Below are 131,739 nucleotides of genomic sequence, written 5' to 3' on the forward strand. Positions count from 1 at the left end.
TTTCTGGAGCCTTTTTCTTACACCATCTAGTGGAGTCAAAAAATACAGCTAATGGTTCATGAAGCTTCATTTGGACATCACTAGTTGTAAACTACAGGCCAAAAGTTATGAAGCAACTTAAATGTTCTGTTCTCAATGTCTTTGTTAAAAACCAGTGAGTATTCTGTGTATTTCTGGATGTTTACTACATGACCAGACTTTACCTAAAGGTCAATGGAGGAAAATGGTTCAATTCAATAAAGGTAAACATTGATTTTATCAGACCATTGGTGAATAAATGTTACCAAAAGAAAAGAAGGGCTTAGTTTTAGGGTGGAGGAGATTTGGAAGAGTCACAACTTCAGTTCAAAAGTCAAAAACAAATCACAGTTTACATTATTGACTTTATCTCTTTGTCTTTTGAGAGTTTGGAGACAAAAATCCCAATAAATCTCAACTGTGTTCATATCGCTGACAGGAGAAACAAGAGTTCAGATTTATACATTAAGGAAAGAAGGAAATACAAAGTCTAAGCAATAAAAACCCAAAGACCTGATAATTAGAGTAAATGTGTTCTAATAAGTGACTCTTTATATAATAATCACCTTTATTTTGTTGCATATCGCAATGAAACTATGATCTTTTTCCATACAAATGTGATCTTGCTTCCAAACTTTTGGCCTCTAGTGTACATATATGCATGATTTCGTATTTATGTTTAAAGTAACTTTAACAGTATTTCAGTATGACCTCACTACTTTTAGCTCCTCCATCACTTGTTGCTGGTTCTATCTTCTCTCTCTATCATTCTGATATTTATGTGGAACACCAGGCTGATAAATAACATTCTAAAGTCACTAAAATGAAGGTCAGAAATAAAACAAAAGGTTGAATGGGAGCATTTCTAAAGTGTGGAGGTTGTCTTTGTTGCAGCTCAGTGATGAGCAGAGAGGGTGAGAGGCCCCATGTTGGACCAGACAAAGACCAGCTTGTTCTCTTCTACTGAGCTCCTCTAAATGTTTCAACAGCTCCAACATCATTGGTTCAGACTGATGAGGGGCGTGGTCACACCAACCGTGTTTTCATGCACTTTATTACTAAAACTTTTGTCTCTGGTGGCAAAATACCAAAGGTTATGTTTATTTGGAGTTAAATACAGGAAACAACCAAAGACTGGATCAACTGGAGCATCAAGATCTGCATCACGGCTGCAGCCATCTTGGTTTTTCTTGTTTTTTGCAGCCAGCACATGATGAGAACATAATCGTGCCTCGAAGAAGACTTGAAACAAGCAACTGAGACAATTAATTAATTATTAGAAAAGTAGGAAGTAGGATTATTGAACAGCTGCTCCATGATGTAAAAAACTGGATGTCACACAATTTCCTTCGACTGAATACAAACAGAACAGTTATTGATATTGATATTGGTTCCCAGCAGACAGCTGATCTACAAATCCTGCCATCTGCTGGTTTCCTAGTTTTGTGTGCTTGCAAAAGCACACTAATCGTTATTCAGTGGGCTTATTTTTATGTTTCTTCCGTGGTGTTTTTTCGGTCGACTACTCCTCCCAGAGTTTTGGGCGCACATACACAAAAAAGGTATTAAATCGACCAGCTCGGCCATGACAAGTGTGCTATCACTTTTCTAAGGGTTTCGACAAATGTTTTTCAAATTATTGGAAAAAAACATGTCAAAAAATCCCCCCAATGTAACCCTATGGAGAGTCTAGAGTGATGAGGTCATCACTTAGAGTGTAGAGGGAGAGAAAAAATTGTCAAAAATTAAATTTGAAAACTGCGCTCCAGGCCGCAGATTCCACTCTACAGAAATAATTTATACATAGAAACGTAGGAAAATTAGTCTTCTCCCTCACAATCCTCTGGTAAAGCTGTCAGAGTTATAGTTTGGGCGTAGGACGCACAGATGATCCACCAACACGCACCAACAGCCTCATTGGCTCCCATATTAAAAACACAGGAAGATTTCTGAAAAAGGGAGATGTAACAGTTTTTTTAGATCGCTCTAACAAAGCTATTTTTTCATTTTTCTTCACAAAAAACATATGTAGACGTTCAGGAAGAACTCAGGACGCTCAAAGTGAAGTCGGATCAATGATAGGTATTATGGTTTTGCCAAAAATGCTTTCTGTTCGAGGCCAGAAATTCCAGTCTGTCCACTTCTGGCTGCGGAACATCCTCAGTGTCAGTTAATTTCTATTGATTGCTCTGCTCTGATTGGATGACTCCACCTGGCACCTGGTTGCTTAGCTACGAAAGCCCCCCCTCCTCCTCCAACACAGACATTCTAACTGATAACTGTCAGTTTACTCTAAGTGAACAGACATGGCGTTTCTTCATAAAACATGAGACCTTATAACTTGACCATACATTGTCCAATCTGCCTCAAACTTGTCATGCATGATGATGGTTCATCACTGACCACTTATACATAACAATGTTTCATAAATTCCCGCTTTTTTGATTAGCCACGCCCCCTTTCATAACTAATGAACCGTTTGTCCTAGAGACTTCTATGAGGTGTATTACTAGGCATAGAGCCCCTGTTTAACTGGTGATTGATTACCCCGCCCCTTTGATTAGCCACGCCCCCTTTTACTAACTAGTGAACTGTTTGTCCTACAGACTTGTATGAGGTGTCTGTGAACTCAGGACAGAGTCCCTGTTTAACTGGTGATTTAAGCCACGAGAATGATGGTCCAGAGGCAAGCACACAATCAAAATTTCTTTAGAAATGTTCTAGTTGATAATATTACTCTGGTCTGGTCTGGTCTGGTTTGATGATAAGTTATGTTTTGAACAACACACCACAAAGCTTGTGTAATCCTGTTTTTATCACCTTCCAAATATTTCTAAAATATGAGTCAAAATAGCCCCAAACTCCAAAGGGTTAATGTGCTTTTTTTCATTCCATATATTTTTCACTTCCACCTCTTGTTCTTCCTCCTCTGACATCATCACTGTGTCTCCTAACTGGTTGTTGGTTTTGAGTCCCTATAAATGTAACGAGACGCTGGAAACACAGTGAGACATCAACAGGAAGAAGATGGAGTGGTGGTCTCTAATGGAGCAGATGATAGGGTTAACATCTAAAGAGAGGAGGAGGAGGAGCAGGAGGAGGAGGAGGAGGAGACCCCCCGGGGGGAGGATGGATTAGTCCTGGATTAGTGAGGATGAGGAGGGTTGGAGGGGTCAGGAGGAGAGACGGGGGTCTTCATCATCACTGAGAGCAGAAACACAGAGATGTTCTGTAGATTCTGACCCTCAGGGTCTCCTCCCACTATAACAGTTAGTAATTATACAGGTTGTTTATTCATCCATCCATTATCATCTGCTTATCTGGGCTGGGTCGCGGGGGCAGCAGGTTAACCAATTTAGACGTCCCTTAGTCTTCCAGCTCCTCTTGTCAGAGGTTATGAGGAAGAAATGTTTTGTTTGTTTTTTTTTATCAATTTTGATCCATTTTTTTTTACTCTTTTTGTTCTATTTCCTCCATGTCTGACTCCTTCCATCCTGCCTGTATTCACCACTTAAAACATGTTTAAATACCATGTTGGTATATTTTTCACCTATATGACCTGATAATAATAATTGATTTTTTATTCTGACTTACTGGATCAACATTTAGAACCAAAAAGAAACAAAGAAAAACCAACATAAATGTGATCTTGTGATTGTGTGTGATCCTGTCATCAACGCTGGTTTTTATTCTAGTGGGACTCCATTTGATTTGGCTCTGGTGTGTTTAGAGGAACAATTTTGGTAATTTTGTGTCTTTTTTTAATCTTTTTGTGTCCGTTTTAGTCTTTTTGTGTCTTTGTAAGTAATTCTGTGTGTTTTTGTGTCTTTTTTGTGTCTTTTTTTTTTGGTCATTTTGTGTCTTTTTTTAGTCCTTTAGTCCAACATAAAATGTGATTTTGAATCTTTTTTTTACTTTCAAAACACTATCATGCTCAATAAAGAATTTTAAATGTGTCAAATGTGAGCAAAGGTGTCAAATCTACCATATGAGAGGGTTCCATCCAGTTCTATCATTTGATACTAAATCTATTTGAGCTTGTCTCCAGTTTTACTTGGTATATCATCATCAAACTGAAACTGGCCTCATGGAGTTTACAGCCAGAACTTTAGAGGTAAATTTACAGTAGGGCTCCACGCTGCTTTGTTTTCTAGTCTGATGGAGGCAACAAGTCTGGATTATTTGGAGCTTTTGGACACTCCACAGGGTTAAACTCTTTTAGGTGTCAACAAATACCAAAAAGAAACTGGCCACTTCCATGTGCAATAGCTGGTAAAAAAAGTGTTTTCTTCTTTTCTCCACATGGTGACCCCGTTTAGGGCCCCTGGATTCCAGGACGGGTAACCCCTCAACCCTTCACCTCTCTCTCACTTCCCGCTCTACCTAGCAACCTGCACAACAACAAACTCTAATTGGTTTACTGTCACAGCAAATCACACCCACATCCGGTGAATTTATTCCTATAAATACACATTAAAGTATCTTCAGGAGCCAGAGGGCTGATCAATAAGTAACCAGGAAGGATCAGTTTTAATCATTTAACCCTCTGGAGTCTTGGGCTGTTTGGTCAGTTTTTGAATACTTTCCATTCTGCCACTTAAAAAGTCTTTACTGTGCTAGTGCATTTTTGTATCATTATTTCATATTCATTGGATTTTTTCACTTTGACTTACTGGATCAACATTTTGAACCTGAGATACAGAAGAAAAAAAAACCCAAAACATAAAACTAGAGTTTAAAAAATAGGTCTTTTTACTTACAAAACATAATCATGCTCAGTAAAAATTTTAAATGTTGCAGATGTATGTATATATATATATATATATATATATATATATATATATATATATATATATATATATATAACATAGAACATCCATTTTAAAGTTAAACATGTTACAGTTTCCAAAGCAGCTAAAGCTCTTAACTGGTTCTAAGCGTTCTAAGAGCTGTGGCGCCCCCTGGTGGTCAGGAACAGTGATGCATTAAGACACGAGGAAAGAAATGACTCCATGTAGTGGAATTATTCAACATGTTAATTATAACTTTATAACAAGAGGAGACAAAGAACTCAGCTTATTAAAAAAAAGAAATTATGATTTGGTTTATAAAAACATTTGTACTAAGTATATTTTGTGACAATAACCAATAAACTACTACGACACTGCAAATCATTAGTTTCTTACCAAGATAAAAAAAAATAGATTAGTGTCAGATCATTTATCTTGTTTTAAGAGTTAATTTCTTATTTTAAGTGTTCAACATGCTTATTTCTAGATTTAATAATATCTTAATTTAATAAATCTTGTCAAGGTAAATTATCTGTCCATGCAGCAAGATCATTTCCCTCAGATTTACTGTTTGATCTGGTTTTAGACCTTTAGATTTACTGTTTGATCTGGTTTTAGACCTTTAGATTTACTGTTTGATCTGGTTTTAGACCTTTAGATTTACTGTTTGATCTGGTTTTAGACCTTTAGATTTACTGTTTGATCTGGTTTTAGACCTTTAGATTTACTGTTTGATCTGGTTTTAGACCTTTAGATTAACTGTTTGATCTGGTTTTAGACCTTTAGATTTACTGTTTGATCTGGTTTTAGACCTTTAGATTTACTGTTTGATCTGGTTTTAGACCTTTAGATTTACTGTTTGATCTGGTTTTAGACCTTTAGATTTACTGTTTGATCTGGTTTTAGACCTTTAGATTTACTGTTTGATCTGGTTTTAGACCTTTAGATTTACTGTTTGATCTGGTTTTAGACCTTTAGATTTACTGTTTGATCTGGTTTTAGATCTTTAGATTTACTGTTTGATCTGGTTTTTAGACCTTTAGATTTACTGTTTGATCTGGTTTTAGACCTTTAGATTTACTGTTTGATCTGGTTTTAGATCTTTAGATTTACTGTTTGATCTGGTTTTAGACCTTTAGATTTACTGTTTGATCTGGTTTTAGATCTTTAGATTTACTGTTTGATCTGGTTTTAGACCTTTAGATTTACTGTTTGATCTGGTTTTAGACCTTTAGATTTACTGTTTGATCTGGTTTTTAGACCTTTAGATTTACTGTTTTATCTGGTTTAGACCTTTAGATTTACTGTTTGATCTGGTTTTAGATCTTTAGATTTACTGTTTGATCTGGTTTTAGATCTTTAGATTTACTGTTTGATCTGGTTTTAGACCTTTAGATTTACTGTTTGATCTGGTTTTAGACCTTTAGATTTACTGTTTGATCTGGTTTTAGACCTTTAGATTTACTGTTTGATCTGGTTTTAGATCTTTAGATTTACTGTTTGATCTGGTTTTTAGACCTTTAGATTTACTGTTTGATCTGGTTTTAGACCTTTAGATTTACTGTTTGATCTGGTTTTAGATCTTTAGATTTACTGTTTGATCTGGTTTTAGACCTTTAGATTTACTGTTTGATCTGGTTTTAGATCTTTAGATTTACTGTTTGATCTGGTTTTAGACCTTTAGATTTACTGTTTGATCTGGTTTTAGACCTTTAGATTTACTGTTTGATCTGGTTTTTAGACCTTTAGATTTACTGTTTTATCTGGTTTAGACCTTTAGATTTACTGTTTTATCTGGTTTTAGACTAAACACCTTAGTTCCAGCATTTAGTGTCCACACTGCAACAGAGTTTGCCTGGTTGCATTGCAGGTTGCAGAAACTGAAATTGCCTGGTTGCATTTTCAAAAGAGCACATAGTCAAAATAGATAAAAGTGATGGATAGGAACATTAGTATGAATGCAAACTGGACCAAATATAGCAAAGAGAGCAAAGCTAAACCATTTCTAGGATCACTGTGTTGTATAAGTCCATTTAATTATTTACAGGTTGCATATTGTAAATAGTGAGATTTTCATGTCTTTAAGTATCAAAATGCTCAATACAGAGGAACACACAGCCCCACTTTGGATTTATGACTGAGTGACAAAATGCAAACATAAAAGATATTAAATATAGTGAGTTTAGGATTGTAACTGCTGATGTCTTCCTCTGTTTACGTCTCTACACACTTTGTCCTCTTCAAAGTTTTGTTTTTGGCTTCGTCAGAGCTAAACATTAGCAAGCTAAAGCACTTAATACAGCACAGCTGTCACAATGATCCTGACATGATGGTAATGTTATGTGTTATATGTTATATATGTTATATAACAGGACTGTGGAGGTATGTCAGAGAATAAAGGTACTACTTAGTGAAAATATTTCACTTGTTTAATATTGTTTATAGCAGAAGCAATACAAGGAATGTGTCCATATCAATAATAATCTACCTGCTAATATTATTCCTGATTCAAAGATGCTCATAATGGTCAAAGCTGTGATGTAAGAGTTCATTCCTGTGTTTGTGTGTTTGTGAGTCCTTCGTGTGTGTTTGTGTGTTTGTGTGTTTGTGAGTCCTTCGTGTGTGTCTGAATGTTGCTCCACTCTGCCAATTAGAGCGAAAGAGGTTTTGGCTCAGTGAGCAGAGTTTAGAGCCAAAACAACACAGGAACTCATTTACTGGCTGCTACAGATGCTAACAATGTTTTAACTCTTTATAGATTTATGCAGCGCTAACGTTGCCTCCTGCATCGCTAACGTTGCCTCCTGCAGCGCTAACGTTGCCTCCTGCATCACTAAAGTTGCCTCCTGCAGCGCTAACGTTGCCACCTGCATCACTAAAGTTGCCTCCTGCAGCGCTAATGTTGCCTCCTGCAGCGCTAACGTTGCCTCCTGCAGCGCTAATGTTGCCTCCTGCAGCGCTAACGCTGCCTCCTGCAGCGCTAACGTTGCCTCCTGCATCACTAAAGTTGCCTCCTGCAGCGCTAACGTTGCCTCCTGCAGCGCTAACGTTGCCTCCTGTATCACTAAAGTTGCCTCCTGCATCACTTAAGTTGCCTCCTGCAGCGCTAAAGTTGCCTCCTGCATCACTAAAGTTGCCTCCTGCAGCGCTAATGTTGCCTCCTGCATCACTAAAGTTGCCTCCTGCAGCGCTAAAGTTGCCTCCTGTAGCGCTAACATTGCCTCCTGCATCACTAAAGTTGCCTCCTGCAGCACTAAAGTTGCCTCCTGTAGCGCTAACATTGCCTCCTGCATCACTAAAGTTGCCTCCTGCAGTGCTAATGTTGCCTCTTGCTGCTCATCCAAAGCATCAGGTAGTTGGAGGCAAAACATTGTCACAAAAAAAGGACAAATCCTCCAAGGGCAGAGAAAGAAAGAGGAAGAAAGAGGAAGAGGAGAAAAACGCCAAGATAAAGGAATATTTGAACGTTTTTTGAAGTCAAAAATAATAAACCAGGTGTAACTTTTACAGTAAATACAATGTTTTACCAGTTGGATTGTTGTGTAAATCAATCAAGTCACTCTTGTAGTTGAATGTGATACATTTTGAGATTAAAAACCATATGTGACATCATTCATTATTGGCATTATTTGTATTATTATTAGTAGTATTATTTATGTTATTAAGAGATATCAGGCTGACAACAGGATAATGTAAACAACACTGACAGAGTTTATAGTAGGGGTGTGAATGATCAACAATCAATATTATTGGCAGAAATTGAACTTTATTCAGCTAGAAGCTCATAAGTTTGATGACTTTTCCTCCTCAAAGGGCTTTTTGTCTTGTTTTCTTTTGTGGCTCTGTTGTATATTTGACCATCTCTAGTTGTTTGATTGACAGATCCTCTGGACCAACCCTGGAGCAGAGCTGGGTGGGCGGGCTCCAGGAGCCAACAGAGAGGAAACTGTTCTCAGGTAAACCACACAGACATACTTCCAGACACTCTGTGGAGCCACGAGGCAGCCGCTCAATGAAGCCTGTGTTACAGAGCTGGTTTCCTCATGCACCTCCCCCTCTACTCCTCCCTCCTCCCCCCCTACTCCTCCCTCCCTCCCCCTCTACTCCTCCCTTCCTCCCCCTCTTCTCCTCCCTCCCTCCCCCTCTACTCCTCCCCCCCCCCTCTACTCCTCCCTTCCTCCCCCTCTTCTCCTCCCTCCCTCCCCCTCTACTCCTCCCCCCCCCCCCTCTACTCCTCCCTTCCTCCCCCTCTTCTCCTCCCTCCCTCCCCCTCTACTCCTCCCTCCCTCCCCCTCTACTCCTCCCTCCCCCCCTCTACTCCTCCCTCCCTCCCCCTCTACTCCTCCCTTCCTCCCCCCCCTCCTCTCCTCCTACGACCTGTTTTCATTTCATATTTCTGGGCCATGTTCATTCGGGAAATGTTTATAAGCTCTTATTGGAGAGAGCAGCCAAGAGAGGCACTAAAAACTAACAGTGGTGAGTCATTATCCACATTTAGTCTGTTTCTGCCAATAAGGACATGAATATGTATCAATAACACGACTAATAAAGCCAGTACATACATGGTCAAACCAGAATAAAGCCATGGAGTCATTCTAGAGACGTGGATGGAGAACTGGAGGACTAAAAGTCTCTCAGAGACTAAAGCAACTACCAAAAGATGCAAAACAGCTGCATGAAAATATGCAAAACAACCACAAGGAGACAAAAAATGACTACAAAGAGACACAAAGCAACTACAAAAAGGGATAAAACAACCAAAGACAAAAAATAACTACAACAAAAAACCCAAAAGAACTACAAAGAGACAAAGAGACACAGAGAAACTACGAAGGGACACAAGATTTCCCCAAAGAAACATAAAATGACGACAAAGAGGAACAAAATGACTACAGAGACCAAATGAACTACAAAGGGACACAAAAGAACTACATAGGGACACAAAATGACCCGAGTGAAACATAAAATGACTACGAGACACAAAAAGATTTAAAATCAAATAAAACATGAGCACACTTTTACAAAAAATATAGTTAGTTCGCTAGTTTGACCATTTAATCACGTAAAATCTAGTTGATACAGCAAAAAGTCAGCTCTTAAAAACAAGGAAAAAAGTAGAAAAATGAGGTGTATTTTGCTTAAAAATATCAAAATTATCTGCCAATGGAACAATAAAATGTGTCTTGTCAAGATTTTCCAAAACCAGTAAAAATATCTAATCTCAATGAACCACAAATACCTTAGAATTAGTGTATTCTAACTAATAACAAGTTACTTTTTCTTGATTCTAATGAAATACACGTGACCTATTTTCTCAATATGTGTAAAAATATTCTTGTTTATTAATTAATAATCAGTAAATGCTAGAGCCATCATCTGGACATAATGATATGATAGGCATTATATTTATAGAAACCAGCAGAGTCACACTAAAAACTAGTCAACTTTTCTTCACACAGATACAAAGATTTTTATCTGCATGTAGAATATTTTTCTTTAAATTCTTGAAATAAGGCAAAAGCTGTGAAATCTTTATATCAAACAAGTGAAACAGTCTAAAATAAAAACTGCTGACTAAGAAGAACTATCTGATCAGACAGAGAATAAGCAGATATCCTCTTGATCTGAGATATTAATCTGACTTAGATTTAGGTTTTGCAGTGTGTGATTTGTCGAATGAGTTGTTGGTTAGTAACTTGTAATGTCCATCTGGGCCACTGGGGGGCAGCAGAAGCTTCTCTACAGTTCAGTGGTTGTATTGGTGGGACAGACGGACCAGTCCTCCCAGTGGGTCCTCCCAGTGGGTCCCCTTTGTGTCAGGACGGCAGGTGGGAGACGGGAGAATGTGAGGAATGTTAGAGATGATGTCGGACGTGCACAACCACACACACACACACACACACACACACACACACACACACACACAGTGACAGTGTGTGAACCTGAACTGGAGCTCTGCAGACCTGTCCTCCATCTATCAGCCTCCATCAGTCCTCTAACAGGGACAAACAGCAGCTAACTATTATTGTCATCATCAGTTAATCTGTCTAAGGCAGGGATGGGCAACAGGAGGCCCGGGGGCCACATACGGCCCTCACCCTCACCTGAAGTGGCCCTCAGTACAACATGAGGGCCACTACATGCATCTGAGCATGAAATCTTAAAAGTGCAGTGTAAAAATGCACAAAATGACTTCTTGTAATTAATGTTGGTCTGCTGTTCTTGCACTGAAAACAAAAGAAATCACAGTAAGTGGTTATTTTTATTAGCTTCAAACCTTTTGTATTCCTATTTATACTGTTAAACATGCATTAGAGCATGAAATATGTTAAGTTACTGCACTGTAAACATATTTAAATGTCAGTTTCATCATATCTGGTTATCTGATCTATGCTCCTATATGAGGCCCTGTGGTGGTGAACATGATAAACTGAGGCCCTGCAGCATTAAGCTGCCCATCCCTGATCTAAGGTGTTCTATGATTGATCCTTTCAGCAGGTTCTGTTCTCCCTCACAAACCTCACTATAGGCTGTTTATACACGCAGCCAAAAACAAGTTACGTTTACTCTTTATTTCACCCAACGCTGTAATGCCTCCACCACCATCTTGTTGACATATTTTGTATTTATTTATTTGCACCATAAGAAAAGACAATTACCAAAACAGAAGTGAAACAAGAATAGTAAATCTGGAGAGGTTAAAAACCCGATATGGGTTTATAAAATGCTCCTCCCCAAGAAATACACATTATACATTCAACAATAAATCAACAACAACAACAATGAGTGAAAGCAACAACAAATAACAAAACAGAAAGCTATACAAGTGCCACTATACACATTAATATGCCTTTTCATGCAGAGTCGTTATTATCGCTGTCTGTTTTTGTGTTTATTATTAATAGTAGCATTGACAGCAGTAGCCATGGTACATCGTTTTTAGCCATGTCTATTAAAATCATTTGTGACAAATAAATCCTAAGCATGGGAAGGGGGGGGGGAGATGAAAAAGAAGAAGAAGAAGCAGACAGCGGCTTATTTAAGAAAAGAAACCAGCAGAAAAGTGGAAGTCAGAGAGGTTTTTTAGAGTTTGACCCGAAGGTAGGATTAACCCACACACACCCTAACACACACACACACACACACACACACACACCTTAACACACACAAAGACACACAAGAAGTAGCCATAGACATGAACACTGCAAAAAACATGAAGCTCACCAAGTATTTTCTTCTTAATCTTAATTATCTTGTTTTAGTATAATTTACCTACTGACCATAGCTTTATGTGATTGTTCTAAGAACATGTGTCTTTTTGTAACTAAAATGAGTTAGTAACCCCTCTACACAGGGTGAATAACCCCTCTTCACAGAGTGAGTAGCCCCTCTTCACAGGGTGAATAACCCCTCTACACAGGGCGAGTAACCCCTCTACACAGCGCGAGTAACCCCTCTACACAGGGCGAGTAACCCCTCTTCACAGGGCGAGTAACCCCTCTTCACAGGGTGAGTAACCCCTCTACACAGGGTGAGTAACCCCTCTACACAGGGTGAGTAACCCCTCTTCACAGGGTGAGTAACCCCTCTTCACAGGGTGAGTAACCCCTCTTCACAGGGCGAGTAACCCCTCTTCACAGGGTGAGTAACCCCTCTTCACAGGGCGAGTAACCCCTCTACACAGGGTGAATAACCCCTCTTCACAGGGCGAGTAACCCCTCTTCACAGGGTGAGTAACCCCTCTTCACAAGGTGAGTAACCCCTCTTCACAGGGCGAGTAACCCCTCTTCACAGGGTGAATAACCCCTCTAAACAGGGTGAGTAACCCCTCAACACAGGGTGAGTAACCCCTCTTCACAGGGTGAGTAACCCCTCTTCACAGGGCGAGTAACCCCTCTTCACAGGGTGAATAACCCCTCTAAACAGGGTGAGTAACCCCTCAACACAGGGTGAGTAACCCCTCTTCACAGGGTGAGTAACCCCTCTACACAGGGTGAGTAACCCCTCTACACAGGGTGAGTAACCCCTCTTCACAGGGTGAGTAACCCCTCTTCACAGGGCGAGTAACCCCTCTTCACAGGGTGAATAACCCCTCTAAACAGGGTGAGTAACCCCTCAACACAGGGTGAGTAATCCCTCTTCACAGGGTGAGTAACCCCTCTACACAGGGTGAGTAACCCCTCTTCACAGGGATTTCAGTCTTGTATAAAGACTTGTTTTTAGGATTGACATTGTGAGCTTTTTCATGCTTTTCAATCTCTTCAACTGTTGAATATGGTGAGTTTTTACCTCAAATATTGGCTCCAGTTGAGAGTTTTAGTTGCATGGAGTTTAAATGATATTTCAAAAGCATTTTCTACCTCCAGTATCTACCCACAGATACTGAAATGAGGAAAAAAACGTGCTAGTTTCAAGTATTTCTGGCTTATTTTAATGTTACTACAGTCGGGCTTTTCAAGCCACAATTACTCAAAATAAGTATATTTGGACTTATTTTAAGACATCATTGTTTTTCCAGCTTCTAGATATTTTTACTTATTTAAAGAATTCTTACAAAGAAACATTTACTTACTGCACTGGCAGATAATTTGACTTGTTTCCAGCATGTATTTGCTTCATTCTAGTTATTTATTTTTCATTTTTTGTCAGTTGGTTTTTGCAGTGAATGATGTGGACTAAAATTGTGATACAGTAGGAGCAGGATATAAGATATAACTATGTGTGCACAGACTTATCCACCCATTTGTGAATGTGTGTGTGTGTGTGTGAGTTCAGATTGCATGGTGCTGAATGACATATCACTTAGTATTGTGAGCTGGTTTGATCCGATCAAACAAACAAATTAAACTGATGACAGACAACTATTATACACAGAAACTATTTTATCTTCTTGTTCTACTCGTATATTGTTGGTGGAGCTCCAGTTCAGCTGTCAGGAATCTGTCTGACAGGAAGTGGAACTAACAAACTGTTTGTTTTACCTTAAACCTACTGACTGTAGACCAGACGTGTGTTGTTAGATCACTGACATTAGTTTAATGAGTGAGACAGACACCAACTAATCACATTAGAGTCACAGGGACAAACATAGAAACAGCTGACTGGATCAGTCAGGAATGTGATGAAATTCAGTTTGAGCTAAAACCTGACGGCTCGCCTTGTTAGTGACCTGTCAATCAGAGGTAGCCCCGCCCCCCAAATCATACCATTCTTCATCTTCTAAATAAAGATTTTTATTTACACTATTAACATCAGATTGTCTTGAAGAAGATGTTTTACTAGTGACTGAGACCATAGTGTTGTCCTAAAAAACATTTATCAAGTGAGAAGTTTTCTCATTTTGTATTGAAATGAATGGACCAAATGCTTCTGCAGCTGGGTTTGTGACTACGAGCAGCACTCTTCACATGACACCAAGTCATTGGATCCATTCTTGATGTAAAACGATAGATTACTTTAAGTGATGTGGTGGTTTGTTGGCTGTTAGTTTTTAACTTCCGTGATAAACTAAATAAATGAATTTAGTCGTTTAGTTAATCGGCATGTGAGCTGATTGGTTAAATGGTTTACAGGCTGGCTGCCCATCTACAGATAATTAAGACAATATTCAATAACCATTTGACTCAGAGACATGAACTTCTGACTCCCTACACACACACACACACACACACACACTGTATATTACACACACACACCAGTTCACTGTCAGGCCTACACCATCTCTGAGATAGAAGCATTCATTGTGTGGAGCTGCTGGGAGGTCAGAGGTCATCTGACATCTGCAGAGGGACAGTCTCCATGATACCAAGTGTCCTGGCTGTCACCCCATCCTGCCCACCCCCACCCCCCCCCCCCCCCCCCCCCCTCCCACTCTGAAATACACAACAAAAATACACAATCACAGAGACACTGGAGCTGTTTCCCTAAGTCTAGGAAGGATCCTCAAACAGCTGCATTTACAGGATACTACACTGTAAAAAATGTCTTTATTACAACAAGCAGGCACTGTGCACAGTTAGTGATGCTGGTTTGTTTACAATAAGCGGCAGACACTCTGTGCACAGTTACACTGTAAAAAATGTCTGTAGATTTTAGGGTGAAAAACTGCTAAACCATGACAGTAAAAGACATAAAATGATAAATGAGTTCATTCAGTTTCAGTAACTATGAAACACTGTAAAATATTCTGGCACCATGTTTGCAACAAAAGACACAAAATTACAAAAAAAAAAAAAAAGATGTAAAATGAATTTAGAAACAGACACAAAATTACCAAAAAGGATGTTAAATGAATTTAAAAAAGACACAAAATTACTAAAACATTTTACAGTTTAAAAAAAAAAAATTACTCCACTGTAAAATACTCTGGTACCGTGTTTGTAGCAAAAATATACTGTAATATATATACAAGCATCACTGTAATTTCTGCAGTTATTTTTTTGTAAATATACTTTTCCTCACTGTTAAATGTACTAAAGACCATATCTCTAACAGAAATATACTGTAATATTTAATGGTATAATCTATAATTCATGCAGCATTTTTAAAGTATTTTATTGTCAATTATATGGCAGAACAGCGTTTCTTTTGATGGAAAAACTTTTGTCAATCTTAATCATGAAATCAACAGTGTTAAAATCATTTTACTGTAATATTAGAAGAAGTTGCACCGTATTTATTACGGTAAAGTTCTGGCAACCACAGCTGCTGGTTTTTACCATAATGTTTTTTTTTACATTGTAGTGAAGTGACAACAAAGCTTCATGAACCATTTTCTTTATGTTCTGACCCCACTAGATGGAGCTCTTGGCTTAAAAAAAGCCTCTAGTAATGGTAACTGAGTGTTTTCAGCCCTTTGTTGAACAAAGCGCTCCATCTAGTGGCTCAGAGAATAAAGACAATGGTTCATGAAGCTTCGTTGTCACTTTACTAATTAGTGACATCATAACAAAGTAGCTAAACCAACCATTTTACAGTGGAGTAATGTATTTAAAAAATGTAAAAAAGTAGAAAACATTTACATTTACAGTGTTTCATTGTTACTGAAACTGAATTAACTCATTTATCATTTTACGTCTTTTACTGTCATGGTTTAACAGTTTTTCACCCTAAAACCTACAGACATTTTTTACAGTGTAGCAGGCCTGACCCCCTCCAGGCTTGGCGGAGATAATAAAAACATTATGGAACATGATTACAGTAATTTCTCTCCATGCTATTTCACAGTGAGAGATGATCTGATGATAATTCATTAGTGTCGAACACTCCGAGCCACAATCAATTTAATTCAAATATGTGGTATCATAGAAACCAGCTGCTGGAATATTTACATCCGTTATGACCTGATTATGCATGTAGGACATTCTCAGTGTGTGTGTGTGTGTGTGTGTGTGTGTGTGTGTTTGCTCAGCTGTCTCAGTGTAAACAGCCTCTCAGAGCTTCGTCTCCTCCTCCGATACGAATGTTAATGGGAGTGATGGGAGGCTCTCTAATGGGGAATTCTCTCACACATTTAAAGTCAAGTCAAGTCAAGTATAGTTTATTTGTCCCAACTTGGGCAATTTGTTTGCAGTCTAGGTGTATAAAATCCATAAAAACAATACATTCCAACACACATACATACAACAGATCACAGCCTCATTATATATATATCTAAAGATAAAACAAACAAAACAATAGTGCAACAGAAGGCAATTCCAGGTGAAGTGTCAACCACATAAGTCCCCAACAACAACATCAACAACATCATCCTCATCGTCAATATCAAACTCATCATCATCATCACTATCACTATCAACATCATGGTTCAACCAGGTTCAGTTCCCTAATGGAGGTGGGGATGAATGAATATCTGGACCTGTTCTTTCATAAGACCCACCAGCTGGTCCCAGACAGACTCAGAGCTGAGAGGATGGGACCGTCTGAACAGATACTCTAGCTTTCCTCACTACTTGCCTTTTAAATAAACAATTCAAATCAACAAACTGAGTCCCCACAATCTTGCTAGCAACCTTCACAATGCCCTGTAGGGCATTTTTATGTTTAGTTCCAAGGTTACCATACCAGCAAATGATAGAAAATGAAATAACAGATTCGATAAAAGATCTGTAGAACAGAGTCATTCAGGTCTTATCAACTTGAAATGCAGCTAGTTTTCTTAAACAAAAAAGGCGCTGCTGGCCTTTCTTACATAGCGCTTCTGTCACATTTAAAGTGAAGCGGCTGGATGAAAGGCAGCATTTAGAGAAATGTGACAGGAAAATATTATCTCATGTCTGTCTGGCAGAGTCCCATCATCGACCCACCGAGCCGACCACACAGATCACTATTGTTCTCTAACGCACCAGTCAAAGGCTCCACAGTTTAGGATTCAACACTTTATATTAGGGAACACATATTCAATATTAACTATCTGCTTGTTGTCTCTTAATGAGTCATTATTCAGTAGTTATTAATGCCTTATTCTGCATGGCCTTATTATACAAACAGTAAGACATTAACTAAGAGTTTTCCCTCAATAACCTCAGAACTATTGATTATTAGTAGTAAGTAAGGAAGTTGTTGTATATGAGTTATGATCTTTTTTTATTTTTTCATTTGATAGGGACAATGCAGTTACCATAGATACAGGACATGGATCCGTTGTGCTGCATATAGAGATATATATAGATATAGCTTCAGCTCATTTTCAACTCCCTAGTTGGGCTTTTACAACTACATACACAATCACAATACTATAAAAATCCAATATACAATTACCCCATCTAGAAAATAGAATAAAATTACAAACAGTTACAATATACATTTACCCTGAGAAAATAAATAAATAAATAAATAAATAAACCCTGTATAAATATAGCTTAGAGTTTAAGATCCTCACAAATCTATACAACAATAAGAAGAAGAGAAAAAAAGAAAAGAGAGAAAAGGAAAAAAAACAATCTTATATACCAATCCAAACAAATATATACAATAATAATACAAAGGATAGAAAGAAAAACATTGCAACCCAATAATAAGCTTTACTTTGTATGGACTTTATAATCTCTACATAGCGGTGAAGGAAACCATGGAAACGGCCAACAGTAAACACCTTCTCCAGACCTTTGACTGACTGGAGGCTCCTTGAGATGATTGATGGGGATTGGTGGATTATAATGTCAGTCATTAAAATACAAAGTGGCTCACTGGTAGAATAACACTGGAGCAAAGTGACTTAGTAACTTTGTGGGTCAAGTGAACCAGAAATTGAAGAGAAAGGTGGTCTAATCATTTTTTCCATGACTGTATGCTTACATTCAGAAAAAAATGGCATAGCTGAACAATTTAATGTGTTTCAGGCTGATTTTTTTCTTCCAAAAGCTTTATTTTGATAACTAATATAGATTTTCTCCCTGAGCCCCCAAAGGATCTGGGACCTTTATCTGGTCGTGATAAATGAGTCTATTATCCTGAAAACATTCTGTCCTGGTTCAGTCATGGGAGCTAAAACATCTCAGTCACTTCCTGAAGCTGCAGAGCTCTCCGAGGGATCTGATGACGTAACGGGAGGCAAAGAAGTTTTATTTTTATTCATTCATTCATTATCCTAAACCGCGTATCCACACTGGGGACGCTGCAGGCTGGAGCCGATCCAGCTGATCCACCCTGGACTGTTAGCCTGTTAGCACATATACACTGTACTGCTACAGAGCTAACTGTTAGCCTGTTAGCACATACACACTGTACTGCTACAGAGCTAACTGTTAGCCTGTTAGCACATATACACTGTACTGCTACAGAGCTAACTGTTAGCCTGTTAGCACATACACACTGTACTGCTACAGAGCTAACTGTTAGCCTGTTAGCACATACACACTGTACTGCTACAGAGCTAACTGTTAGCCTGTTAGCACATACACACTGTACTGCTACAGAGCTAACTGTTAGCCTGTTAGCTCTGCTGCTGCTCTGTCCCTATCGTCTCCTCCTGCCTCGTTCAGCGACGCCAGAAATAAAAACTATGAAAAGCCACGAATATCTCAGTGGGATAACCATGAGAACCGTGAGGTGAAAAGCCGGCACAGATCTTTACAGCGGGACATTTGGCGGACGGCACTATGAAAGGGCCTACAGGGCTGACACATAGAGAGACTATCACGCTCTCATTCACTCCTACGGGCAACTTAGGGTCACCAGTTGAACCTAAGCTGCATGTTGTTGGACTGTGTGAGGAAGCTGGAGAACCGGAGAGAACCCTGGCTGACACAGGGAGAACATGAGAACTCAGAACACAGAAAACACACACGTGAGATTCCAGATCAACTCAACATGTGATGATGAAGATGTTCTAAATGTTTAACAGTCAGGTTTGTCCTATAAAGGAGGAAGTGTTGCTGAGTATGTGTTTGTGTACTCGACTTCTACAAACAGCAAAACCACCACAGACTTAGATCCAAATATGCAAATTCATACCTGAGCACAAACACACACACAGTTACTTCCAACATTTCCCTTCAAACCTCTCTAGGTCTATGATCAGAATAACGAGGTCTCATGGAGCGCTGCTAGCAACTTCACTCCAAAGTTCAGACCTGAAACTTTCTCTCAGTTTCTGTTTGACATTCCTAGATCATGTAAAACCAAAGATATGATAGTTTTAATCTGATAGTACAGGAATATTTGAGTGTTGGTGGAGTTCTCTGTGTCATTTATCACATAGTTTGTTTTGAAGAGTTGCAGCTAACAATATATTATATATACTATATACTATATATAATATGTTTTTATGGGACTTTTTTGTATACGCTGTCGTACAAAACACAATCATGCTCAGTAAAGAATTTTTAAATGTTGCAAATCTGAACACACGTTGCACATATAAGATATAAGAGGTAAAAAGAGGATAACACCTTCTTCTTTATCTTAATATCAAATATAGAGAGTCAAGCCGATAGTTTGAAGGCTTCGTTTTAATGTCAGGACATTATGAAGCAGTTTGTTTCAGGTTCTTGGACTCCAGACGGTTAAAGTCCAGGCTACAATAATCAGTCGTCCACTGTTTCAAACCCATGTTAAAACTTCGATGGGCCTTCATTCAAACAATATATTTAAGCATGTTCAATATGTTAAATAAGTAGTTGCATGTAGTTTTATGAACATAAATTAATAAATATATTTAAATGTATGCAGAGATAAACACAGTAAGAATATTGTAGGCTACCGTTCCAAACATTTAGAAAAGAGCCAGTCCAGGATCCAGGATCCAGGATCCAGAGTTCCTGCAGGATTGAAAGAGTTATTTATGTTCCACAGGGAACTCGTCACATTGTGGAGCGCCGTGGGCTCCGTGGTTACAGTCTTATGATATGATAAGAGGATCAGATGTTTATATCCCAGCAGCAGATTGTGGTGCATGTCATTAATCTGACACCATCACTGACTCCAGGTCACAATGATTATTGTAACTACATCTATTTATATTGACTGTGACATCTCTAAACAATGATAACAGAAATGATTAGGGCCTAATAAATGAGACACAGTTGTGTTTCCATTGGTTCAGACTCAACAAACAGTGTTTCACATGTTTTAGTAGCCAGAGTTCCTCTGGGATCCATTCAGAACCTCAACATTCATGTCAACACTAGGAACCCTCTCGTTTAAGGAACTTTAAGAGATTTATATCTATATACATATACATATATATATATATCTATATGATCCTCCTGCCACCTGCCCTCCATAGCACTCTCTAAGAGGGCTGCGTTTTAACCCAACCATATCCATAACCATAACCATAACCATAACCCAACCCAACCCAACCATAACCATAACCATAACCCAACCATAACCATAACCATAACCATAACCATAACCAAAACCAACCCTAATCATAACTATAACCCAACCATAACCATAACCATAACCATAACCATAACCCAACCCAACCCAACCCTAACCATAACCCAACCATAACCATAACCATAACCCAACCATAACCATAACCATAACCATAACCATAACCCAACCATAACCATAACCATAACTATAACCCAACCCAACCCTAACCATAACCCAACCATAACCATAACCATATCCATAACCATAACCATAACCCAACCATAACCATAACTAATGCAAGAAGTAATGTTTATTTTATGTACTAACATCAAATCTAGTTTGTACAACATGCTGTTGTCTTTTCAGAAAGGTTATGGTTAGGGTTGGGTTTAAGTTATGGTTTGGGTTGTGGTTATGGTTATGGTTGTGTTATGGTTATGGATATGGTTATGGTTGGGTTTGGGTTATGGTTGGGTTTGGGTTATGGTTAGGTTATGGTTGGGTTATGGTTATGGATATGGATATGGTTATGGTTGGGTTATGGTTATGGTTATGGTTATGATTATGATTATGATTATGATTATGGTTATGGATATGGATATGGTTATGGTTATGGTTGGTTTTGGTTTTGGGTTGGGTTATGGTTATGGTTATGGTTATGGTTGGGTTTGGTTTTGGGTTGGGTTATGGTTATGGATATGGTTATGGTTATGGTTATGATTATGGTTATGGTTATGGTTAGGTTCGGGTTAAAACGCAGCCCTCTTAGAGAGTGCTATGGAGGGCAGGTGGCAGGAGGATCATATAGATATATATCTCTTAAAAGTTCCTTAAACGAGAGGGTTTTCTTTAATAAAAGCTATTAAAAAGGTGTGTTTTATCCATAAAATAGATAAAGGAGTGGTTTTAAAAGATGGAGGCCGGGGATTCAGGTGGAGGTTGAGGGAGTGATTTATTTCTTTGGTCAATTAAATAAAAAAAGGTTTTTCCAATTCTAGTTTTTGGTTATTTCATTAGTTTTCGTTGACTATAATAACTTGATTTGGCGTTCTTCTGTAGTGAAGGTTTGGTTTAGTGGACGACAGTTGAAATCTCTTTGTATTCTGGTTAATAAAGGATTTTACTGCAGACATGGTGGTAGTTTACTCCACCTTTATTGGTAGTTTACTCCACCTTTATTGGTAGTTTACTCCACCTTTATTGAGCAGGGAAGTGATTCTACTGCCAGGTGTCAACAGATGTACTTAAAGCTACTTTTTTCATTGAATGATATAAATGCAGGTGTTTTTTTAAACACTTTTTCAGATCAAATAATCAGAAATTCAAGGCCATTTCCCTGTTGTTTAATCGTTTCTACATGGACAGTGGTCTTTGGCTAAAACCACCACAACACGTCATTTCCACATATTTTCAATAGTCAGATTGAGCTGGTTTAGAGAGCATCTTTGTTAACATCCATCAACTGTGGCTGATCAACTCATTTATTGTTTTCCAGACTCCAGACTCCCCCAGAACTCTTCCTCCTGCCTCCAGGAACCTTCACTTTCCATTTGCTGCTGGTTGAGTTGCTCTGAAAGGATTCCATGTTTAGCCAATATAAATGATTGAGCTGAGCCCAGTAGGAGTCTGTTGTTGAGCCTCTCTACTGTACTTCATATAGCACACTTATTTCACAATATCACACATGTTTTGGTGAATATCTGTTCTATATTCACCTCGAGAAAAACACTTTTACTACTGCTACTGAAAACACATTTCAGTTTCCTCTATTTTACCACTAATAAGCCTTCAGCTTCTTCTCCTCTTGAGCTGCAGAAAGGTCTAAAACCAGATCAAACAGTAAATCTAAAGGTCTAAAACCAGATCAAACAGTAAATCTAAAGGTCTAAAACCAGATCAAACAGTAAATCTAAAGGTCTAAAACCAGATCAAACAGTAAATCTAAAGGTCTAAAACCAGATCAAACAGTAAATCTAAAGGTCTAAAACCAGATCAAACAGTAAATCTAAAGGTCTAAAACCAGATAAACAGTAAATCTAAAGGTCTAAAACCAGATCAAACAGTAAATCTAAAGGTCTAAAACCAGATAAACAGTAAATCTAAAGGTCTAAAACCAGATCAAACAGTAAATCTAAAGGTCTAAAACCAGATCGAACAGTAAATCTAAAGGTCTAAAACCAGATCGAACAGTAAATCTAAAGGTCTAAAACCAGATCAAACAGTAAATCTAAAGGTCTAAAACCAGATCAAACAGTAAATCTAAAGGTCTAAAACCAGATCAAACAGTAAATCTAAAGGTCTAAAACCAGATCAAACAGTAAATCTAAAGGTCTAAAACCAGATCAAACAGTAAATCTGAGGGAAATGATCTTGCTGCATGGACAGATAATTTACCTTGACAAGATTTATTAAATTAAGATTATTAAATCTAGAAATAAGAATGTTGAACACTTGAAATAATAAATTAACTCTTAAACCAGATAAAGTAAAGCTGCCAGCAGTGATGAACTGGACCGAGCAGAGTGACCTGATGATTATTTGGTTCTTACCAAGATAAAAAAAAAACTTTAGATTTAGAATTGTTAGATCATTGATCTGGTTTTAAGAGTTCATTTATTATTTTAAGTGTTCAACATGCTTATTTCTAGATTTAATAATCTTAATGTAATAAATCTTGTCAAGGTAAATTATCTGTCCATGCAGCAGATTTACTGTTTATCTGGTTTTAGACCTTTAGATTTACTGTTTATCTGTTTTTGGTCTCTGATGTTGGGGAATAAACTCAGTGTTTAGTGTTTCTGAGTATAAAAGGTGTGAGAGAGGCGAATGAAAGAGCTTCTGGCTAAAGTCTGGAGTAGTTTATTAGAGAAGTGAGCCTCAGTCTGGAATGTGCTCATTCAGCCACAGTGACTTTGATTTGAACACAGTTGGGCACAATGGGCCGACTGTAGAAGGTGTCACTGCTCTGTGAGGACCGGTCCCTCTATGGGACTTTAATGGGAAAAAAATCAGTCAGTGGAAAAACTGGAATACAAGAATGGCTGTTTTTCTTTTTGGGGTCTTTCCGTTAAAAACGGTCTTTTATTTTCCGTGATGTGAGGTTCACTGGATGATGTCACTCTTTGAGTTCCCATTACGTGTCGAGGAAAAGAAAGTGAATGAGAGAAAAAGATGTTTCTGTTTGAGAGGAACTGAACTAATATCAGAAGCATCTCTGAGAGATAAAACTCACATTCAGCTCTGACTGTAGACCTCCAGAGAGGAAACATTGAGATGGCTCTGTTGCTGGTGTTTGGGTACACCGTTTCCATGGTTACTGTTTAAAAGCTGACCAACATGAATCATCATCATTGTGTGTCTGCTGCGTGCTATCGATGCTTTGGGACACGAAACATAACAACAAGTCTTTTTTTCACTCAGAGAGAGAATGTGAAAGTGTTTATGTTCACACTTTATATCTGTTATCTCAAACATTTACTGTTACTGCAGACAGAACATTACTGTAAAGTCAGTTAGGTCATCTGAGGAAGTTCACATGAGACCAGGAGCAGAAAAAAACAGAGAAAAGTAGAAAAGGACTCAACTATCGGTGAGGACGAGACGCGGGGGCAGCCGGACACTGAACTCTACAGACTCTGACTCCTTCCATCCTGCCTGGATTCACCTTAAAACATGGTTAAATACCATGTTGGTAGATTTTTCACCTATATGACCTGATCAACATTTAGAACCAAAAAGAATTTGATTTGGCTCTTTGTGTTTAGAGGAACAATTGTAGTCATTCTGTGTCTTCTTCTGTGTTTTTTTGGGGTCATTTTGTGTCTTTTTTGGTGATTTTGTGTCATTTTGTATCATTTTTTGGTAATTTTGTGTCTTTTTTGCCATTTTGTGTCTTTTTCTTTTTACTTTCAAAACACTATCATACTATCATACATCCAGTTCTATCATTTTATACTAAATATATTTGACCTTGTCTTGTTGTTGTGTCTTTTTTTGTCATTTTGTGTCTTCTGTGTTTTTTGGGTCATTTTGTCTTCTCATTTTGTGTCTTTTTCTGGTCATTTTGTTTCTTTTTTTAGTCATTTTGTGTCTTTTAGTGTCTTTTTTGTCATTTTGTGTCTTGTTTTTAGTCATTTTGTGTCTTTTTTAGTCCTTTAGTCCAACATAAATTGTGATTTTGAATCTTTTTTTTACTTTCAAAACACTATCATGCTCAATAAAGAATTGTAAATGTGTCAAATGTGACCAAAGGTGTCAAATCTACCATATAAGAGGGTTCCATCCAGTTCTATCATTTGATACTAAATCTATTTGAGCTTGTCTCCAGTTTTACTTGGTATATCATCATCAAACTGAAACTGGCCTCATGGAGTTTACAGCCAGAACTTTAGAGGTAAATGTACAGTAGGGCTCCACGCTGCTTTGTTTTCTAGTCTGATGGAGGCAACAAGTCTGGATTATTTGGAGCTCAGAGGGTTTTAAAGCTGTGTATTTTACAGTGTAGCTCCATGTGAAGAAGCAACCAGTGTGAAGCGTCTGATGTTCTCACAGACAACAAGATGAAACCTGCCGACTGGTTCGTTACCAGACTAACCAGTTGTCACCTTGGTGCAGCGTTTGACTTCATTCTACAGACACACAGAGGAGATAAAGAGCAGAGGAAGCTCAGCCTCCTGACAAACAAACAAACAAACAAACAAACATCTCCCTCCTACAGAGCTGGAGGAGAGGAGGAGGCTCCCAGCAGGAGGAGAGGAGGTGTGAACATGGAAATGGAAAGGAGGATTGTGGGAAACGGCTCTTTGAAGGATGAGTCTTTGTCTTTGAGTGTTAACTGATGGAGACCTCCCCCTCACATATCTCTATGGAACTAAGTACATTTACTCAACTACTGGACTTAGATACCATTCTGATGAAGTTCTACTTCCCATTTTATGTACCTTTATACTTCTACTCTATTTACCATAAAAACATGATGAGTTTAAAGAGATTAGACATACAATCACTTTACAGAGACTAAAAACAACCTAAAAATACATGAAAAGAAGGACAAAAACTCAACAAAACTACTAAAAATATGCTAAATGTCTTTTCAGGGACATAAAACAACTAGAAAGAGATATAGATTCTAAAAAAAGATGCTGAAAAATACCAAAAAATACATGAAAAGACGACAAATTGGCCCAAAACAGCTACAAATAGATACAAATTACACAAGAAGATGCACAAAATGTCTAAAAAAGACATTAAAAGGGTTAAAAAAGAGACTTTTAATAATAACCAGAGGTGGAATGTAACTAAGTACACTTACTCTACATTTACTAAGTACTGGACCTACACTGTAAAAAAGTGTTTGTAGACATTACAGTAAAACTCTGTCAAATTGCATGAGAAATAGGGCGTTAAATAAAAAAGTTGCATGTCACCGTAACAGACAATTTTAATTACCGTAAATCAAGGAATAGTACAAAACTTTTGAAAAACTTTTGACAACACACGTTTTTACCGTAAAAGTATAAAAATGTTCATGTAAAATTAATGGAGAAATACCATATTGTCACAAGGACAGATTACCCTAAAAATAAAGGGACTTACTTGAAAAAACAACTGTTGTTTTTATGGTAAAAACCAGCAGAACTTTACCGTAATAGATACGGTGCAACTTTTTCTAATATTACGGTAAAATGATATTAGCACTGTAAATATATATCAAAACATGGCTGTGACTATAGACTGACTATAGACTGTATAAAACATGGCTGTGACTATAGACTGACTATAGACTGTATAAACATGGCTGTGACTATAGACTGTATAAAACATGGCTGTGACTATAGACTGGATAAAACATGACTGTGACTATAGACTGGATAAAACATGACTGTGACTATAGACTGACTATAGACTGTATAAAACATGGCTGTGACTATAGACTGACTATAGACTGTATAAAACATGGCTGTGACTATAGACTGGATAAAACATGGCTGTGACTATAGACTGACTATAGACTGTATAAAACATGGCTGTGACTATAGACTGTATAAATCATGGCTGTGACTATAGACTGGATAAAACATGGCTGTGACTATAGACTGTATAAAACATGGCTGTGACTACAGACTGTATAAAACATGGCTGTGACTATAGACTGACTATAGACTGTATAAAACATGGCTGTGACTATAGACTGGATAAAACATGGCTGTGACTATAGACTGACTATAGACTGTATAAAACATGGCTGTGACTATAGACTGTATAAATCATGGCTGTGACTATAGACTGGATAAAACATGGCTGTGACTATAGACTGTATAAAACATGGCTGTGACTATAGGCTGTATAAAACATGACTGTGACTATAGACTGGATAAAACATGGCTGTGACTATAGACTGGATAAAACATGGCTGTGACTATAGACTGGATAAAACATGGCTGTGACTATAGACTGTATAAAACATGGCTGTGACTATAGACTGTGTAAAACATGGCTGTGACTATGGACTGACTATAGACTGTTTAAAACATGGCTGTGACTATAGACTGGATAAAACATGGCTGTGACTATAGACTGGATAAAACATGACTGTGACTATAGACTGACTATAGACTGGATAAAACATGGCTGTGACTATAGACTGTGTAAAACATGGCTGTGACTATAGACTGGATAAAACATGGCTGTGACTATAGACTGTATAAAACATGGCTGTGACTATAGACTGGATAAAACATGGCTGTGACTATAGACTGGATAAAACATGACTGTGACTATAGACTGACTATAGACTGGATAAAACATGGCTGTGACTATAGACTGTATAAAACATGGCTGTGACTATAGACTGTATAAAACATGGCTGTGACTATAGACTGACTATAGACTGGATAAAACATGGCTGTGACTATAGACTGTATAAAACATGGCTGTGACTATAGACTGACTATAGACTGTATAAAACATGGCTGTGACTATAGACTGTATAAAACATGGCTGTGACTATAGACTGGATAAAACATGACTGACTACAGACTGTATAAAACATGGCTGTGACTATAGACTGACTATAGACTGTATAAAACATGGCTGTGACTATAGACTGTATAAAACATGGCTGTGACTATAGACTGGATAAAACATGGCTGTGACTATAGACTGGATAAAACATGACTGACTACAGACTGTATAAAACATGATTGTGACTATAGACTGTATAAAACATGGCTGTGACTATAGACTGTATAAAACATGGCTGTGACTATAGACTGTATAAAACATGGCTGTGACTATAGACTGTATAAAACATGGCTGTGACTATAGACTGTATAAAACATGGCTGTGACTATAGACTGTATAAAACATGGCTGTGACTATAGACTGTATAAATCATGACTGTGACTATAGACTGACTGTAGACTGTATAAAACATGGCTGTGACTATAGACTGACTATAGACTGTATAAAACATGGCTGTGACTATAGACTGTATAAAACATGGCTGTGACTATAGACTGGATAAAACATGGCTGTGACTATAGACTGTATAAAACATGGCTGTGACTATAGACTGACTATAGACTGTATAAAACATGACTGTGACTATAGACTGTATAAAACATGGCTGTGACTATAGACTGACTATAGACTGTATAAAACATGGCTGTGACTATAGACTGTATAAAACATGACTGTGACTATAGACTGACTATAGACTGTATAAAACATGGCTGTGACTATAGACTGGATAAAACATGACTGTGACTATAGACTGACTATAGACTGTATAAATCATGACTGTGACTATAGACTGGATAAAACATGACTGTGACTATAGACTGACTATAGACTGTATAAAACATGTCTGTGACTATAGACTGTATAAAACATGGCTGTGACTATAGACTGACTATAGACTGTATAAAACATGGCTGTGACTATAGACTGTATAAAACATGACTGTGACTATAGACTGACTATAGACTGTATAAAACATGGCTGTGACTATAGACTGGATAAAACATGACTGTGACTATAGACTGTATAAAACATGGCTGTGACTATAGACTGTATAAAACATGGCTGTGACTATAGACTGTATAAAACATGGCTGTGACTATAGACTGACTATAGACTGTATAAAACATGGCTGTGACTATAGACTGTATAAAACATGGCTGTGACTATAGACTGTATAAAACATGACTGTGACTATAGACTGTATAAAACATGGCTGTGACTATAGACTGGATAAAACATGGCTGTGACTATAGACTGGATAAAACATGGCTGTGACTATAGACTGTATAAAACATGACTGTGACTATAGACTGTATAAAACATGACTGTGACTGTAGACTGGATAAAACATGGCTGTGACTACAGACTGTATAAAACATGACTGTGACTGTAGACTGTATAAAACATGGCTGTGACTATAGACTGACTATAGACTGTATAAAACATGGCTGTGACTATAGACTGTATAAAACATGACTGTGACTGTAGACTGTATAAAACATGGCTGTGACTATAGACTGACTGTAGACTGTATAAAACATGACTGTGACTGTAGACTGTATAAAACATGGCTGTGACTATAGACTGACTATAGACTGTATAAAACATGGCTGTGACTATAGACTGTATAAAACATGACTGTGACTATAGACTGTATAAAACATGACTGTGACTATAGACTGTATAAAACATGACTGTGACTATAGACTGTATAAAACATGGCTGTGACTATAGACTGTATAAAACATGGCTGTGACTATAGACTGGATAAAACATGGCTGTGACTATAGACTGTATAAAACATGGCTGTGACTATAGACTGACTATAGACTGTATAAAACATGGCTGTGACTATAGACTGTATAAAACATGGCTGTGACTATAGACTGTATAAAACATGACTGTGACTATAGACTGTATAAAACATGACTGTGACTATAGACTGTATAAAACATGGCTGTGACTATAGACTGACTATAGACTGTATAAAACATGGCTGTGACTATAGACTGGATAAAACATGGCTGTGACTATAGACTGGATAAAACATGGCTGTGACTATAGACTGGATAAAACATGACTGACTACAGACTGTATAAAACATGATTGTGACTATAGACTGTATAAAACATGGCTGTGACTATAGACTGTATAAAACATGGCTGTGACTATAGACTGTATAAAACATGGCTGTGACTATAGACTGTATAAAACATGGCTGTGACTATAGACTGACTGTAGACTGTATAAAACATGGCTGTGACTATAGACTGACTATAGACTGTATAAAACATGGCTGTGACTATAGACTGTATAAAACATGGCTGTGACTATAGACTGGATAAAACATGGCTGTGACTATAGACTGTATAAAACATGGCTGTGACTATAGACTGACTATAGACTGTATAAAACATGACTGTGACTATAGACTGTATAAAACATGGCTGTGACTATAGACTGACTATAGACTGTATAAAACATGGCTGTGACTATAGACTGTATAAAACATGACTGTGACTATAGACTGACTATAGACTGTATAAAACATGGCTGTGACTATAGACTGGATAAAACATGACTGTGACTATAGACTGACTATAGACTGTATAAATCATGACTGTGACTATAGACTGGATAAAACATGACTGTGACTATAGACTGACTATAGACTGTATAAAACATGTCTGTGACTATAGACTGTATAAAACATGGCTGTGACTATAGACTGACTATAGACTGTATAAAACATGGCTGTGACTATAGACTGTATAAAACATGACTGTGACTATAGACTGACTATAGACTGTATAAAACATGGCTGTGACTATAGACTGGATAAAACATGACTGTGACTATAGACTGTATAAAACATGGCTGTGACTATAGACTGTATAAAACATGGCTGTGACTATAGACTGACTATAGACTGTATAAAACATGGCTGTGACTATAGACTGTATAAAACATGGCTGTGACTATAGACTGTATAAAACATGACTGTGACTATAGACTGTATAAAACATGGCTGTGACTATAGACTGGATAAAACATGGCTGTGACTATAGACTGGATAAAACATGGCTGTGACTATAGACTGTATAAAACATGACTGTGACTATAGACTGTATAAAACATGACTGTGACTGTAGACTGGATAAAACATGGCTGTGACTATAGACTGTATAAAACATGACTGTGACTGTAGACTGTATAAAACATGGCTGTGACTATAGACTGACTATAGACTGTATAAAACATGGCTGTGACTATAGACTGTATAAAACATGGCTGTGACTATAGACTGGATAAAACATGGCTGTGACTATAGACTGTATAAAACATGGCTGTGACTATAGACTGACTATAGACTGTATAAAACATGGCTGTGACTATAGACTGTATAAAACATGGCTGTGACTATAGACTGACTATAGACTGTATAAATCATGACTGTGACTATAGACTGTATAAAACATGACTGTGACTATAGACTGTATAAAACATGGCTGTGACTATAGACTGGATAAAACATGGCTGTGACTATAGACTGTATAAAACATGGCTGTGACTATAGACTGACTATAGACTGTATAAAACATGGCTGTGACTATAGACTGTATAAAACATGGCTGTGACTATAGACTGACTATAGACTGTATAAAACATGGCTGTGACTATAGACTGGATAAAACATGGCTGTGACTATAGACTGACTATAGACTGTATAAAACATGGCTGTGACTATAGACTGTATAAAACATGGCTGTGACTATAGACTGGATAAAACATGGCTGTGACTATAGACTGGATAAAACATGGCTGTGACTATAGACTGTATAAAACATGGCTGTGACTACAGACTGTATAAAACATGGCTGTGACTATAGACTGTATAAAACATGACTGTGACTATAGACTGTATAAAACATGGCTGTGACTATAGACTGGATAAAACATGGCTGTGACTATAGACTGTATAAAACATGGCTGTGACTATAGACTGTATAAAACATGACTGTGACTATAGACTGACTATAGACTGTATAAAACATGGCTGTGACTATAGACTGTATAAAACATGGCTGTGACTATAGACTGTATAAAACATGGCTGTGACTATAGACTGTGTAAAACATGACTGTGACTATAGACTGTATAAAACATGGCTGTGACTATAGACTGGATAAAACATGGCTGTGACTATAGACTGTATAAAACATGACTGTGACTATAGACTGGATAAAACATGGCTGTGACTATAGACTGTATAAAACATGGCTGTGACTATAGACTGTATAAAACATGACTGTGACTATAGACTGTATAAAACATGACTGTGACTATAGACTGTATAAAACATGACTGTGACTATAGACTGTATAAAACATGGCTGTGACTATAGACTGTATAAAACATGGCTGTGACTATAGACTGGATAAAACATGGCTGTGACTATAGACTGTATAAAACATGACTGTGACTATAGACTGTATAAAACATGACTGTGACTATAGACTGGATAAAACATGGCTGTGACTATAGACTGGATAAAACATGACTGACTACAGACTGTATAAAACATGATTGTGACTATAGACTGTATAAAACATGGCTGTGACTATAGACTGTATAAAACATGGCTGTGACTATAGACTGTATAAAACATGGCTGTGACTATAGACTGTATAAAACATGGCTGTGACTATAGACTGTATAAAACATGGCTGTGACTATAGACTGTATAAATCATGACTGTGACTATAGACTGACTGTAGACTGTATAAAACATGGCTGTGACTATAGACTGAGTATAGACTGTATAAAACATGGCTGTGACTATAGACTGTATAAAACATGGCTGTGACTATAGACTGGATAAAACATGGCTGTGACTATAGACTGTATAAAACATGGCTGTGACTATAGACTGACTATAGACTGTATAAAACATGACTGTGACTATAGACTGTATAAAACATGGCTGTGACTATAGACTGACTATAGACTGTATAAAACATGGCTGTGACTATAGACTGTATAAAACATGACTGTGACTATAGACTGACTATAGACTGTATAAAACATGGCTGTGACTATAGACTGTATAAAACATGGCTGTGACTATAGACTGACTATAGACTGTATAAAACATGGCTGTGACTATAGACTGTATAAAACATGACTGTGACTATAGACTGACTATAGACTGTATAAAACATGGCTGTGACTATAGACTGTATAAAACATGGCTGTGACTATAGACTGACTATAGACTGTATAAAACATGGCTGTGACTATAGACTGGATAAAACATGGCTGTGACTATAGACTGGATAAAACATGGCTGTGACTATAGACTGACTATAGACTGTATAAAACATGGCTGTGACTATAGACTGTATAAAACATGGCTGTGACTATAGACTGGATAAAACATGGCTGTGACTATAGACTGGATAAAACATGGCTGTGACTATAGACTGTATAAAACATGGCTGTGACTACAGACTGTATAAAACATGGCTGTGACTATAGACTGTATAAAACATGACTGTGACTATAGACTGTATAAAACATGGCTGTGACTATAGACTGGATAAAACATGGCTGTGACTATAGACTGTATAAAACATGGCTGTGACTATAGACTGTATAAAACATGACTGTGACTATAGACTGACTATAGACTGTATAAAACATGGCTGTGACTATAGACTGTATAAAACATGGCTGTGACTATAGACTGTATAAAACATGGCTGTGACTATAGACTGTGTAAAACATGACTGTGACTATAGACTGTATAAAACATGGCTGTGACTATAGACTGACTATAGACTGTATAAAACATGGCTGTGACTATAGACTGGATAAAACATGGCTGTGACTATAGACTGGATAAAACATGGCTGTGACTATAGACTGACTATAGACTGTATAAAACATGGCTGTGACTATAGACTGTATAAAACATGGCTGTGACTATAGACTGGATAAAACATGGCTGTGACTATAGACTGTATAAAACATGGCTGTGACTACAGACTGTATAAAACATGGCTGTGACTATAGACTGTATAAAACATGACTGTGACTATAGACTGTATAAAACATGGCTGTGACTATAGACTGGATAAAACATGGCTGTGACTATAGACTGTATAAAACATGGCTGTGACTATAGACTGTATAAAACATGACTGTGACTATAGACTGACTATAGACTGTATAAAACATGGCTGTGACTATAGACTGTATAAAACATGGCTGTGACTATAGACTGTATAAAACATGGCTGTGACTATAGACTGTGTAAAACATGACTGTGACTATAGACTGTATAAAACATGGCTGTGACTATAGACTGGATAAAACATGGCTGTGACTATAGACTGTATAAAACATGACTGTGACTATAGACTGGATAAAACATGGCTGTGACTATAGACTGTATAAAACATGGCTGTGACTATAGACTGTATAAAACATGGCTGTGACTATAGACTGTATAAAACATGGCTGTGACTATAGACTGTATAAAACATGGCTGTGACTATAGACTGGATAAAACATGGCTGTGACTATAGACTGAGTATAGACTGTATAAAACATGGCTGTGACTATAGACTGTATAAAACATGGCTGTGACTATAGACTGGATAAAACATGGCTGTGACTATAGACTGTATAAAACATGGCTGTGACTATAGACTGACTATAGACTGTATAAAACATGACTGTGACTATAGACTGTATAAAACATGGCTGTGACTATAGACTGACTATAGACTGTATAAAACATGGCTGTGACTATAGACTGTATAAAACATGACTGTGACTATAGACTGACTATAGACTGTATAAAACATGGCTGTGACTATAGACTGGATAAAACATGACTGTGACTATAGACTGACTATAGACTGTATAAATCATGACTGTGACTATAGACTGGATAAAACATGACTGTGACTATAGACTGACTATAGACTGTATAAAACATGGCTGTGACTATAGACTGTATAAAACATGGCTGTGACTATAGACTGACTATAGACTGTATAAAACATGGCTGTGACTATAGACTGTATAAAACATGACTGTGACTATAGACTGACTATAGACTGTATAAAACATGGCTGTGACTATAGACTGGATAAAACATGACTGTGACTATAGACTGTATAAAACATGGCTGTGACTATAGACTGTATAAAACATGGCTGTGACTATAGACTGTATAAAACATGGCTGTGACTATAGACTGACTATAGACTGTATAAAACATGGCTGTGACTATAGACTGTATAAAACATGGCTGTGACTATAGACTGTATAAAACATGACTGTGACTGTAGACTGTATAAAACATGGCTGTGACTATAGACTGACTATAGACTGTATAAAACATGGCTGTGACTATAGACTGTATAAAACATGACTGTGACTGTAGACTGTATAAAACATGGCTGTGACTATAGACTGACTATAGACTGTATAAAACATGGCTGTGACTATAGACTATAAATCATGACTGTGACTGTAGACTGTATAAAACATGGCTGTGACTATAGACTGTATAAAACATGACTGTGACTATAGACTGTATAAAACATGACTGTGACTATAGACTGTATAAAACATGACTGTGACTATAGACTGTATAAAACATGGCTGTGACTATAGACTGTATAAAACATGGCTGTGACTATAGACTGGATAAAACATGGCTGTGACTATAGACTGGATAAAACATGGCTGTGACTATAGACTGACTATAGACTGTATAAAACATGGCTGTGACTATAGACTGTATAAAACATGGCTGTGACTATAGACTGTATAAAACATGACTGTGACTATAGACTGTATAAAACATGACTGTGACTATAGACTGTATAAAACATGGCTGTGACTATAGACTGACTATAGACTGTATAAAACATGGCTGTGACTATAGACTGTATAAAACATGGCTGTGACTATAGACTGGATAAAACATGGCTGTGACTATAGACTGACTATAGACTGTATAAAACATGGCTGTGACTATAGACTGTATAAAACATGACTGTGACTGTAGACTGTATAAAACATGGCTGTGACTATAGACTGACTGTAGACTGTATAAAACATGACTGTGACTGTAGACTGTATAAAACATGGCTGTGACTATAGACTGACTATAGACTGTATAAAACATGGCTGTGACTATAGACTATAAATCATGACTGTGACTGTAGACTGTATAAAACATGACTGTGACTATAGACTGGATAAAACATGGCTGTGACTATAGACTGGATAAAACATGGCTGTGACTATAGACTGGATAAAACATGGCTGTGACTATAGACTGTATAAAACATGGCTGTGACTATAGACTATAAATCATGACTGTGACTGTAGACTGTATAAAACATGGCTGTGACTATAGACTGTATAAAACATGGCTGTGACTATAGACTGGATAAATCATGACTGTGACTATAGACTGTATAAAACATGGCTGTGACTATAGACTATAAATCATGGCTGTGACTGTTGAGCTGCCTGATTTCATGTTCATCCACATGAGCAACTAGAACATGTGGATTTATTAAACCGTAAGTCAGATTATGCTACACGGTCGTTCAAGCCTTTAACTTTAATCTGAAACTGCAACAAGACGACATGTATTCAAAATTTCACAGCATTAGAACTGAAATGAGCCAGAACGTGACACCTGAAGTCAGATACAGAACTTTACCATCACACTGAAAACTACACATGTAGAGGTGAATGACCAGCTGGAGGTTCCCATAAGAAACCAACTGACAAAAAACAAGAAATAAATCACTAGAATGAAGCAAATACATGCTGCAAACAAGTCACATTATCTGCCAGTGCAGTAAGTTAATGTTTCTTTGTAAGAATTCTTTAAATAAGTAAAAATACTTAGAAACTGGAAAAAACCAATGATAGCACGAAATAAATCCAAGCAAAATAAAACGAGCACGTTTTGGTGGATAGAAATGCTTTTGAAATATAATTTAAACTCCATGCAACTAAAACTCTCAACTGGAGCCAATATTTTAGGTAAAAACTCACCATATTCAACAGTTGAAGAGATTGAAAAGCATGAAAAAGCTCACAATGTCAATCCTAAAAACAAGTCTTTACACAATAAGATCATTAAATAAGCACATAATAATAATTCTTATATGATTAAATCAGCACATAAAGCTATGGTCAGTAGGTAAATTATACTCAAAACAAGATAATTAAGATACTATTGATAGATATAAGAAGAGAATACTTGGTAAGCTTCGTGTTTTTTGTAGTGTAGTTGCTTTCCTGCAGGATGACTCTTACCTTCTATTTTATATAATAATAATAATAATAATAATAACAGCATTATAGTCTTACCTTCTATCACCCTCAGGGCCGTGGACAGACGGACCAGCAGGACCACATGCAGAGCAGCAGACCACCTGAGGAGACACATCAGTCACTCACACACAGTTTAAGGCAGACTTTGTGCAAAAAGGTCTGAAAATGATCTTAAAATGCTTCATTTTTGTTTCAGTGAAGAGCTAAAACAGCTGCACATGGAGGTGTTGCTGCTCCACACACTGTAAAAAATGTCTCTAGATTTTAGGGTGAAAACCCGCTAAACCATGACAGTAAAAGATGTAAAATGATAAATGAGTTAATTCAGTTTCACTAACAATGAAACACTGTAAATGTTTATATCAGACAAAACAGGATTTACTCACCGATGAAACATTTTAGCAATTAAAGGAATGAAAATCCAGGTTTGGAGGAACTCCAGGAGCAAACTCTGAAACTCTGAAAGTCTCTGGAGCTTCTGACTCTCTGAGACCTGGAGACACACTGCTGCTCTCTACCTCCCTCTACCTCTCTCTCTCTCTCTCTCTCTCTCCCTCTCTCTCTCTCTCTCTCTCTCTCTCTCTCTCTACCTCTCCCTCTCTCTCTCTCTCTCTCTCTCTCTCTACCTCTCCCTCTCTCTCTCTCTCTCTCTCTCTCTCTCTACCTCTCCCTCTCTGTCTCTCTCTCTCTCTCTCTCTCTACCTCTCCCTCTCTCTCTCTCTCTCTCTCTCTCTCTCTCCCTCTCTCTCTCTCTCTCTCCCTCTCTCTCTCTCTCTCTCTCTCTCTCTCTCTCTCTCTCCCTCTCTCCCTCTCTCTCTACCTCTCTCTCTCTCTCTCTCTCTCTCTCTCAGTACAAAGACTCTCTCAGTTCGTCTCTCAGTGACTCTCAGACCAACGGAGTTTGGAAATTTGACTCCTTGAAGGAAAAGAAACTCCCCTTCCTGGACCAACCTCAACCTGCCTCAGTCAAGTTCCTTTCAATAATAATAATAATAACAATAATAATAATTATATGCTGATGATATCAACAGCAGGGCCTGATTCACCTAGAACATGGCCTGAGGGCAAAAATGGACTTTTGGGCCCCGGTTGACCCCCCTTAATGCCTTCTGTTTATTCTGTATGCAGCCTCTAAAGTCCCATCAGGTACAGACCAAACAGGAAATGACTCACGGCCATATAATTGACAAGAAAATACTTTATAAATGCTGCATAAATTAAAGATTTTACCATTAAATATTACAGTATATTTCTGTTAGAGATATGGTGTTTAGTACATTTAACAGAGGGAAAAGGTGTTTATACTAACAATAAATGCAAAAATTACAGTGATGCTTGTTTATATATTACAGTATATTTTTGCTACAAACACGGTGCCAGAGTATTTTACAGTGGAGTAATTTATTCTAAAATGTAAAAAAAATCCAGTTTTGTCTGATTTAAACATTTACAGTGTTTCATTGTTACTGAAACTGAATTAACTCATTTATCATTTTACGTCTTTTACTGTCATGGTTTAGCAGTTTTTCACCCTAAAACCTACAGACATTTTTTACAGTGTAGCAGCTCAATCACAAAGTTTCCAGTCAGGATTTCTCTTGCTGGTTACTTTCACCTTAAATGTAAACAGAAATGAAGCACAGAGCTCCTTTGAACAGGGAGAGGTTTTCTTTGGATGAAAAATAAGATTAACAAAAAGTCCATTGTCTCCAGAACGCTGTGTAGTTGTTGTCTGGTTGCTCTTTGTGTTTTCACTACTTTAATCAGTCAGAAGAGAAAATATTTTCAGACCAACAAGGTCCCACCCTGATACAAAAACAGCACCAGCCTCAGTCTGCTGCAAGCTTAGAATAGTTTGGGATTTTTCATCAGTTTTAGTTTTAATTTTGTTGTCATTTTTTGTTTTCAAATTCAGTTAGTTTTAATGAGTTTTTAGAGTGAGTTTGCTAGTTTTAATTAGTTCCCTTTAAGTTGAATCTCAGCACACAAATTAAAGAACCACTAACTAAACAAACTAACTAAACAGGGCGAGTCACTCGCTTTAACCTGGAACACGCTAAGGTGAAGAACCACCACACAGGCTAAACTGTTAGCATGAGGCACACACCCTCCCACACAATAAGACAACACATTATACACAATATTAAAAAGATATGTGTGGTCTTCATTGAAGTGTGATGTTACTTAACTCGTCCTCTAGGCGAGACCCTCCTCCGGCTTCACTGGACGGCAAAGACAGGAACCGGAGTCAGTGTTGCAGCAAGCACAGGGGGCAGAAGAGTCAGTTTTGCAGCAAGCAGCAGATTCAGTGTTGCAGCAAGCACAGCAGGCAGCAGAGTCAGTGTTGCAGCAAGCACAGCGGGCAGCAGAGTCAGTGTTGCAGCAAGCACAGCGGGCAGCAGAGTCAGTGTTGCAGCAAGCACAGCGGGCAGCAGAGTCAGTGTTGCAGCAAGCAGCAGAGTCAGTGTTGCAGCAAGCAGCAGAGTCAGTGTTGCAGAAAGCAGCAGAGTCAGTGTTGCAGCAAGCACAGCAAGCAGCAGAGTCAGTGTTGCAGCAAGCACAGCGGGCAGCAGAGTCAGTGTTGCAGCAAGCAGAGTTTGCAGAAGAGTCAGTTTTGCAGCAAGCACAGTGGGCAGAAGAGTCAGTGTAGTAAAGGATCTGAATACTTCTTCCTCCACTGGCAAAATGATGCAGATGAATGAGTTCAATCATTTCTAGAAAAACAAAAAAAGATTTTCAGGTCCCTTTGTTCTTCAATAAAAGCAAACATTGAGTATAATTGTGTTTAATGACACATTTCTCAGCAGTGTTCGGGGACAAAGTGTCCAGTTGGTGGTGGACTTGTGTCCCCAGAAGACAAAGCTTCAGGGGTCAGTGGAGTCAGAGGAGTCTCAGTGAAACATGTTGTGATGCTAACGGCCTGTTAGCAGATGATGAATGATAATAGAAAGGCCTCCTCCCTTTCCTCCTCCCCCCCATCCTCTCTCCTTCACTACATTCCTTCCCTAAGCTGAAGACTTTAACTGGAGCTCTTCTCTCAGATAAGAGGAAGAAAAGAAGAAATGGTGTTTAGCCAAAGCTTCAGTTGTTACTGGGAGGTGAGTGGAAGCTGATAATGATCAGCCTCAGGGATCAATCAGGCTGATCAGAGGACTAAACAGAAACTGAATATAAATCATCGAAGGAAGTGAAGATCTATATTAACCCTTTGATGCTCAACATGGTCTAAAGTGACCCAGTGACAGAGTTTTTACGTTCTATATCTTTGCAATTAATTATTTTCAACATTTAGTATTCCAGATCATACATCCTAATTTTATGTTTTCATTTATTCATTTTTTAATAAAATCCCGTTTTGTGTCACTACCCTTATAATGCACAACATGGGTCAAAAATGACCCAGATCCATTTTTTAGCTAAGTAGCTTGCTAAGCTAACTACTTCGCTAACTTATTGGCTAAGTCTGCACTTCTTTAGACTTGAAATGACACAACAGATGCAAGCTGTCGAAAATCTCTGGATGATCTCCAACGATTATTTACTACAATAAAAACCACAAATATGCTTAATGAACTGTTTCGGAACTTGAAAATGTAAACATAGGATGAAAATATGGACATATAAAAAGGCAAAAATTTAAATATAATAAAACTATATACAAAAAAGTCCTATAAAAAGGCTTTTTTTCCTTGTTAACTGCAACTCTTCAAAACAAACTTAAAACTATCATATCTTTGGTTTTACATGATCTAGGAATGTCAAACAAAAACTGGGAGAAAGTTTCAGGTCTGAACTTTGGAGTGAAGTTGATAGCAGCGCTCCATGAGACCTGTTTTTTCTGATCATAGACCTCAGAGGGTTAAATTACAGACAAATTCCAGATCATTTTTTCTGTCAAAGCAGCAGGGAGCCACTGGAAAGGTCTGAAGAGCCTCAGGTTGACCAGCCCTGCTTCATACAGTGACACATGTGGTCATTGTGTTTATCTGAAGTGGATCCTGGCCTCCGTAGAGACTCCATGGGGGAAACAAAGAGTCCTGACGGTAGACAGCCTGTCCTTTAAAACCAGCGCTGTGAGGACAACAGACAGGACAGAATGTAGCAGTTGTAGTCCAGACAGCGATCAGAGCATCAGACCCAGATTGTTGGTGTTGGTGTTGTTGTTGTTGTTGTTGTTCTGTGCGTGCTGACCCAGCAAACTGCTCTGCGGGACAAACAGGAAAACCATTTATCCAAGGCCAAGTTCCCCCAAAGCTTCTTACTGGAGCTCCAAGATTGTCTTTGTTCTTTTGTGAGCCAAGAGACAATGATGATTTTAGGATGAAATTGATTTCTGGAGCAGTTATGTAAGAGATGACAACAATAGTTCATCTCTCATCTGGGTCACAAAGAGACGAGAATGTCACACCTTCTGATTCACGGGACAATAGAAAAACAATTTAATTTAATGAGAGACTCAATGACATGAATAACAAAAAGGGAAGACTTCTCACACTGTAAAAAGGTGTTTAAAACCAGATAAATCAGTAAATCTGCTGCTGCATGGACAGATAATTTACCTTGACAAGATTTCTAAAATTATGATTATTAAATCTAGAAATAAGCATGTTGAACACTTAAAATAATAAATTAACTCTTAAAACAAGATAAATGGTCTAGCACTTCTAAATCTAAAGGGTTTTTTTTATCTTGGTATGAAACTAAAATAATTGTCAGGTCACCGAGTTCAACGCTGCTGGCAGCTTTAATTTATCTCTTTTGGTCATTTTTTGTCTTTGTCTTTAAAAAAAGACACAAAATGAACAAAAAAATTACACAAAAAATACACAAAGACACAAAAAGACCAAACAACGACACAAAAAAGACAGAAAAACCCACAAAAAAGACGTAAAGTGACCAAATAAGAAACGAGACGTAAAATGACAAAAAAAAGACAAAAAAACACCAAAAAAAGACACAAGAATTAATTTATTATTTTAAGTGTTCAACATGCTTATTTCTAGATTTAATAATCTTAATTTAATAAATCTTGTCAAGGTAAATTATCTGTCCATGCAGCAAGATCCTTTCCCTCAGATTTACTGTTTGATCTGGTTTTTAGACTAAACACCTTTTTATCAGTGCAAAAGGATGAAATGTTTCAAAGAAGAGAAGAGAAGAGAACAATCAGAGAAATCACAGCTATCTCCGTCTGAACATGGCGTCATTCGGCTCCATTTCCTTTTCATTTCCTTTTCTACTTCCTGCTTTGATGTTTCCTACTCGTGTCTATAGACGAATGTTTCGTGTCGTGTTTTGGGAGTTTCCTTCCAAGTCAGAACAAACATTTTCTCAGTGGGCGAGCTCATTCGGTGGGTCACAAATGGTCCTTTAAGTTCTGCAATGTAAAACAAATGCTGCAAAAACAGCAATAATCTACTTAACCCTTTGGAGTTTGGAGCTATTTTGTGGGTTTTGGATTCATTTTCATTCTGCCTGTATAAACCACTGAAACATCTTTCTATCATTGTTTTCACCACAACCTCACCTATATGACCTGATTATTATTGTTTTCATTTTGACTTACTGAATAAACATTTTGAACACAAAAAACACACACATAAAAACACACAAAAAACAAACATAAAATAAAAATAAAAAACCAAGGTTATAATAGTTTTGGAGTTTTCATTAGTTTTAGTTGTTTTCATTTTGTTGTGATTTTTTGTTTTGATTAGTTTTTAGAGTGAGTTTGCTAGTTTTAATAATTTTTTTATCTTTTGGAAAATGCTTAGTTTTAGTTTAGTTTTTATTAGTTTTAGTTTTTTTTGTAATGGGGTATTTCTTGGGTGCCAGATTCAAAAAAGTCACAATGAATGTTTTCTTTTTGTCAATTTTTTCTTGTAAATTTGATATTTTTTCTCTTTAAATTTGTCAATTTTTTTCCTCGTAAATTTGTCACTTTTTTTGTCGTAAATTTGTCACTTTTTTTCCTCTTAAATTTGACAATTTTTTTCTTTAAATTTGTCATTTTTTTCTTGTAAATTTGTCACTTTTTTCCTGTAAATTTGTTACTTTTTTCTCATAAATTTGTCATTTTTTAAATTCGTTTTAGTTTAGTTTTCATAGACTATTGAACACATGGAGGGAAGGGAGCACCAGGTGAACACAGACTATTGGAACACATGGAGGGAAGGCAGCACCAGGTGAACTATTGGAACACATGGAGGGAAGGGAGCACCAGGTGAACTATTGGAACACATGGAGGGAAGGGAGCACCAGGTGAACTATTGGAACACATGGAGTGAAGGGAGCACCAGGTGAACTATTGGAACACATGGAGGGAAGGGAGCACCAGGTGAACAGACTATTGGAACACATGGAGGGAAGGGAGCACCAGGTGAACTATTGGAACACATGGAGGGAAGGGAGCACCAGGTGAACAGACTATTGGAACACATGGAGGGAAGGGAGCACCAGGTGAACTATTGGAACACATGGAGGGAAGGGAGCACCAGGTGAACAGACTATTGGAACACATGGAGGGAAGGGAGCACCAGGTGAACTATTGGAACACATGGAGGGAAGGGAGCACCAGGTGAACTATTGGAACACATGGAGGGAAGGGAGCACCAGGTGAACACAGACTATTGGAACACATGGAGGGAAGGGAGCACCAGGTGAACACAATCAGTAATTAGGGGAGACAATCAGACAGATGACACACGGGGAAGGACAAGTGACCTGAAATGAGAGAAGAGTTACTATTTCAAAATAAACCAGGAAATAAGACCATAACACAAAATAAAACACCACCTCACCGCGGTGTGACACTTATCTCTTGTTTCGTTTGTTTAATTTGTGTGTCTTTTTGTTGAACGAACACATTTATGACACATTTATATACCTAAAAAAAGTTATTTCAAATGAAAATATTACAATATTGGCTTCATGTTTCTCCAGCTTGTTATGAACTCGCACATACACATTACACAAAATAACGCTTTGCTCCAATACAAGCAGGTTCATAATAAAATACATCATTGACTCACTAACTAAAATGTGCTAAAATGCTAAAATAAAAAATCACAGAAGTTCCATTTCCTCCGTTGCATTTTCACAATTCTCCTTTATGATCACATTTGGCACACCAATGTTATCTGTGACACCAAAAACACCAGATAATTAATGTTCAATCAAGACAATTATATAATCTATCCACTACAATCATTATTATTGCCATATTTGTCTTGATAGTTATGAGACTTTGGCTGTTTCACAATCATGATTTTCTGCAAAGTAAAATGGCTTAAAAACATGTTCAACACATTCCATGATTCTTAAGTCAGTGCATGTCATATTTTAATTGAAAGTTTTATCACCGGCACTAAAATATGAAGACGCTGTCAGCTGTTGAAACCAACCAACGTTACCTGCTACCTCAACAGGTGAAATGCTGAAAATGACAACAAGCTGTAGTTCAAGCAGTGGCGGACTCAGACTGAAGGGCGGAAACATAAAAAGGGCCCATTCTGCACCACATGGGCCCCAACAGCAGCTAAAGGCTCTGATGCATCATGTATGATGAAATAATCCTCATCCTTGATTACATTAGCATTACGTTAAAGGAGATCCAGATCAAAGTCATTAATGATCTGGTACTAAACCAAACTGAACCACACACCGGCACTTTAGCAACACTTTTAAACCACGGAGGCACCAGACGGGCATTAGAAGGGATCTATAAGGGCACTAGAAGGACACTAGAAGGGATCTATAAGGACACTAGAAGGGCACTAGAAGGACACTAGAAGGGATCTATAAGGGCACTAGAAGGGCACTAGAAGGACACTAGAAGGGATCTATAAGGGCACTAGAAGGGCACTAGAAGGGCACCAGACGGGCACTAGAAGGGATCTATAAGGGCACTAGAAGGGCACTAGAAGGACACTAGAAGGGATCTATAAGGGCACTAGAAGGACGCTAGAAGGGATCTCCTCTGTAGAACCCTATAGGTGGTGGAACGAACTTCCAAACTACATCTGTTCTGCTGAGTCCTTCTTAATGTTTAAGAAGAGACTGAAGACCTTTAACTCTTTACTGATCACCCTCACTCTGGATCTACACTGACGACTACGACTAGTATCTCACTGACCAATCAGAGACCTGTAGAGCACTTGAGTCCTAATGGACTCGAACTGAACCCCCAGCTCTGACTCTGCTATGGTTCTTGACTTCATTCTTGCTTGTGTTGTATTACTCACATTTGTACGTCGCTTTGGATAAAAGCGTCTGGTAAATGACATTCTAGAATCTAGAAGGACACCAGAAGGACACTAGAAGGGATCTAGAAGGACACTAGAAGGACACTAGAAGGGATCTAGAAGGACACTAGAAGGGATTTAGAAGGGATCTAGAAAGGACACTAGAAGGGATCTAGAAGGACACTAGAAGGACACTATAAGGGATCTAGAAGGACACTAGAAGGACACTAGAAGGGATCTAGAAGGACACTAGAAGGGAACTCATTAAGGCACGTTATCAAATTTTCTTGCTCTAGAGGACACATCATCATAATTTATTATATGAAGGGGAACTATAGAGGAACCCAGTCATTTGAGTCCGCCACTGAGTTTGAGTGCCTGGTGAATCGATGGATCATATCCAATTGAAATGACAGCTCTTTGGGAAAACACAGATTATCTGAGGGAAGAACATCTCCACAGTGAAGCCTCAGATTGTCATTTTGTAGAGATGTGGAGTAGATGAGCTCCAGGAGGAGGAGGGGGTCTCCAGAGCCTTCTGGCCCCCAGATGATGCACCATCTCAGGCTGTGCTGCAGGTAGACCCCCCTGGTGGTCCGAGCAACCATGGTCCTCCTTTTCTCCCTGAAGGTGAGAGGAACTTTACTTCCTCTACAGTACGTCTTTGTTCATGTTGTCCCCCCGGTCCTCTGGGGTTCTACTGTTCTCAATGTTCCTTTACAAACAGTTAGGAACGTTTGGGTGCTAGGAGTAGATGGTGATGACCTCTCGACCACCTCCACGAACCAGCAGGACCCGGTCCAGACCGTCCATCAGGACCTCCAGGAACTCCATATCTGAGACACATTCTGCTTAAGGACAAACTGTTTACATGACAGCAACACATGCTGCCGTTCTAAGACTGGTCAAAGCTGTAGACTGTTTTATTTCTTCCATTTGAAAAAATAAAAATATTTACTTTCTTGCCAAGAGTAAGATGAGAAGATCATTATTACTCCAATGTATGAAAACGCTAAATATGAAGCTACAGCTAGTCAGTTAGCTTAGTTTGGGGTCATAGGGCCCTTTTTTTAGAGTAGGAGCCCCCTGCTGTTTTTAGCTTCATATTTTATGTCCAGACGTCAGAGTGGCATCAGGCTTTTGAATTATTCAGCACTTTTACCAAATGTTGAACTATTATTATGCCTTTAACATTTCTTTGACTGACTAAATGACAGAATCACTAAATGAACGAGTGATGGGGTATAAAGGATACAGTTCTCGTCCCCTTTCTTGTTCTTCGGAGGGCCCGGCATGTTGAGCAACACCAGCTGTGATTCTCGGGATTTCATGACCACGACCTCGTTCAGCTTCACCGCTGTGTGCATCCTGCGCACGTTGGACTGGTTGCTATGGGAAACCAGAAGAAGAGTCAGTGACACTGCCTGATGCAAAGTCAGAACTCTAAATCAGCAATCAACAGGAAGCAGCATAATCTGTAGGCAAATAGAGCTCAGCAGCAGATTCAACATGTCATCAGGCACCAAACGGTTCTGTCATCTACTCACACCAGCATGCTAACAGACATGATTCTGATGCTACACATGCTAACAGACATGATTCTGACACTACACATGCTAACAGACATGATTCTGACACCACACATGCTAACAGACATGATTCTGACACTACACATGCTAACAGACATGATTCTGACACTACACATGCTAACATACATGATTCTGACACTACACATGCTAACAGACATGATTCTGACACTACACATGCTAACAGACATGATTCTGACACCACACATGCTAACAGACATGATTCTGACACCACACATGCTAACAGACATTATTCTGACACTACACATGCTAACAGACATGATTCTGACACTACACATGCTAACAGACATGATTCTGACACTACACATGCTAACAGACATGATTCTGACACCACACATGCTAACAGACATGATTCTGACACTACACATGCCAACAGACATGATTCTGACACTACACATGCTAACAGACATGATTCTGACACTACACATGCCAACAGACATGATTCTGACACTACACATGCTAACAGACATGATTCTGACACTACACATGCTAACAGATATGATTCTGACACTACACATGCTAACAGACATGATTCTGACACTACACATGCTAACAGACATGATTCTGACACTACACATGCTAACAGACATGATTCTGACACTACACATGCTAACAGACATGATTCTGACACCACATGCTCAGACAGAGAGAGTTCATGCACATGCAAACAAAAAAAGTGAAACATAAAGTGACTTACAGATTTTCCCACTCACTGGAGAAAGGGAGCAAAAAACAACAACAAGAACATATTGAACATTAATGCAATAATTCGTGTTTAGTAGCTTGCAAGCTACTTAGCTAACTACTTAGCCAATAAGTTAGCTAAGTAGTTAGCTTAGCGAGCTACTTAGCCAAGTATTTAGCTTTGTAATAATACAAAACCTTTTTTTCTTCATAAAGTATGAGAGGCAAAATGTAAATAATGATCTGTTGTTGTCAAAAACAAGATATTTAAAGAATACTTGGAATATTCAATCATAAAATAAGTTGATATCAAAAGATAGAGCACAGAAACACACAGCAGCATTAAATAACAATATTATCTTAAATAACAATATTATATTAAACAACATTATTATATTAAATAACATGGGAATGAATGTGACCCATGTTGTGCATTAGAAGGGGTCAATACGTTGAGCATCAAAGGGTTAAAACAAGAACGCCATCTAGTGGCGACAACAAATACAACTAATGGTTCATGAAACTTAATTGGGAATCTCTAGTGAAAATATCTGAACCTAAATAAATCAAACTGTTTAGTGTTGAGTTGAATATAAACAATGTTTCACATGTTGGGCGCTATGGGAAGCAAAAACAAAGAGTGTATTTTTAAGACATTTGAGAACAGATCTGTAGGCATACTTATAGTTTCATATTAAACATGTCTTTGTCTCTCTCTGTGTTTATACTTATAGTTTCATATTAAACATGTCTTTGTCTCTCTCTGTGTTTATACTTACGGTTTCATATTGAACATGTCTTTGACTCTCTCTGTGTTTATACTTACGGTTTCATATTAAACATGTCTTTGACTCTCTCTGTGTTTATACTTACGGTTTCATATTGAACATGTCTTTGACTCTCTCTGTGTTTATACTTACGGTTTCATATTGAACATGTCTTTGACTCTCTCTGTGTTTATACTTATAGTTTCATATTGAACATGTCTTTGACTCTCTGTGTTTATACTTACGGTTTCATATTAAACATGTCTTTGACTCTCTCTGAGTTTATACTTACGGTTTCATATTGAACATGTCTTTGACTCCCATGCCCTCTCGGTGTCGGTTCCTCTCGTTGACCAGTTTGTCTTTGGTCCAGGTCATGTGGACTCGGTCCGGTCCGGCTCCGGCAGCTTTGTCGTTCATGGCGGAGTGAGTCGCTGTGTTCCTGTCGTGGATCAGCTGGGCCTGAACAGACGGTCAGAGGACGGAAAGTCAGTTTGGTGTTTCAGTTACATGTTACATCCCCTTTTTGTAATTTCTATTAATAAATGAAAGGATTTGCACACAAATCCTTTCCAGTAAATGCCTAACTTCAACCTGATTTTATTAGTTATCTCAATATAAAACTACATTTTTGTTAATTAATGTTCAGTGCACTGTAAAAAATGTCTGTAGATTTTAAGGTGAAAAACTGCTAAACCATGACAGTAAAAGACGTAAAATGATAAATGTCTTAATTCAGTTTCAGTAACAATTTTCTCGTAAAGTTGTGGGTTTTTTTCCCTCGTAAATTTGTCTTTTCCCCTAAAATTTGAGGGTTTTTTTATTGTAAATTTGTATATTTTTTCCATTTCATTTTTTTCTCATAAATCAGTTTTTTTTTCTGGTAAATTTGTGATTTTTTTTCTCATAAATTTGTGTTTTTTTTTCTTGCAAATTTGTCTTTTTCCTCGAAAATTTGATGGTTTTTTAATTGTAAATGTGTATATTTTTGTAATATATATTTTTTTCTCATAAATTTTAATTTTTTCCTCATACATTTTTTTTTCATCATAAATTTATGATTTTTTTAAATTGTATTTTTATTAACAAAAACTACTGTAATATATATAAACAAGCCATCACTGTAATTTTTGCATTCATTTTTTGTACAAATATTTTTTCTAACTGTTAAATGTACCAAACACCATATCTCTAACAGAAATATACTGTAATATTTAATGGTAAAATCTTCAATTTTTGCAGCATTTATAAAGTATTTTCTTGTCAATTATATGGCAGAACAGCGTTTCTTTTGATGGAAAAACGTTTTATTTTTATGGTAAATTATAATCTTTTACCGTAATATTAAACAACAGTTTTTTTAGTGTTTAACCACAAAGCAACAATGTCGTTGCAAATCTGTTATTGCTGTAGAGTTATGAGAGACGTGAAAATATGAGCAGAAGAGGAAACATGATACAGATGTAGATGATTGTCAGGTGATGGACACAGTTCTACTGGCAGAACCTGGAGATAATATTGGTGATTGTGGTCTGTTTGGAGGGTCTCAGTGAGGAGTTTGTCCCCCTCTAGTGGCCGCTCTGAGTCTCTGCAGAACTTTGACTGGATGGAGACACAATGAGGCTGAACGTTTGATCCTCCAGTTCAGCTCCTGATCATGTGAATGGATTATTGATTATGGACGATGACGGGGGAAAGGATGGCGTGATAAATGGATAAATGGATGAATGAATAAATGGATGAATTAATAAATGGATGAATGGATGAATGAATAAATGGATGAATTAATAAATGGATGAATGGATGAATGGAGCGACCGATGGCGTCATGGTTGGTCGCCATGGCTACCTCGTCCTCCGGGATGCTCTGGGGGTGGAGGGACGGCTTCTTCCTCTTTATGGAGCCGCGGGACACGTCTGTGATGCTCTGAATCTGAGCCCGTCGTCCAATCACAGAGCCAGGTTTGAGGGAAGAGTTCAAAGGTCAACAAAGTCAAAGTCAAATTTATTTCTATGGCGCATTTACAGACGGCTGAACCGTACCACAGAGCTTCACATAACAGAGCATAAAGGGCAATAAGCTAGAGCAGGGATTCCCAAAGTGTGGTGCGTGGACCCCTGGGGGTGCACCAGCTGCTGCTAGGGGGGGCGCGAGTTGAAAAATGTAATGGCGATCTGATAATTACACAATTACATTTTTTCCCCCACACAATAAAGAAGTGTAAATAAACATTTCCTTTGTAAAATGTAAAATCAAAAACTGTAATAGTAATTAATTAATAAATGCACGCTATTCAAAATGGACTTCATCTCAAAATAAAGCATCTTCCATGTTTCCAGCCTGTTATGATGACGAGGTTGTTTAGCTCCACGCTCATTTAAAATTGCTGCATTTTATGTTCAATGTGGCTCAAAATATTATAAACTTTTTCCCCAACTTATGTGCTTTCTGCCTCTGATCCTGAGCCTGTCATCATCCTCTTTGCTCTTAAAACTGGAAGCTTGCGCATAACTTTGTTGCATTATATTGAAACTGTGTTTCAGATGAATTCAAATACGAGAGCTCATTGTTGTGATGGTGATTATCTAATTATATGTGTGTTCTGGTCATTTGAGCATGATTAAACATGCCGCCTTTAATATGGCGATAAAAAAAGCTTATTGCATTTTGGGGTTTTTTAAGGTGTGGGGGATTGGGGGTGCATCAACCCGGTTGGGACATAGAAGGGGGGCACGGCTAAAAAAGTTTGGGAACTGCTGAGTTAGAGGATCGACAAAGGTGAAAGAAACAGAAACAAGTTGTCAGTTGGTTTTTGCAGTGTATCCGTGTATCCGTATCCTTAGTGAATGACCCCTGAGTGTGTTGTAGCTCTTCTTCTATGATATTTCAACACCAGCGTTTATAAAGTAGACGTGTCCAGTGTGAGTTTGATGCCGTTACCTCTCTCTCCCTCTCGGTTCGGGACAGCTTGATCTGTTTCAGCATCTGAGATCTCTGCTCCATCACCAGCGTCTTCTCATAGGTGAAGGCTGAGATGTCACTCTCATGCTAGACGGACACAGAAGACATTGACAATGTTAGATTCGTATACAGACTACTGAAAATAAAGACATTAACCCTTTGATGCACAGCATGTGTCTAAAGCAGGCTCGGTAACCCGTGGCAACCTGTGGCTGTGACAAAAAATGAGAAGAAAAAAAGTCAAAAATGAGAAGAAAAAAGTCAGTCACAAAACCAAAACCAAAGTCGAGCGCGGTTTCCAAATTTATTTTTTGACAAATTTTTCTCTCCCTCTGCACTCTAGCGATGATGTCATCCACTCTAGCTTCTCCATAGGGTACCATTGGAGGGACTTTTTGGCGTGTTTTTGCAGAATAATTTGAAAACCGTTTATCAAAACCCTTAGAAAAGTTACAGCACACGTGTCACGGCCGAGCCGGATAGTTTGTTGTTGTTGTGCATGTGTGAGTCTGTGTGTGTTGGCTCCTCCCCTCACGCTGCTGCTGAAGGATGATTGGAGCTTCCGGCGACCACGGGAGCCAATCAGATTCAACCTTTAGTCGTCCGCAAGTTTCAAAAGGCAGCTGGAGCTTCAGTGGAGGCGTCTGGATCTGATGTGAAGCTTGTCTGTGCTCGGCTTCGTTCTGTTGTAGATTGTGATTCATTGTGGTTGTTCTTCTGACTCTGTGCAGCAGTTAAACTGACCCTAGAAACTGTATTATTCTATTTTGTTAAACTTTTAGTCTGGAGGGTCCTTTGTTTGTAAATATATCTTGCTGCTATTTTAGTTTCTTATTAAAAACACCTCTGTTAATCCATTATATCTGGTTTATGTGACCTCTTTTTATTAAGTCATGGCCGAGCCGGTCGACTTGATGCCTTTTTAGTGTTTGTGAGACCAAAACTCTGGAGGAGCAGTCGACTGAAAACACGGAAGAAACGGAAGAATAAAAAGACATAAGACCAGTGAATAGGAGTTAGTGTGCTTTTTCAATAATTAGTTTCCCTCTCACCATCTCCACCACCTCCACCTCGGCATCCAGGCGTAGCTGGTAGAGGAACATCTGGAGGTCTTTCTTCATCTGGATGGAGTTGTCATCCATGTGGGCCACCGTGAAGATTCGCATCTTACACTTCCTCCAAACCTGCACAGACAATAAGAGATGTAGCAGATATAGTTATGTTTTCTGAAGGAAACAGAAAAAACACAAACTGTGCAGCAATTTCTTTTGTGTTTTTTTTGGGTCATTTTGTGTCTTTTTGTTAGTAATTTTGTTTCTTTTTTTGGTCATTTTGTGTCTTTTTGTTAGTAATTTTGTGTCTTTTTTTAGAAATTTTGTCAAAATGTGGACACAAACCTTGTGCTGACTGAGTAGAAACGGCAGCAGCATGAGCAGTCCTCCGTCATGTACGATCCACCACACGTCGATGGTTCCTCCCTTCAGACGCTCCTGGTTTCCGGGGAAATGGTCGATGTTTTTAGCCACCAGCAGCGCCTGGTGGGCTGCCGTTGTCTCTCTCACCGTTTCTGCACAAAAAAACAACCAAAAAACACAGACTTGTTAATAACATTAAAAAAGGGTGCCAATTTGTAATACAGAACCTGGAAAAACAATGGTAAAATTATGGAAACTTTATGAAATTAATCATTAAAGAGGCATGCATATAGAGGTGGGAACACCAATACGATTTTATCCTGATACTTGACTTGTGATACGATATTATTGTTTATTTTAATCATTGTGTGATATGGTGAGTATTGATGCAATATATTGTGATTTAACTGTTTAACTGCATTTTGTGTCCACAAAATTAAATTCAATCAAGAATAGTTTTGTCCAATCAGAGAAAATTCTCAGTGTCTTCATGTGACTTCAGTCTTTTTATTGTCCTCAATGAGAGTCAAAGCCACAGACTGACAACAAAGTATCCAGTCAAACTGATATCAAACATGTTGGACGACATCAACTGTGATGTTGCGATGTTTCGACAACTTCCCGACACGATATCTTGATGCACGAGCCTCTAGATTACTGAGATCTTCTGTTTCATATGATAACAGTATCTCCAGTGAGTTGACACTCCAAACTTCTTGTGGCCCATCGCTTCAGTGCCACCCAGATGTTTAATTAAAAACTAAATAATAAAAGCGTCTTGGTTTACCGATGAAGTTCCTTCTTGCGGAGGAGTCCCGGGCTTCGGTCCAGCCGGTGGGCCAGGCCATCAGCACCGCGTTGTGTTTCATCCCTCCCAGTCCGGCTGACTGGATGAGCAGAGAGAAGCCGTCCCGCAGGTTGGACGACACCACCACGTGGGAGAAACCCTTCATCTTCTCGGCTGCCATGGCTGCCTTCAGGTTCTGCAGCGTGGAGCAAAGAGAAGGAGGGAAGAGACGGCTGGAGATGATCAACTGTGCATATGATCCTATGTTCCCCTCTCTGTATGAGACCGGGGAACATAGGACCATATTTCTCTGCTTTTCCCATTACTGCCAAATTCCTTGGCAGATAGCCCTAACCCTTATTACTAACCCTAACCCTTATTATTAACCCTAACCCTTATTATTAACCCTAACCCTAACACTAAGACTAACCCTAACCCTTATTATTAACCCTAACCCTTATTATTAACCCTAATCCTTACCCTTTTTACTCTCTTTTAACTTTTGCCTTTTTAAGAGATCTCCCACATTCCCAATTTTAGCAGCACCTAGCACTTTCTCCCAGGAAAAGTATACACAGAAAAAGATACATGGATCTTAAGAAAAAAGTAGCAAAATAAGAACAAAAAATATATAGATATTTACCTATTCTCTGTGCTCCGAGTAAACTGTTTATCAGCGACTTACTGTTCCTCCAAACTTGCTATTTTGTTCATCTGATCATTTTATTACTTTTTTTAAAGAACATTTTTATTCATTTATTTTTAATCCAAGCAATATGGCTAATCACACAGGGAGAATTTAGAATCTATATATAAGGACTAGCTCGTGCCCGTGGCAAAATTTTTTTTCTGTTAACCCTATTTAAAAAGCCAAAAATTTAACTGCAAAGTAAGCAGAAAGTAGCTGCTGTGATAATGTAAGTGTAGTGCTGCTTGATCTAAGGTGGGCCATGAGACGGTAGGCCTGCTGGCTGCTGAGAGACTACTGGAAACATTGGTAGGTTGCAGGGAACAAAGGACCCTTTTTCAGAAAAAGGATCCTATGCTCCCCATGTATGTTTTGCTACAGGGAACATAGGGATGATCCCATTCTGAGATGCTGTATAAATGACTGCTGGTACAGTAAGGTCAATGTAAGCAACATCACCAGGTTTAAGTGGAGACTGAAGGGACCAACCTGCTCTCCAGTCTTGACGTCTTTGCCCCGGGCCATGAAGGTTCCCTCCAGGACGGAGCACACGATGGTCAGACCTTTTCCTGCTTTGAGCTGAGTGGTGAAGGAAAGGAGACGAGGATGTCTCACCGTCAGGTCAGAGTCCAGCTTACACAGCACCAACAGCTGAGGCCTGCAGACACACAACACAGTTACACATGGAGGTATCTGTTAGCATGTTTAACACACAACACACAGTTACACATGGAGATATCTGTTAGCATGTTTAAACACAACACACAGTTACACATGGAGATATCTGTTAGCATGTTTAAACACACAACACACAGTTACACATGGAGATATCTGTTAGCATGTTTAACACACAACACACAGTCACACATGGAGATATCTGTTAGCATGTTTAACACACAACACACAGTTACACATGGAGATACCTGTTAGCATGTTTAAACACACAACACACAGTTACACATGGAGATATCTGTTAGCATGTTTAAACACACAGTTACACATGGAGATATCTGTTAGCATGTTTAACACACAACACAGTTACACATGGAGATATCTGTTAGCATGTTTAAACACACAACACAGTTACACATGGAGATATCTGTTAGCATGTTTAACACACAACACAGTCACACATGGAGATATCTGTTAGCATGTTTAACACACAACACACAGTTACACATGGAGATATCTGTTAGCATGTTTAAACACACAGTTACACATGGAGATATCTGTTAGCATGTTTAACACACAACACAGTTACACATGGAGATACCTGTTAGCATGTTTAACACACAACACACAGTGACACATGGAGATATCTGTTAGCATGTTTAACACACAACACACAGTGACACATGGAGATATCTGTTAGCATGTTTAACACACAACACAGTCACACATGGAGATATCTGTTAGCATGTTTAACACACAACACAGTTACACATGGAGATATCTGTTAGCATGTTTAACACACAACACACAGTTACACATGGAGATACCTGTTAGCATGTTTAAACACACAACACACAGTCACACATGGAGATATCTGTTAGCATGTTTAACACACAACACACAGTTACACATGGAGATATCTGTTAGCATGTTTAAACACACAACACAGTTACACATGGAGATATCTGTTAGCATGTTTAACACACAACACACAGTGACACATGGAGATATCTGTTAGCATGTTTAACACACAACACAGTTACACATGGAGATATCTGTTAGCATGTTTAAACACACAACACACAGTTACACATGGAGATATCTGTTAGCATGTTTAACACACAACACACAGTCACACATGGAGATATCTGTTAGCATGTTTAACACACAACACAGTTACACATGGAGATATCTGTTAGCATGTTTAACACACAACACACAGTCACACATGGAGATACCTGTTAGCATGTTTAAACACACAACACACAGTTACACATGGAGATATCTGTTAGCATGTTTAAACACACAACACACAGTTACACATGGAGATACCTGTTAGCATGTTTAAACACACAACACACAGTTACACATGGAGATATCTGTTAGCATGTTTAAACACACAACACACAGTTACACATGGAGATATCTGTTAGCATGTTTAAACACACAACACACAGTTACACATGGAGATATCTGTTAGCATGTTTAACACACAACACAGTTACACATGGAGATATCTGTTAGCATGTTTAACACACAACACAGTTACACATGGAGATATCTGTTAGCATGTTTAAACACAACACACAGTGACACATGGAGATATCTGTTAGCATGTTTAAACACAACACACAGTTACACATGGAGATATCTGTTAGCATGTTTAAACACAACACACAGTGACACATGGAGATATCTGTTAGCATGTTCAAGGGAAAATTATCCATTTTTTACATATCAAAATATGTCTACAGCAAGGTTATCATAGTTTTCGATTTTTCATCAGTTTTAGTTTTAATTTTGTTGTGATTTTTTCTTTTCAAATTCAGTTAGTTTTAATGAGTTTTTAGAGTGAGTTTGCTAGTTTTAGTTTAGTTTTTATTAGTTTTAGTTTAGTTTTCATTAGTTTCAGTTTAGTTTTTATTAGCTTCAGTTTAGTTTTTATTAGTTTTAGTTTAGTTTTTATTAGTTTTAGTTTAGTTTTTATTAGTTGTAGTTTAGTTTTTATTAGTTTTAGTTTAGTTTTTATTAGTTGTAGTTTAGTTTTTATTAGTTGTAGTTTAGTTTTTATTAGTTGTAGTTTAGTTTTTATTAGTTTTAGTTTAGTTTTTATTAGTTGTAGTTTAGTTTTTATTAGTTGTAGTTGTTTTGTAATGGGGTATTTGTTGGGTCCAGATTCAATAAGGTCACAATAAATGTTTCCTTTATTTCCTTTGTCTGATCCATCTCAGCCCCAATAAGTTTATTAAGTCATAAAACCAGATAGATGAAATAGATTTCATATCAACCAAAAAGGTTTACGGATGAAAAAAGTTGACAAAGACGAAAACGAAGGACATTTTCACTATAATTTTAGTTAGTTTTAGTTAGTTTTGGAACCACAAAATACAGTTTCAGTTAGTTATCGTTTTTTTAAAAAACTCTCATTTTTATATTTATTTCAGTTAACGAAAATGTTTTTTTCAATTCTAGTTTTGGTTATTTCGTTAGTTTTCATTAACTATAATAACTTTGATCCCAACACACACAGTCTCACCTCCAGTTCTTGGTGTGTGGTGGAGCTTCCTCCAGCCGGATGAGAGCGTAACGTGCTGCGTTTAAGGACAGACCTCTGATCCCGTCTCCCCACTCCTTCACTGCCCTGCACACAAACGGACAAAATGTTTATGAATATGAATGACATTCAAAATCAAGAGAGAAATGATGCTTCATACGCTGTAAAAAAAATGTCTGTAGATTTTACGGTGAAAAACTGTTAAACCACGACAGTAAAAGACGTAAAATTATAAATGAGTTAATTCAGTTTCAGTAACAATGAAACACTGTAAATGTATATATCAGACAAAACAGGATTTTTTACAGTTTCTTTTTTTTAAAAAATACATTACTCCACTGTAAAACTCCACCGTGTGTATGTAAGAAAAATATACTGTAATATATATACAAGCCATCACTGTAATTTTAGCATGTATTTTTTGTAAAAATACTTTTCCTCACTGTTAAATGTACTAAACACCATATCTCTAACATAAATATACTGTAATATTTAATGGTAAAATCTTTAATTTATGCAGCATTTATAAAGTATTTTCTTGTCAATTATATGGCAGAACAGCATTTCTTTTGATGGAATTTTTTTTGATCTATACAGTAAAATATGGAATAAAATGTCAATCTTAAACGTGAAATCAACAGTGCTAATATCATTTTAACGTAATATTAGAAAAAGTTGCACCGTATTTATTACGGTAAAGTTCTGGCAACCACAGCTTTTTGTTTTTTTACCGTAAAAACATTTTTTTCACAGTCTACAACACTAATAAACAGTGGCTAGTTCTGCTTGAACAGTACAAGTAATGGAAAATTTACAATAATTTGTATATGTTGACCTAAAACCCCCAGACTCACCCTCTGTACTCAATGTACTTGTAGATACAGCCAGCTATCACCATGGCAACCAGGGCGTAATACCAGGAGGAGACGAACATGAGGGAGAGACACAGACTCATCCCTAAGAAGGACAGCGTCCTACAGGACAGACAAAGGACAACATTCAGGACTGTTCGAGATTAATAAAATTAAAAAAAATCTGCATTATGACCTTTATTAAATGCTGCTTAGAGGTGTTTTATGGTGGAGCATGGAACACATATTTTATGTGCCAGACACAGAAATAAAGAGTATCAACAGAAAGGACATTCTGATAACGCTCTGCGCATCAACACATATTTGAGGGAAAGCAGATGAAAAACTGAAGCACTCTTTGTGCTCCAATCCAAGGTAACGGGCCCAGGTGGAGACAGGCACTAACTAACACTAGACAAGGTAACGGGCCCAGGTGGAGACAGGCACTGACCGACACTAGACAAGGTAACGGGCCCAGGTGGAGACAGGCACTGACTAATACTAGACAAGGTAACGGGCCCAGGTGGAGATATGGGTTGGCCGAGTCTAAACCATGGTGCTGCCCCAACAGTTTTGACCAATCAGATAGTCGCACATTCATATTTTAAAACTCTGTGTAAAAGTAAGTTAGGCAAAGTGGTACATCAAATGTGTACACTGCAAAAAACCAACTGACAAAAAATGGGGAATAAATAACTAGAATTAAGCAAATACATGCTTGAAACAAGTCAAATTATCTGCCAGTGCAGTAAGTAAATTGTTCTTTGTAAGAATTCTTTAAGCAAGTAAAAATATCTAGAAACTGGAAAAACCAATGATGTCTTAAAATAAATCCAAAAACACGAGCATGTGGCTTGAAAAGCCTGACTTTAGTCACATTAAAATAAGGCAGAAATACTTGAAACGAGCAAGTTTTTTTTCTCATTCCAGTATCTGTGGGTAGATACTGGTGGTAGAAAATGCTTTTGAAATAACATTTAAACTCCATGCAACTAAAACTCAACTGGAGCCAATATTTTAGGTAAAAACTCACCATATTCAACAGTTGAAGAGATTGAAAAGCATGAAAAAGCTCACAATGTCAATCCTAAAAACAAGTCTTTACACAAGACTGAAATCCCTGTGAAGAGGGGTTACTCACTCATTTTAGTTACAAAAATACTTTTTTCGGTTTTATCAACTATACAAGACAAAAAAAATGTTCTTGAAATAAGCATATCAAGCTATGGTCAGTAGGTAAATTATACTCAAAACAAGATAATTAAGATACTATTGCTAAATATAAGAGGAAAATACTTGGTAAGATTAATGTTTTTTGCAGTGTGGATTTATTTTGTTGAAGCTGTTCTCTCACCAGTGATAGAATTTGAAGCGAGGTCTCCAGTTGGGGGTCCGGAGCAAAGTCTGAACGGCGCAGGCCAGGTTAACAAACAGGTAGCACATGAGGAAAAACCTGAGCACACACACACACAAACAGGAAATATCAAGTAAGCAATAACATGAACACAGAAACATTAAAAGTGGATCAGTTGTCTTGAACCACGTACATTGTGTGAAGTTTATAGTTATTATAGCGACCTCTGGTAGCGGTCCACCCGGTGTGTTTTGGCGCGGATGTATTTACCGGCCGGATCTTCTTTTGTATGAATGCGGTTGTTCTGACTGGTGAAGCTGAGCTGGTGAGTTAGATATATGTATATACGGTGTGATTACAACTTGTGTTGAAGCCCTTAAATATGTTCATGTATGCGGATTGTACAGTTGATTATATGTCCGTGTCATTAATGTTGTGCTTTTGTTCACGTTTGTGTCGTTTCAGTTGATTAGCTGGCGAACCGCACGGTTGCTATTCGTGCTAATGAGCACAGCATGTGAACTTGTTGAATGCTAATGCTAAATAAATACGGTTCATCAGTTAAGCTAACACCCTTTACGATGGGAGTTATTAGATTAATGTAGTTACACTGTAAAAAAAAATCCCGTTGCTTTTACAGAAAAAAACTGTCAGCTGTGGTTAACAGAATAATTCTGCAAAAAATACAGTACAAATGTAAACAACTTTATAGAACTTGTAAATTTTACTGGTATTCAGTGTACAATAAATAATAACTGAATGTTAATTTACTGGTATTCAATGCACAATAAGCAAAATCTGCATGTAAATTTTGCATAAATAAGGAGTATAAAAGCAGCATCATCCTGTTAAATTAGCAGTAACGGATGATATAATCTACAACTTTAAAATGTATTTTTTTTAAATTACTACAGTTTAAGATGTAAAATTGTAAAAAGTTGTTCTGTAAAGATGTTGACATATGTTCTGTATTTTTTACGGAAATATTCTGGTAACCACAGCTGCCAGTTTGTTTCTGTAAAAACAACGGGACACTTTTACAGTGTAGTTCATTAAAAGCGTACGTACATGGAGAGGATGGGCGCCACGGCGTCCAGAGAGGCGATGAGGATTCCTATCTCACAGATCCCGACGGTCAGCAGCAGAGCCCAGGTGGGCTCCCCGTTGGCCTTCCCATGGCCAAAGACCTGACACAGACATGAGGGGAAAGGTCTCATACAGGACAAACACATCAAGTACATTTCCAGGGCTGTAAACATGAAGATGTTTCTGACTCTGACCTGTAAGAACGGGATGATGCCATCGCGAGCAATCGCCTGCAGCAGCCGGGGGGCGCCAGTGAGGCTCTGAAGCCCCGCCCCACAGCAGGAGAAGAACGAGCCAATCACGATGACCCAGGGTGACGGCCAGGCCAGAATACCAATGACTGGGTTCTTCTTTACCGAGTAGCCAAACCTGAAACACCAACAGGCACGAATACTTTATACTCTGTGTACTGGATACTCAGCCGGCTCTCCTAAAAATGACAAACACCCAACAATTAATATTACACTGTAAAAAATAATCTGTTTAATTTACGGTAAAATACTGGCAGCTGTGGTTGCCAGAATTTCACCGTAAAAACTAATTTTGACTGAATATTCCCGTTAATTTTAGGGTAATTGTATCCTAGTGAAAATATGATATTTCTCCAGTAATTTTACACGAAATAAACTGTGTGTTTTCGACAGTTAATAGTTTTGTACTAATCCTTGATTTACGGTAATTAAAAATATCTACTACGGTGATAAACAATTTTTAATTTTCAGTCTACACTGTAAAAAAAGATCTGTTTAATTTACAGTAAAATACCGGCAGCTGTGGTTGCCAGAACTTCACCGTAAAAAATACAGTGAGTGGGTTTTCTACTGTAAATTTACATCTAAATATCAGCAAAAACTGTAATTTTGACTGAATATTCCCTTTATTTTAGGGTAATTGTGTCATTGTGACAATATGATATTTCTCCATTTATTATATATGAACATTTTTTATATTTTTACAGTAAAAATGTGTGTTTTCAAAAGTTTTGTACTATTCCTTTATTTACGGTAATTAAAAGTGTCTGTTAGGGTGATATGCAATTTTTAATTTTACGCCCTATTTCTCATGCAATTTGACAGTGTTTTACTGTCATTTCTACATTTTTTACAGTGTAATATATGTTTATATGTAGTCTGCACGGCGCCCCAGCTTCAAGAGTCAATGTTGACTTATTTAACTTACCAGCGTAAAGTTAGCCTGAACTATGTACTCAACTCACATCGCTAACGTACTTTACTTACTTACATAATTACATTACAAAAACAAACATGGGACATTATTTTCAGGAGGATTGACAGATTAGATAAACTGCATGCACCTGTATGAGCCACACTAAAGACAGATTTCCATTCAAAAGCTGTAAAATAACAACATGCCACTATTTCTGTATCTGCAATATGTAGGAAGTCAATTAAAAACACACTTACTTGTCTCTCAGCACAACTCCTTCAATACACGCTCCAAACAAGACCACACAGGAGATGTCTGAGCACCGAGTTAATGGAAATACTACTGCTATTACATATGAAATAAATACAAATATAACTGGCAAAGTAACGTATAAACCTTCTGTACATGCCATAATTATACTTGTGTCAGATATTGACAAAACTGTTATTTAGACTGAGTAGTCCTGTGGGGTTTTTTCATGGTAAATGTGTATTTGTGACATTATGGTATTTCTCCATTAGTTTTACATACATTTTCGTAAAATATTATTGCAGTTGCAGTTGTGTTCTATTCCTTGATTTAAGGTAATTAAGTGTCCATTTTCATTTTTACGCCTTATTTCTGATGCGATTTGTGTGTTTGAGTGTTTGAGTGTTACTGTAATTTCTCCAAAACATTTTTACAGTGTGCACACAGTGAGAGGATACAGATGAAGGAGGTGGTGAGAATAGCCATGATGGTTCCTATTGGAATGGACCGCTGGGCGTCTCTCAGGTCTCCAGACCTGTTAGAACCAGCCATGATACCTGACACACACACACACACACACACACTTTATTATGTCAAAGTAGAGCCTATTAGAGCCTTTTTTAAGCCGAGACGCCATCTAGTGGGGTCAGAAAATAAAGATAATGGTTCATGAAGCTTTGTTGTCTCTTCACTAATGTAAAGCAACATTTCTTTTATAAAGCCCATGCTGTTCCTACGCTACTGAATTGCTCTATACTTGCAGTGTGAATTGCCGTGCTGTGAATGTTAAGTTTTTTCCCCCGATACAGCTAGCATGGCTAATGCCAGGCTATATCACAATGAGATTAGTCTGGAGACCAGCCGTTCATTTCTCCGTAGAGGAGGTGTGGTTTACGATCCTCCAGAGCCGTTTATTGGGCGCTTTGAATGTCTATCATAAGCGTCTGTAGGTAGCTCTTAGCCAATCAGATCAGTTATACCAGATGACGTATGTAGAGCGACAGAAATTAATGTTTACATAGCCGGACTAGCCCATCTCTACTTTGAGACTAAAATGATCAATTCTGCTTCTGCATCGTTTTCCTGCAGCATGTTCTGGCCCTGGCTGCTCTGTAGTTTCAGCTCTGGCTGCTCTATAGTTTCAGCTCTGGCTGCTCTATCGTTTCAGCTCACAGTCTACCGGGTGTGTTGGTGTGTACTACCTGTGACAGAGGGGAAGTATATTCCCACCAGCAGAGTAAAGTATGTGGTGATGTCGTTGAAGACGTAGGGTCTGTAGATGTCTTCAGGTGTTTCCTGGACCGGGACTGAAGACTGACTCTTCTTCTCCAGGTGAGTCCCAGCCGGACCGTAGTCGCCCCACAGGTTGTCTACACAAAAACAATAATAAATATAATAAAGATGTTGAGGACGCAGCGGATCATTTAGCCTGAAGATTTGGTTTTGTTTCAGTTTATTTTGGTCGATACATTCGGTCATTAAAAGAGAAGTAACAAACATTGGTCAAAGTAAACAACAAGGAAACAGAGAAAGAAAACTGATAACTGACATTTGGAGAGAAAAGGCTGAAGCAGCTTATTACAACTGTCAAGTACAATCTGTTATTTATTAATAAAATAAATAAGCAGTCACAAACAAGAGAAAAGAAAGAAGCTGCTTGATTTTTCTTTTTCCTTTTTTTTTCTCCCCCTCCCCTTCCTCTTACTTTCCTTTCCCCTCTTCCTCATTTCTTCCTTAAAAAGAAGAATAATAAGAAAATATATAATAAAATATATAATAAAATAAAAATAAAAGACAATCAAACATAGAGAACAAAACAAAACTAGCAGCAGCATCTCACATGTCACCACTCATTACTCTAACTTATATAAATAATCATCCTGTTTTTAAGTACTTTTTAAATAAGTTAATGGTATTGCGTGTTTTTAAGTCTTTCTCCAGTTTGTTCCATAAATGACCAGCTGTTACCGTGGTGATGGTGCTGGTGATGGTTTTTAACTTTATAAATGTACTCACCCCTCTGAGATGATAATGTCTTAGATTGAACATGAATAATCAGATGAAGATGGAGAGAGAGTCCTCCTCACCTCTGATGACTCCACTCAGCAGCCCGGGGATGGCTGGGATCTCCGTCAGGTTGTTCTTGGAGAAGTATTGATCACAGGTGGCGTTGGGGTAGTTACTGTCACAGAAGAGTCCCCACAGCTCCGTGATCACCGTCTGGTTCTTCACCAGCAGAGTCTTAGCACACGTCTCAAACATCTCGTTCTTCAGAGAACGGTTCCCCAGCAGACACACGCTGAACACGGAGAGAACACAGAGATGGAGTCAGAAACTGGGTAATAATAATTCTATATGCTTTAGTTTCAAGTCTTGGAAATATTATGTTCTTTTGCAAAGAAACTAGTCTCAAAGTCCACTGTGGATTTTTTTTTCTCCACAATATTTTTATTTTATTTTCACTTTGACATACAGCTTTTAAATTCATGTATCTTTATTCAATCTCCATATTTTAAGGTAGCTTCATTTACACAGAGACAGAAAATAAAAACAAAGAGAACAGAACACTGTGAACAGGTTCTCTCCTCCTGATAAAGAACATGTTAGTCTATATACAACTGGCTCTCTTTTGTAATTAGTCTAGATTAAAACACATATATAGAAAAATATGAATCTGACGAGATCAGAATCTGAATTGTCCACAAAGACTTTTATTAGTTATCCACTTCTTCTTCTGTTAAATCTAAGCCAGTAGCAGTCTGCTACACTATAAACTATCTGAAGGATTCTCCTCATCTCATTTATACGTTCATGAGAAATGATTGTTTGTGAACTCACTTGAAGTCTGGAGGCTCGATGAGCGTCTTGATGACTCCGGCGTACGTCGCCATGATGGAGAGAACCACACAGGCCAGAAACACCAGAGCCAGTTTATTAACATACCTGGAGACACAAAACAACAACAATAATAATAATAATAATGATAATGAAACACCAGAGCCAGTTTATTAACATACCTGGAGACACAAAACAACAACAATAATAATAATAATAATAATGATAATGAAACACCAGAGCCAGTTTATTAACATACCTGTAGACACAGAACAATAATAATAATAATAATAGTAATAATAATAATAATAATTATTATTATTATTATTATTAGAAAAGAATAGAGATATAAAGAAAGAAAAAAGAAGAGACATGAGTCTGTGGACTGGTGTGTGTGTGTGTGTGTGTGTGTGTGTGTGTGTGTGTGTGTGTGTGTGTTGAGTTCGTACTTGACCCCTACGAAGACCACCAGAGCCATCAGCAGCAGGCAGCAGCTCCCGTAGACTCTCATGTTGTTCATCATGGAGGCGTTCTCTCCTTCTTTAAACACCGTCGCCGTGGGAACGATGTACGTCTGCAGACACACACAGAGGAGACTTACTGGTGTTACTGGTGTCACTGGTGTCACTGGGAGCTACTGGTGTTAATAATTCCAAAAACAAAGATACAAAAAACACATAAAAACACAGAAAAATAACAAAAAAATTACAAAAAACACAGAAAAATAACAAAATAATTCCCCAAAACACATAAAAACACAGAAAAATAAAAAAAATATAAAAAACACACATAAAAACAAACAAAAATAACAAAAAATTACAAAAAACACATAAAAACACACAAAAATTACAAAAAATTACAAAAAACACACATAAAACACCTCAAACCAGACAGAAGTCTCTGTGTGGGAGTGTGACGTACCAGCAGGATCTCGATGGTCCCCAGTATGTACATGGACCCGGCGAAGGTGGTCCCCAGATAGAAACACAGACCGACTGCTCCTCCAAACTCTGGACCCAGAGATCTGGAGATCATGTAGTACGAACCACCAGCTTTAGAAACAAATCACACGTTGGTTAGTTCAGCTACTGATAAATATAAACCATTCTGCATTTAAAACTATACTTCATTTATAAAACTTTATCTTACATCCTAACTTCCACTGATAACGGGAAAGCTTTGATTTACTGTTAATAATAATAAAAAAGAAGAAAATGACATAATTATGATTTTATGAACATAATTTAGTGTAGCAGACATTAAGAAGCTCTGCTCTACACAACAGTACAAATATACAGATAAATGAGTCTATAATATATATAATAAGTATAATATATAACGTGTATATTCTCATAGCATGTGTCTGTTTTCTGTTACTGGAATATTTTTGTCTGTTAAAGAAATGACGGAACTGTAAACTCAGCCGTCACCATTAAAAACAGAATAGTTAGTAAGTGTAAAATGATAATAAATGATAATAAATGATAATAAAGGTGTGCTGCGGTACCTGGGACGACTCCGTTGGTTGCTATGGCGCTCATGGAGATGGCTGTCAGCAGCGTCTGCAGGAGAGAAACCAGACGGAGGTTATAGTCACTGATGGAGGAAGTTTATTAGAGCATGAAGGATATCATTTCACATGACATACTGTACGTTATTGCCTGTGTTGTCTTTAAGTGATAAAAAGTCACTTTAAAAGGTTTATTATATACACACATTAAATGTATATTTGGCTGGGTCACTTTTTATTTTTACATTTCTGTGCAGTCACTTGAGTTACTGGCTGTTTAGTGTCTTTATAATAGTGATTAAACATCGTGCTGACTCTGATCTTTGACATCAGTTTGCTGGTAGGAAGGAATTTTGGTTGTTGTTTAACTTTATTTCCCAATATTCCTTGTTAACCTCCAAACAAAATGACCTCTGACCTCATTCAGAGTAAGCATAAGAGATGAGTTAAGGGTAGATGGAGAAGATGGTTAGATAATTAACTAAATGATTGATCATCTTTATAAAATGTTGCTTTAGATGGGAGTTATGTGATCAAAGTAATAAAATTAAAGTTTATTGCCCTCTAGGGTGCCTTAAACAGGGGTAAAATACTGTAGCAGGCTTTTAGTGAAGACCATCTGATGAAGCGTCCTCTAAGGTTCCAGTAAATGAAGAAAACCTCATAATAAGTTAGTGAATGTGTGTGTGTGTTGCCCTGTTAGTACAGAGAACATGATGTTCTCCACGGTGCCTTAAAATACTGAAAATGATCAGGTGCCTCCAGTGGGGCCCTGAAATGGTACAAACCTCTAAGTAGTCCCTTCTAGTAGAGAACACATGATAAAGTGCACTCTGGCTGCCCGTTAAAGCAAAAAAAAAAAGGATAAACTTTCCCCCGAGGTGCCACATCAATAAAGAAAAAATGATGAAGTGTCCTGTTAGGTGCCTGTTAATGGCGCCGCCAGTCACCCTCGAGGGAGAAAAAAACAAAAACAATAATGATTTCCGATGCCCATTGTCGCCCTCGCTTCGTGTTCTGTCTTGAAAATAATAAATATTAACAAAATAAAGAAACAGATAAACAATGACATTTTGTCACTTGTGGTGCTGACGTCACATTGCCTTGCCCCCCTTTAGACGGTCAGACCCCCCTTTAGACAGTCAGATCGGCCCCCCTTTAGATGGTCAGATCGGCCCCCCTTCAGACGGTCAGATCCTGTCTCAGAGGTCAGGTCAAGTGACATGTTATGTTTTGATAAATCTTCAAGATGAAATGGCTCAAAGCTCTCCGGTGCTCAGTATAGAAAGAGAAGAAAAGAGGAGGAGAAGTCCCAATATAAAGGTAACGTGATGTTGTCTTTTTTTTTTTACTTTCACTGTCACTTCCCTCGTCTCTCTTGTCTCTAACTTTGTTAGCGTCTCCATCTGGGCTTCTTTGTGAATTGACTTGTAAGTTAATATTCTATAGACAGACAGTTGTATTATATAGCTGGTTGGCACCATGGGCAAACACAAACAGGAGTTCCCCTCCATGAAACAGCAAGAGGAAATGTTCAACACCAACGGATCTCACCGAGGAACCAGATGTTCTAGAGCCGGCCCTGGACAGAACAAATCAGGTGAAGCAGCTTTTAGCCACTATGGCTCCATCTGGAACCAGCTTAATCAGAAACACCCCAACTATCACCATGTTCACAACAAAAGTAAGACCAACTTTCTGCAGTTAATGCACGTTGTTTTTATGTTTTACGTGTCTCATTTCCTTGTAAACATGTCGTGCCTTCCCTAATATAAGATCATGGGACTAGTTAAATGCCAGAGAGAGCATCACCACCATGATATCTTTATCCTGCCCCTTGTCTCTGGTCTGCAGCATCCCAGAATGAGAGTTGTGGGTATATATTGTTGGAGGGAGTTGAATGCAGATTGTTCACATCTCATCACATGAGTCCTGAGCGTTTAAGTTCAAACGCTGCAGACAGTCGGCTCTCTGTTTAGTCTGCAGCTGCTGACGTATGAAGCACGTTCCTAAACACTCTTCATGTTCTGCTGCATGAGGAGATCTGAGGCAGGCAGATAGTTCCTGTCATGAATCAGCACCATGAAATCATCCAACCAGAGGATCCAATGATTGATTAGGCTACAGACTGACAGCCAGACACTAAATCTACCACTCACACATCTCATTGTTCTCTTCAGGCATTTATTGATTTATAGCCAACATGGACTCTGTTTGTCTTTCCTTCATTCACACTGAAAAAACATCAAGCTCACCAAGGATTGTCTTCTGATATAATATATATATTAGTCTTATATCTGGCAATAGGTTCTTAATCATATTGTTTTTGAGGATGATTTACCGACTGACCATAACTTCATGTGCTTATTTTAAAAACGTGTACTAAAAAAAGACACAAAATGACTAACAAAGGCACAACAAAAGACACAAAATTACTAAAAAAGACACAAAATGACTAAAAAAAGACACAAAATGAATGAAAAAGACACAAAATTACTAAAAAAAGACACAAAATGACCAAAATTGTTCCGCTAAATAAACCCAAATCAAATAGAGTCCCACTAGAATAAAAACCAGAGTTGATGACAGGATCACGCACAATCACAAGATCACATTTATGTTGGTTTTTATTTGTTTTTGTCATTTTGTAACAAAAACAAGTGAATAAGAATCTTTTAAGGGATTTCAGTCTTCTTTAAAGTCTTCTTGTTTTTTGGATGTTTCTCAAGTTATTTATCTATTTATCTGTTTATCCAGATATTTTATCCAGCAGCTGTTGAATATGGTGAGTTGTTATTATATCTGTTGGTTCCATTGAGAGTTTTGGTTAAATGCCGTTTGAAAGCTATTTTTAAAAGTATTTTCTACCACCAGAACCTGCTAGTTTCAAGTATTTCTGGCTACAGTTGGACTTATGATCCACAGCATCAAAATAATTATATTTGGATTTATTTCAATCCATCATTGTTTTTCCAGTTTCTAGATATTTTCACTTATTTAAAGAATTCTTCCAAAGAAACATTAACTTACTGCACTGGCAGATAATTTGACTTGTTTCCAGCATGTATTTGCTTCATTCTAGTTATTGATTTCTTAATGTTTGTCAGTTAGTTTTAGCAGTGCAGCATTATTGATGCCACTATCAACTCTTTATCACTTTGACGGCACATTTTCTGCTTTGAGTCACATTCAGCAGGAAGTCAGTTTGTCTAGTGTTTGGGTTTCTAAACAGTCGGCAAAGCAGCTCAGAGAGATAAAAGACGCTGGACACGCTGGACTAAAGAACCACATTTATCACCAGACGGTTACATTATTGATGGGAGAAAAAAATGTGTCTAAAAACCAGATGAAACAGTAAATCTGAGGGAAATGATCTTTAGCATGGACAGATAATTTACCTTGACAAGATTTATTAAATTAAGATTATTAAATCTAGAAATAAACATGTTGAACACTTAAAATAATAAATGAACTCTTAAAACCAGATAAATGATCTAACACTTCTAAATCTAAAGTTTTTTTTATCTTGGTAAGAACCAAATAATCATCAGGTCACTCTGCTCGGGCCAGTTCATCACTGCTGGCAGCTTTACTTTATCTCTTTTGTTCATTTTTTGTCCTTGAAAAAAAGACTCAAAAAGGCACCAAATGGCCAAAAAAAGACACAAAGACACAAAAAAGACAAAAAAAAACACAAAATGACCAAAAAAAGACACAGAAAAGAAACAAAAGACGTAAAATGACCAAAAAACACAAAAAAGACACAGGAGTTAATTTCCTATTCTAAGTGTTCAACATGTTTATTTCTAGATTTAATAATCTTAATTTAATAAATCTTGTCAAGGTAAATTATCTGTCCATGCAGCAAGATCATTTCCCTCAGATTTACTGTTTGATCTGGTTTTTAGACAGATCTTTGTGTTCCTCAGAGACTAGAGAGACTAGAGGGACTAGAGAGACTAAAGACACTAGAGAGACTAGAGAGACTAGAGAGACTAGAGGGACTAGAGAGACTAAAGACACTAGAGAGACTAGAGAGACTAGAGAGACTAGAGGGACTAGAGAGACTAAAGACACTAGAGAGACTAGAGAGACTAGAGAGACTAGAGGGACTAGAGAGACTAGAGAGACTAGAGAGACTAGAGGGACTAGAGGGACTAGAGAGACTAAAGACACTAGAGAGACTAGAGAGACTAGAGGGACTAGGGCAGGGGTGTCAAACTCAAATACACAATGGGCCAAAATGTAAAACTTGAATAAAATCGCGGGCCAACATTGAACAAATAAACCTTTTAATATCTACCTAACATGTTTTGCTTTAACATTAAATATGGAACCAGCAACGCTTATAAACATACAATATATAACTAAATAGTGCAGACATGCAAAATCACATTTCAAATAAAAAACACATCAATGTCATTAATTTATTAAATAAAAATCGTATGCCTCTTTTCTATTTGCATCCTTCTGATTTAAATATCAAAATAAACTTTTTCAACAGGTTAATAAATTCTGCCTTTCTTTTTGCCATTTTTGGGAAGGGGAATATTATAATTTGGTATTGCCTCGCAGGCCAAATAAAATTACACTCTGGGCCAAATTTGGCCCGCGGGCCAGAGTTTGACACCCCTGGACTAGAGAGACTAAAGACCCTAGAGAGACTGGAGAGACTAGAGGGACTAGAGAGACTAGAAGGACTAGAGAGACTAGAGGGACTAGAGAGACTAGAAGGACTAGAGAGACTAGAGGGACTAGAGAGACTAGAGGGACTAGAGAGACTAGAGAGACTAGAGGGACTAGAGAGATTAGAGGGACTAGAGGGACTAGAGAGACTAGAGGGACTAGAGAGACTAGAGAGAATAGAGGGACTAGAGAGACTAGAGGGACTAGAGGGACTAGAAGGACTAGAGAGACTAGAGGGACTAGAGAGACTAGAGGGACTAGAGAGACTAGAGAGACTAGAGGGACTAGAGAGATTAGAGGGACTAGAGGGACTAGAGAGACTAGAGGGACTAGAGAGATTAGAGGGACTAGAGGGACTAGAGAGACTAGAGGGACTAGAGAGACTAGAGAGACTAGAGGGACTAGAGAGACTAGAGGGACTAGAGGGACTAGTGGGACTAGAGGGACTAGAGAGACTAGAGAGACTATAGGGACTAGAGAGACTAGAGGGACTAGAGAGACTAGAGGGACTAGAGGGACTAGAGAGACTAGAGGGACTAGAGAGACTAGAGAGACTAGAGGGACTAGAGAGACTAGAGGGACTAGAGGGACTAGAGAGACTAGAGGGACTCACACAGACGCAGCACATGGAGACGATGGCGAAGGTCCCCAGGATTCCAGCGGTCCCAACGATCCAGGTGAGGCGCAGGAAGAGGATGACTCCCAGGATGTTCTGCATGCAGGGCAGGTAGACCCCGATGAAGGTTCCCATCTGAGGAACCTGGAGAACAACAACAACAACAACAACAACAGGATTAATATATACAGGGAGTCAGAACATTATATATTAATATATATACTCGGGTTTCAATATATATTATCAGACTGTTGATATATATTCTCAAGTTTCAATAAATATATAATAAATATATAGTTTATTAGAGCATGAAGGATCGTTCCACATGACATATTGGACATTATTGCCTGTGTTGTCTTTAAGTGATAAAAAGTCACTTTAAAAGGTAAATTATTTACACACATTTAACGTATATATAGCCGGGTCACTTTTTATTTTTACATTTTGTGCCGTCACTTGAGTTACTGACAGAAAAACACATAAAAAACACACACGCACAAAAAAACACACATATGAAATTACAAAAAACACATAAAAAACACAAACACACACACACGCAAACAAAAATACTAAAAATACACTAAAAACACACTAAATTACAAAAAAACCCATTAAAAACACACAAAAAACAGGTTGCATCTGCATCAAAAAGGGGAATATATGAGTCTGTGTACTGGTGTGTGTGTGTGTGTGTGTGTTTAGAATATTTTTAGAATTATATATATATATATTCAGTGTTCATACTACAACAAGCTGCTTTATTGATAAAAGTTCTAATGTGCAATATCTATTAAATAACAAAATACTCTCGAGGAAGAATAAACAACAACAACAAAACAAAAAACATTATGTGCAATATTAATAATAAACGCCAGATTGCAGCCATGTATGTATTTTTATTTATTTTTAAATAAGATGTATTTAATGTATGTTTATGTATGCTTATTTTTATTCTTTATTCTGTTTTCATATCTTTGTAAACTCCACCGTCTGTATTTCACTGCAGGATTAATAAAGTCAGATCTTAAAATATTTCTCACATATCTGAGAAAACAAGGCTGTAATATTTTGTGATTTAAAAAAGTAATAATAGGAGAATGAATGAATATCAGATCTATGTAGTAAAGCTCCAACATTTGCATTCAGATGAATTTATACTTATTATGGTTATTTGAACTGGTTGAAACTAAACTGTTATGGAACCTAAATATGATTTATATCTGATTTATATATCGGTTTATTGACAATATGCATCGTGAAAAATGTTTGTAGAAATAACAGTAAATTACATCAGAAATAGGCCGTAAAATTAAAAACTGTCTATCACCATAGTAGACACTTCACCGTGAATCAAAAAATAGCACAAAACTTTTACTTTTTTCTGTCATAAACTGAAGGAAACACAGTTTTACTGTAAAAATATTAAATCTTCATGAGCATTGACATTGTGAGCTTTTTCATGCTGTTCAATCTATTCAACTGGTGAATATGGTGAGTTTTTACCTAAAATATTGGCTCCAGTTGAGAGTTTTAGTTGCATGAAGTTTAAATTATATTTCAAAAGCATTTCCTATCACAAAAACGTGCTCGTTTCAAGTATTTCTGCTTATTTTAATGTTACTACAGTCGGGCTTTTCAAGCCACAATTGCTCAAAATAGGTATTTTTGGATTTATTTTAAGACATCATTGTTTTTCCAGTTTCTTACAGAGAAACATTAACCTACTGCGCTGGCAGATAATTTCACTTGTTTCCAGCATTAATTTGCTCAATTCTAGTGATTTATTTCTTATTTTTCTGTCAGTTGTTTTTAACAGTGTTGAGCCGTTTAGATTTTCTGCTGCTGTTTGTTTTTGTTCCATAAATAATAAAACCGAGCGCGAATCCTTTTTTCAGCAGAGTGAAGTCCCTCCCCGAGGCTCTGAGTCGTCTGGAACATCTCAACCTTTGACCTTTCATTCTCTCTTTGATTTGATTCTTTTATTCTTTTCATCGTTTCTTCTTCTTCCTCCCTGTTGTTCCTATAAACCTGCTCAAAGCTTAGTTTTATCACACAGTATTTGCACTGATTTTTATTTGCACCAATTTTTATTTGCTTGCTATTCTTTATTCTCGTTTCTTAATTTTGTTGTTCAGTGAAGTGCACTTTGAGCTACAATCCCCAAATAAAATCTGCTACCGTGTATAAATACAGATTTATTATTATTATTATTATTATCATTATTATTATTATTATTATTATCTATTCCTTCTCCCTCTCGGAAGAATCCTATAGATATGCAAGTTTTTCATGTCATTTTTAAGGCTGCAGAGGATTTAAATCTCTGTGTAAAAATGCAAAGAAATATAAAAAGGATGATAAAAAATGATTGAACGTGAAACTGAAACATTTCCAATTGTGTGCTTGTGACATCATGATACTTCTCCATTAATTTTACCTGAAAATTTTACAGTAAAACTGTGTTTTCTACAGTTTTTCAAAAGTTTTGTACTATTCTTTGTTTTACGGTAATTAAAAGTGTCTATTTCGGTGATATGCAATTTTTAATTTTACGCCCTATTCATGCAATTTGACATTTTTACTGTAATTTCGACAAACTTTTTTTACACTTTATGTTCTGATAAATTCCCAGCATGCATTGCATGCTTGCTACATGTGATGCATGCTGGGAATAAAAGATAATATATCAGATAATATCAGATCATTTCCACCTCTGCTACCAACAACGGTATAAAGGGTACGTACCGCTTTCCGAGTTACAAACATTTTGTCCTGTTGTTTCTCCATTTCGCTCAGCTGTCTGTCTAGAAACTGAGACGTGGCCGAGGTTGATCTCCAGATATCCCACATCTTTATTTCTTCTATCTTTATTCTGTCTGTCTGTCTCTAGTGTCTGGCTGTCTGTCTGTCTGTCTCCAGTCTGTCTGACTGTCTCCAGTGTGAGTAGAAGTGTTAAATGAAGAGCTCAGCAGTGGTTCAGTGGGCGGGTTTAACTAAAACATCATCAATGTTTCCACACAAAGCTCCGCTCCAAAGTCCTTCTGTGTTTCAGCCAAAGACCACTGAGGCTCATAGTGCTGAATTAGTTTTATTTTTAGTTGATTTAAATGCCACACTGTAAAAAATGTCTGTAGATTTTAGGGTGAAAAACTGTTAAACCATGACAGTAAAAGACGTAAAATGATAAATGAGTTAATTCAGTTTCAGTAACAATGAAACACTGTAAATGTTTATATCAGACAAAACAGGATTTTTTTTTTTTTACATTTTTTAAAATAGATTTCTCCACTGTAAAATACTCTGGCAACGTGTTTGTAACAAAAATATACTGTAAAATTTAAACAAACTTGAATATCATGAAAAAAGATGAAAGTGGCAAAAGACAAAAACTCAAATTTCCGAGAAAAATAAATCAGATATTTTCTGAAATTTAAGATGCAAATTTAAGTGAAAGCAACTGATATTCTGAGATAAAGTTCTAATGTGTAAGCCATCACTGTAATTTCTGCATTATTTAATGGTAAAATCTTTTCTCGTTTATTTTTATGGAAAAACTTTTTATTTTTTACAGTAAAATATGGAATAAAATGTCAATCTTAAACGTGAAATCAACAGTGTTAATATCATTTTACCGTAATGTTAGAAAAAGTTGCACCGTATTTATTACGGTAAAGTTCTGCTGGTTTTTACCATAAAAACAACAGTTTTTTTTTTTTTTTTTACAGTGTGCGATTGGAACTCTTAAAACCAGATAAATGATCTAACACTTCTAAATCTAAAGTTTTTTTTATCTTGGTAAGAACCAAATAATCATCAGGTCACTCTGCTCGGGCCAGTTCATCACTGCTGGCAGCTTTACTTTATCTGGTTTTAAGAGTTCATTTATTATTTTAAGTGTTCAACATGCTTATTTCTAGATTTAATAATCTTAATTAAATAAATCTTGTCAAGGTAAATTATCTGTCCATGCAGAAGATCATTTCCCTCAGATTTACTGTTTGATCTGGTTTTAGACCTTTTTATCAGTGACTCTGGAGCTTCTTTGAGTTTAAAGCTGCTCTCCTTTCTATTTAAACAGAAGAAAAATAAAAGTGAGGTCCTATCTGGTCACGACCTTAACACGATGTTCTCAGTATTTTTTCCCACGCCAACCACAGAGGAGGAGCTCCTCATCTTGTGATCTTTGCTCAAAGGTTGAATTATTCAGTGATCAAGGTACCAGAGCTATCACAGGAACACTAGCAGGTTGTTTCCTCTTCTTACTGTGTGGGACACATTTTAGTCACTGAAATGTTTTATTAACGTTTCATTTTTTCTCATTAAAGAATACTAATTGCTGTCGGCCTGCTCCAACGATAAATTAAACTGTAAAGAAACACATTTCATTGTGTATAATTTAATTTATTTTGTGACATTTATGGGAACCACTAAAGACTAAAGGATCTGATCCAGAACCAAGAAAATATTTGGTTTAAAAGTAACATCATGTAACTGCACTGTAAAAAAAATAATCTGTTTAATTTACAGTAAAATACTGGCAGCTGTGGTCGCCAGAACTTCACCGCAAAAAAATACACTGAGTGGGTTTTCTACTGTAAATTTAAATGTAAATATCAGCAAAAACTTTAATTGAGACTGAATATTCCTTTGACATCATGGTATTTATCCATAAGAGTTGAATTGTTGGTGTTGAACTAGACAAACACTAGTAGAGTTAATTATACTCTGGATAGAGTTAATCCATTATAATTAACTCTCAGTCAATAAAGAGTTGTTGTCAAAACCGAGCGTAAAAAGGAAGTGTCACTAAATCAAACCTGTAAGTTTAAATGTTTAAATATTAAGTCTGAACTTCTTATTCTAAACTCTGATCCTGTATTTACACCTCAAGTGTTAACGTCGCCCCCCTACACCGTACAACACCGTACAACACCATACAACACCGTACAACACCGTACAACACCATACAACACCCGACAACACTATACAGCACCGTACAACACCATACAACACCGTACAACACCATACAACACCCGACAACACTATACAACACCGTACAACACCATACAACACCGTACAACACTATACAACACCGTACAACACCATACAACACCGTACAACACCATACAACACCCGACAACACTATACAACACCGTACAACACCATACAACACCGTACAACACTATACAACACCCGACAACATCGTACAACACTATACAACACCGTACAACACCGTACAACACTATACAACACCATACAACACCATACAACACCGTACAACACCATACAACACCACACAACACCGCACAACACCGTACAACACTATACAACACCATACAACACCATACAACACCGTACAACACCGTACAACACCGCACAACACCACACAACACCGCACAACACCGTACAACACTATACAACACCATACAACACCGTACAACACCATACAACACCGTACAACACTATACAACACCCGACAACACCATACAACACCGTACAACACTATACAACACCATACAACACCGTACAACACCGTACAACACCATACAACACCCGACAACACCGTACAACATGGTACAACACCGTAAAACCCCGCTCTGCTGCGTGTCAATCTGTCTGCTGAAGATAGAGCTACGTCTCAACTTTTAACGGTTACACTGTGCAGTAAGTAGGCTACATGAAGTATCTGATAATACTGTATTTTAATATTAATATTACGGGCACCCGGTCGTTTTGCAGTGGTGAACCACGGTATCTTTACTCTGTTACGCTGTTACAGACCACCCAAACACCTGTTAACAGCTTAATGAGCTAGCTTAATTAGCTAGCGGTTAGCTAATGGTTAGCTAGCAGTTAGCATGCATGCTGGTCTCATTGTAGCATGAAAAGTGAGTAACAGCAGTGAATGGTAAGTTTGTTTTGTCTGTGTGAGACTAGTAATGCACTTTGTAACCATATATATTATTATATATTTTATATATATATATATATATATATATATAAAATGTGATAAGATGATGCTATGGTTCAGAGTTGCTAGCCAGCGTGCTAAAGTGGTGCTAACGCTAGCTAGCCCTTTGTCCAAAGTCATTTCTACATTTTGTTGTTGTGAATATAACACAGCTCCTGGTGAAGTATAATATAATTTATTGTCAGTAACAAACACACTCTGTGAACTATCGGTTTTGGACAGACTGCTCATGTTACCGTTAAAACAGCAGCATGTCTTTTTACTGGGTCAAATCAAATCAATTTTATTTATATAGCCCCAAATCACAAATCACAGATTTGCCTCAAAGGGCTTCACAGACTGTATGGGACGGCATTCTCTGTCCTTAGACCCTCACACCTAAATATCACTATTATTTAGAGAGGGAGTTATATTTCTAAGTGTCATATGGTTTATCTTGGGAGACACTTCAAGGTTCCCTCAATGACATGAAAATAACTAACATTGTTTTATTCTGTGCCTTATGTCTTTTAAATGTAAAATCAGCATACCCAAATTAACACTGTAAGAGTTGATCTTAACACTTTCAAAGTGTCTATATGGGTCCACACCTCAGAGTGTTAATTTAACACTTTTTAGAGTGTTGGTACCTTTACACTGAGTTAGTGTAAATTTGACTTGTTTTGGTGTTACATTTTAACTCCAAAAAGAGTCAAATATACTATATTATATAGTGTATAGAATAGAGTATATATTGGCATAGAGCGATGAAACAGGAGCAGGATCTCCAAAAAGCCAAATGTGAGCCATCAGGGTTCTAGCTGTGATTCTCTTGTATTTTAGTGCAAAATGTACAAATTAGTTTGAAATAATTGTGAAAAGATGAAACAGTTGAAGAAGATGTCATGTCTTCCTCACAGTACGGCTCATTGTTTCAGCTTTATCTCCTCGTGATATCAAGCCAAGGATCAAAGTCTAGTAAACTGAGCTCCAACTGTTTTTTCACTTTGACAGACAGCCGAACTGAGAAGAAGGAACTTTTTTATAGTTTTACACTTTAATTATCACGCCTGTGTTTGTTAAAGAAGCCTGAAAAATGAATTAGGTCATCAATGACAAATTACTACTGTCTTCTAATGTGTTCAGCAAAGAAGACAAGGTAGCAGAGAGACAGGCAGACAGACAGACAGGGACACAGAGAGACAGGCAGACAGACAGACAGGGACACAGAGAGACAGGCAGACAGACAGGGAGACAGACTTTTCTTTTAAACAGTAGACACAAGTCTTGTGTATCGGTGTATTAATCCACGTTTCGATAGGTCATATAGTTTTTTATCAATCCCTGTTCAATGACCATGATCATTTTTGGAGAAATTCTGAGATTATAATGGGTGTGTATTGCACGGAATGTTCGTGTCACAGTGTGTGACATCATCGCCAGAGTGTAGAGGGAGAGAAAAAACTGTCAAAAAATAAATTTGAAAACTGCGCTCCAGGCCGCAAATTCCACTCTACAGAAATAATTTATACATAGAAACGTAGGAAAATTAGTCTTCTCCCTCACAATCCTCTGGTAAAGCTGTCAGAGTTATAGTTTGGGCGTAGGACGCACAGATGATCCACCAACACCACCAACAGCCTCATTGGCTCCCATATTAAAAACGCAGGAAGATTTCTGTAGAAAAGCATATTTAACAGTTTTTTTAGATCGCTCTAACAAAGCTATTTCTTCATTTTTCTTTAAAAAAAAAACATATGTAGACGTTCAGGAAGAACTCGGGATGCTCAAAGTGAAGTCGGATCAATGATAGGTATTATGGTTTTGCCAAAAATGCTTTCTGTTCGAGGCCAGAAATTCCAGTCTGTCCACCTCTGGCTGCTGTCACTGTTCCAGAACATTCTACAGCTGCAGTTAATTCTGTTGATTGCTCTGATCTGATTGGTCGACAACAACAACTTTGAAGCTTTGATGTGATTACAGTTACAGATACACACACATGCATGCGTATGCGCGCACACTCCTCCAGATACACATGCTTCACACACACACGTGTTGAGGTTAAAGGTCATAGGTTGCTGTATAAATAAATACTTGTAAAGGAATGCTTGTTGTAGGTGTGCTCCTTGTATATTATATAGTATCATAACATTACTGGTATTAAAGATCACGTAGACTCGAAGACTCAGATCCTACCACGACAGCGACCCTGCGGACCCCGTCCTCCTCGGCCTCCTCGTGCTCCCGGACCCCCTGGGTCAGGTTGGTGTAGTTGGCCAACTTGTTGAGCAGAGAAGACACCATGGGGTTACTCTCCATCTCCTCCTGTACACAGAATACACAAAATACACAGTTAAAATACTCTCCATCTCCTCCTGTACACAGAACACACAGTTAAAATACTCTCCATCTCCTCCTGTACACAGAATACACAAAATACACAGTTAAAATACTCTCCATCTCCTCCTGTACACAGAATACACAAAATACACAGTTAAAATACTCTCCATCTCCTCCTGTACACAAAATACACATTAAAATACTCTCCATCTCCTCCTGTACACAAAATACACATTAAAATACTCTCCATCTCCTCCTGTACACAAAATACACAAAATACACAGTTAAAATACTCTCCATCTCCCCCTGTACACAAAATACACAGTTAAAATACTCTCCATCTCCTCCTGTACACAAAACACACAAAATACACAGTTAAAATACTCTCCATCTCCTCCTGTACACAAAACACACAGTTAAAATACTCTCCATCTCCTCCTGTACACAAAACACACAGTTAAAATACTCTCCATCTCCTCCTGTACACAAAACACACAATATACACAGTTAAAATACTCTCCATCTCCTCCTGTACACAAAACACACAAAATACACAGTTAAAATACTCTCCATCTCCTCCTGTACACACAAAATACACAAAATACACAGTTAAAATACTCTCCATCTCCTCCTGTACACAAAATACACAGTTAAAATACTCTCCATCTCCTCCTGTATACACAAAATACACAAGATACACATTAAAATAAAGCAACTGTGTCCTGCTCTGTAAAAAAAAAAACTGTTGTTTTTACGGTAAAAAACAGCAATAAAATAAATAAAAAAAGCAAGAAAGGCAGCAAAAAAAGAAAGGAAAAGGGAGAAAAAAATGTATCCATATTTTTCAATTTCAAGGTTTTGAACCACAAACGTTCTGATATATATATATATGTGTGTCTTTATGTTTTGGGTCAGAAACGTTGATTATCTTCCTGTATATTACAGATTATGTTCAATAGATTATGTTCAATATTAATCGGCTTTAATAAAATATCATCTTACAGTGACAATGGTTTATCATCCATAAAGAGTGTAACCTGCATTTCACTTTAATGGAAAACATGTTAGAAGTGAATATGAACTGCTGTTGGAGATTCATTTTTCCTGCATTAATTAACATGTATTGTTGTCATACACTGTGAATGGTCTATTTAACTACGGGCTCTAACATTGTTTTTAATGTTGATAATAAAATGTGTGTGAACTCTGATAGTGAACCTGTATCTCACCTCGAACAGAGCCATGTTCTTGGCTTCATAATAATGTTCTCTGTGGTCGTCTGGACTGATGAACGGACTCGATTCTCTCTGAATATCTGAGTCTCCTGCAGGAGGAAACACACACACACTTAATATTATTCATTACTTTAATATGCACATTATTCATTACTTTAACATACACATTATTCACAGAGGAGTAATAGAAGAACACAATTCAATCCACTTTATTTCTATAACACATTTAAACAACAAAAACGTCTCCAAAGTGCTGCACATAGAATCATAAAAACAATAAAACAAACATTTCCATATAACAATCAGCAATAAATAACCAAATAGGTGCATAAATATAAAATGATGCTATAAAGAAAACAATAAAAACATACGGATAAACATAGTAAAATAAATAAAAGTAATTATTTGAATGATTTAAAATGTCATGGTAGATATTTTGTTGACAAGAAATATTGGATCAAACCATAAATCATTATATATATATATATATATATATATATATACGAAAAAGAGTCAAAATAACTAACAAGAAAAAAGTCGAAGTCACAAAAAAAAAATTCAAAATGATAAAAAAAAAGTTGAAATCACAAAAAATGTCAAAATAACAACAAAAAAGTCAAAATGAGAAAAAAGTTGAAGTCAAGAGAAAAAAGTCAAAATGAGAAAAAAAATGTCAAAATGACAATATATATATATATATTGTCATTTTGACTTTTTTCGTGATTTTTAATTTTTTTTCAGAATTTTGACTTTTTTTTCATGATTTTTACTTTTCCTCCTCACTTTGAGTTTTTTCTCATTTTGACTTTTTTCTCTTGACTTCAACTTTTTTCTCGTTATTTTAACTTTTTTGTCGTTATTTTGACATTTTTTGTGATTTCAACTTTTTTTTTATCATTTTGAATTTTTTTTTGTGACTTCGACTTTTTTCTTGTTAGTTATTTTGACTCTTTTTCGTATATATATATATATATATATATATATATATATATATATGTGTGTGTGTATATATAATTGAGTGTGTGTTGAGCCTGATTCAGTGTTTGTGGCCACAGTTGATCCTTGTGTGGAGACAAAGCAGCTCAGAGAAGATGAAGAATCTTTCCAACTGTTTCTTCTCTTTCTTTTCTATCTGTTTCTATCTGTTTCTCCTCCTCTCGGTTTGTCTTTGCCGCTGGTTGTCATGCAGCGTCTCCCTCATTAGGTTCGGTGTGTTATCACGCTACAGCGTTGTGTTGTGGGTTGATCTCAGCGCTGGAGAACCCTCTAGGCTCTAGAGATCCTCAGGAGAACAACAGAGGATTGTTGATGCACATGATACAGAACGTTCATGAGCTGGGAAGTCCCTCAGCGCTGCAGCCGCAACCACAATCCTTTAAACAAACTGAAGGATCTTTATGGAGCATCTGAAACCCCAGGGAGCAGAGGTTAGGGCCGGGGTTAGATCTCTAATCTGGAGAGCTCTGCGTCATTCTGCTCCGTCTCTGCTCCACCAACGCCTCCAAACATCACAACAACAAGGGAAGAACTTCCTCCTTCCTTTGTTTCATTTATCTCTACACACTACAGGTAGTTAGTAGAACACCCTGATGGAAGTACATTTAATCTGAAATAGAACACCAGATAGCTACCGGGTGGTTTTTGTTATTTAACCTTTATTTAAGCAGCAACACACAAAAAACATAAAAAAAACATGCATAAAAAACACAAAAACATGCATAAAAAACACAAAAATATGCATAAAAAACACAAAAACATGCATAAAAAACACAAAAATATGCATAAAAAACATACAAAACATGCATGAAAACATGCATAAAAACATACAAAAACATGCATAAAAAACACAAAAATATGCATAAAAAACATACAAAAACATGCATAAAAAACACAAAAACATGCATAAAAACATACAAAAACATGCATAAAAAACACAAAAACATGCATAAAAACACAAAAACATGCATAAAAACATACAAAAAGACACATAAAAAAGATGCATAAAACGATAAAAATAAACGCGGTGAACGAAAAATAAGTGCTTCTAGTATGCTGGCTTTTATTTTGAAAGGCTTGGAATCAACTTCCGGTCCTGACTGTCTTGGTCTAAGTGATCATGTGACAGAAAGTTAATAATGTCTAATCATTGATTCACTCATTTATCTAAACACATTTGAATATATTTTTTAATGTTTCTCTTGGCAAATATTTATATACGCTTTCAAGTGAGATTAATATTCATAATGGTTTAAAAGTAAATAGTTCTTTCTTTAAAACAAACGCTGCAGTAAATCACTGAAGGTCTCTAACAGATAAAACTTCAGATTTACAACATCTTTGTGAGGACCCTCATTGGAACAGTGAATTCCCTAGCAAGGTTATAATACTTTTGGATTTTTCATCAGTTTTAGTTTTAATTTTGTTGTGAATTTTTGTTTTCAAATTCAGTTAGTTTTAATGAGTTTTTAGAGTGAGTTTGCTAGTTTTAGTTTAGTATTTATTTTTTTAAATGCTTTAGTTTTAGTTTAGTTTTTATTAGTTGTAGTGTTTTGTAATGGGGTATTTGTTGGGTGGGAGATTAAAAGAGGTCACAGTAAATTTTTCCTTTATTTCCTTTGTCTGATCCATCTTCATTATGTATGAAAAAAGTTGACAAAGACGAAAACGAAGGACATTTTCACTATAATTTTAGTTAGTTTTGTAACCACACAATACAGTTTCAGTTAGTTATAATTTTGTGTCTTTTTTTAGTAATTGTGTGTCTTTTTTGGTCATTTTTAAACTGCCTCCAGTGGCCCCAGGTAGTTTATGTTTGAGAGCCCTGCTTTAGAGCATCTAAGGGTTAATGAACATGGCTCCTTGTGCTTTAGAGCATCTAAGGGTTAATGAACATGGCTCCTTGTAACAGTGTCCTAGTGTTGCTGATCTGTCTGTTGGACTCTGGAGTCACTAACACACAACAACAACTATCAGTGTGTGTTTATGTGTTTCTTCCTGTTAGACACTTGTTCTTCTGTCACTGAGTGACAGAATCTGTCCTGCAGTACCTGTGTTAACCAGCAGAGGTCCATGTTCCTTTAGATTCATCAGCAGGGTCACTACATCAACTACATCACACAATACTACAACACACACTGTCAAAAATTAACTGTTTCATTTACAGTAACATACCGTCAACTGTGGTTGCCAGAACTTCACCCTAAAACACACAGTGAGTGGGTTTTCTACTGTAAAAATAAATGTAAATATCAGCAAAAACTGTCATTTAGACTGAATATTCCTGTTATTTTTATGGTAACTGTGTCATTCATTCACACATCATGGTATTTCTCCACTAATTTTACATGAAAATGTTATATTTGTACAGCAGAACTGTGTGTTTCCTACAGTTTATGATGGTAAAAGTTAAAGTTTTGTGCTATTCTTTGATTTACGGTAATTAAAAACGCCGAAGTCCTAAAAACACTGAGTCCTAAAAACACTTAGTCCTAAAAAGATTCAATGTAATATTTGCCACTTATTCTTGCTTATTCTTGTGTTGTATGATCTCTCAAATGTACGTCGCTTTGGCTAAAAGCGTCTGATAAATGACATTGTAGATTTGAAGATCTATAGGTGAAATGATTCTTTTCTCTATCAGAATGACTGATTCATTCCTATGACATTGGTAAGTCTAGAGAGGTTGTATGTTGAGTCACTTTACTACCATTCAAGTAGCTCTAAACAGGAAACAGCAGTGCACACTCGCCCTCTGGGCCCATAGAGGACGAAGAGCCACCATGCATGGAACCTTTTTGTTCTTTTGGCAAGTTGAATTCTTACATAAGTCATAGAGATAAGTCAAAGGTGATAGAGCTCAGGTAAGCTGTGACCAAGCCTCAACCCTACAGGTGACCTGTTCCATCCAGAGACGTCTAACTGGCCTGTTGAGGTGTTGCACAAGAGACAATCCAACCAAACAAAAGCCACAGAGGACTTCACTAAAATAACTTTCTTTAGAATCACAGCACTGTTGGCAGTTAGCCCAACCACCACGCTAACAGAAGGGAAACAATGCTACATAGTGAACTTCCTCCCTGCGGTACAGGAGCTAGAAGAGTTCAGTGCCAACAGGAAAGAGCCGAGGATCGAGGAATGACAACAAACACAACAACACTTCTCACCAGACTGTTCACACCCACACTTCAGCCCTTTACCACCAACACAGGAAGGTTTCATACAGATGGTACACCTTATTGTGAACCGTTCAGAGAATAAAATAATTTGATTCAGAACCTGAAACTCTGGTTTACAGCTGGAACCAAAATATACCATTTGACCTGAAGTAAACCAGCATGGCTAATTATGCACAGCGTCTCTGCTGATCATAAACAAACCAGCATGGCTAATTATGCACAGCGTCTCCGCTGATCATAAACAAACCAGCATGGCTAATTATGCACAGCGTCTCTGCTGATCATAAACATAGTGATGGTGAATTAACAGCATCACTAACTGTTCACAGAGTGTCTGGTGCTTGTTGTAAACAAACAGAGATCGCTAAGTGAACACCTCCTGTAGCAGCAGCACATACACACTGTACTGCTGCAGAGCTAACTGTTAGCCTGTTAGCACATACACACTGTACTGCTGCAGAGCTAACTGTTAGCCTGTTAGCACATACACACTGTACTGCTACAGAGCTAACTGTTAGCCTGTTAGCACATACACACTGTACTGCTACAGAGCTAACTGTTAGCCTGTTAGCAAATTGCAGACTGGACTCTAAGGACCCCGGCCCCCGCAGCTCGTTAAGAAGAGTAAGAACGAGTCTCCAAAAGTCTCCAATAACACCAGAAAAAGTCGCTGGATTTGTCTCCAGTCGCTTTCTTGAAAAATAGTCACTAAGGGGGTCTGAAAAGTTGCGAAATTTAGCTACAAAGTCGCTAAGTTGGCAACACTGCTTCACCGGCTTTTACAAATGTTGCGTGTTGTTGTGGCGTGGAGTACTACATCACATCCTGCTTAGTGTTCTATCCAATCAGCAACCAGGCTGTTTACAGGGGAGAATAAAGACCCTGCTCTACTACAGGGATGAAAAAAGTCCTGACAAAAGACCGCTAGGACGGCTCATATTCAGATTAGGGGCGTTTCGGCAAGTGAGACCGCCTCATTCTGGACTGTAGTGTAAACAGCCGTAATGGCTCTTTTTTAAGATGTGATCAGTATTTTAATGTATCTTTGTCTTAAGCAGAAAGACAAACAGAGGACACTGTTTCTCCAGCAGAGTGTCTTTAGGGACACTAGACAGAGATGCAGAGAAGCTCGTATCTGTCTTCACATGATGAGGTCATCGTTGTGGACTGGAGCAAACTTCCCTAAAGCCACATATGAATTAATCAAGTGTTCTCACAGGCTGAGGAGCTCCCTTCATCATGACAAAACTCAAATTGACGTGAAAAATCTGTGGGCAAATTCCTTAAAAACCAAACTCAAACTGTCTTTAATGGGAGTCAAACACTGACTGAACTCTTTGTTCCACTTTTGCTCTTCGTGTCTTTTATTGTCGTGGCAGAAGTCACAGAACGTGCAGAACGCTAAAGGTCACACACCCTCGTTGTACTCACACACCCTGCTACACACACACACACACACACACACCCTGCTACACACACACACACACACACACACACACCCTGCTACACACACACACACACACACACACACACACACACTGCTGATATAGGCAAGATGCCATCAGTATCAACAACAAGCATTCCATTTCCATTTCCAAAGCAGAATCCAGTGACAAGTGTCATCTTTCGTACACTGTAAAAAAAAAAAAAAATTTAAACTGTTAATAAATATGTTGCAACTTTTTTTTATAATATTACGGTAAAAAGATATTAGCACTGTTGATTTCACGTTTAAGATTGTTATTTTATGTATTTAACTTTTAAGTAAAAAGTTTTTCCATCAAAAGAAACGCTGTTCTGCCATATAATTGACAAGAAAATACTTTATAAATGCTGCATAAATTAACATTTACAGTGTAGTCTTGGTGTGTTGGGATTGATATAAAGGAGTTATCAATTATTAACCTAGTCAAGGCTGTAATAACCTCACCCCAGATATTTCACTTTGCACCTTATTTTTTAAAAATAAGGCATATTTTGTCTTTTTGCCCTTAAGTAAATCAGGGGTTCTTATGACAAAAAGGGCATTAAAACATAAAAAATGAAAAAAAAAAAATCTATGTTAGGTGAAAGTGAAAAAAATATTTATGTATCACATTTTTATGACACAGGGCCCGTTTCAGGACCTTAAGGTGTAAAGTGTAAGGTGATTTTAAAGAGACAGGCCACGAGTCCAGCCAGCCGAGTCTTCAGAGTCATTAACCCACTAAGGTTAGCTGGGACCTGGTGGTTAGCTCCCAGTCCCAGTGCTATCTCCCAGTCAGCTTAACACCAGATGTATAGATAGATGTATAGAGCTCTGCTTGTGTTAGAGGCAGTGTTTTGCTCTCATTTGTCTTTTTAATGCATAATGTTGCAGAGTAAAATAGGCACTGTTTTCCAGTTTGTCTATATTTGTCATTTTTATAGTTCTACATTTTTACGACTCCTTTTTCTGGGAAAGATGGCCCAAAATATTATTTCTGCCTTCGCTCCACTGTCTCTAGGAGAAAATAAGAAGCATTCAGCCTGCAAAAGAATCCACTATTAGCTTAGTTAGAGAAAGAGGAATAATAATAATCATAATAATAATAATAATAACTAGAAAATTTCCTCTGGGGAAATTCTGAAAGGGCCACGGGGGCTACTGCCGGTGTGTGTACACTATGATGAGACTCTTCAGAGATTTATAACTATGCCCTTTAACCTCAAAATATGTGTGTGTGTGTGTGTGTGTGTGTGTGTGTGTAATTAAAATCACATAAAGTTCTCCAAAAATGATCATGGTCATTGAACAGGGATTGATAAAAAACTATATGACCTATCGAAACGTGGATTAATACACCGATACACAAGACTTGTGTCTACTGTTTAAAGTTTAAATGGAGTCTCTAGGTGAAATTATGCCGGAGAAGTAGACGTTTAAAAATCTACAATTATTGTTCTTTTTCCCTCATTTGTCGCCCATCCCATTCACTTCAATGCAAAATTTTGGGCAGTTTTTCGCGACTGGAGCACTGGTCCCTACAGCAATAGTGGTCATTAGTGCTCGGTGCGATTGCCCCGAGGCCCTAATAATAAGCATAATAATAATAATAATAATAATAATAATAATAATAATAATAATGGGAGACGGAGACAACACTCAGCTCTGAGCCTCATCATCAACTGGCTTCTCACAAAGTCAATAATAATATTTCAAAATAAAAGTTCTGCCGTGTAGACGTATTTTATAATATCTATTAAGATGAAATGATAAGTTAGATAGTAACAACACACACACACACACACACACACACACACTTCCTGCCAACCAAACTACTCTGCAAGTTCCAGCAAGTTAACAACGTCACACTGACGCAGTGTGTGTGTGTGTGTGTGAGTGTGTGTGTGTGTGTGTGTGTGTGTGTGTGTGTGCCTGCTCCAACATGTATCTGGTGCTTGTGTCAGCGTTTGTTTAGTTCCTCCTGACCAGCAGCAGTCAGAGGGGCTGATGGTGTTATGATGGTATAGTATATGAACGGGACCCCTCAGTGTGGGACCCCTCGCTGTGGGACGCCTCGCTGTGGGACCCCTCGCTGTGGGACCCCTCAGTGTGGGACCCCTCAGTGTGGGACCCCTCAGTGTGGGACCCCTCGCTGTGGGACCCCTCAGTGTGGGACCCCTCAGTGTGGGACCCCTCAGTGTGTCAAGAAAAAAGCAAAATATCCTTCAAAAAGAAATGAAAGATGTACTTTGTCAGTGGTTAATGTTAGGTGTTGGGCTTATTATATGTTTTGGGGGGTTTATTTAAATGTTTTTCCGTTTATTTTGGTTGAAAGGACGCTACTCTTTATAGAAACCATGTTTGCCTGGATTCATGATGTCCAGGATTACAATCAATGATACTGGTTAAAGCTGGATTGTTTTGTTTTTTGTTTTTTTTGTATTTTATTTGTTTTCTGATCAAATGCATTTGACAAATTATTCCTAAACATTTAATCCAAATGGCTATAATTCAATGGTTTGATTCTACAAACTGTCTTTTAAATTTGTGCTGCATTTTGTAATGAACTTTTGTGCTGCACTTTTCTAAATATTTTGGAATGTATTTTTACTGTTAAAGTTGTTGTAGGACTGTTGAGTATTACTTGTTGGAATGTGGACCCCAGGAAGACTAGCCCAGCTATTCTGAACCTTGGGGTCCTGACCCCAATTGGGGTCGCGAGATGATTTCTGGGGGTCGCCAAATCATTTTGGAAGTCAGCTCTGTCTCCACTGTGTTAAAGTGTTCATGTGTTAATGTGTTTTAGTCTTTTTGGTCACTTGATGTCTTTTTTTTGGTCATTTTGTGTGTGTCTTTTTGTCATTTTGTGTGTTTTTTGGTCATTTTGTGTCTTTTTTGTGTCTTTTTTTGATCATTTTGTGGTCAATTTGTGTCTTTTTGGGTCATTTTGTTTCCTTTTTTTGGTCATTTTGTGTCTTTTTAGTCATTTTGTTTCTTTTTTTTGTCATTTTGTGTCTTTTTTTGGTCATTCTGTGTCTCTTTTGGTCATTTTGTGGTCAATTTGTGTCATTTTTGGTCATTTTGTTTCCTTTTTTTGGTCATTTTGTTTCTTTTTTGGGTGATCTGAATTGTGTTCAGTGAGTGGGGGTCGTGGACAACATGCATGTTAAATTGGGGGTCGCGACTCAAAAAGGTTGAGAACTACTGGACTAGCCAACTGCTAAGGCATGAGCTACTGGGGATCCTTTAATAAAAACAAAAACAAAACAAAACCCCTCGCTGTGGGACCCCTCAGTGTGGGACCCCTCGCTGTGGGACCCCTCGCTGTGGGACCCCTCAGTGTGGGACCCCTCGCTGTGGGACCCCTGGGTGTATGAACTCTTACCTGACTGGGAGTCCTGCAGGTCGTCCTGGTCTTGTTGCTCCCCAAAGATCTTGCCCAGACTGGTTGGTTTGCTGCCTCCAGCAGCAGCGTTCTGACTCTGACTGGTTCCGTCTGCGTCGTCCACCGGCACCACGGTGAAGTTAGTGGGCATGATGGAGTCCAACTGTCTGGAAGAGGAGAATGAAGGGATGAAGATGAGAATGAAGGGATGAAGACGACAACCAGGAGGGAAAAACACGACAAAACATGAGGAATAAATCACTAGAATGAAGCAAATACATGCTGGAAACAAGTCAAATGATCTGCCAGAGCAGTAAGTTAATGTTTCTTTGTAAGAATTATTTAAATAAGTAAAAATATCTAGAAACTGCAAACAATAATAGCTTGAAATAAATACAAATCTACTTATTTTGAGCAATTGAGGCTTGAAAAGCCCGACTGTAGTAACTGTAGTAAAATAAGGCAGATAAATGGGTAGATACTGGTGATAGAAATGCTTTTAAAATATCATTTAAACTTCATGCAACTAAAACTCTCAACTGGAGCCAATATTTGAGGTAAAAACTCACCATATTCAACAGTTGAATAGATTGAAAAGCATGAAAAAGCTCACAATGTCAATCCTAAAAACAAGTCTTTACACAAGACTGAAATCCCTGTGAAGAGGTTATTCACTGGTTGTTGTTACTAAATGAGTATTTTTTTAGTAACTACTAAATGTTTTACTAACTATACAAGACAAAAAAAGACACATGTTGTTAAAATAAGCACATAAAGCTACGGTCAGCAGGTAGATGATACTAAAACAAGATAATTCAGATACTATTGATAGATAGAAGGAGAGAATAGCTGGTGAGCTCCATGTGTTTAGTGTTGTTCACCTTTCAGCAGCAGCAAAGAGAATCAGGATCCAGAGGAACGAAGCTTCAGTTAGCCTCCAACATCAGCTCTAACCTGTAGTTTCTCTGCTGTAGATCCTCTAGACTCTAAAGTCTCTACACTCTAAAGTCTGTAGACTGTAAAGTCTCTCAGGGTAAAGACTGCTGCTGCCTGCAGGCCAAAGTCCTGCTGCCGACTCTCTTCACTCTCTCCTTTTCTTTCTTTCCCTCCTTTTCCCCCCACGGCTCCAGCTATTGCCCCATGTGACCCTTTATTTACCATATGAACAGACTGAGTCCAGCAGCAGCAGGAGGCTCCTCCCACTCTCCCCTCACACCTTTACACTGCTGGAGGTGGACCAACACACTGCACAAACGGCTCCAAAGTCTCTATAAAGTCTCTATAAAGTCTCTATAAAGCCTCTATGAAGTCTCTATAAAGTCTCTATGAATCCTCTCTGACAGGAATAATCCAACATGGACTCTTCTCTTCTTCTCTTCTTCTGCTTTAGTTCTTTAGTTTCCTCTCCAGGCTGCCAGCTTCCGTCTCGGCTTCCTGCAGGTAAACACAATGGGTGTTGCCTTTCCCACAGTGCATTATGGGTAGCACACACACACACACACACACACACACACACACACACACACACAGTGGCAGTAAAGGAAACACCTTGAACACTTTGTTGGAGAGTCACAGGAGGAACTAACTCTGAGGAACAATGGAAACATGGAGAGTTTTTAAGGGAATTATCTTTTTACTGACACTTCAGGAGTTCTACTGCAGAAAGTCAGCTCTTAAAAACAAGGGAAAAGTACAAAAATGAGGTGTATTTTGCTTAAAATACAACACAAAATGACCAAAAAAAGACACAAAATGACCAAAAAAACACAAAAGACACAAAATGACGAAAGAAAAGACACAAAATTACTAAAAAAGACACAAAAAGACAGTAGTGGTGTATACAGGCAGGATGAAAAAGATTCAAAAATACTCCAGAGTTAAAAACAAGGGAAAAAAGTACAAAAATGAGGTTTATTTTTGCTTAAAAGTATCAAAATTATCTTCCAATGGAACAATAAAATGTGTCTTGTCAAGACTTTCCAAAACCAGTAAAAATATCTAATCTAATGAACCACAAATACCTTAGAATTAGTTTATTCTAATAACAAGGGCATTTTTCTTTGTTCACATTTGCAACATTTAAAATTCTTTATTGAGCATGATAGTGTTTTAAAAGTAAAAAAAAAAGATTCAAAATCACATTTTATGTTGGACTAAAGGACTAAAAAAGAGACAAAACAACAATAAAAAAAGACAAAAAAAAAACCCACAGAAGACACAAAATGACCAACAAAAGACACAAAATTACTAAAAAAAGACACAAAATTACAAAAAAAGACACAAAATGACCAACAAAAGACACAAAATTACTATAAAAAAAGACACAAAGATTACTTAAAAAAAGACACAAAATGACCGAAAAAGAAACAAAAAAGACACATCATTAAAACTCCATCAAAACTGGACAAAATAGCCCCAGACTCCATAGAGTTAAAAACAAGGAAAAAGTACAAAAATTAGGTGTATTTTGCTTGAAGATAGCAAAATTATCTGCCAATGGAAAGACACAAAATGACTGAAAAAAGACACAAAATTACTGGAAAAAAACAAATTACTTAAAAAAGGAACAAAATGACCAAAAAGACACAACATTTACATTACATTACATGTCATTTAGCACACACAAAATGACAACAGAAAAATACACAGAATTAACAAAAAACAGTAATTAAAGGGACCTTCCACACAGAACACGGTAAAGTGCCATTCATATAAAACTCACATTAAACTTTCATATCGGTGGACTGCCCCCTCTGGGTGGAGAGAGGTACTGCCCCCTCTGGGTAGAGAGAGGTACTGCCCCCTCTGGGTGGAGACAGGTACTGCCCCCTCTGGGTGGAGAGAGGTACTGCCTCCTCTGGGTGGAGAGAGGTACTGCCTCCTCTGGGTGGAGAGAGGTACTGCCCCCTCTGGGTAGAGAGAGGTACTGCCCCCTCTGGGTGGAGACAGGTACTGCCCCCTCTGGGTGGAGAGAGGTACTGTCCCCTCTGGGTGGAGAGAGGTACTGCCCCCTCTGGGTGGAGAGAGGTACTGCCCCCTCTGGGTGGAGAGAGGTACTGCCTCCTCTGGGTGGAGACAGGTACTGCCCCCTCTGGGTGGAGAGAGGTACTGCCCCCTCTGGGTGGAGACAGGTACTGCCCCCTCTGGGTGGAGAGAGGTACTGCCCCCTCTGGGTGGAGACAGGTACTGCCCCCTCTGGGTGGAGAGAGGTACTGCCCCCTCTGGGTGGAGACAGGTACTGCCTCCTCTGGGTGGAGACAGGTACTGCCCCCTCTGGGTGGAGAGAGGTACTGCCCCCTCTGGGTGGAGACAGGTACTGCCCCCTCTGGGTGGAGAGAAGTACTGCCCCCTCTGGGTGGAGAGAGGTACTGCCCCCTCTGGGTGGAGAGAGGTACTGCCCCCTCTGGGTGGAGAGAGGTACTGCCCCCTCTGGGTGGAGAGAGGTACTGCCTCAAGAGAAGGAGTTCCAGTATCTGGGGGTCTTGTTCAGCAGTGAGGGTAGAACGGAGCGTGAGATGGAGGCGGTTTGGTGCAGCATCAGCAGTGATGCGGGCGTTGTACCGGACCATCGTGGTGAAGAAGGAGCTGAGCCTGAAGGCAAAGCTCTGGATTTACCGCTCCATCTACGTTCCAACCCTCACCTATGGTCATGAGCTTTGGGTAGTGACCAAAGAACGAGATCGCGGATACAAGCGTCTGAAATGAGTTTCCTCCGTAGGGTGGCTGGGCTCAGCCTTAGAGATAGGGGGAGGAGCTCAGACATCCGGAGGGAGCTCGGAGTAGAGTCGCTGCTCCTTCTCCTCTAAAGGAGTCAGCTGAGGAGGTTTGGGCATCTGGTAAGGATCCTCCCGGGCGCCTCCCGTTAGAGGAGTTCCAGGTCCAACTGGTAGGAGGCCCCGGGGAAGACCCAGAACACGGTGGAGGGATTATATCTCTCTCCTGGCCTGGGAACGCCTCGGGGTCCAGGAGGAGCTGGACGTTGCTGGGAGAGGGACGCCTGGAGGGCCCTGCTTAGCCTGCTGCCCCCGCGACCCGGCCCCGGATAAGCGGACGAGAATGGATGGATGGATGAACTTTCATATCAAGGTGAGTTTGCCAGTTTGACACCCTGGTGGAGAGAGAGCTGGAAAAGCTAGAAAGCTTTTTAAATCCAGGCCGACCAGATGTTTGACCACATGTTTGAGCAGATGTTTGAGTTTGAAGACTATTAGAGTATTTGGTCCCCAGGCCTGTTTAAAAAACTGCTGAGTCATGAAATAGTTAATGTGTAATATATTATATGAAACGTATTGGTGAATAAAGAGAAGTGGAGCAGCAGTGAAGCAAACATGGCTCCTGTTTCACCTCCAACTGGCCTCGTGTATCTGATAATAATATCTGATCATAATACCTGATAATAATATCTGATCATAATATCTGATAATAATATCTGATAATAATACCTGATAATAATATCTGATAATAATATCTGATAATAATATCTGATCATAATATCTGATAATAATATCTGATAATAATACCTGATAATAATATCTGATAATAATATCTGATAATAATACCTGATAATAATATCTGATAATAATATCTGATCATAATATCTGATAATAATATCTGATAATAATATCTGATAATAATACCTGATAATAATATCTGATATGTTAGTTCAGCTTTGTGTAGAAACAAAGAGGTGAACAACGTGTTGATTTCTTCCTGATATTAGTTTCATCAGGTTGTAAAGAGCTGAGAGATAAACTAACATTCCTGTTGAACTTCTCAGCTCCAGAGTGTTTTAACTCTTCTCCTCCTTCCTACCAACAGGTGATGTGATGAGGCATCCAGCAGAGGGAGCTGCAGCTTCACTCTGTTTAATATAACAGAAGAATCACTGATGTTTTACTGTTTAATATAACAGAAGAATCACTGATGTTTTACTGTTTAATATAACAGAAGAATCACTGATGTTTTGATCAGAGAGAAGAACACAGAGAGAGTTTAACAGCAACAGCAGGGTCATTTTATGTCTTTTTTGTGTACTTTTGTGTATTTTTTGGTCATTTGGGTTTTTTTTGAGGTAATTTGTGTCACTTTATTTATAATTTCAATTTTGTGTCTATATATATATATATATATATATATATAATGTCAAATGTCAAATGTCTCTATCTATCTATCTATCTATCTATCTATCTATCTATCTATCTATCTATCTATCTATCCATCCATCCATCCATCCATCCATCCATCCATCCATCCATCTCTAATCCTTCAAGATGTAAAACCTCAGACCTCCGTGTGTAAAACTGCCATAATAACAGTAATAACATAACTCTAACATCAGTCTGCTGGAGTGGTCTTATCATATATATATCTATATGTGATATCTCTATATATCTGTATATGGTCTATATATCTGTATATATGTGATATCTCTGTATCGTCTATATATCTGTATATATGTGATATCGTCTATATATCTGTATATATGTGATATCGTCTATATATCTGTATATATGTGATATCGTCTATATATCTGTATATATGTGATATCTCTGTATCGTCTATATATCTGTATATATGTGATATCTCTATATCGTCTATATATATCTGTATATATGTGATATCTCTATATGTGATATCTGTATATCATCTATATATCTGTATATATGTGATATCGTCTATATATCTGTATCTATGTGATATCTCTATATGGTCTATATATCTGTATATATGTGATATCGTCTATATATCTGTATCTGTGTGATATCTGCTGGCCCGTGGCTGAACCTCCTCAGCTGCTCCTCGCTGGACAAAACTTCCTTTTTGCAGCCGTCAGATGGTTTAAAGTGTGAATGTTGAAAAAAGGGAAAGAGAGAGTTGGAGGTGAAATCAAATCCGTTCAGCAAACAGCAGAAAGGTCAGCGGTGACGCAGACGCTCCCTCAGCTCTATACGCTAACTGCTGCTATTTGTAGCGTTTCTACCTGTTTACTGACTCCAGCAGCCCAAAACCCCAAAACCAGCTCAGGAGCAAATACCTGGAGGTTTACTGGAGCAGCTCTGTGTCACCACATAGACTGGTGTTTAAAACTCTTTATTCACTCTGCAGTCTGGTCATTTCTGTGATTATCTGATATGAGAATACAACTTTGATTTATTACTACCAAAAGCAAATTAATTGCAGTTTCCTTCTGCATGAAGCTAGATTGCAGTGTGTTATTTTGCATCATTTACAAACTATTTTAAACCTTTTTAGTTCTTTATGGGTGTCTATAAAAACCTTTAGGGCTCTTTATGAGCATTTTACCGGTTCATAAAGCTTTTTAAAGTTTCTATTTGATTAAATACTAATGATCATGGTGATAATAATACATGTAAGAAACACTAAATGACAAACATTCTTTTGGTTGACAACAATAATCACAAACATACAACATGAATTTAAAATCAGTTGCTGGCAGCTCATTTTCTGTCTCTCCTCCCTCTCTGAGAGTCCAAACTGTTGACATGTAGCCGTCCTGCTACTGCTCATAGGACCCTATGCCAACAAACCTTCAGTCCATTAGCCCAACCATCATGTGATTAACGCCTCCCTGTCCTCCTCAACACCTCTTCTCTAGAAACCCTCAACCCTGCTGAAGAACTATCGTCCTGTCTCACTTCTTCCATTCTGATCCAAAACTATTGAACGGGTCCCCCAGGGCTCAGTGCTGGGATTCCCCAGGGCTCAGTGCTGGGGTTCCCCAGGGCTCAGTGCTGGTGTCCCCCAGGGCTCAGTGCTGGTGTCCCCCAGGGCTCAGTGCTGGGGTCCCCCAGGGCTCAGTGCTGGGGTTCCCCAGGGCTCAGTGCCGGGGTCCCCCAGGGCTCAGTGCTTGGGTCCCCCAGGGCTCAGTGTTGGGGTCCCCCAGGGCTCAGTGCTGGGATTCCCCAGGGCTCAGTGCTGGGGTCCCCCAGGGCTCAGTGCTGGGGTTCCCCAGGGCTCAGTGCTGGTGTCCCCCAGGGCTCAGTGCTGGGATTCCCCAGGGCTCAGTGCTGGGGTTCCCCAGGGCTCAGTGCTGGTGTCCCCCAGGGCTCAGTGCTGGGGTCCCCAGGGCTCAGTATTGGGTCCCCCAGGGCTCAGTGCTGGGGTTCCCCAGGGCTCTGTGATGGGGTTCCACAGGGCTCAGTGCTGGGACCCCTGCTATTCTCTGTCTACACCACCTCTCTGGTCAGGTTATCTGCTCCTATCTCTGCTATGCAGACGACACTCAGCTCTATCTGTCATCTCCTCCTGATGATCGTGGCGCTCTTAGCTTAAATAAAAAGGCTCTATCGATTGTTAATGAGTTTGTGAGAGAGTTTCAGCCCTTTATTGAACAAAGAGCTCCATCTAGTGGCTCAGAAAATAAAGACAATGGTTCATGAAGCTTCATTGTCACTTCACTAATATACATGTTTGTTATAAACTGCTTGCAAAGACAAACAGAAATGTCAATTGAATTTTTAAACAGAAATTCAAATAAGAGTGCAACCAACCAATGTGTTGGCCACAAGTTTATTATAGTTAACGAAAACTAACGAAATAACAAAAACTAGAATCGAAAAAAGATTTTTGTTAACTGAAATAAAAATAAAAGTTTTTTAAGAAACGATAACTAACTAATTTTGTGGTTCCAAAACTAAAACTAACTAAAATTATAGTGAAAATGTCCTTCGTTTCGGTCTTTGTCAACTTTTTTCATCCGTAAACCTTTTTGGTTGATATGAAATCTATTTCATCTAGTTAAGTCATTTATGACTTAATAAACTTATTGGGGCTGAGATGGATCAGACAAAGGAAATAAAGGAAACATTTATTGTGACCTTATTGAATCTGGACCCAACAAATACCCCATTACAAAACAACTACAACTAATAAAAACTAAACTACAACTAATAAAAACTAAACTACAACTAATAAAAACTAAACTACAACTAATAAAACTAAACTGCAACTAATAAAAACTAAACTACAACTAATAAAAACTAAACTAAAACTAATAAAAACTAAACTAAAACTAATAAAAACTAAACTACAACTAATAAAAACTAAACTACAACTAATAAAAACTAAACTACAACTAATCAAAACTAAACTAAAACTAAAAAACACTAAACTACAACTAATAAAAACTAAACTACAACTAATAAAAACTAAACTACAACTAATAAAAACTAAACTAAAACTAATAAAAACTAAACTACAACTAATAAAAACTAAACTAAAACTAATAAAAACTAAACTACAACTAATAAAAACTAAACTACAACTAATAAAAACTAAACTACAACTGATAAAAACTAAACTAAAACTAATAAAAACTAAACTAAAACTAATAAAAACTAAACTACAACTAATAAAAACTAAACTACAACTAATAAAAACTAAACTAAAACTAAAAAAAACTAAACTACAACTAATAAAAACTAAACTACAACTAATAAAAACTAAACTACAACTAATAAAAACTAAACTAAAACTAATAAAAACTAAACTACAACTAATAAAAACTAAACTAAAACTAATAAAAACTAAACTACAACTAATAAAAACTAAACTACAACTAATAAAAACTAAACTAAAACTGATAAAAACTAAACTAAAACTAATAAAAACTAAACTAAAACTAATAAAAACTAAACTACAACTAATAAAAACTAAACTAATAAAAACTAAACTAAAACTAATAAAAACTAAACTAAACTAATAAAAACTAAACTAAAACGAATAAAAACTAAACTAAAACTAAACTAAAACTAATAAAAACTAAACTACAACTAATAAAAACTAATAAAAACTAAACTAAAACTAAGCATTTTCAAAAATATAAAAACTAATTGAAACTAACTGGATTTGAAAACAAAAAAATCCCAAATTAAAAGTAAAACTAATGAAAAATATTATATATAAAACTAATATTTAACCTTGTTTGCCATAACTGCTAATGGCTCTCAGAAACCCCCTTGAACATAAAAAGATGTTTTCCCTACAAATCTAATATTGAAGCAAAAAAAAAAGTGATTTGTGTGAAAAGAAGCAAGAGGTTCTTTATGGAACCTTTTTATAAGAGTGTGGTGTTGGTGAGAGCTTTCAGCCACTGTGGCCACAATCCTTAAACCATATTATTCACAAATTTGAGCTTTTCATTTAATAATAAATAGGGTATTTAGTACCATAGAAGCTGATATACAGAGGCTCCTTGTCCTGACCTCCATCTTTATTTAGGGACAGAACACCCAGCAGGATTTAATCCTGTTCTACACTAACGTCTCACACAAACACCATGATTCTTCCTTCATAGTCACACAAATTAATGAATTTCACAACTATTAACCTTTTGGAGTTTGGGGCTTTTTGACTCCTTTTTACACACACAAAAACACCTTCTTTTTTTTTACAAAAAAGACAAAAAAACACATAAAAACACACATGAAATGACAAAACACACAAAAATACACAAAAAATTACAAAAAACACACAAAAGATGACAAAAACACATAAAAACACACAATAAACACATAAAACCACACAAAAAATGACAAAAAACACACAAAATGACAAAAAAACATACACATAAAGACATACACAACAACACACAAAAACACCTTCTTCTTCTTTTTTTTTTTTTTACAAAAAAAGACACAAAAAATAACAAAAAACACACATAAAAACACAAAAATGACAAAAAAAACCCACATAAAAACACACATAATATGACAAAAAAAAACCACAAAAACCCACAAAAAATAACACAAAACATACATGGCTTGGTTTTTCCGCTATGACATGAAGAAGTCATGTGATGGATAATGTTGGTGTGATTGGTGACTGAAAGCTCCGGAGCACTTTGACTTCTTCATCACGTCATTAGTAAAGTTGAATGCATCAATTCTTTTACAGCAAAGGTGAAAACCAGCTCGACCACCAGGCAGTAAGACTGTTCTCTCCACTATGACAGGTTATAGAGCTGCACCACTCTATGACAGGTTATAGAGCTGCACCACTCTATGACAGGTTATAGAGCTGCAGAAACCAGAGAACCGACATATCAACGGCATGCAAAAAGCTTAAAAAGTCCTAAATGTCTTTGACAAACCAATCAGTCGTTTTATTCATGCTGCTGCTTGTTTGTCTTAAAGGAAGAACTTTTTATTCCTTCACCTCCTGCTGGACGCTCCTCATCTCACACCTCCTCTATCCTTCATCCCTTTTGTCTTTTCTCCTCCATCCATCACTCCTACACTCTTCCAGGGAGTGTTTGATCGAGGAAGCTGATATATTAAATATCTAGAAGTTGACATAAAGAAGATCATTGAACTCTTTGCAGATTTTACTACTAAGTTCATCAAAAACACAGTTTTCAGATGAAAATAGTGCCTGTCGGTGTGTACTCAGCCCTCCGTCAGCGACAGCACGACTCCAGGCTGAAGACTATTTCTGGTCCCAGTGGAAAGTTTCAGTAGATTGTGTGGTGGAGGACCAACAGCAGAGGAGACCAGCAGGAGAAAGCCTGAGAGTCCTGAGGGACTGGAACACTGTGGGAACCAGTGAGCTGCCCACCAGCAGAACAGCAGCAGCAGACAAGCCAGACCACAAGCTGCTGGACTGGATCAGGGTGTGTGTGTGTGTGTGTGTGTGTGTGTGTGTGTGTGTTTAACTTAGGGATCAGTGTGTGTGTGTCATAGAGCTAAACCAAATACATCACCGGAAAGGTCTTGGCCTGGAGAGTAACATATATCAATTTCAAGGTTCTATAATATTCTTGCTTTGAGATATTGACCTTTGAACCTTAACCCTGGGGCATATTTAAATGATTATAACTAAGAGACAAAAAGGGTTCCAGACATGAGACCTACTGTTATAGAAAGGTGTTGACATGGACTATAATGTGAGCATAGTCACTAAGGGGTGGGAGTGGGGGGGCTTTAGGATATGCTGAAAAAACAACAAATCCCCCATTGAACAAGACAATATTTAAATTCTGATGCCAAAAATGTGATTGACATCCCCTCAAACCCCTGGAAAGCCACTAATTAAGTATTTCCAACTTCCAATTTTAGGGGAAAACCTGTTTTATTAAAAAAACTACAACTCCCTAGACCTCTCGTTTTGTAGTTCTTCCGTATTAGGGTTGTGAAAACCTATTTCTACCCAATATATCGAATATCACACACTGTCTAATAAATAATTACACTGTATGTATACTATCTATGCTAAAAAAAGACAACAATGTTTGTTTAATGAAGATATTTTAACTAAAACAGGAGAGCAGAAAAAATAAAAAATCCCCCATTGAACAAGACAATATTTAAAGTCTGATGCCAAAAATGTGAGTGTCAGTTTCACGGAAATTTGAGTGAATCCGTGGCTATTCCACAGATTCCTGTGAGACCAGGTTGCAAGCTTATATTATAACAAGTTGAGCTACATTAATTAGAATCTTTATCATATTCCCTCAAGGCCAAAATAACTACCACTGCAACTACTCACAAAGGACAAGCAGTGTTCTTCTTTATGAGTTGTTTAAGTGATGTCCAAATGAAGCTTCATGAACCTTTAGTTGTATGTGCTGACCCACTAGATGCCGTTCTTAGACCAGAAAGGCTAATTCACAGTGTTTTTAACCCTTTGATGGACAGAGAGCGCCATCTAGTGGGCTCAGAAAATATAGAAAATGGTTCATGAAGCTTCATTTGGACATCACTAGTTTTTATACTGCAATTATACTTAAGTTTTATATAGTTTTGTAAGTTTTCTTTAAGTGAACCAAATAAAGTACCAATGATTTATGTATCATATTATCTTTAACCCTTTGATGCCCAACATGGTCTAAAGTGACCCCACTAAGTTTTTATATTCTTTATCTTTGCAATAAATTAATTTCATCATTCAGTATTGCAGGTTTTCCTCAAATAACTTGTTTTTGATCATCATACATCCTATTTTTGTGTCTTTTTTATTCTTTTTGTATCTTTTTTAGTCTTTTTGTTTCTTTTTTTGTCTTTTTGTATCTTTTTTAGTCTTTTTGTATCTTTCTTTAGTCATTTGGTGTCCTTTTTAAGTCCTTTAGACCAACATAAAATGGCCAAAAATGGGTCTAAAGTGACCTTTAAGTTTTTATATTCTTTATCTTTGCTATAAATTAATTTCATCATTTGTTTTGCAGGTTTTCCTCAAATAACTTGTTTTTGATCATCATACATCCTCATTTATTGTTTTCATTTCTTACTTTTTGAATAAAAACCCTTTTTTATCACTAATCTTCTAATGCACAAGGTCATTTTTGACCCATGTTGTTCATCAAAGGGTTAAAAAAGAACGAGTTCTACCAAATGAATGTGAAGTGACCCAAAGACTAACCAGAAAGTATTTTATGACTTTGAGAAGCGTCCAGTTTCAGTGTTGTGTCATGAGAAAGTGGAGTGAAAGTGTCCACAGTTATAAATAAATATACATATATAAATATAATATATATATAATATACACCTCAACCAACAGGAGAGATGATTACTGTGTTTCTCCACCAAAACACAGCTGCTAACTATGTAGAAATAACAACGTCTAAATCTACCAACCACACACACACACACACACACACACACACCAACACACACACACACACACACACACACACACACACACACACACACACACACACACACAGAACAGTGAATTCCCTAGCAAGGTTATAATAGTTTTGGATTTTTCATCAGTTTCAGTTTTAATTTCGTTTCAGTTTAAATTTTTATGTTTTCAAATTCAGTTCGTTTTAATGAGTTTTTAGAGTGAGTTTGCTAGTTTTAGTTTAGTATTTTTTTTTTTAAATGCTTCAGTTTGAGTATTAAACTAACCCTAACCTTTAACCCTTAAAACAAAGTCTGAAATCTAAAAAAAGCCTTTAAAGAAGTGAGGACCGGCCGAAAAATGTCCTCACTCTGTTGGTTAAAAACGTGTTCTGGTCCTCACTATGTAGGAAGTACAAGAACACACACACACACACACACACACACACACGGCCAGCTGTGTCCAACATCTGTCAGAAAGCCTCATAATTGCTACGTCCACTTGACGTTTCTGTATTTGACTAACCAACACACACAATCAGAAAGGTTTTCCTGCTAAAAGTGGCAGCAGGAGTGTGTTGTTAGACTAGACAAACACCAGCTCACTGTTTATTCATCAGCTATGAAAAGACTCGGACTAAGGGCTAAATGTTGTGGATTAAGTGTCCGACCCTGTAACTAGCATTATTTAAAGAACGGTGAGATGACAGTTATGACTGTAAGAGATATAAGAATATAAATATAGAAGCAGAGTCTGCTGTGACTCATTTAGTTGGTGGGAGAGAACGTTAGTTACTGAAGCATTCAGTGTATGCAGCCACCTGCTGGGAGGGGTGGGGGGTCCTCCAGCTGGGTGGGGCCCTCGCTGGGCCCTCGGTGGGCCCTCGCTGGGGCCCTCGCTGCCATGCCAGCTTATACTCTGCTGAGTTCAACACATCAGGGTCAAGGGGCCACGTTTCCTCTCTTGTCAGGGGGCTCAGAGTTCCTCCCGGAGCACCTGGGCCCCTTCAAATACTGCTCAGTCTGCAGAGTTTCAGAGTCCAGAAACATGTTGGACGTGTTCTGCATAGTTTGATTCTGTTTTTGAGCTGTTATAGCTTTCAGCACACGACTCTGATCTTCATCGCCATCATTCACTTCATCACTAGCAACGCTGGAGCTGTTTGCAGGATAAAAGTCCAAAGAGACTTGAGTCCTTGAGCAATTATTCTGGTTTCCAATGGATGTTGGATAACTGCAGAAAATATATATATAATATAGCTCCATGGCAAACAAAAGTTACATTTACATTTAGTCATTTAGCACAGGGATTCCCAACCAGGGGGGGCCGACCCCCCCAGGGGGTCCAAAGATCCATGGGGGGTCCGAAGCCCTCTTAATTTTAAGGGGTGAAATAAATATAATAGGTTAAATAAATACATACATGCCTATAAATTTGAAAAAAGCCAATCTACAAGCTCACAACACAAGGCTTCATGCAAGGTGGAATATCTGCTTTTTTGAAAAGTAATTTAGCATACAAGTGTAAATTTAACCTCTTAAAACTGACGGTCCACACAAACTTGGTGTCCCGTGAAAGCAGAAACTACACTGATTACAAAGAAAACTTGGTGAGCTAGCCCCCAAAAGAATGGGGGGGTCGCCAAAGTTTACAATGATAAAAATGTGGGTCCCTCAAGAAAAAGGTTGGGAATCACTGATTTAGCGGACGCTTTTATCCAAAGTGACTTATAGGAAGAAAAAAAAAGGAAAGAATGAAGGTCTAGTGGTCCAAGAGGAGTTAGTGCATCATAAGGTCTAGAGAGGGTCTTTAATGAGGAGAGTTGTGGTGGTCTAGGAGAGAAGGTCCTCTCTGAAGGTCTTCAGGAGGTTCTAAAGGTAGAGAGGAACCCTGCTCTTGTAGAACTGGTCAGGGCCGGCTCCAGGCATAGGTGACATAGGCGGTCGCCTAGAGCGCCATCTGCTGGAGGGGCACCGCCAGTCACCCTTGAGGGAGAAAAACCTCCCAATAATTTTCGATGCCCATTGTCGCCCTCGCTTCGTGTTCTGTCTTGAAAATAATAAATATTAACAAAATAAAGAAACAGATAAACAATTACATTTTCTCACTTGTGGTGCTGAGTCATGTGACGTGTGGTCATTGCCTTGCCCCCTTTTAGACGGTCAGATCGGTGTCACAGAGGTCAGGTCACCTCAAGTGACAGACACGTTATGTTTTGATAAATCTTCAAGATGAAACGGCTCAAAGCTCTCCGGTGCTCAGTATCGAAAGTGAAGAAAAGAGGAGGAGGGGAAGAAGTCCCAATCTTTTTTTAAATGCCGTTTTGTGTGAAGACGTTTCATTTGTATTAGCTTGCTAGCTAGGTTGAAATAAAGCAACGCTAGCTTAACACAGTTAAGCACATTTTTCGCAGCGTTTGCACTTCCATCGTCTCTCTTGTCTCTAACTTTGTTAGCGTCTCCAGCTGGGCTTCTTTGCGAATTGACTTGTAAGTTAATAATTATATAGAAAGACAGTTGTATTATATAGCTGGTTGGCAACATGGGCAAACAAAAACGGGAGTTCCACCCTCCGTGAAACAGCAAGTGGAGCTGTTCAACACCAATGGATCTTGTCTAGGGCACCAAATGGGCTAGAGCCGGCAGTGGAACTGGTAGTGGTTCCACCAACCGGGAACAACAAACACAAAGAGTCTGGATTGTCCAACAGGGGGCAGAGCCAGAACCGTTCACTGATCTAACTCTGATCTAACCTGTATGGATCTGATATCAGCTGTTTAATGGGATGGTTACATTCCAACAGTTGTTGCTAGGTGGCGAGTGGATTCTTTAGAGCTTTATACGTGCAGGTAGGCAGAGTTTTTTCTTCTTTTTTTCTAGATCTTCTTTTTCTTGGCTAGCTGTTTCCCCTTGCTGCCAGTCTTTATGCTAAGCTAACTGTTTCATATCTACCAGACACATATATAAGAGTGGTTTCAATCTTCTCATCCAACTGCAAGAAAATGAATAGGCATTTTTCCCAACATGTCAAACTATTCCTGAAAGAAACTAGAGTCCCAGGAAACACAGCTGTTCCTGAATGAGAGTCTGGTTGACTGAGTGGAAGGTTTCTGCTGTAATGGACTTCTTGGCTTGGTGGGTGGCTGTTTGTCTGACTGATAGAGTTATGACGCACAAACTGAATTAGGTGCCAATGAAGTGCTGCCTGCCAAATGCCTGAAAAGCCTCTAATGGAGTGGCATGACGGCAGACGGCCTGTTTCCTGACTGACCACTGGCTGACTGGTTCACAGGCTGCTGAGCCAACGGCCGCCTCTGCAACAGGCTGCTGTGAATTCTGACATTACTGCGATGTTTGCCTTTTCTCTCCAGGATACAAGGCCCAAACCCAGGGAGCATATTTAATCTGGGCTCATAGTTTCTTTATGGGATATACATCCAGGGAAAGGCTCAGAGCTATACCACTGGTGATGGTTAGACCAGCCAACAAGTTTAGAATAGTTTGGGACTTTTCATTAGTTTTAGTTTTAATTTCGTTGTGATTTTTTCTTTTCAAATTCAGTTAGTTTTAATGAGTTTTTAGTGTGTTTAGTTTAGTTTTTATTAGTTGTAGTTTAGTTTTTATTAGTTTTAGTTTAGTTTTTATTAGTTGTAGATGTTTTGTAATGGGGTATTTGTTGGGTCCAGATTCAATAAGGTCACAATAAATGTTTCCTTTATTTCCTTTGTCTGATCCATCTCAGCCCCAATAAGTTTATTAAGTCATAAAACCAGATAGATGAAATAGATTTCATATCAACCAAAAAGGTTTACGGATGGAAAAAGTTGACAAAGACCAAAACGAAGGACATTTTACTATAATTTTAGTTAGTTTTGTAGCCACAAAATACAGTTTCAGTTAGTTATCGTTCTTTTAAAAACTCTCGTTTTTATTTTTATTTCAGTTAACGAAAATGTTTTTTCGATTCTAGTTTTTGTTATTTCGTTAACTATAATAACCTTGCTAGCAAGTCAAACAAGCATACAAGACAGAAACAAGCACACACACACACACACACACACACACAAATGTACACATTCCCCTTGTCTTCATTCAGCAGATTTTGTGTCATCCAGGATTTTATATCAGTTAAGCAGGATAAAAGTTTATTAAAATTGCCCTTTTCACTGGTTCGTAGTGGAAAATAAATGTGTGTGTCGTCAGCATAACAAGTGATATTGCACGTTGTTTTTACTTATGATTTGGCCCAATGGAAGCATGTAGACAGAAAACAGCATTGGGCCAAGGATAGAGCCCTGGGGGACACCACATGTTAAAGGGACCACAGATGATGAGGCATTTCCCAAGATAACTGAGAAGGTTCTGTCTGAGAGATAAGACTTGAGTTATTCTCGGGCTGTGTCCCTAATGCCGGCCCATTTCTCAAGCCTGTCAAGTAAAATCGAGTGATCCACGGTATTAGGGGGTTGTTTGTTGTCGTTCGGGTTTTTTGTGTGTAATTTTGTCTAAATAATGTTTCAGGACAAACAAACAAAACACCGGTGCAAAGAAACTGGAAATATTTAATGCTTTGTCTCTGGACACCTACTTTGTAACCAGCTTTGTATGGTGGCTGATGTAGATCAATCCAATAAGCGAAGCTGACTTTATTTTACCCTGTTCATATAATCATATCATATCTTTGTTTTTTTACGTGACCTCGGAACGTCAAACAAAAACCTGGAGAGAGTTTCAAGACTGTAACTTGGAGTGAAGTTGACAGCAGCTCTTTAAAAGAAGCCACGTTATCTGATCATAGAGGACTAAAAACGTGAAGTAATTGAAATCATGCTATAACACAAACATTCTTTTGCTTGACAACAATAATGACAAACACACAACAATAAATTTAACATGATAAACAATTTTAACAAATCTTTTATTTGTGCTTTTTTCCTGCAACAATTTCATAAAATTGACATGTTTCAGTTTGTCCAATATTTGAAAAAAGCCATGTTATCATAGAGCCCAGAGGATTAACATCAGTTTAATGGAACTAATGAAATGAGAAGTGATGTAAAGTATCATGTTGGTTGTTCTGAGTGTTCAGGTCAGGCTGCTGGGGTTAAAACTGCTGATTTTCCTCTCTGGAGTTTGGAACTTTGACATTGCTTCAGACGTTTTTATCCCTTGATGAGCCAAATGTTGTGAATTTTGATTCCAAAATCAGCAGTCCTGGACTGACTGGTATTATTTTAACAAAAATAAAATATTCCCTGAGACTGACAGACTGGAACGACATCTCTGATGTTTGGACTGAAACTTGTTTTGCCCTCAGCCTGAAACATGTGAAGCCAGCTGGAGATAAGATCTCCTGCTGGACCTGAAACAAGCAGCGTTCACTTCCTGCGTTCCTGGAAACACCCTCAGCTTTCTAGAAAGACATTTAAATTGAAAGTTTGATACGCAGCTGAATTTGAGCCGTTGTTGAAGTGATTCCTCGGGCTATCTGGGCGCTGCAGGGACAGATATTAAAATAGTGTGGCCGCTCCACCATATGTCTGTAACCATATGTGAAAACAAGAGTAATATAATACAATATAAACTCAGGAGCAGCTCCAGCCTGGAACATGCAGTCTGCAGAATTTACATTCTGTTTTCTGAGACTTCATGAACTGCACTGTAAAAAATGTTGTAGAAATATAGAAATATATTACACTCTAAAAAAAAACCTGTTGTTTTTATGGTAAAAACCAGCAGAACTTTACCGTAATAAATATGGTGCAACTTTTTATAATATTACGGTAAAATGATATTATCACTGTTGATTTCACGTTTAAGATTGACATTTTAAAGTTTTTCCATCAAAAGAAACGCTGTTCTGCCATATAATTGACAAGAAAATACTTTATAAATGCTGCATACATTAAAGATTTTACCATTAAATATTACAGTATATTTCTGTTAGAGATATGGTGTTTAGTACATTTAACAGTGAGAAAAAGTATTTTTACAAAAGATAAATGCAAAAATTACAGTGATAGCTTGTGTATATATATATATATATATATATATATATATATATATATTACATTAAATACATATTACAGATTATTTTAGTCGAGTAAATGTATTTTTTTTTAAATGTAAAAAATCCTGTTTTGTCTGATATAAACATTTACAGTGTTTCATTGTTACTGAAACTGAATTAACCCATTTATCATTTTACGCCTTTTACTGTCATAGTTTAACAGTTTTTCACTCTAAAATCTACATTTTTTACAGTGTACATTTCACTTTACAGTAAAAACTTTTCCCCAGACATCAGAAGCGAACCGTAATGATAAATTCGCTCTGTATTTTTTATGGTGAAGTTCTGGCAACCACAGCTGCCAGTATTTTACCGTGAATAACAAGGATTTATTTTTTTACAGTGTGGAGAATACATGTTATTTTATTTTATAAGCCTTAGAACAATAAGAAATCACACAAAAAACAATAAAACATTTGAAATATTTTAATTTTAGTTCTGCCATGCATATTCCTGGCCAGCCAGGGTCCATTTATATCCATTTATTTTCAAAAGCTGGGAAATGCAGCATAAAATAAAACAATATGTTACATGAACAATATTTACAAACCATGCATTTACTAAAATGATTGTTTGTCATTTATAAAAAATAAAAGAAGAGTTTCAGCATCTCTCTGTACGGCTGATAACGTGTTAGAAATGTTAATGAAAAAGGCAACATAAGCAAGCATTTCATAACAAAGTATTCAATAATATTTACAACATTGTTATGTACAAAAATATACAATCTGTATTTTACTGCCTGCATTGTTGCTGTTTATTACCACTAAACACATACGGAGGCCCAAACCAGACCAAATAAAAGAAGAAGAAGAAAAAAAGTATTGAAAAAAATAAATTGTATTGCCTGGTTTACTGCATGTTATTGTAAATAGCTTTTTAAAAAGTATGGCTTTTACATGCTTTTCAATCTATTCAACTGTTGAATATGATGAGTTTTTACCTAAAATATTGGCTCCAGTTGAGAGTTTTAGTTGCATGAAGTTTAAATGTTATTTCAAAAGCATTTTCTATCACCAGTATCTACCCACAGATACTGAAATGAGACATGCTCGTATTTCTGGCTTATTTTAATGTTACTACAGTCGGGCTTTTCAAGCAATAATTGCTCGAAATGAGTCTTTTTGGATTTATTGATTTATTTGGACTTCTTTTAAGACATCATTGGTTTTTCCAGTTTCTAGATATTTTTACTTATTTAAAGAATTCTCACAAAGGAAAATTAACTTACTGCACTGGCAGATAATTTGACTATTTGCTTAATTCTAGTTATTTATTTCTCATGTTTTTGCTGTGTATAAGTACGTAGAGTGAATTAGAACAGTCGTCAGGATGATCCTGGACCAGTTAAATGGAAAACAGGCTCCCAAGTTTTTCAGCGGGAACCTGAACGCACCGCAAAAGTTTTAAACCATCGCGAAGAACAGAAAGACCACAAAGTTACGAGATGTTGAGGTGACGAACTGTTTGCTCCTCTGACAGCAGTGAAGATCATCTTCATGTTGAATAAATCTCACTGGACTGATGTCAGTTTATCACATGACACATTAACCATAAGTGTGCAGTTCAGAGTAGCCTGCTAGCTGCTAACTGTAGCCTGGTGGCTGCAAACTGTAGCCTGCTAGCTGCTAACTGTAGCCTGGTGGCTGCTTACTGTAGCCTGCTAGCTGATAACTGTATCCTGCTAGCTGTAGTTTGCTAGCTGCTAACTGTAGCCTGGTGGCTGCTAACTGTAGCCTGCTAGCTGCTAACTGTAGCCTGGTGGCTGCTTACTGTAGCCTGCTAGCTGATAACTGTATCCTGCTAGCTGTAGTTTGCTAGCTGCTAACTGTAGCCTGGTGGCTGCTAACTGTAGCCTGCTAGCTGCTAACTGTATCCTGCTAGCTGTAGTCTGCTAGCTGCTAACTGTAGCCTGCTAGCTGCTAACTGTAGCCTGGTGGCTGCACACGCTAGAGTTACGGTTAGAAATAGCGGCTCATTAACATTAATTTACACAGTTTATGTACATTTGTTGTTGTTTGTTATGCATTATTTTCTTACGGCCTGCAGTACTTCCTGGTTGGTGGAAGGACCCGAGGACAGTGAATGCTGCCCTTTTATTTGCCTGTCTCTGTGGAGTGTGAGACATAATTGGGCCAAACCAATGTTTCTGTTATTCCTCTTTGTTTCAGGGCTGATTGGTTGAAGTATTACTGTAGAATATGTATCACCATGTTGATATAAACCTGAAATATTTGGGTGATGGTGTCCAATGTACTTATGTAAACATTTAAAGATGAATTTATTATTTAATGGCCTGGAATGGAGCTTAGACTTTATATTGGGAGTATTTTCTGCTGACCCTCCCGTGTAGAAAACTTATTTCTGTTTTTCTTTTGATGTAAATAGTTATTGTGGTTGACCATAATAAATGGGATTTTTGCACCTTCACGTTTTGACTGTGGCTTGTCATTATCTTTGTAAGGGTTTTTTTTTTTATTTTCCCTTACAAATGTTTTTTGGGGGAATTTTTCCAGTCTGCCAAATGGCAACCTGCCACAAAACCAATGACCTAGCTGTAGGGCCATTTATCAAGTAAAATAAAAAATATGTTTATTATGTATTTTTACTTAATAATTTGTCTGGTTTGGTCCTCCGTAGAATATAAAGGATGCTGTTTTGGGGAGTTTCAGTCTCTCTCCTCACTAAAAATACTCTATTATTCTTGTTCTGAACAGGATTTATGACTCTGTAGCTGAGCTAAAGTTATCCTTGAACCTTCACGGAGGTGAATATTAAACTTTAGGTGATAAAAAACATGAAGTCATGATATGATGTCAGCATGCCCAATGTGATTATTACGGTCAGGAAAGAGGTGAGCCAGAAGACATCAGGACCAGAAAACTATTACTGGACACGTCTTCAGCCAGAGGAAGCCTTGAGGAACGCCACTTTTAGTGCCAGAATGTGACAGGCTGGATTATTTACTGCAGGGATGAGTGTAATTCCAGGTTGTAGATGGTAATGAGTGTAATTCCAGGTTGTAGATGGTAATGAGGCTGTGACTGGATGTGATGTGGCCTTGTTCAGTGGTTTTCAGATGACTGCAAACACTCTGAAGGCTTTTCCAGCTGTTGGGTTCACTAGACTGCAAGAAGAAGAAGAAGAAGAAGAAGAAGAAGAAGAGACGTTATAAATAAATGTGTTGATCTTCAGGTAATTGCAGATAACAATCAAACCAAGGTACAAATCTGTGATTTTTTCTTTGCCAGTTCTGATATCTGAAATTCACTAAGATACAGTGTTGGAAGAAATATTCAGGTAAGTAAAAGTACTAATACCACAATGTGAAATTACTCCACTACAGTAAAAGTGCATTCAAAACGCATCAAAATGTACTTAAAGTACCAAAAGTAAAAGTACTCATTATGCAGAATGAACCATTTACAGTATTTTATTCTACATGTTCCAAACATATAACTGGATTATTATTGATGCATTTCAGTTTTTAACTTTTAATTTAACTACTTAATATACTGTTATGAGGTTTAATTTAAAAAAAAAATGTTGAATCACTTTAAATGTATTATGTTTTTTTAATGTTAAATCTCTTCCTGTAAAGTAACTAAAGCTGTCAGATAAATGTCGTGGAGTGGAAGTAAAAAGTTACATAAAATGGAAATGCTAAAGTAGAGTATGAGTACCTCAAAGTTGTACTTGAGTAAATGTACTTATTTACACCCCACCACTGCTAACAGCTTGTTTTTAGCCCTGACCTCTCTGAGGTGATTCCGTTCTGGTAGCTAGCGCTGTATTGTCTCCGTCGGTCCACCGGCATCACGTCCAGGTAACCTCCCGACTCGTTCTGGATCACTCCGGCATGCAGCGCCGCTCGGCAGATGCTGGATTTCTTCAGGGTGGACGAGGATAAATGTAGAGTGTTATTGGTGACATTTATTGTTGTTATTGTCTTGTTCCCCGTTGGTAGATAATAATTGGATATAATGGAGATAATATCTAACACGTTTGATATGATCCAAACCCAGGACTAGGAGAAGACTGATATGAAACAGATTACTACCTTAAACTGAACGATGAACAATGAACTGAACGATAACTCCAGTAAAACTCTGAGATTCACTAAAGACTTCCAGCTTTTAGTCTGGGACTGACTGGGGACATGTTTTGGTGTAGACCAGCATTAGTTAAGCTTGAATTAAACCATCATTTTTGTTGTTAATTACATCTTCACTGGCTAAAATAATTCAAAATATCTGCTGTGAAAATGTCTATTGTTTCCAATAAAATCTATGAAATACTTTAATGATGCATAACAACAACAACAACAACAGTTTATGACAATGGTGCAAGAACTTACATCTGAGTAGTATTTGGTCCCGACGACTCGGGCTCGGCTGTCCCGCAGACAGTTCCTGGGACAATACAACCTGGAGGACAAGCAGATTATTAGTTATCTACTCTTTATTCTTCCTGTCTTAACAGCAGAATATCTCACTGGGTGAGTTCACATTATTCACGCAGAGTTAAAGAACTAAAACTATAGACGGCAAAGCAGAGAACTGTCATCAAGGTATGACACAAAAAAAATCTGTTCATGATATTTGTCCTTCATCATTCATTCAGTGATGATGTTGGTAGCTACTCACAGGTTAGTGTTGTTACTGTTTGCAGAGTCATATAAACCAAATATCTAACCATTAATAATAATAAAACTCCACAAGAACAGAGAAATGTGTTCTTGTTCTCCAGGTGGCAAGAACAAGAACAAAGTTCTTTCTGGCCACGACATTTCATACTTCATAAGAAACTCCACTGCAGATCTCCTGCAGAAAACGAATTATTGCCTTAATCTGACTATAACTGGACAACTGAAGAGCATGTAAACGTGTTAGTCCGACTGATGTCGGCTAATGTGATTGGAAAAGGATTTAAACCGGCATGTATGACAAGACAACACATGCTCCGCCCCCACGCTGGAGTATAAATCTGGAACAAAAACATCCAAGAAAGCCGGTCACATTAGCCGCTCACATATTAGCCGGTCACATTAGCCATATAATATATATATATATATATATATAGATATGTATTAGCCTTACTTAGAATGACTGTGAATCATTGGTTCAGCCTCTTGTGCTTGTGTGGAACAATTCAAACAGTGAGATGTTTTGCGTCTACATGAAAGCTCCAGCTGTCCTTATATATATATATATATATACATATATATATATATATATATACACACATTAGTGAACATATCCAGTACAACGTTACCTGGGACAGTGTCGTACAGGTTTCTTGAAAGGGCAGAAAAGTGCGACGGTGGTGTCACATGTGACCGCCTTGACTGGGAGAAAAGAAAAAGACCATAGTGTGTTTCTGTATGCAGACGACATGCTCCTGTATTTGCATTCTCAAAGTGAAACATGATTGCATACTCCTTACCAGGCACCGACTCCACTTTGAAAGAATTTGCACTTCTGTTTTTCCTGTTAATTTAAAGACAGAAAAGGGCATAAAGTTATAGTCTGTGCTGCATAACCATGCATCATTAGCTCCCATGAGTTTATATCTAGACTGGAGACTGATTCATACCCAATTGATTGAATACCATTCTTGTATGACTTGGTGAATTGTTGTTTTCTGCCCAGTCGGGTCACATCCAGCCATCCTCCGTCATTGTCAATAACACCAGAGTGTAAGCCGGCTCCACACACACTGGATTGCTGCAGTAAAAGTAAAAAAAATGAATATAAATTCAATATTCTCAGAGATTTTAATTTAAATACATGTCTATTAAGCATCTATGTCTGGTTAGCACAATGCTGGTCGAGCCACAGATAAAGTCTTTGCATTTGCAGTATTATTTTGGTATTATTATATTAGAGGGTGAAACACATCAGACTCCAACTAGTGAAAGTGAGATCCAAAAACACAGCTGCAGTTACAGCTCATCAACCAACAGGAGCCTAGGCGGCTGTGGCTCAGTTGGGAGAGTTGGTTGGCCCCCAACCGAAGGGTTGGTGGTTCGATCCCTGACCGTCGCAGCCTACATGTCAAAGTATCCTTGAGCAAGATACTGAACCCCAAATTGCTCCTGATGCTGCGTTCATCTGTGTGTGAATGAATTCCCAATGGTGGCAGGTGGCAGCGTTTAGGGTAGCCTCTGCCACCAGTATGAATGTGTGAGTGAACGAGTGAATGAGTCAGTCTGTAGTGTAAAGAGCTTTGAGTGGTCGCAAAAGTGACTAGAAAAGTGATATATAAGTGCAGGTCCATTTACAGCTCCTGCTTTATTTGCTCTGGTAGATGTGTGTGCTCAGACATATTTGCATTTCTTTTTTTTCATCCCATGACATTACATGATTTTTGTAACCTGAACTGGACTTATGCTTCCTCCGATACATGAGAAGCAGTTAGCAAACCGTTTATTGTTTATTGTATCCTTTGGATCCCCATTAGTCTTCATCTCTATGAAGACTTAGTCTTCATAGAGATGAAGACTATTCTTCCTGGGGTCCACATTAAATCAAACAATTATTACACAATTACATCATTACAACATTTATACAGAGAATAACATGAAGTCATTCATCCTAACATGATTATAATATACATTAAGTAGTGCAAGACATGATTATAAAAGAGTTACATGATTATAGAAGAGTATAAAGCATAAAATGTACCATGATGTTCAATGCAGATGTATTAACACGCTTGAGTTCAACTTAACATGATTTCATATTTTCATAGAAGACTATTGCAGCATAAAATTATGACGAAACACTGCTTCTCTCAGTTTCAGTTTAAAACTCAACGCGCCACTGGTTGTGGTCAAGTGTCCCAGTGAGCTACAGCTCTATACATAACTGACCTTCTGAGTGCTTTGGTTCTAGGTAAAGGCAAGGTGAAGGTGTTTCCTGAGGCCTGTCTAGTACTATAACTATGTTTCACATTTGTCACCTGACAGGGAGTTTCCCCGCTAGGACTTTAATGTATTTCCATAGATGCAAAAGAAAAACAGTTTTAAAGTCATTATCTGAAAAAAAAAAAGATATTTTCTCTGACGATCACTTACCATGTCATAATATCCAGTCCCAACCACTTTCCCGGGCGAGTCCAGACAGCCAGGTGGACACTCGTATCTACGGACAAAACAACCGGAAAGTCATAAATATAAGCAAATCTTAATGTATTGACATTGTTTGGTGCAATGCAATTATTCTGCAATCCTATTGATCCGATGAGCCTCATTTTAACAGGTTAGGGTTAGGTTATTTGCATATGTGTGTAAAACAGCCTGTAGGCCTACATAGGCCTGTTTGCCATGGAATTTGGCAGTAATGGTGGAAAAAGTAACAGACCGGGTCTCCCAGTCTCATAAAAAGAGGGGAACATAGAACCCATAGAACATAGACACGCTCCCCTTACTGTTTACCAAGGATAAATGATAATGTATTTTGTGGGTGGTATGTATATATATATATATATATATATATATATGGACTCCATGCATGGGACCAATAGGATGTTGGATGAATGAGTGGTCCCCATATTACTTGAGATATTCAGAGTATTTACCTATTACATGTTGTCCCCTTGCACCGATCTCTCAGCTTAGTCTCACAGTCGACCTGTTGACCTAAAATCATTTTAAAAAAGAGCTTTTCACAACCTCGTTTTAATAAAAGTAACACTGTTTCCTCTCTCTGTGGTATTGTAGGAGCGTTCCTTACACATCTGCTCTGTGCTGACCACCTGGTTCCTCTCCAGCTGGTCATTGGGGGAGGGGTTGGGGGTCTGGGCCCTGGGCTGGGGCTCCCGGTCCCTCACTGGTTCTGGTTCTGGTTCTATGTAGTTGTCCTCAATCTCCGGAGCTGGACGCCTGTCAACACCCCCATCTGGAAACATGGATACCAGCAATATTTATGTCCCAAAGTGAATATTATCCATGTGGAAATGCTACAGTAAGCAAATAAATATCAATCTTGCCGCTGTTAACTCTATGGAGTCTTGGGCCATTTAGTCCATTTTTGAATCCTTTTCATGTCTTTTGTGTCTTTTTTGGTCATTTTGTGTCTGTAGTGTCTTTTTTAGTTATTTTGTGTCTTTTTTTGGTCATTTTGTTTCTTCCATGGGGTTTTTTGGTCATTCTGTCTTCTTATTTTGTGTCTTTTTTGGGGTAATTTTGTGTCTTTTTCAGTCCTTTAATCCAACATAAAATGTGATTTTGAATCTTTTTTTTTAACTTTCAAAACACTATCATGCTCAATAAAGAATTTGAAATGTTGCAAATGTGAACAAAGGTGTCAAATCTAACATATAAGAGGGTTCCACCCAGTTCTATAACCATATTTTCACAATTGCCCTAAAAATAAAATGACTTTTCAGCCTAAATTACAGTTTTTGCTGATATTTACATTTAAATTTACAGTAGAAAACCCACTCACTGTAATTTTTATGATTAAGTTCTGGTAACCACAGCTGCTGGTATTTTACGGTTAATGAAACAGATGATTTTTTTACCTTTGTAGCAGAGGTTGTCCCTGCAGCCTCCAGCGTAGCTCGCTGGACAGGCAGAACACGGAGCTCCATACTTGTAGGGAGCATGACCCCACCAGTTGCCCCTGAAAAAACAAGTATAATAGTAATAATAAACTTTATTTATTGAGCACTTTTCAAAACAAAACCTTACAAAGTGCTGAACAGCAAGTAAAACAAGCATACAAGACAGAAACAAGCAAATACTAAAAAAAATTTACACAGATCATTTGTGTTAAAAAATAGACTTTGATTTACTTGCATGTTTTTATGAGCAAGAGATGGAGGTGTATTATAATTATTACATCCTATTTGTTGCTGAAAATAAGGGGGAGACATGCAGGAAAAAGCTCCAAGTCAGATTCGAACCAGCCACTCGAGGACAAAGCCTCTATGGTACGAGCTCTATCAGGCGCCCCGATTTATGCGTCCATTGTTGTTAAATTGAGGCAGTCATGTCATCCATGATATTGAAAGAAGAAGAAACATACGGTGGAGAGTAGTTGCAGACCAGATAGACGGCTTTAGTCCAGATCATTCCCCAAACGTTCATGTTGTAACACACGTTGATGGCACAGCCGATACGGTTGCTGGTCGCCCACACCAACTGGAAGACAAAAAGACAAAGTGTGTTCAGTGGTTCTCCACTGTTGGTTTTGTTGGGAAATTGCTGTACAGAATGATTTTAAAGGGTTAAAATCCTGAAAATAATTTAATATTTGGTAGTTTTGATCAGGACTGAAGTTAATTGAAATATTTATTATAAGAAAGTGGGGGGATAAAAATAATGAATCTCTGATATTATCGCCATTTTGGAAGATTTTGTCCTTAAAGAGTACTTTTTTAAAAATGTAAAACACATTTACATAAAAGACATACAAGTAAACAAGGTTACTGAGGAAAAACAGGAAAAATAATATTGAATATTAATAAACTGCATTTTTAACTAAAAGCCTAAATTGATCCCAAGGCATTATTAACTCTTTACGGTAGTGATGTCCAAATGAAGCTTCATGAACCATTAGTTGTATTTGTTGACACACTAGATGGCGTTCTTGGTTTAAAGAAAAAGGCTCCAGAAAGGCTAATTCAGTGTGCTTTTAACCCTTTGTTGGACAGAGAGCGCCATCTAGTGGGCTCAGAAAATAGAGAAAATGGTTCATGAAGCTTCATTTGGACATCACTACTTTACGGCCTGGAAATGAAGAAGCCCTTACCTGAGTGTAGTGAGTACAAACAGGTCCTGAACACCTGAAGGGGCAGTGAGGGTTACACTCCTGGGAGTAGGGGTAGCTGTAGTAGCGGACCTCATCGTACCAGGCCTGGACGTGGTACGTAGGGGGCCGGTCCCTGAACGGAACAAAAAACATTTACATTTAGTCATTCAGCAGACGCTTTTATCCAAAGCGACTTACAGGAAGAATAAAAGCAAACAATCAAGGTCTAGTGGTCTAAGAGGTGTTAGTGCAGCAGTAACATCTAGAGAGGATCCTTTAAGGAGTAGAATTATGGCGTGGTCTAGGAGAGAAGGTCCTCTCTGAAGGTCTTCAGGAGGTTCTAAAGGTAGAGAGGGACGCCCTGCTCTGGAAGGAACTGGTAGTGGTTCCACCAGCGGGGAACAAGAAATGCAAAGAGTCTGGATTGTCTTGGACCAACGGGGGGCAGAGCCAAAAACGCTGTTATACTGTCTCCTTTCATTATATCAGATCAAATAATGTCAAGACAGTTGTCAAGAGTCACAACAAGGTTTTTGGCGGTTTCTGTGGAGACAACCACTGTGTTCTGGACAGTGATGTGGAGGTCAGTGGTGGGGGAGCCCTTCCCTGGGAGGTAGAGTAGCTCAGTCTTTCCCAGGTTGAGTTTGAGGTGGTGCGAGGACATCCACTGGGAGATGTCGGCCACACATGCAGAGATACGTGCTGCTGCACGTGTTTCAGACTGGGGAAATGAGAAGATTAGCTGGGTGTCGTCGGCATAGCTATGGTAGGAGAAGCCATGCGAGTGGATGAGGGAGCCAAGGGAGTTGGTGTATATCGAGAAGAGGAGCGGACCAAGGACCGAGCCTTGAGGGACCCCGGTGGTGAGTAGACAGGGTTCTGAAACAGAACCCCTCCAAGCTACACGGAAGGTCCTTGAGATAGGATTTGAGCAGAGAGGGGGCAGAGCCAGATACTCCAAGGTGGTGAATGGTGGAGATGAGGATCTGGTGGTCCACAGTGTCGAAAGCTGCAGAAAGGTCCAGTAGAACCACCACAGAAGAAGAGAGGCCGCCTTCGCCCTGTGAAGCTGTTCAGTCACAGCGAGAAGGGCAGTCTCTGTTGAGTGGCCCTTCTTGAAACCAGACTGGTGAGGGTCAAGGAGGTTGTTCCCATGCAGATAGGAGGACAGCTGATTGAAGATAGCCCGTTCCAGAGTTTTGGTGAGGAACGGCAGGAGAGAGACGGGTCTGTAGTTGTCCACTAAGGATGGGTCGAGGGTGGATTTATTTAGGAGAGGATTCACCCTTGCTTCCTTCAGAGAGTGCTGAACAAAAAAGAAAGATGGTACCAAGAACAAAAAAGAAAGATGGTACCAAGAACAAAAAAGAAAGATGGTACCAAGAACAAAAAAGAAAGATGGTACCAAGAACAAAAAAGAAAGATGGTACCAAGAACAAAAAAGAAAGATGGTACCAAGAGGAAAAAAGAAAGATGGTACCAAGAACAAAAAAAGAAAGATGGTACCAAGAGGAAAAAGAAAGATGGTACCAGCAGCCCCAGAGGCTGGTTTGAACATTTTACAGCTTAAGCTGTAGTTTTAGAGGCAGAAGACCACAGCCCCAGACACTTGAAAACAAAAGACTTTTAACAGGTCAATTTGATCTAAGTAACTAAGGCCAGCCAAGTCAAATCTGAAAGCAAAATTAAAGCACAAGCTTTACCAGAAACCAGAAGCCAAGTAGATCCTCAGAAATTAAAAATGCACTAATAACCTTGTTGACTGATTGGAGCCTGAGGTTGCTGCTTGTATTGAACTAACACAGTTCCCTGCATGTGTTTGGATACCCACCTGCCCCAGTGTGCTCCCAGGTTCTGGCCTATTTGTGTCAACATGTGGCTGGGTCCATGCTCCCATCGGCAGGAGTACGCCCAGTGCTCGGCGCTACGCTCCAACTCGTAATCCCAAACCTGCACACACACAGAACAACACAAGGCTTTAAGAGTTATTTACTTGTGGAAAGATGAACTCAGGTCAACTCTGCAGGTCAGCTGGGGTGAGTAGCTAATGTTTCTTTGAGCTGGTGGCTCAGCATTGGGTTGGGTAATATTAGTTCTCCCCTGGGCTGCAGGTTAAACTCAGTCAGTTCTTGAGTCCAGAGCAGCTGTTTGCAGACCTGAACTCCACTCTGGATCAGCCTCGTGGTTTAAGTGGGCTAAGTGGCCACTTACCGTAGTTGTGGCTTTAATTGCTTCTCATTGCATTTTTCAGATATCTTATCATCCTCTTTGGAGAAAGCTAAACTACCATAAATGTTACAGAAAAGAATCTGAAAGTAACCAAACATACTGGACTCTATGGAGTCTTTTTGTTCTATTTCCTCCATGTCTGACTCCTTCCATCCTGCCCGTATTCACCACTTAAAACATGTTTAAATACCATGTTGGTATATTTTTCACCTATATGACCTGATAATAATTGATTTTTATTCTGACGTATTGAATCAACATTTAGAACCAAAAAGAAACAAAGAAAAACCAACATAAATGTGATCTTGTGATTGTGTGTGATCCTGTCATCAACTCTGGTTTTTATTCTAGTGGGACTCTGTTTGATTTGGCTCTGGTGTTTTTAGTGTAACAAATTTGGTCATTTTGTGTCTTTTTTGTTATTTTGTGTCTTTTCAGTCATTTTGTGTCTTTTCAGTCATTTTGTGTATTTTTTGGTCATTTTGTGTCTTTTTTCAGTCATTTTGTTTATTTTTTTTAGTCATTTTGTGTCTTTTTTAATCCTTTAGTCCAAGAAAAATTGGGATTTTGATTTTTGGATTTTTTTTTACTTTCAAAACACTATCATGCTCAATAAAGAATTGTAAATGTCTCAAATGTGACCAAAGGTGTCAAATCTACCATATAAGAGGGTTCCATCCAGTTCTATCATTTGATACTAAATCTATTTGAGCTTGTCTCCAGTTTTACTTGGTATATCATCATCAAACTGAAACTGGCCTCATGGAGTTTACAGCCAGAACTTTAGAGGTAAATGTACAGTAGGGCTCCACGCTGCTTTGTTTTCTAGTCTGATGGAGGCAACAAGTCTGGATTATTTGGAGCTTTTGGACTCTCTACAGGGTTAAAGTGAAGCTGAAAGATGAAGCTCCTCTTCACTCTGAGCTCCAGTGGCTGTACTCATGCCTCTCACAAATTTAACACAGTATAGTCAAAACCATGCCTCTCCTATTAAACACACACATTCACTCTCCTCCACACAGACACATACATGAGAGAGGCAGCAGGGAAACAGAGGCATCGCCACCACCACATCAACTGGCAGCCTTGTGTTACTATTCAATGTGGCTGTTTCATAGCTTGTTTCCAGTAAGTTTTGGTCTCGTAAAACAAGCAGAGAGAAAAAGCTGACACAAAAAGATCCAAAATCTCTAAAAAAGACACAAAAAGACTAAAAAAAAGACACAAAATTACTATAAAAGACACAAAATGACAAAAAAAAAAGACACAAAAAGAAAAAATAACAAAAAAGACACAAAATTACACAAAAAGACAAAAAGAAAGACACAAAATTACTAAAAAGGACTAAAAAAAAGACTCAAAAAGACACAAAATTACCAAAAAAAAGCCACAAAATGACAAAAAAAAGGCACACCACATCAACTGGCAGCCTTGTGTTACTATTCATTGTGGCTGGTTCGTAGCTTGTTTCCAGTAAGTTTTGGTCTCGTAAAACCAGCAGAGAGAGAAAAAGCTGACAAATAAAAGCTCCCAAACACAGAGAAGTCTCTGTTTGGGGTCTTGATGCCATCTTTACTGTAAGAACTCAACTAAATTACACCCAATTGATGTGAAAACAGCTGAACAAAGCGGTAAAGCGGAGCGTGCTGTAGTGTTGAAGTGATTTAGTGCTGAAGTAAAGCTGCAGTGTTTCTGCTGCTGGTTGCATCAGAACCCAGAGGATAAAGCTTCAGTGTGAGCTCTAACTGCCCTGACTTACCACCATAATGTCTTCCATATGTTGGGAGGCTGGCTGACACACTGCTGGCTCTCTGTTCAGGCTGGTTGGAGGTTATATTCTGATTATATTCTGACTCTTTAGTCCTGCTGAGGCTCAGATACCAACACTGGGCTGGTTTCCTGTTCCACCTCCTGCTGCCATGTCAAAGCACTGCAGTATATTATTATTATTATTATTATTATTATTATTAAGGAGAATTCTTATCGTTCCAGTTTGGGTTATTTATGTTTCACAATAACTTTGTGACTTTTTTTGGTCATTTTGTTTCTTTTTTAAGTAATTTAGTTTAGTTTTTCCTGTCATTTTGTGTCTGCTTATTAGTTAAGCGCAGTTCTTAGTTTCATAGTTTTTGTTTTTCCTCCTTTTGGAGTGATTTTGTGGAGAACTTTGTGGAAGGAGTAGCTGATGAAAACTTCCACATGGCCAAAGATGCTCTTATGGCTTTAAGTGATGCCGCCTGGCTGCATACCCAATCACATTCACACACTTTAGATCACCGTATCAGCAGATTTCCTCCTGGAAACACTCGAATAAACCAGGAATAAAAAGTGAAGACGAGACGCCACTTCAGGTCTTCTGTTCAGACCGTCACCATGGAAACGGAGCCTTACAGCAGACGATTTAGGGCTCAATAAAACAAGAAACTCTCCTCTGGGAAGTCAAAGTGCGCTTCACACAAATACTTTGAATTCAACTGACAGGATAGAAGGTGGTTGTAACTATGGGAACCTTTAAAGAGGTCAGATCTTCTATATGAGATTAAGAGACAACAGCTTTGAAGGCATTCCCTGAATGGTTTTTGTATGAAACGAAGCAGTGAGAGCTGCAGGGAGAGTCCAGATCTGCAATCTGAAAACCAAACACTTGGTCCTGGTCAGTCGTGGTCCTCATCACATCATTATCATCAGTAATAGTACCCCTGGCTACAGAAACACTGGGTCACTGTACATAACATACATTTACACTTCAAACAGCAGCTCCACATGTTGAAATAGATTTCACCGCTGTGGCTCCTGAAAGAGATGATGGAGGATCAGAGAAAAGATAACAAGAGCCTCGGCCGGGTCGGAGGGAGCTGAACTGCAAAAACATGGAGCTTAACAACTATTTTCTCCTTCTATCTATCAATAGTATCTTAATTATATTGTTTTGAGTATAATTCACCTACTGACCATAGCTTCATGTGCTTATTCAAGTATTTTGGGTTTAGCAATTTGTGTCTTTTTTGGTCATTTGTGTAATTTTTTTTGGTCATTTTGTGTCTTTTTTGTGCATTTTTTTTTTAGGTAATTTGTGTCATTATTTTTGGTCATTTTGTGTCTTTTTTGTGTCATCTTGTGAATTTTTTTGTCATTTTGGGTTTTTTTTTTGTCATTTTGTCTTTTTGTGTCTTTTTTGTGCCTTTTTGTGTCGTTTTGCAGCAGGATGAAGAAAAGCCTGAGGGTAAAGCTGGTGAGGCTGAAGATCAAGAAGGCAAAAGAGAGAGAAAGAGAGTCGCCAGGAGGAGAAATGGAGTGATAGAGTAAGGAGACGCACGGCAGGAAGGGAAAGAGGAGAGGAGGAGGAGGAGGAGGAGGAGGAGGAGGAGGAGGAGGAGGAGGCCAGGACAACAGTGTGGGGGTGAGAGCTGGATCTGATCCAGGGTCAGTGAGGGCGCTGCAGCTACAGACACATGTTCTCCTCTCCCTCTTTACTTCCTGCTGCTACTACTAGTACTACTGCTACTACTACTACTACTGCTACTACTACTACTGCTGCTACTGCTACTGGTACTACTACTACTACTACTACTACAACTACAACTGCTGCTGCTGCTGTCTTTAGCTGACGGAGCTACACTAGGACAGCCAGAAAAGTGCTTTTCTATAAATCAGGGGTCTCAAACTCAAATGACCAAAAAAAGACACAAAATGTGTGTGTATCTGTAACTGTAATCACATCAAAGATCAAAGGCAATCAGATCAAAGCAATCAACAGAATTAACTGCAGCTGTAGAATGTTCCTGAACAGTGACAGCAGCCAGAGGTGGACAGACTGGAATTTCTGGCCTCGAACAGAAAGCATTTTTGTCAAAACCATAATACCTATCATTGATCCGACTTCACTTTGAGCGTCCTGAGTTCTTCCTGAACGTCTACATATGTTTTTTTTTAAGAAAAATGAAAAAATAGCTTTGTTAGAGCGATCTAAAAAAACTGTTACATCTCCCTTTTTCAGAAATCTTCCTGTGTTTTTAATATGGGAGCCAATGAGGCTGTTGGTGGTGTTGGTGGTGCATCTGTGCGTCCTACGCCCAAACTATAACTCTGACAGCTTTACCAGAGGATTGTGAGGGAGAAGACAAATTTTCCTACGTTTCTATGTATAAATTATTTCTGTAGAGTGAAATTTGCGGCCTGGAGCGCAGTTTTCAAATTTATTTTTTGACAGTTTTTTCTCTCCCTCTACACTCTGGCGATGATGTCACACACTGTGACACGAACATTCCGTGCAATACACACCCATTATAATCTCAGAATTTCTCCAAAAATGATCATGGTCATTGAACAGGGATTGATAAAAAACTATATGACCTATCGAAACGTGGATTAATACACCGATACACAAGACTTGTGTCTACTGTTTAAAGTTTAAATGGAGTCTCTAGGTGAAATTATGCCGGAGAAGTAGACGTCGGCCGTCCCATTCATTTCAATGCAAAATTTTGGGCAGTTTTCATATTCTGTACAGAAAAGTAATAGCACACCGATCCCGATCAAACCGCACGTTTTGATATATAATTTGTCCTGCAACTCTTCAAGTTGTAGGACTAGTAGCAGGACGAAATTGCGTCCGGAAGAGGAAGAAGAAGAAATCCACAGTATAACAGTAGTGCAGCACTGGTCCCTACAGATATTGCTGGATGGGACCAGTGCTGGGGAGATTGCCCCGAGGCCCTAAATATTAAATAATCACATAAAGCTATGGTCAGTAGGTAAATTATACTCAAAACAAGATAATTAAGATACTATTGCTAGAAGAAGAAAACACTTGTTAAGCGTCATGTCTTTTGCAGTGCGTCCTCATAACTCACCATGTACTCCATGTTGGAGGCCGGAGGGTGGACCTGACCCCTCAGTTTGTTGTGCAGGTCCAGGATCAGGTGCATGTCCCCTTCACTGATGGCCCTCTTCCCTCTGGACCGGGCCCTCCACCACTCCTCGTCCTGGTCCCGGTACTGGTCCAGGATGGACTCCAGGCTGGTGGAGTTGGTGAGGACCGAGGCCAGGAGGGTCCGGGTCCAACACAGGACCAAGACCACCACTCTGAACCAGCCAGGGAACGGAAGAGACGCCTTCATGACGGAGGAAAATAAAAGATGGCTTCTGTTGTCTGCAACACAGAGAGAAGTAGAATATCTTCAGTTTGACATTCAGCTTTCCTTTATTTGCTATTTGCTATATATATATATCTTATACACAAAGCTCAGAACTAAAACATCTTTAGCTTCATTTACATCAGTATACACGTTGATTTTCTCCCTTTTAACCCTGTGGAGTGTCCAAAAGCTCCAAATAATCCAGACTTGTTGCCTCCATCAGACTAGAAAACAAAGCAGCGTGGAGCCCTACTGTACATTTACCTCTAAAGTTCTGGCTGTAAACTCCATGAGGCCAGTTTCAGTTTGATGATGATATACCAAGTAAAACTGGAGACAAGCTCAAATAGATTTAGTATCAAATGATAGAACTGGATGGAACCCTCTTATATGGTAGATTTGACACCTTTGGTCACATTTGACACATTTACAATTCTTTATTGAGCATGATAGTGTTTTTTGATAGTAAAAAAAAGATTCAAAGTCACATTTTATGTTGGACTAAAGGACTAAAAAAGACACAAAATTACCAAAAATACACAGAAGGCACAAAATGACTAAAAAAAGACACAAAATGGCCAAAAAAGACACAAAATAACTAAAAAAGACACAAAATGGCCAAAAAAGACACAAAATAACTAAAAAAGACACAAAATGACTAAAAAAAAACACAGGATGAAAAGGATTCAAAAATGGATAAATAGCCCCAGACTCCATAGAGTTAAGAAGCTGGAGAATGTTAATAAAACAGCGTTGAGGCACCTTTAACTGTCTCCAGCTGTTTAATGATGCTGTAATTAGTTCAAACAGTGAAGCTAACAGAGCTGCAGCAGTCTGCAGGGATCATCTGCAGGTCACAGCATCACAAACACACAAGATCCACTGTACACTCACTCTCACGCGTTAGCAGGACCACATCTAGTGCGCACGCGCCACTTACTGAACTCTACACTGTAAAAAATAACAACAACTCTTGTTTTTATGGTAAAAACCAGCAGAACTTTACCGTAATAAATACGGTGCAACTTTTTCTAATATTACGGTAAAATGATATTAGCACTGTTGATTTCATGTTTAAGATTGTCATTTTATTCCATATTTTACTGTAAAAAAAAAAAGTCTTCCATCAAAAGAAACGCTGTTCTGCCATATAATTGACAAGAAAATACTTTATAAATGCTGCATAAATTAAAGATTTTACCATTAAATATTACAGTATATTTCTGTTAGAGATATGGTGTTTAGTACATTTAACAGTGAGAAAAAGTATTTTTACTAACAATAAATGCAAAAATTACAGTGATGCTTGTTTATATATTACAGTATATTTTTGATACAAACATGGTGCCAGAGTATTTTAAAGTGGAGTAAAACTGTAAAAAATCCAGTTTTGTCTGATATAAACATTTACAGTGTTTCATTGTTACTGAAACTGAATTAACTCATTTATCATTTTACGTCTTTTACTGTCATGGTTTAGCAGTTTTCACCCTAAAATCTACAGACATTTTTTACAGTGTAGTGTAAGTTTACCTTGATAATAAACTGATTAAATATCTCCAGGTGAAATATTCCAGATGGTCCAGGACGGTTTGAGATTATTACGGAGTGACAGAGATCCAGTCAGGAAAGGCTTTAAATCCATCCATCACAGAGAGAGAGAGAGAGAGAGAGAGAGAGAGAGAGAGAGAGAGAGGTAGAGAGAGAGGTAGAGAGAGAGGTAGAGAGAGAGAGAGAGAGAGAGAGGTAGAGAGAGAGAGAGAGAGAGAGAGAGAGAGGTAGAGCGAGAGGGAGAGAGAGAGAGCGGTAGAGCGAGAGGGAGAGAGAGAGAGAGAGCGGTAGAGCGAGAGGGAGAGAGAGAGAGAGAGCGGTAGAGCGAGAGAGAGAGAGAAAGACAGAGGTAGAGAGAGAGAGAGAGAGAGAGAGAGGTAGAGCGAGAGGTAGAGAGAGAGAGAGAGAGAGAGAGACAGAGAGCGGTAGAGCGAGAGGGAGAGGGAGAGAGAGAGAGAGCGAGAGCGGTAGAGCGAGCTCTGAATGACTGTTTCTACCTGTTGAATTCCTCAGCTGCTCTGTTCTGCTGTTTCATGACTCTGCTGCTCATTTTGCACTTATATGCCAAATTTGCGCTTAGCAACGCAACGCAGAGACCACGCCCCCACAACCCTCTAGCCCCGCCCCTTACACACACACACACACACACACGTTCTTGTACTTCTGTCTTTGTGAGGACCCTCATTGTAACAGTGAATTCCCTAGCAAGGTTATAATAGTTTGGGATTTTTCATTAGTTTTAGTTTTAATTTTGTTGTGAATTTTTGTTTTCAAATTCAGTTAGTTTTAATGAGTTTTTAGAGTGAGTTTGCTAGTTTTTGTTTAGTATTCATTTTTTTAAACGCTTTAATTTTAGTTTAGTTTTTAATAGTTTTAGTGTTTTGTAATGGGGTATTTGTTGGGTGGGAGATTAAAAGAGGTCACAGTAAATTTTGCCTTTATTTCCTTTGTCTGATCCATCTTCATTATGTATGAAAAAAGTTGACAAAGAGGAAAACGAAGGACATTTTCATTATAATTTTAGTTTCAGTTAATTATTATTATCATGTAACCTTTAAGCCTTAAAACAAAGTCTGAAATCTCAAAAAAGCCTTTAAAGAAGTGAGGACCGGCAGAAATGTCCTCACTTTGCAAAAATGTCCTCACTCTGTTGGTTAAAAACGTGTTCTGGTCCTCACTATGTAGGAAGAACAAGATCACAGACACACACATACACACACACACAGGGAGGGCTCCAGGTTGGTGTGTTTGAGGAGGACCTGATCTCATGGATGTGACGTGAAGGTAAACTGCTGGATGTTATGAGAGCAGACCACTCCTGTTACAAATATTGCACATTTTGCTTTTTACAGATTTTTTGTTTGACAGGAAGAAACGGTCAGAACTAATTATTGTCTGGAGGAAATATTGGCTACAGTCTCAAGATACAGTATATGTATCAAAGAAAAAACTATTTCTATCAGGACTTAAGGAATTAAGAGGCAAACATGCAGTTATGACAATGATTTAAGCCTCTGTATAATATTTACTGTATATATTTAGGGGCCATATCTGCAAACAGCAAGGTTATTATAAGGCCTAGTAAACGAACACTAGAATTGGAAAAACATTTTCGTTTTAAAAAAAACGATAACTAACTGAAACTGTATTTTGTGGTTACAAAACTAACTAAAACTAACTAAAATTATAGTGAAAATGTCCTTCGTTTTGATCTTTGTCAACTTTTTTCATCCGTAAACCTTTTTGGTTGATATGAAATCTATTTCATCTATCTGGTTTTATGACTTAATAAACTTATTGGGGCTGAGATGGATCAGACAAAGGAAATAAAGGAAACATTTATTGTGACCTTATTGAATCTGGACCCAACAAATACCCCATTACAAAACAACTACAACTAATAAAAACTAAACTACAACTTATAAAAACTAAACTAAAATCAATAACGACTAAACTAAAACTAATAAAAACTAAACTACAACTAATAAAAACTAAACTACAACTAAGCATTTTCCAAAAAATAAAAACGAAACTAAAACTAGCAAACTCACTCTTAAAACCCATTAAAACTAATGAAAAATCCCAAACTATTGTAACCTTGGCACACAGTCGGAAATAGTTGTTATATAGTAATTATCATTTCCACAAATGCATTAAAAATACCATTGATGAGCGTCTGTGAGCTGTAGTATTCCTTTCCTTGGGGGCTAAAGTTGTCGAAGACAGTGGTTCCCAACCTGGGGGGCGGGGCGTGGGGGCTTAAAAATATGTTTTAGATAGAAAGGGGGGGAGGGGTGTAAAACCTCTGGGACCCACTGGTCTAAGAGTCCCATCAGGTCTGTTGCTGTGGTGAGAATGGCTGCAGCAGCAGCAGCAGGGTGGCCACCAGACCACAAAGACCTGATTCATCTTTACACACTAGAGACTTTCACAAGGTCTGTGTGTGTGTGTGTGTGTGTGTGTGTGTGTGTGTGTGTGTGTGTGTGTGTGTGTGTGTGTGCAGGGCTGGCTCTAGGTATAGGTGACATAGGTGGTCGCCTAGAGCGCCATCTACTGGAGGGGCGCCGCCAGTCACCCTCGAGGGAGAGAAAATAATAATAATAATAATAATAATTTTCGATGCCCATTGTCGCCCTCGCTTCGTGTTCTGTCTTAAAAATAATAAATATTAACAAAATAAAGAAACAGATAAACAACGACATTTTGTCACTTGTGGTGCTGAGTCACGTGACGTGTGGTCATTGCCTTGCCCCCCTTTATACGGTCAGATCGGCCCCCCTTTAGACGGTCAGATCGGCCCCCCTTTTAGACGGTCAGATCGGCCCCCCTTTAGACGGTCAGATCGGCCCCCCTTTAGACGGTCAAATCGGCCCCTCCTTTAGACGGTCAGATCGCCCCCCTTTAGACGGTCAGATCACCCCCCTTTAGACGGTCAGATCGGCCCCTCCCTTAGACGGTCAGATCGGCCCCTCCCTTTAGACGGTCAGATCGCCCCCCTTTAGACGGTCAGATCGGCCCCCCTTTAGACGGTCAGATCGCCCCCCCCTTTAGACGGTCAGATCGGCCCCCCTTTAGACGGTCAGATCGGCCCCCCTTTAGACGGTCAGATCGCCCCCCTTTAGACGGTCAGATCGGCCCCCCTTTAGACGGTCAGATCGCCCCCCCTTTAGACGGTCAGATCGCCCCCCCTTTAGACGGTCAGATCGCCCCCCCTTTAGACGGTCAGATCGGCCCTCCTTTAGACGGTCAGATCGCCCCCCTTTAGACGGTCAGATCGCCCCCCCTTTAGACGGTCAGATCGCCCCCCTTTAGACGGTCAGATCGCCCCCCTTTAGACGGTCAGATCGGCCCCCCTTTAGACGGTCAGATCGCCCCCCCTTAAGACGGTCAGATCGCCCCCCTTTAGACGGTCAGATCGCCCCCCTTTAGACGGTCAGATCGGCCCCCCTTTAGACGGTCAGATCGGCCCCCCTTTAGACGGTCAGATCGCCCCCCCTTAAGACGGTCAGATCGCCCCCCTTTAGACGGTCAGATCAGCCCCCCTTTAGACGGTCAGATCGGCCCCCCCTTTAGACGGTCAGATCAAGTCAAGTCAAAATGAAAAAATGATCAGGTCATACAGGTGAGGTTGTGCTGGGGGAAAAAAAAACAACTTTGCACTTTTTAAGTGTTTTATAGAGGCAGAATGAAAAGGAGTCAAAATAGCCCAAACTCCAAAAGGTTAACCAGCGACCACCATGTTGAGGATGTGATGATCTCCAGCCACCAGTAGGGGCGCTGTTTTATTAATGTGAGGTATCTGAGGGTCAGATCAAACACCATGGAGTCTGGAGGACTTGTTGAAAATAATAATAATAATGCCTGGTGACCATAAGATGTGTTCCAATGTGATCAGATTGACCTATGGTGTACAACTGACGACTATTGGGACTGACTTGACTTGATGAAATGACCCGAGTCACCAGTCTGTCGTATATTTACTAGTCTCACAGAAACTATCTGTTAGCACCACTGATCATGCCTCAGCATCTTCAAATGGACAAAATCATCTCCAGTGAGAAAAGACACTATGGAGCAGAAACCGGATGGATGGATGGATGGAGGG

General features: G+C 38.1%; 2 protein-coding genes across 3 annotated transcripts; both read right to left on the reverse strand.

The window, feature by feature from the left end:
- Positions 1 to 44,954: 44,954 nt before the first annotated feature.
- Positions 44,955 to 90,468, reverse strand: LOC131980166 (solute carrier family 12 member 7-like). Its single transcript, XM_059344361.1, has 26 exons — positions 90,311 to 90,468; positions 81,280 to 81,374; positions 79,907 to 80,035; positions 71,758 to 71,904; positions 66,456 to 66,510; positions 65,870 to 66,000; positions 65,398 to 65,522; positions 64,952 to 65,056; positions 64,201 to 64,412; positions 63,316 to 63,483; positions 62,572 to 62,670; positions 62,122 to 62,179; positions 60,892 to 61,066; positions 60,680 to 60,798; positions 59,612 to 59,710; positions 58,261 to 58,380; positions 57,389 to 57,493; positions 54,670 to 54,838; positions 53,493 to 53,688; positions 52,688 to 52,857; positions 52,343 to 52,474; positions 51,270 to 51,377; positions 48,622 to 48,791; positions 47,576 to 47,590; positions 46,527 to 46,660; positions 44,955 to 46,107 (listed from the first exon to the last, which is right to left on the reverse strand). Exons 1-26 carry the CDS (start codon positions 90,459 to 90,461, stop codon positions 46,016 to 46,018), a joined length of 3,279 nt encoding a protein of 1,092 aa, XP_059200344.1. The 5' UTR covers positions 90,462 to 90,468; the 3' UTR covers positions 44,955 to 46,015.
- Positions 90,469 to 111,855: 21,387 nt separating this feature from the next.
- LOC131980161 (cysteine-rich secretory protein LCCL domain-containing 1-like) lies at positions 111,856 to 126,093 on the reverse strand. 2 transcript variants are annotated; one of them, XM_059344357.1, is made up of 14 exons: positions 125,799 to 126,093; positions 120,548 to 120,666; positions 118,717 to 118,849; positions 117,991 to 118,106; positions 117,485 to 117,585; positions 116,695 to 116,835; positions 116,540 to 116,600; positions 116,037 to 116,103; positions 114,554 to 114,684; positions 114,404 to 114,447; positions 114,233 to 114,305; positions 113,316 to 113,385; positions 112,714 to 112,847; positions 111,856 to 112,085 (listed from the first exon to the last, which is right to left on the reverse strand). In XM_059344357.1, exons 1-14 carry the CDS (start codon positions 126,063 to 126,065, stop codon positions 112,034 to 112,036), a joined length of 1,509 nt encoding a protein of 502 aa, XP_059200340.1. In that variant the 5' UTR covers positions 126,066 to 126,093; the 3' UTR covers positions 111,856 to 112,033. The 2 variants fall into 2 exon arrangements, with proteins under 2 accessions (XP_059200340.1, XP_059200338.1); XM_059344355.1 differs by having other exon boundaries at positions 116,695 to 116,859.
- Between the last annotated feature and the right edge of the window lie 5,646 nt (positions 126,094 to 131,739).

This window comes from Centropristis striata, chromosome 11, assembly GCF_030273125.1.
Source record: "Centropristis striata isolate RG_2023a ecotype Rhode Island chromosome 11, C.striata_1.0, whole genome shotgun sequence".
NCBI lineage: Eukaryota > Metazoa > Chordata > Actinopteri > Perciformes > Serranidae > Centropristis > Centropristis striata.

Excerpts from the sequence above, each read along its gene's own strand:
- LOC131980166 (XM_059344361.1), bottom strand. The coding sequence starts at position 90,461 with ATGCCCACTAACTTCACCGTGGTGCCGGTGGACGACGCAGACGGAACC. Across the intron at positions 81,375-90,310 it reads CCTGCAGGACTCCCAGTCAG|GAGACTCAGATATTCAGAGA; the intron begins GTAAGAGTTCAT and ends TTCCTCCTGCAG. Across the intron at positions 48,792-51,269 it reads GAACCGAGAGGGAGAGAGAG|GCCCAGCTGATCCACGACAG; the intron begins GTAACGGCATCA and ends CCGTCTGTTCAG.
- LOC131980161 (XM_059344355.1), bottom strand. The coding sequence starts at position 126,065 with ATGAAGGCGTCTCTTCCGTTCCCTGGCTGGTTCAGAGTGGTGGTCTTG. Across the intron at positions 118,107-118,716 it reads TTTGTACTCACTACACTCAG|TTGGTGTGGGCGACCAGCAA; the intron begins GTAAGGGCTTCT and ends TTTGTCTTCCAG. Across the intron at positions 114,685-116,036 it reads GGACTGGATATTATGACATG|CAATCCAGTGTGTGTGGAGC; the intron begins GTAAGTGATCGT and ends CTTTTACTGCAG.